Source organism: Pan paniscus, chromosome 21 (assembly GCF_029289425.2).
Source record: "Pan paniscus chromosome 21, NHGRI_mPanPan1-v2.0_pri, whole genome shotgun sequence".
Taxonomy (NCBI): Eukaryota; Metazoa; Chordata; class Mammalia; order Primates; family Hominidae; genus Pan; species Pan paniscus.
Genome location: NC_073270.2, coordinates 37,297,481 through 37,419,376, shown reverse-complemented (window position 1 = coordinate 37,419,376; position 121,896 = coordinate 37,297,481). Strand labels below are relative to the sequence as shown.

General features: G+C 48.8%; 3 protein-coding genes across 18 annotated transcripts in view; 1 reads left to right on the top strand and 2 right to left on the bottom strand.

Moving 5' to 3' along the window:
* Window positions 1–313: 313 nt before the first annotated feature.
* Window positions 314–60,593, top strand: BCL2L1 (BCL2 like 1). Of its 14 annotated transcripts, none has more exons than XM_055105037.1 (4): window positions 318–452; window positions 1,986–2,661; window positions 34,863–34,942; window positions 58,989–60,593. In XM_055105037.1, the coding sequence occupies exons 2-4, from the start codon at window positions 2,098–2,100 to the stop codon at window positions 59,068–59,070; spliced, it is 726 nt and encodes a 241-aa protein (XP_054961012.1). In that variant the 5' UTR covers window positions 318–452; window positions 1,986–2,097; the 3' UTR covers window positions 59,071–60,593. The 14 variants fall into 14 exon arrangements, with proteins under 14 accessions (XP_008965772.1, XP_054961012.1, XP_008965775.1 ...); XM_055105036.2 differs by having other exon boundaries at window positions 344–581; window positions 1,968–2,661; XM_055105033.1 differs by having other exon boundaries at window positions 345–581.
* A 20,484-nt stretch (window positions 60,594–81,077) lies between these two features.
* On the bottom strand, window positions 81,078–94,484 carry LOC100980404 (cytochrome c oxidase subunit 4 isoform 2, mitochondrial). Of its 3 annotated transcripts, XM_024926904.4 has the most exons (6): window positions 88,129–94,484; window positions 86,990–87,071; window positions 85,989–86,153; window positions 82,565–82,696; window positions 81,752–81,804; window positions 81,204–81,332 (listed from the first exon to the last, which is right to left on the bottom strand). In XM_024926904.4, the coding sequence occupies exons 1-5, from the start codon at window positions 88,360–88,362 to the stop codon at window positions 81,767–81,769; spliced, it is 651 nt and encodes a 216-aa protein (XP_024782672.2). In that variant the 5' UTR covers window positions 88,363–94,484; the 3' UTR covers window positions 81,204–81,332; window positions 81,752–81,766. The 3 variants fall into 3 exon arrangements, with proteins under 3 accessions (XP_034803247.1, XP_003814812.2, XP_024782672.2); XM_003814764.4 differs by lacking the exon at window positions 81,752–81,804 and having other exon boundaries at window positions 81,080–81,332; window positions 88,129–88,520; XM_034947356.3 differs by lacking the exons at window positions 81,752–81,804; window positions 82,565–82,696 and having other exon boundaries at window positions 81,078–81,332; window positions 88,129–94,483.
* A 25,500-nt stretch (window positions 94,485–119,984) lies between these two features.
* ID1 (inhibitor of DNA binding 1) overlaps window positions 119,985–121,896 on the bottom strand; it is a 2,948-nt gene continuing 1,036 nt past the window's right edge. Inside the window, exons 1-2 of the mRNA XM_003833403.6 lie at window positions 120,681–121,896; window positions 119,985–120,441 (exon numbers count right to left, since the gene is read on the bottom strand). The exon at window positions 120,681–121,896 is cut by the window's right edge and continues 1,036 nt beyond it. Coding sequence (XP_003833451.2) covers window positions 120,400–120,441; window positions 120,681–121,106 — 468 coding nt within the window. The 5' untranslated portion in view covers window positions 121,107–121,896 and the 3' untranslated portion in view covers window positions 119,985–120,399. The remainder of the gene's footprint in view (window positions 120,442–120,680) is intronic.

The window sequence follows — 121,896 nt, the reverse complement described above, 5'->3', positions numbered from 1 at the left end:
TAGCTCAACGAGAGAGGTTGGTACTATTACCCATTTTACAATTGAGGACATTGAAGCACAAAGCAGTTGAGAAACGTGCCTAACTAGCAGAGTTAGAATCCAGACAAAGTGCTTAACCACAAGGCGATGCTTCTTCTATATATAAACTGACGGACGGATGAAATAGGCTGATTGACTGATGAGTGACTGACTGACTGACTGAATGAATGAATAAATGGAAATGTGATTATAAATGTTGATTTTTTGCGCCTCCCGATTCCCCAGATCTACCGCGAGGGGGCGATCTCTCCCCGGTCCTGATGCCAGTCACTCAAGGCGCGCACTCCCTTTGCGTCTCGGGCTCGCGCGCGTTGCCGCGGCACCGGAAGTGACTGAGCTTGCAAGTTCCCCTGTCTCTTCAGGGGAAACTGAGGCCGGCTTGTTCGGGAGAGACGGCGCGAGCAGTCAGCCAGGTAGGCCGGCAGCCAGGTAGGCCGGCCCGGGTCCGCGGCGCGGAACTCGGCCGCGAAGAGCTCTTGCGTCTGGAAGCTACCGGGCCGATGAAGGGGGATGTGGCCCCCCACGGCTCGCGGGGCTCGCAGGTGAGAGCGCCGCCTCCCCTGTGCGTGACAGCCGTTGCGCCCAATAGGAGCCTTCGCCGTCCCGCTTCCGTGCCGGCTGGGCTCGCTGATTGGCTGCGCTGGGGCGGACCGCCGGGGGCGAGGCCCCTCCTCTCAGAAAGGTCTAGGGGGCGCCCCCGGGGGAGGGCGGTTGCCTAGCAACGGGGCGGTGGCTCGGCGGGTACCCGGCCTAGTGAGCGCGAGAAGCCGCTAGGCCGCAGCCGGCCCACCCTGGGCTCCGGAGAGGTGCAGCCCCCGGCCCCGGAGCCCTCCCGGGGGCGCCAGAAAGCCACTTTGGGCCTGTCCCCAGGAAAACGTGGTCTCAGCTGTGGGGCCGTCGAGCAGGCCTCGACCCCTCTTCCTGACCTGAGGAGAGGCCCAGCGCCTCACCCTCACCCAGTCTTTGTGCAGGGCGCCGGCGGCCATTGTGTCCGGGCGGGGAATGGAGGACCCGGCAATCCCCAACTGCCACGTTCTGGGCCTTTGGGGAATTCAGAGCAAACCAGCGGCATTTGTTGGGGGTCTCCGGCCTTCAACCTCCCAGACAGGCCTGGGGGTGGCCTTCCCAAAGTCAGATTGCAGATCTGAGGCAGTTTCCCCCTCCCTGCGTCCCTCACTGAAACCTTGAACCCCATTGAGAAGTCCCTTTAGAGTTTCGGACGCCTCCACCTCACCCTGGGCTGGTGCTTAAATAGAAAAAAGAAAAACAAAAACCAACTAAATCCATACCAGCCACCTCCGGGAGAGTACTCCTGGCTCCCAGTAGGAGGCGGAGAGCCAAGGGGCGTGCAAGAGAGAGGGGGCTGGGCTCCCGGGTGGCAGGAGGCCGCGGCTGCGGAGCGGCCGCCCTCGATCCGGGCGATGGAGGAGGAAGCAAGCGAGGGGGCTGGTTCCTGAGCTTCGCAATTCCTGTGTCGCCTTCTGGGCTCCCAGCCTGCCGGGTCGCATGATCCCTCCGGCCGGAGCTGGTTTTTTTGCCAGCCGCCGCGAGGCCGGCTGAGTTACCGGCATCCCCGCAGCCACCTCCTCTCTCGACCTGTGATACAAAAGATCTTCCGGGGGCTGCACCTGCCTGCCTTTGCCTAAGGCGGATTTGAATGTAGGTGGTGCGGGGGAGCGGGAGTGGGGCGGGGGGGACTGCCCAGGGAGTGACTTTCCGAGGAAGGCATTTCGGAGAAGACGGGGGTAGAAAAGGCTGGTGGGAGATTCAGAGTCCACTGGTGCTTTCGATTTGACTTAATTGAAGTATCTTGGAACCTAGACCCAGACCTTCGTAAGACCCACAAAGAAACCAGTTCTGGTACCTGGAGGGGGAATGGAATTTTTAGGGTAAATGGCATGCATATTAATTATTTTTTTTTCCTGAAGCTCTTTCTCTCCCCTCAGAATCTTATCTTGGCTTTGGATCTTAGAAGAGAATCACTAACCAGAGACGAGACTCAGTGAGTGAGCAGGTGTTTTGGACAATGGACTGGTTGAGCCCATCCCTATTATAAAAATGTCTCAGAGCAACCGGGAGCTGGTGGTTGACTTTCTCTCCTACAAGCTTTCCCAGAAAGGATACAGCTGGAGTCAGTTTAGTGATGTGGAAGAGAACAGGACTGAGGCCCCAGAAGGGACTGAATCGGAGATGGAGACCCCCAGTGCCATCAATGGCAACCCATCCTGGCACCTGGCGGACAGCCCCGCGGTGAATGGAGCCACTGGCCACAGCAGCAGTTTGGATGCCCGGGAGGTGATCCCCATGGCAGCAGTAAAGCAAGCGCTGAGGGAGGCAGGCGACGAGTTTGAACTGCGGTACCGGCGGGCATTCAGTGACCTGACATCCCAGCTCCACATCACCCCAGGGACAGCATATCAGAGCTTTGAACAGGTAGTGAATGAACTCTTCCGGGATGGGGTAAACTGGGGTCGCATTGTGGCCTTTTTCTCCTTCGGCGGGGCACTGTGCGTGGAAAGCGTAGACAAGGAGATGCAGGTATTGGTGAGTCGGATCGCAGCTTGGATGGCCACTTACCTGAATGACCACCTAGAGCCTTGGATCCAGGAGAACGGCGGCTGGGTAAGAACCAAGCCCCTTGTGTGTCCCTTTTCTTTGGCCTCTGGTCAGAGATCCCCAACAGCCCTTCTTCTGTATCTCTTTCTGTTGTGTTGGGTGATTGTTGGAGACGTTGATAGTTGAGGAAACCTGACTGGCCTCATTTCACCACAAGAGGTTAACTCCTTGGAAATACAAATGACCCTGTGCTTCAGAGATCAGGCATCTTTCACCCTGGTCACCCCCATGACTCCACTATTCCATACTTGTGTTCCAGTTTCTCAGCAAAGAAAACTGTAGCCTATGTGTTCATTAAGTCCCAAACCTGTGAGGGTAGGAAGTTAGTTCGGTGTTTCCCTTACCTTATACAATGGTTCACACACAAAGGGATGATGAGTATAATGCCTGGAGAAGATGATGAGCATCAATGACCCACAGACCTCTCCATCTGTTCCCCGCAAGGGGTCTCAGTCCTATCCTGGGCTTCTCTCCCCCAAATCAAGTTCCCTTTATTTCAAAGTTTGCGTGTATGGCACTCTCCTCTCAGACTAGGGCATGGCCATAGGCAGGAGTTCCCACTGGGTTGAATGGCTGAGAATTGTCAGATTTTGGGGCAGTGTAGGCTGTGCAGATTGTGTTTGCACTGCGCCCCCTAAGTTCATTTCCCCCAAAGTGTGCGACTTTCTGCATGGTTGCCTTGTTTGTGGAGCACTTGCTGTGTCACACATTAAGCCAGGGGACTTTGCACCTCATTGCCTGGGGTCGGTTGGGGAGCTCCAGCTGCTCTGCCTGTTACTTTCCGGCCAGAGCCCAGGGGCCTCTTCAAGCACTGTTTGCTGGCAAAGCAAGAACCTAGTCTTTGGGGCTCTGTGGGACATTGAGATTTAGTAACAGACTTCGCATGCAGGTATAAGTTCCAGTTCTGTCATGTAACTAGCTGTGTGACCTTGGACAGGCTGGGTTACTTTCTTGAGGCTTAGTTTCTTTCACTAAAAAATGTGGCAAGCTCTCCTTGCCTTACAGAGTATTGTAAATCTTGGCGATAATGTGAGCACAGTGACTGACACCAGCAAATTCCCTTTCCAGGGAGGGAGAGTTCTCCTGCCCATCACTGAGCCAGGATGAGATGGTGGTGAAAGCTTCTTTACCAGTGGTCACTGTAGGCAAGTTTTGCTCTTCAGTGAATTCAGTCCTGTTTTCTTGCTTATCTCCCTACCTAGCGGAGGTGCAGGGTTTATGAGAGATGTTCTATCCCCTCAGAGTATGCAGAAAAGCAACAAGCTGTGGAAAATAAGTCATCCATTGAAGGAGCTGAGGTGGAAGGGGACATGCACCATGGACTCAGGAATGTCAAGAATGCAACTGTCTATAGGCTGGGCCTAGGGTGTGGCAGGCACTTCACTTTACCACTGAGCAAGAGACCTCCTGAGTTTGCCCTGGAACCCCACCCCCTCTCTCATTTTGCATTTCTTTGCAATTTCAACTCGTCTGTGCCAGCTCTTGTAAAAGGCAAGGGGGTCAAGTCAATAGAGGTCAGATAACTGGGGTGGGGTCAGGGGAGGTAAAGGTGGTGGGTTCTCTTGAGCTAGCTGACTAGACTTGAAAGCCATTCTGTAAATGAACTCTCTAGGGGGATAAATGATTAAATAGTTCCTGTTGGTTTGTGCAGTGACCTCTCCTGTTCCCTCCTGCTTTGATTCTCTTTTGGGGCAAATATTTGTTCAGCTGATTACAGGAGGGACAGGATTCCAGTACTGCAGACACACCCTCTGAGGCATCTCCAAGTAGGGATTGAGGCTGCTTGCCCACTTTGCCTGACTATTGTCTTTGGCCAGTGGTCCTAATACCAGGTGGGTTGTTGCCAGCTATAAACAAAAGGCAGTCTGGGAGAGGTGCCTGGTCTGCTAGCCAGCCTCTGCAGAAGGCTACCCCTACCAGAGAATTGCCAGCTGCCCAGTGGTGCATATGAAAGAGGTCTTAGACACAGCAACTCTGGGTAAGTTTATTAGATCTCCATGGGGTTGAAATTCCATCTTCCATCTCTTTGCTTAAGAATCATCAGAGCCCGTTGGACAACATACCACATGTCACTTCCTCTTGGTGAACAGAGGGGATGTGTGTGGAAGAGCCAGTTATATCAGAACCATTTCTGAGCACACATTCTCTCCCTAAGGCCAGGGAGTAAAGAACATTTGACTCAGGATCCTTTGAGCCTGGGTAGAAGGTACCCGCCCCCTTCCTCTCAGGTATTATCCTGTTCCAAGCTGCACCGACTGGCTACTGTGGTGGCATCGGGTAATTATCCTGGAGACTGCGGCTGGGAGATCCTTAAGGGTAGGACTTATGGGCTATTCTACTCAGGGCTATGTTCTAAATTTAGCATCCCTACAGGAAAGGGGAAGGAAATTAGTCTTTATTGAGTACCTGTTAAGTACTAGGCACTGTGTTAGGTCCTCTACTTATGCAACCAATGTTTCTTGAGCATCTACTGTGAAGCTAGCAGTGTACTAGGTGCTGGCCATAAGCCACACATGGTACCTTCCTTCATGGAAACGGCATACTGTTTCATATATTCTACAGTAACCTTCCAAGGAAGGTGAGTTTATTCCCAGTTTACACATGAAGGTCTTTGTGCCTAAGTGACTGACCCCAGGTATCCCTCAGCCAGTTAAGTGTCTGAATGAGAATTTACACCAAGGTTGGCATAATTCTAAAGCCAACACTTTTCATCCTATCAGGTTGTCCAGGGAGTAATAAAGTGACCTAGACATGCTGGCCCAGAAAGCCAGAGATGCTGTTGGGCCAAGCAAACCATGCCTGTGAAGGTGCTCACTCTGGACTGATAACTGGCTTTGTTCAGGTAGCTATGGGAAGGATAGTTGGCAGTAGCAGGTTCCCAGAGGCGTGTTGGTAGCCTCAGATTCTGGCACTGGTAAAACTCAGACATGGCAGGTTTCAAGTGGGCATCAGGGTTTTGCCCAGAGTGAGCTGCTTATTAATTTATTCTTTTTTTTTTTTTTTTTTTTTTGAGACGGAGTCTCGCTCTTGTTGCCTAGGCTGGAGTGCAGTGGCGCGATCTCAGCTCACTGCAGCCTCTGCCTCCTGGGTTCAAGTGATTCTCCTGCCTCAGCCTCCCGAGTAGCTGGGATTACAGGCATGCGCCACCACACCTGGCTAATTTTGTATTTTTAGTAGAGACGGGGTTTCTCCATGTTGGTCAAGCTGGTTTCAAACTCCCAACCTCAGGTGATCCGCCTGCCTCAGCCTCCCAAAATGTTGGGATTACAGGCATGAACCACCGTGCCTGGCCCCGGCCAATTTTTTCATTGTTAAAACCCTCTCAGGCCCTGCCAATAGATGACAGCGGTGTGCGTGTGGGGAGAAGGTGGCCTGCCCCAGGTATCTCTACTTAGTGGTGGAGTGATGCTTCAAGGACTGAAAGTGTAGACCCTTAGCCAGATTACTGCCTGCCTGGAGTCACCTGATGAAATGCTGAACCTGTTCGGCTGTCTTGTCCATCTGTCTCTCCCGCCTGTAAAATGGAATAATGATAGCCAGCTGCCATAGCTTGACTCGAGTAAAGGATCTAGCACAAAAGCCCTTCTCCTGCCATAATTGTAGGGTGGAAACCCTTTAATGAATGGGCAGCTTCCCTCAGAGAACTGACTCTTCCCCCTAGAGTTTCTCCTTAAGAAACAAAGTCCCCGTGATACTTACCTGGAATGTTGTATACATGACCTTCCCCGAAGGGACACAAGTGTTTCTGGTGCTTTCCAATGGGAATGTGGGAAGGGACCCAGGTGGGCCTTGCCACTTTGGGATTGCTGTCCCTGAAGAAATCCTTTAGCCTGATAGAAACATAATTGTTGGGAGCAATGAACTGTGTTGGGGGAGAAAACATAACTTGACGTTTCTTAAGCTGTATGGCTCAGTGGTCTGAGTTTCTGTAGATCTCTTATTGCCTAATCTGGCTTCTTCAGATGGATGTATGCTTAGTTGAAGCACCTGAGCTCTCTTTGCAGATAGTGGCAGTTCTGTGGTTTTCTTGGGGAAACCCCATTAGAAACCCCAAATGTGGAAATTTTTAGTAATCTCATTTGGGTCCCAAAATTAAGTAGAAGTGTCTCAGGGGCTCCCCCTTGAAACACCTACTTCTTCTGAGTGTACATTTGAGGTTGCTCTTCAAATTCTGTTACCATCACAGGGTTTTCCAGACTTCCTAGGAATAATTTCCCCAGTAGCCCCACGGAGCCCTTTAGCTTCTGTCGAAAATTACCCGGGTATTTTTTCAGGGGGCTCCAATGGAACCTGGAGGGTTTTCTTGACTTTTGTATGGGTGTCCCCAGATTTGTTTGGGCTGCATGAAGCAGCAGTTGTTATCTCTGTCCCTTCCCCCAGCAGATATCTGTCCTGAGGCCAGTGGGCTTGAGCGTCCTCCTCTGTGTCCAGTCTCCCTGGTTTTGCCAGTGCCCTCAGCCTTCCATCATGGGGCTTTCTTTAAGCAACTGTGGTTTTGCCTGAGTTTAATGTGGATAGACATAGGGGTAATTCCCAGTGTACTGCTTTTCTATGGAAGTATAATCTCCTACTGCCTTAATTAAGCAGAGGCCCTGTCCCCACCCAACCTCCAACCTAATTCCACAGAGTCCTCCCTAAGGACTCCCTCTTTTTTCTTTGAAGGAGTCACTCTACTCCTGGATCCTCTTCTCTTCTGCCCCTCTATCCGACAGTCTGTCTTCCTTGTTCCCAGTTGGCAGACCTGAGTCAGGCAATCCCACTGGGTCTTTTTGTTTAGCCTGGGGAAGAGAAGACCCAGGAGAATATCACCAGCTTCAGATATCTGAAGGAAGAGGGACTGAGTCTTTTTTTATTGGTATAGTACCTGGCAAAACTTGGATAAATGAAAAGAAGTTAACAGTTGGTAGAGCTTAAATTATGTGCAGAGAAGACATTTCTAACAGATTTACTCTGTCCTAGATTTAGGAGCTCCTCAGGGTGGAGGCCACATCTTGTCCATGCTTGTTTCCTCAGCACTGAGCAGAGGCCTTGGGCATAGCAGATACCTAATGAAAGAGAAACCCACTAAATTTCTGAAGAAACAGACCCTTGTCAAGCCAGAATAACAATAATGGGAGTGGCTATTTACCTAATAATTCATTCATTGAGTCAAACAATGTTTATTGAGCTCCTACTGTGTACCAGGCAGTCTTAGATACTGGGAGTATGGCAGTAAACAAAAGTAAGCAAAACTAAGTTTCTGTCCTCATGGAGCTCACATTCCAATGAGGAGTGACAGGCAATAAATATATAATTACATGTTTATATCAGATGATTGTACATGCTATGAAGAAAATAAAGCAGGTTGGGGCATAGGGCATGTCTAGCAAGGGAGGGTGGGGCTGCAGTTTTAAAAGAGTGATCAAAGAAGGTGTAAGAGAGAAAAAAATGGCTTTCCTCTACCCTTCTAGGTCCTTTGGCTGGGCTGAGAATTAAATTGACATAGACAGATTAACTGGAGGAAAAATAATTAATTACATAGTTGTACACAGGAATCCTACAAAATATGAGGCTCAAAGAAGGGTCAGATAATTGAAGCTTATATAGCATCCTGAGCTACAGAAAAGAATATGGGACTTGGGACTTCTGTTAGGGGCTTGAGTGGCAGCAACCCAAGTTATGGCAGAGTGAGGGAAAGAATTGGTGGTGGCGTGTGTCTGTGGTCCCAGCTACTGTTGAGGGGGTGTACTGAGGTGGGAGGATCACTTGAGCCTGGGAGGTGGAGGTTGCAGTGAGCCGAGATCACGCCACTGCACTCCAACCTGGGTGACAGAGCAAGACCCTGTCTCAAAAAATAAAAATAAAAAGTCTCTCTGGTAATAAAATTTGTCTGGAGCAGCCCTCTTCCTAATACAGATACCTTTACTAGTGTAGATTTCCTTTTTAGACGTGAATTTCTTTTACAAAAGGACAGCTTTTCAGAGCTACTCTTATGTCTGCAGTTTCTCAGAATAACCAGTTCAAAATATGCCAAAGAAGTATATTTTTGGGGTGGCATATTCTGTTTTCCTACAGTCATATTTTGGGATGGCATGTCCTGAGTCCCAACAAAAGTATTACCTAAATTTATTTGAGCCAAGCGCTAAATGAGGTAAGGCGGTGGATGATGTAGGTACCCTACAGCAAAGGGTGTTTAAAGCAGAGGGAATGGACTCAGGAGGGAGCATGCTTGACATTTTCAAGGATGAGCACGAAGGTCAATGTGGCTGGAGAAGAAACAGCAAAGGGGAAAAGGGTAGAAGGTGGGGAGGGAATGGTTGAGGAGGAGGATGGAGAAGTAGGTGGGGGCCAGATCGCATACAGCATTACAGACCATGATGAGGATTTGGCTTTGGTGGAATGGTCTGTATTCCTTTTTTTTTTTTTTTTTTTTGAGACAGAGTCTTTCTCTGTCTCCCAGACTGGAGTGCAGTGGCACGATCTCTGCTCACTGCAAGCTGCGCCTCCTGGGTTCACGCCATTCTCCTGCCTCAGCCTCCCAAGTAGCTGGGACTGCAGGCGCCCGCCACCACACCCGGCTAATTTTTGGTATTTTTAGTAGACGGGGTTTCACCATGTTAGTCAGGATGGTCTCGATCTCCTGACCTCGTGATCCGCCCGCCTCAGCCTCCTAAAGTGCTGGAATTACAGGCGTGAGCCACCGTGCCAGGCCTGGTCTGTATTCTTAAGGGTGGCAACAGGGAGCCCAGTGAAGAGGCTGGTGCAATTGCCAGGTGAAAAAGAATAGTGGCTTGGACCTAGAGGTGGAGGTGTAGTGAGAGGGGGACTGGAGAATAAGACCAGGCTTGCACATGGTATATTGATGGGTCCAGCCATCCTGGAAACCATATTTTTCAACTATTTGGAGGTCCTAGAATCAAAGTTAAGTAAGATAGATGTTCTTTGGGAATAGTTCTCTCCAAATGTGATATCCTGATGAATGGTCCTCTTCCACTCCAACAGTATTTCTGTCTGAGTAAATGAAATTTGTCTGAGTTCAGTTCCCAACTCATCCGTGTCTACCTATGCAAGCTCCTTTTACCTCTCTGAATCTTGGGACAAATAATAATACCTGCCTCACAGGGGGCGATGGTAAAGACACAGTGAGGTATACCTGAGATGCATAAAGCCTGGAGCCATGTTGGTATCATTATTCTTATTATCTTTCCACAGAACGCATGTCAGAGACCCATTCATGGAATCTTGAGCATCCACTCTCCTTTTTCTAAATACCATAGTGACCCATCAGCACATCTCAGAGCAGGCCCTTGCAGCATTTCTGTTGTAGTAGGAGTTCCACAGTGTTTGTGTGCAATGGTGGTGTAAGCACTGGTCTTGGAGTTGGAATCCCAGTTCTACTCTCAGTCTTACCTTGGCCAAGTCACTTCACCCCCAGTCCCCAGTTTCCCTTTATGCAAGATGGAGGGTTTGAAGTAGGCAATAAAGGAATGCTGGTTCTCTCTATCCTTAGGCCTTGTGGCGGATTCCACCATTACGGCATATTTCACATTAGTTATATTTTAAAATGGCTCTCTCCTGTTGACAGATATGTCAGCACCTTAACTAAACCCAGTGTCAAGGCAGGCTAGTTTATCACTGAGCCCACAATAGTGGTACCCTATATTTATGTAACACCTTACAGCTTCCAAAGCACTTTCAGATCCACCTTGCCTTTTTGATCCTTATAACCACCCAGAGAGGTGAGCAGGAAGGATGACATCTCCGTTTCAAAGGAGAGAAATCAGGTGAGAAAGATGAATTGACTTGCCCAAGGTTACATCAGGAGGAAGTGGCAGTTTTTGGACTTTCAAATTGGAACTTGACTACTAGCTTGCTGTGTGACCTTGGGCAAGTCTTTTAACTTGTAAATGGCTATAATAATGCCACCTTTTTCTGAAGATTGGGTGAATTAATTCATTCTTTTAAGGCTTTCATATCATCCTAGGGCTCTTCACTCACATCATCTGGCTTCTCTTTTTTTACATATTGATTTTTGAAATTGTGGTTTTGTATAAAGAAACTGCCTTTGGGACCGTCTGCTATTTGGTTTCATCCCTGATGAGACTCTCGGGCCAAGCTTGAGCCTTACAGCGAACTCTGAGCCACACAGCTTTTTGGGCAGCCTTCGGTGCTCCCCTCGGAACTGGAGGTTTTTCTCCAGCTCTTCAGGAAATGCCATTGCGATGACTTCCATGGACTGCTTCCTGTCCCAGCCCTGCCGGCAAGAGTGTGGAAACTGGAAAGCAATGTCCCTAGAGGCCCGCCCCTCAAAAACTACTTTTTTTGGACGTGTCCCTGCCTTTCCTCTTGTCCATTACTTTCTTTGCTCCCTACCCTTTCCTCCTTCACCTGGCTTCTCCCTCCAGCTGTGATCATCCCTTCAAGATTTAGAAAATGCCTTTCTACTTGGTTCTGCCAGGCCATTACCCCCTACCCTAGGCTAGGCTGTGAGGGAGGTCAGTTAGAATTCCTAGGTTCTCTCCTTGGCTCCATCACGCATTAGCAGTTTCAGTCCTGGACTTCCCCTGGAGATGCATTAAACCTGTTGCTTGCGGTGCCCTGTGTCATCCATTAACCCTGAGTTCCCCTAGGAGTTTCCACCCCACCCCTGCATAGGATGGGATTCTTAAGAGATAACTTGAGGTTTGGCACATATAAATCCTGCCTCTTGGAAATTGATGATAAAGGGTGGAGTGAAACAGAGCCTGCCTTCCCCTCCCCCAGTCACCTTTGAGGAGGAAGCTAGAAGGTTGAAAACCTTGTTGGACAATCATCTGAGGAATGGGAGCTGGCCTGGGAGGGGATTGGAACGCACTCAACTATGCCTCAGATCCTTTGTTCCTCTCTTGAAAGGGAAACATTCCCCTCCCTCCTCCCTGGCCCCACACACATACACACGTGCCTTTGTTCCCCCGAGTCAGGCAGGGATAGGAACATAGTGTCCCTTCCAAGGAGCCTGACTCGCTTCCCTAGAGGCTGGCCTCCTGGTCAGTGGGACTGGGATATTTGCTCAGGAGCCCCCAGCCTCGTGTCCTTTCCATAGAGTCTTCGAGGCTAAAAACTTGCCTACAAACAGCTGCTGAGACTTCTCTGTAATTATTTCATGGGACACCCATGTCCCAGGATAAACAGTCCCTCCCTCTTACTCCAGTTGGTGATTAATATTATTGTTAACATTATTATTAATAGTATCTAACACTTATTGAGTGCTTACTCTATGCCAGCCATTGTTCAAAGTGCTTTACATGTATTAATAGATTTCATTCTCACAGCAGCACTCTGAAGTAGGTTCTTTTATCCCTGTTTCACACATGAGGAAACTGAGGTACAGAGAGGTTAAGCAATTTATGCAAAGTAGCACAGTTAGTAAGAGGCAAAGCCTGGGAGGGTAGCTTCCAACCTCCCCCTTTTAAACACTCCACTGTGTTCCCTCGTCCAGTGCGCTATTGTCTAGGTGACTGCTGGCATTAATCCAGTGCTCACTATGTGACAGCCTTTAGTGACACTGTCTCTGTTACTATCCCAACAACCTTATCATTATAGGCACTGAGATTTGGGAGGGCTTATAGTTAGCCAGAGGCAGAGTCAGCATTTGAAACCAGGTCTCTCTTACTCTGAAGCCTGTCCTTTTTATCTCCAGTCCTTAAAAATCTTGCAAAGTAGGTGTTGTTACCTTCATTTTATGGTTGAGAAAATTGAGGCTCAGAGAAAAGTGATACACCCAGAGCTTCACAGGCTAGTACCAAGAAGAGCTGGGATTCACACTCTACTGTCTTAGTAGGCTGTATTGTCATGATTATTCTTTTTATGTGCATGATAATACTTTCAATTTACCAAGCTCCTTTTATAAGTTATTTCCCAGTGAAGTAGGAGAGGTGGGTATGTTCAGCCCTGTTTCCAGAGGGGAAACTAAGATAAGGGGTCTTGTCCCACAGTAAATGGCAGCATCAGACTTAGAATTCATGTTCTGGCTTTTAACACAGTATTATCAATACTGTCTGCCTCTCCTAAAGCTGGATGTGTGGCTTGGAGCTGTCCTTGGAGTTTCATTTCTTTTGTTAAATCAGCAAATATTGACAAATGCTTTGTAATGTGCTAAATGCTAGTGATACTGTGGATATTGTGGTAACTGAGACTGAGTCCCATCCCTCAATGGTCTGTTTCCATACTCCACACCTTGGGTCTTGCTGGTGTCCCTCTGCCATCTGAATCAGTCTACATGTGCCATCCATCCTTCTCCTCAGCTGCCAGGCACACCAGGCAAGATTCATTATAGTTGATATGTATTAATCACCTTCAACACATACACAGACAAAACTCTGGCCTCACATTTGAGACAGCTTGACTCCTTGCTGGTGGCATAACACAAAGCAAATCAGCTTCAAATTCTCATCCATAAGCCTGAGAGAATAATGCCAAGCCACCAGAGTAAGTGAGGCATGAATGAGAAAGTGAAATGTAAGTGTGTTTTTTGGCAATAATAACAGATACTATGGGTTGAGTAGTTACTTGCTCTGTGCCAGGTGCTGTGTTTATCCCCTCAATATAATCATCTTACTTGGTTCTCACAAATGCTCTCCTGTGAAGATGGAGAATCTAGGGTTCAGAGAGGCTCCCTAATGTGTCCACAGTAACAGATCTTCTAAGAGGCAGAGCTGGGTCTTATACTCAGATGTGTCTGATGCAAAAGACTATAAGCATCATTGCTTCTTACAAGCCCAGACTGGCTTATTTTACCCTGACTACCTGGCTCAGGGCCCGCGGTTGGGTGAGGACTCAGCCAGGGCCTGCTCAATGAACGTGAAGGGTTGTTATTATTAGATACAGGTTAGGCTACAAAAAAAGTTTCTGCCCCTAAGGAAGCAAACTCATTTGAAGCAGTAGGAATAGACCCCAAACACTTGGTGAATGGCTTGAGGCAAACTGTGCCAAACCTGTAAACACCAAAAGTGGAAGAAGTTGAGCCCACCTGACTGCATTGCTGGGCCCTGGGCCTCTGCCAAATGGGCCAGCTTCCACCATCAGCTACCCAGTTGATTACTGGGCCCAGAGGCCTCCACCCTCAGCCTGTATCATCAACCTGCACCCTTTCCCTAGCCAACTGCATTGCCAATCCAGACTGTCTTCTGCATCAACAGTGGAAAGGGTTAGGAAGGAGAGAGGTCACTGACAGCTTAAATAATCATAGCTTTCTCAGCACCGTAGCTTTGTACAATTTCCACTGAGGCCTCAGTTTCCCGGTCTGTAAATGGAGATAATACTAATCTCTTAATGAAGATGATAGTAATCTCTTCCTTATAGGCTTGCTGTTTTTCCTCTGCCTGTATCACTCATCCTATGGATCTGATCAGGGCTCTCTCTCTTCTTATCATTCAGGTATCAACTCAGATATCACCTCCCTAGAGGTCACCATGTTTACATGTTTACCATCTGTCTCCTGTAGTAAAACATAAACTCTCAGGGTACACGGGCTTTATCCTGTCTTTCATCCCCAGCATCTAGCAGAGTGCTTGGTACATAGGAGGCACTTAGCAAATATTTGTTGAATAAGTGACTGTGTAGACCACCTCACACAGTGTCTGATATACTCAGTCAATGTTAGGCATTGTTATGTCTTAGGAAGATGTGGACCATGATGGGTTTAAATAGGTGAAAAGAATGTAACAAGAGCAGGCTGTGGCTGGGCGTGGTGGCTCGCACCTGTAACCTCAGCACTTTGGGAGACTGAGGCAGGTGGATCACTTGAGATCAGGAGTTCGAGGCTGGCCTGGCCAATATGACAAAACCTTGTCTCTTCTTTTTTTTTTTTTTTTTTTTTTTTTGAGATGGAGTCTTGCTCTTGCTCAGTTGCCCAGGCTGGAGTGCAGTGGCACGATCTCGGCTCACTGCAAGCTCCGCCTCCCAGGTTCACGCCATTCTCCTGCCTCAGCCTCCCGGGTAGCTGGGACTACAGGTGCCCGCCACCACGCCCAGCTAATTTTTTTTGTATTTTTAGTAGAGACGTGGTTTCACCGTGTTAGGCAGGATGGTCTCGATCTCCTGACCTCGTGATCCACCCGCCTCAGCCTCCCAAAGCGCTGGGATTACAGGCATGAGCCACCGCACCCGGCTCGTCTCTTCTAAAAATACAAAAATTAGCAGGGCGTGGTGGCAGGCACCTGTAATCCCAGCTACTTGGGAGGCTGAGTCAGGAGAATCACTTGAGGCCGGGAAATGGAGGTTGCAGTGAGCTGAAATCATGCCATTGCACTCCAGCTTGGGCGACAGAGGGAGACTCTGCCACACACACACACACACACCAAAAAGATCAGGCTAGTTACACACGCGTGCACGCACGCACACACACACACGAGCAGGCCAGACGGGTAAGAACCACCCAGACAGAACTGGAGGGTGGAGTATGTATGAAGCATTTGAGAGATGATGAGGAGGCAGAGTGGCTAGAGCCGAAGATGGTCTGTGTCAGCAATAAAGTTGGTCAGGGAAGAAACCAGGTGGCTGATGACAGAGGCCTCTGGACAGAGGGATGGTTGATGGTAGAGGTGGGCCTAATGGGGAGAGGCCCAGAGCACCTGTGGGATGCAGTTAGGTCTCAGTAACCCCTAAGAAAAAGAATCTCTTGCCAGCCAGGGCTCAGCAGGCAGAGCTGCAGGGAGAGAAAAGCCAGAGGCACCTGCAACCTGCAGATCAGGTAAGCTGCCCTGGTTGTTATTTTGGGACTCAGGGCCAGGTGCAGATTCAAAGGATTGATTGAAGCCTTTTGGCAACTCTGGCCTCAGCAGGGTAAACATCACCTGTCTCCTGCCACCTGCAGTGACAATGCCAGGAAGGGTACCCTAGGAAGGCCCAAAGGGGCCTAACTTTCTTGCTGCCCTGGTGGAGCAAGAAATATCTTCTAGGAGAGGCCAATCCTTCCCTGCCCCACAGCTCCTTCTCTGCAAAGCTCAGGTGGCAATCAGGTACCTCCTGCCCAAGAGGCCCCCATGGTTCTGGCCTAAGGAAGGCAGGGCAGGGCATTGGGAGCCGTTGACAGCTGGGCTCAGCTGGGGGGAGGGGTCAGTTTGGGAGCAGGTGCAGATTTCAGGGAGGGTGGGGCCTAAAGGGAAGTAGGGATCTTGGTAGGCTGCAAAATTTTCCTCCCCATCCCCCAGCCACAGCTGGCTTCTCCAGGAACCTGATGACCTAGTTACAATGCTTAGAAATTGTCAGCTTAGCTTGCAGTTCAGGGCTTTGCCAGTCTCTCCTCTCTGAGGCTTCTTGGGTCCAAAAGGTACCTTGGCATTTCCCCAAGGGGGTTCCATGTGAATGACATACACTGTATCACATGTACAGGCTTCTTGCCCAGGGGAGGAAAGAGCCAGTAAGGCTGCTGCTTCTTCCCTTGTGTGTGCCCCCCAACCCCAGGGAGAAAATACTCCCATGCCCTTGCCCCCTTCTGTTTCTCTCTAGAGAGTTGGTGAGTGACAAATGGGAAGTCACAAACTTCTTCCCTTGAGGGTCAACAAAGAGGGCCAGACCCTTGTTGCCCTAAGGATAGATTGAGCACACCTAACCATTCTTTCCTTACCTCCCTATCTCAGTGTGATGTTAAAACCTGATGGAAAGAGGTTAGGAAGACTCTTCTGGGGGCTCTGGAGGCCCCCCACTCTCTCAGGCAGCAGCTGCTCCTGGTATTCCTGGTGTCTGCCTTGCCTCCTTGGGAGAAATTCCATCGTTGTTAAGAGTCAGGTACGAAATTTGACAAACCGTTGTTGAATTGGTGAGTCTCACTTGCTTAATAGTTATCCTTGGCAAATACTTAATCTTTCCCAGCCTTAGTTTCCTCATGTATGGAAAAGAGGTAACAATATACAGTGCTTTTCTTTTTTCCTTTTTTTTTTTTTTGAGACAGAGTTTCGCTCTTGTTGCCCAGGCTGGAGTGCAATGGTGCCACCTCGGCTCACCACAACCTTTGCCTCCCAGGTTCAAGTGATTCTTCTGCCTCAGCCTCCCGAGTAGCTGGGATTACAGGCATGCGCCACCACGCCCAGCTAATTTTGTTTTTTTAGTAGAGACGGGGTTTCTCCATGTTGATCAGGCTGGTCTCGAACTCCTGACCTCAGGTGATCTGTCCGCCTCAGCCTCCCAAACTGCTAGGATTACAGGTGTGAACCACCATGCCCGGCCTACAGCGCTTTTCTTGAAACACTCTTGAGAGCATGAAAATAGTTGAAAAGATACATGGAGCACTTACCAAGGAGCCCAACATATAGTAATTACTTAGTATAACAAGCTACTATTATTACTGTTATTGTCACATTGCAATCACTGGTAAACAAATTGTTGTCATTGCTATTGGATCTACTCTCCAGGAGTGAACTTTCAGGCTGACAGAATATGTGGATATCTTTGGACCAAGAGTTTAGAGATTTTAAGGTACCTGAAGCTTGGGGCCTTGGCTCACAACCTTGTCCCCTACCTCCTCTACAAGGCCCAAGTCATACCTTGTACACAGTAGAGGTTTGGCCAGTGTTGTTGACTAGACGTTTGGCAATGGGGCATATTTTGTTTTATCTTCCCAGGGTCCTCCTTGTTTGTTGACTGAGTGGAAGACATAATGAGTTAAGTATTTAAAGTGGGTAGGAGCATGCCTGGCACACAGTAGGTGCTTGACACGGGTTTGAATGATTAAACATGGCATTGTGGGAACTCTGGAGTTTTTCCAGGATGGCTCCACTCACTCCTTGTTTGCTCTATGGCCTCAAGCCTCTTGCCCAAGCTCTGCCTGTTGCCTCATATGTTGAAGAAAGATAACACCCGCCTTGCCTCCCTCATGGGCTAGCAGGGAGGCCCAAAGAGATGATAGATGAAAAAGCACTTTGAGAACTATAAATATTTGGTCTTGTTGCTACTCCTTGACTAAAGTCACAGCCATAGCTGTGTCATTCATTCATTCATTGAGTCAGTCAACAAGCATTTTTTGAGTAGAAGCAATATCTTATCACTTAACTGGCTTCATGAATTTGGACAAGTTACTTCCCTCTGTAAACCTGAAGATCTGTAAAGTGGAAGTAATACTCATTTCAGAGGGTTGTTGGGAGAAAGACTAAACGAGGTGCTCTGAGCTTACTGAGGATAAAAACTATGTCTTATTCACTCTTAACAGCTACTGCTGGGCCTAGTACTTGGTGGCTGAGTGTTTAGTGACTGGATTAACAAACATTCCTAATAATTAATGGTACATGTAAAGTGCACTTACACATTGCCTAGTGCAGAGTAAAAGCTCAGCAAATGCTGAGTCTTTCCCTTTTCTCTATGAGGCTTGAGGTGCCTTGATTTAGCCATGGGTTGCCTTCTGCAGTCAAAGTAACAGGCAAGGCCAGACTCTGAATATGACTCAGATGGGAAGTAGAAGTGAGTATTAATGCCTGGATCCAGGTTGTCCTTACCTGCCTAGGCTGGACTTCAGTGCGGGAGTTCTGAACTATCGAGAATCAGTGCTGCTTAAACATAAAATCCAGTGTACTATGGTTCTCACCCCATGCTTATCTCTGATCCAGAACAACTGCCTCTTGTTCTACCCACTCTCCATCTGCTACTCAGAAGAATTTCCCCTTGCTCACAGCACCCACGTTCAGTTGGAGCCCTAGGGGTTACCATGTCAGGGAAGTCCCAGGGAGTCACTCAGAAATAGCCTTTGGGGCAAGGTCCAGAGAAGGAGCCCAATTCTAAGGCTCAGTGTCTCCTGGGACTGGGTCAAGCAGCAGGTGCATACATGAGACCCAGGGCTGGTGGCTGAGTGATGAAACTGAGAGATGTGTAGGGCCAGACAAGAAGTCAACCTAGAGGAAACTGCCTGCTTGTTCATGCAGGTGTTTGGACACCTGGGGGAACTTTCTGGGTCTGATTTAGTGGTGCTAGTGTAGGTTCCATATTAGTATCCCAAGCCCCAGTGAGGAAACCTTTGGGACTCCCAAGCAAAGCCCGTAGTTGGCACCCAGCACCTTTAAACCCTTCCCAGATCCCTTTAGGGTGAAAGAGAGGCCCCCTCCTCTGGGTTCTACAGCATCTACAGCTGGAAACTCCAGGGACAATGACATAATAACCATAGCTCCCTTTATAAAGTCTCTGCTGTGTGTTAGGCACTGTGCTGGGGCTCTTTATGAAAAGGAGATCATTTTGTTAATTGGAAGTATGGGCTCTGGAATCAGACAGAGTTGAGTTTGAATCTGGTCTCTATTACATATCAGCTGTTAGATTTTTGGTGCATTCCTTTCCATTTCTGAGCCTCAGTCCCCCTATCTGAAAAATGGGGATAATAATAATACTTCATAGGGTTTTTGTAAGGATTTAAGAGCCTTTTGTAAGAATGTATGTAAGATCATATGGTGCAGGTATTAAGGTAATTTTAGTAATATTTAACAATGAGCACTTGCACTTAAGTGTTTTATATGAGATAGTTCATTGAATTCTCAAAATAGTACCACTCAGGTAGGTTCTCTTATTATTCCTATAGAGAAGTTAAGAAAGTTGTTCAAAGATGCACAGCGAGTAAGTGGTAAAACCATGATTTGAACCCAGGTAGTCTGGCTCCAAAGCCAACTTGTCCTACCTGGATAAGGAAGGCCCTAGTAAATGTTGCTGTTATAACTATTGTATCCAGCATTGTAGTTGTCTGTAGTTTTTGGTCTATCCACTGAATTCTGAGCTCAGTGAAGACTAGAAACCCATTTAATCACCTTGCACCCCCAGAGACCAACATAATACTCATAGAACTCATTAATATTTGCTTAATGGCTGAGAATATGCTCTTTCTTTAGTAATCAATCAGTAACTCTTTATCGACCATTTCCTGTAGGCTAGCTTTGAACTAAATCCTAGGAGGAATGCAAAGTACAGCTATGCCTGTGTAAACGGAAGATTGGGTGTGTGCGTTGGGGGGGTGCATTCCAGAGAGCACTGTGTCATTGGCAGAAACTTCCACACAGGAGGCAGAAACAATACAGGTGGTTTGAGGATGTTTTCCAAAATGGGATTCCCACCCCTCCCTGAGGGAGTCACTTCCTCCATCTCCTGCAGAACAAGGTGACACAGATTCCCTACTCCGGCCAAGGGCAAGGAACCACTCTAAGCTCTTCAGTCACTCTAATCCAGAAACTGTGTCTTTATGGCTCAGGCAACCAGTTCATGGCAGCCTAGAATGACAGGGAAAAAGCTGGGAAGGGACCTTAGAAAATCACTCTTGCCCAATACTCCAGCCAAAGTGGTCTTTTAACAACCAAGTTCAGGCCGGGCGCGGTGGCTCATGCCTGTAATCTCAGCACTTTGGGAGGCCGAGGTGGGTGGATCATCAGGTTGGGAGTTCAAGACCAGCCTGGCCAAGGTGGTGGAAACCCCGTCTCTGCTAAAAATACAAAAATTAGCCGGGTGTGGTGCACGCCTGTAATCCCAGCTACTCAGGAGGCTGAGGCAGAAGAATCGCTTGAACCTGGGAGGCATAGGTTGCAGTGAGCTGAGATCGCGCCACTGCACTCCAGCCTAGGTGACAGAGCGAGACTCCGTCTCAAAAAAAAAAAAAAAGGTTTAGGGCCGGGTGCAGTGGCTCATGCCTGTAATCCCAGCACTTTGGGAGGCCAAGCCGAGTGGATCAACTGAGGTCAGGAGTTTGATACCAGCCTGACCAATATGGCGAAACCCCGTCTCTACTAAAATTACAAAAATTAGCCAGGTGTGGTGGCATGGGCCTATAGTCCCGGCTACTTGGGAGGCTGAGGCAGGAGAATCGCTTGAACCTGGGAGGCAGAGGTTGCAATGAGCCAAGATCGCACCACTGCACTCCAGCCTGGGTGACAGAGCAATACTCGTCTCAAAAAAAAAAAAAAAAAAACAAGTTCAGGGCTGGGCTCAGTGGCTCATGCCTATAATCCCAGCACTTTGGGAGGCCAAGACAGGCAAATCACCTGAGATCAGGAGTTCCAGACCAGCCTGGCCAACACGGTGAAACCCCATCTCTACTGAAAATTTAAAAATTAGCTGGGTGTGGTGGTGCATGACTGTATTCTCAGCTACTCGGGAGGCTGAGGCAGGAGAATCACTTGAACCCAGGAGGCGGAGGTTGCAGTGAACCGAGATTGCACCACTGCACGCCAGCCTGGGCAACAGAGTGAGACTCTTGTCTCAAAAAAAAAAAAAAAAAACAACCACCAAGTTCAGGCCAGGCATGGTGGCTCACACCTGTAATCCAGCATTTTGGGAGGCCAAGGCAGGTGGATCACCTGAGGTCAGGAGTTCGAGACCAGCCTGGCCAACATGATGCAACCCCGTCTCTACTAAAAATACAAAAAATTAGCCAGGAGCAGTGGCTCACATCTGTAATCCCAGCACATTGGGACGCCAAGGTGGGTGATCACCTGAGGTAATGAGTTCGAGACCAGCCTGACCAACGTGGTAAAACCCCATCTCTACTAAAAATACAAAATTAGCCGGGCATGGTGGCTCATGCCTGTGATGCCAGCTACCTGGGAGGCTGAGGCAGGAGAATCACTTGAACCCAGGAGGTGGAGGTTGCAGTGAGCCAAGATTGCACCATTGCACTCCAGCCTGGGCAACAAGAGCGAAACTCTGTCTCAAAAAATTTAATAAAATAAAAACCAAGTTCAGATCTTATTGCATTTTTGTTTACAACCCTCCAAGTGGTCTTCCACTGTAGTTAGAATAAAACCCAGACTTTTTTTTTTTTTTTTGAGATGGAGTCTTGCCCTGTCGCCCAGGCTGGAGTGCAGTGTCATTTCGGCTCACTGCAACCTCCGCCTCCCGGGTTCAAGCGGTTCTCCTGCCTCAACCTCCTGAGTAGCTGGGATTAAAGGTGCCCACTGGCCGGGCACGATGGCTCACCCCTGTAATCCCAGCACTTTGGGAGGCTGAGGCGGGTGGATCACCTGAGGTTGGGGGTTCGAGACCAGCCTGACCAACATGGAGAAACCCATCTCTACTAAAAATACAAAATTAGCCAGGCTTGGTGGCACATGCCTGTAATCTCAGCTACTCAGGAGGCTGAGGCAGGAGAATCACTTGAACCTGGGAGGCGGAGGTTGTGTTGAGCCAAGATCGCACCATTGCACTCCACCCTGGGCAACAAGAGCAAAACTCCATCTCAAAAAATAAAAATAAAAAAATAAAGGCACCTGCCATCACGCCCAGCTAATTTTTGTATTTTTAGTAGAGATGGGGTTTCACCATGATGTCCAGGCTGGTCTCAAACTCCTGACCTCGTGATCTGCCCACCTCAGCCTCCCAAAGTGCTGGGATTACAGGTGTGATCCACTGCACCCAGCAAAACCCAGACTTCTTACCAACTTCTGAGGCCTGTGTGATCTGGTCCTGGCTGCCCCTCCATCATTCTGTCTCTCCCTTACTCCACTCAAGCCGCATGGGTTCCTTGCTGCTCCTGGATCCTGGCATAACTTCTTCCTGCCCAAGGGCCTTTGTAGTTGCTCTTTTCTCTGCCTGAAATGTTCTGCCCCTAGTATTTCCTTTCTGAGGCCTACATTTGGTTCAGCTTGCTGGTCACCTCCTCTGAGAGACTTTCCTTGACCTTCAGTTTAAAGTAGCCATGCTATTTCTAAATCCCTCTCCAGTCTTCTTGTAGTTTTGTCATAGCAACAACCTCTACCTGGAATTTTCTTTTTGTTTGTGTACTTGTTTTTGTCTGTCTCTTCTATTAGAATATAAGCCCCATGATTATAGGGCGTTTGGTTTGTTCATCATTGTATCTCCAGTGTCTGCAGCTGTTCTTTGCAGGTAGTAAACATTCAGTGAATACTTTTTGAATAAATTATTAAACAAATGAACAAAACCTAAGACATGAAAAAACTGAGGCCCAGAGAAGAGAAGCTAATGAGAATTAATAGTGTTCTTTCATCCTACTTTTGAATGCTCATTAAGTGCCAAGCACTGTATTCAGTGATTTACATGCATTATTTTTGCCACTTATTCTTAATTGTTATAATGAGTTGTTTGGAACATCATTTTTTATATATACCACTGTACCACTTAAAAGAAAACTGGACCAATCTTATTTTTTATTGGAACCTTGCTCTGTTTTACAAAGAGTTGGAAGCAACTTAGGAAAATTCATACAACCAAAAGGTTAATGTAGCTAAGGGAGTCGGGTGAAAGGAAAATATGGGTAAGAAGACGAGCCAAAAGTAAAATTAGTTCACACAAATGTATGTTACAAAAGTCCTTTGAACTGAGCAGTTTTTCTGCCATTCTTTATAATTAAATATTGCCCAGATTCATTTAAAATGATGGTTTTTTAAAAATCTAATTACAGGCCGGGCGTGGTGGCTCACGCCTGTAATCCCAGCACTTTGGGAGGGCAAGGTGGGCAGATCATGAGGTCAGGAGATCAAGACCGTCTTGGCCAACATGGTGAAACCCTGTCTCTACTAAAATACAAAAAATTAGCCAGGTGTGGTGGCGCGTGCCTGTAATCCCAGCTACTCAGGAGGCTGAGGCAGGAGAATCGCTTGAACCCAGGAGGCGGAGGTTGCAGTGAGCTGAGATCACACCACTGCACTCTGGCCTGGCGACAGAGCAAGACTCCGTCTCCAAAAAAAAAAAATCTAATTACATAGATGACCTTGGGATTGTCCCAGACTGCACCTAATAGTCTAGGATTTGCTGGCTCCCTTCCTGCCTCATCAGCTGGGCTCCTGGATTGAGGCAACACGATCTCCTCTTTTTGCCAAAGGGGCTGGTCCAGCAGGGAGGAGCCTAGACCCCTCTCCAGTCCTCTCTGGACCTAGCTAACTTTGTTTCAAGGAGTCTTTTCTGTAGAAGGTTTATTAATTGAGATATTGCCATTGGAAACCCAGTTCTGCTCTCAAGATACTTCCAGTTGAATTAGAGAGAAAAGACATAATATACATGAAAGGAGATCTTGTAAAAGCCAACAATAAATGCTAAATGCCAAATGAGGGAAGGACTTCACAGAAGAGGTGAGGTTTACACCGAGCCTTACCACAAAGCAGGGAAAAGAGGGGCTGTAGCTCCCAGTAGGAGAGTCAACGTGGGTTAAGATTTGCAGGCTGAGACCAACTCTCAAGAAGAGACCCGTGGGCAGTGGCAGTCAAATTTTAGGCATATGTGGAGGGGTCTCTTTCATTAGGTAATAAAGCCAAAAAGGTCAGCTAGAACCAGGTTTGTAGGATCTTCAAGTGCCAGGGGGAGGATTCCAAGGCCCTCCTTGGCAGCCCTGGTATCCCAATAGATAGGTCGTGCCCAGGGACTAATGCCCATGCTGGCCACTGGTTGGGCTGCTGATTCCCAGATGGCAATGGCAGCTTCTGAAATGGGAGCCAGAGCCTTCAACTAATAGTGAGGGGAGGAGTTAAGTGTGGGGCCATTGTCAGTTTAGCTTTTGGCCATCCCAGGTGCTATTCATTTGGCGATTCGGCAAATGTTTATTGAGCACCAACTATGTGCCAGGCCCTGTGCTACGTGCTGAAGATGCTAAGATAAACAAGATAAGGTCAAGGACATTGCTCTTGTAGAACTCTTACTTTAATGGGAGAGACAGCTAGCCTGAGAAACAAACAAGATTATTTCAGGGATTGGGTTAAATGCTGTACAGAAAATGAAACTGAGTAATGGAATATCTAGGGAAGCAACTATATGCATGGGCCAACTCAGTTACTCAGCTTTGACACTGTTGGGTCTAGTTGGTACCTTTGTTTCCTTTTGTGTTATAGATGGAGGTGATCTTTCAAATCTCCTCTGCAGAGATCCAATGGGATAATGGTGACTACCATTTATTGAGCACCTAGCCCATGTCAGGTACTCTACATGCATTTTCTCATTTAATTCCCTCACCTAGACTGTGTGGTAAATGGTCCATTAGCCCTACTTTCTTTTCCAGTAAAGAAACTAAGGTTTGGATAAGTGAAGTTGCATGCCAGGGTCCTGCAGCTTTACATGGTGAATCCTGGATTTGGACCTAGATTGGGCTGGCTCTAAAGCCAGGCTTCTTTCCCCTGCTCCACTCTTGGAATAAATGAAGGATTGTTGGTTCAGGATGTGCAGAAAGCTGCTTAGCAAAAGGAGAGTTGGAGAAGCATCTTGGTTTGAGGGTCTTGAAGGACACCTACTGTACTCCCAGCTGAGAGGACTCTTTCTCCTCATCTTCAGGAGGATGCCTCCAGAGCCTGGGGTTACTGTAGGCCTTTGCCAGAGGCATGTTCGGACTTAGCCAGCTGAGTATCCCCTGTTTCCTGCTTTTACCATCTCAGCTGCTGGTCAGGAGGTTTGGGAAGGTGACATCATCTAGCTGAATCAGCTGCTGCTTCTAGATACATTACTGGAACTGAAAGTCATTACCCCTTCCTTCCTGCTCTGCAAGTCTCTTCAGAATGAGGCTGGAGTATGGGTGTTCCACCTGTCTGCAGGGTCATGACTGGAATGGTACTTGCTGCTTTTAAAGAGCTAAAAGGTTTTTAAAAGCTTGTTCATGGAAAAAGCTTTCCTCAAGGCTTCTCAAGCTAAGGGAACAGAGCGTCCTTGAGAGGCAGGAGGATTCACAGGAAGGCCCTCCCCGACTCCCTCTTGTCCACCTACATTTAGCCATATGACCCTTCTGATCTCCTTTGCCTAAGTCCGAGGCTTAGGCCTAGCACTGCAGGATGGGTAAACAAAACGTTATTTGTGGACTTTTTGACCTTAAGACTTTTAGAGTCTGGTCAAGGGGACAAAAAAAAACTGCTTACATTTCAGAGCAGACCAGCCACCACACTATTGGAGATATATTGGAGATCTCCCCTTGACTCACTAATTGAAAAGCAAAAAAGGGCAGGTGTGGTGGCTCATGCCTGTAATCTGAGCACTTTAGGAGGCTGAGGCAGGCAGATTGCTTGAGCTTAGGAGTTTGAGACCAGCCTGGGCAACATGGCGAAACTCTGTCTCTACAAAAAAATACAAAAATTAGCCGGGTGTGGTGTTTTGCACCTGTATTCCCAGCTACTCGGGAGGCTGAGATGGGAGAAACACTTGAGTCCAGGAGGTCAAGGTTGCAGTGAGCCATGTTCACACCACTATACCCCAGCCTAGGTGACAAAGCGAGACCGTCTCCAAAAAAAAAAAGAAGGAAAATCGACTGGGTCCAGTAGCTCATGCCTGTAATCCCAAAACTTTGGGAGTCTGAGGTGGGAGGATCACTTGAGCCCAGGAATTCAACATCAGCCTGAGCAGTACAGTGAGACCTCCATCTCTACAAAAAATTTGTCAGGCATGGTGGCACACGCCAATAATCTTGGCTACTCAGGAGGCTAAGGTGGGAGGATCACTTGAGCCTGGGAGTTCATGGCTGCAGTGAGCTATGAACACATCTCACAGAACTCCAACCTGGGCGACAGAGCAAAATCCTGTCTCAGAAAAAAGAGTCATTGGAGGGTTTTGAACCAAGAAATGACAGTCCGACATACATTTTTAAAGGATCACCAGGCTGGGCACGATGGTTCACGCCTGTAATCCCAGCACTTTGGGAGGCCGAGGCAGGCAGATCACTTGAAGTCAGAAGTTTAAGACTAGCCTGGCCAACATGGTGAAACCCCATCTCTACTAAAAATACAAAAATTAGCCAGGCATGATGGCGTGTGCCTATCATCCCAGTTACTCAGGAGGCTGAGGCAGGAAAACTGCTTGAGCCTGGGAGGTGGAGATTGCAGTGAGCTGAGATTGTGCCACTGCACTCCAGCCTGGGCAACAAAGCGAGACTCCGTCTCAAAAAAAAAAAACAAAAAACAAAAAACAGCAACAGCACATGCTGAGGATTCTGTTCAGTGGTTTCCACTTATCAGTATAGCACCTCATTAATCCTCCCAACAGTTTTATGAGGTATGCTCTAGTGGTATCCACATTCTACAGAGAAGAAAACTGAGACTTTGAGAGGTAAAGTCACCTGTTAGGCCGGGCACAGTGGCTCACGCCTGTAATCCCAGCACTTTGGGAGGATGAGGTGGGCAGATCATGAGGTCAGGAGTTTGAGACCATCCTGGCTAACACGGTGAAACCCCGTCTCTACTAAAAATACAAAAAATTAGCCGGGCGTGGTGGCGGGCACCTGCAGTCCCAGCTACTTGGGAGGCTGAGGCAGGAGAATGGCATGAACCCGGGAGGTGGAGGTTGCAGTGAGTCAAGATCGTGCCACTGCACTCCAGCCTGGGTGACAGAGCAAGACTCCGTCTAAAAAAAAAAAAAAAAAAAAAAAAAAGTCATTACACAGCAAACTGCCAGCATCCAAAGCCTGTCCTCTTCCCTCTTCCATTTGAATAGGCTCCTTCCAGCCAACATTCATGTATATTCTATCCAGGCTCCAAAGTCCAGTACCAAGCCAGTCTTTTCCAGGAAGCCTTCCCCAAGCTTATCTAATGGCCTGTCCCTCTATTGAGAGCTGATCTACAGAGCTACCATCCATTGAGCATTCCATGGGTGCTAAGTATACTGCTGAATGATTTAAATATGTTATCTCATGTAATATTCCAAGGAGCCATATGCCCTGTGACATCCATTTTACATGTGAAAATAGTGAAGCTAAAATATAGGCACATGCCATCATGCCTAGCTAATTTTTTTTTTTTTTTTGAGATTGAGTCTTGCTCTGTTGCCCAGGCTGGAGTGGCTTGATCTCGGCTCACTGCAGCCTCCGCCTCCTGGGTTCAAGTGATTCTCCTGCCTCAGCCTCCCGAGTAGCTGGGATTACAGTCACCCACCACCTTGCCCAGCTAATTTTTGTATTTTTGGTAGAGACAGAGTTTGACCACGTTGGCCAGGCTCGTCTCGAACTCCTGACCTCAGATGAGCCACCCGCCTCAGCTTCCCAAAGTGCTAGGATTACAGATGTGAGCCACCACACCCGGCCGACTAGCTTATTTTTAAATTTTTAGTAGAGACAAGGTCTCACTGTGTTGTCCAGACTGGTCTCGAACTCCTGGGCTCAAGCAGTCCTCCCACCTTGACGTCCCAAAGTGCTGCGATTACAGGCGTTAGCCAGCAGTGTCTGGCCTCTAATGACGCTTTATTCATGAGAATAAATGCCAAAATGTATACAGTGCATGGGCATATGACTGGGAGACCTTGGTAGGCCAGCAGTGGCAAGGACAGTCACCTAGAAGTAAGTGCCCTAGAGTACACCGAACCTGGGTTTCAACTGCCCAGGCTTACTCCTTCTCAAAACCAGCCCTTTTCCAGCTTTGTGTCCCTGTGTGTTTGCATGGGTACAGGCACAAGTAGATGACACAGTGGTGATGCTATGCACCCAGGACATTTCGTAATAGGGAAGGACGTTGACCACTGCCATGGGGTACCAAAAGTCATCAGGGCTGTGAAAGCCAAGGACACTCAGGCAGCCTTACTCCCCTTTGAGTCTGAGTCATTTCCTGAGGGATATTGGTCATTCATTCATTTGTTCATTAACAAGTATTTATTGCATTCCTGTCGTATATCAGGGACTGAGCTAAAGGTTGGACATACAGTCTGAACAAACCAAAGTCCCTATTCTCACCCAGTGCACATTCCAAGGTGGGTGGCAGATTTTAAGTAAATTAACATGTCAGGGCTAGGCATGGTGGCTCTCGCCTTTAATTCTAGCACTTTGGGAAGCTGAAGTGGGAGTATTGCTTGAGCCCAGGAGTTTGAGACCAACCTGGGCAACATAGTGACAACCCACCTCTAAAAATTAAATAACATGTGAGGTAGTATTTAGTGCTATAGGGAAAAATAAAGCAGAGAAAAGGGATTAGGGATGGGAAAAGGAAGGGTAGGGTAGTTAGGAAGGCCTCTCTGATAAAGTGACATTGGATCTGAATGCAGTGAGGGCATGAGCTGTGCGGATATATGGGGGAATAGTGTTGTAGGCATAGAGAACAGCAAGCCGTAAAACAAAAAAAAGCCAGATGCAGTGGCTCACGCCTATAATCCCAACACTTTGGGAGGCCAAGGCAGGAGGATCACTTGATGCTGAGAGTTTGAGATCAGCCAGAGCGACAAAGCCAGAGTTTAGTTGGGCATAGTGGTGCATGTCTGTAGTCCTAGCTAGCTACTCGGGACACTGAGGCAGGAAGATGGCTTAAATCCAGGAGTTTGAGGCTGCAGTGAGCTATGATCCTGTACCTCCACTCTAGTCTGGCTGACAGAGCAAGACCTTGTTTCAAAAAAATGAATAAAGCAAGTACAAAAAAAGACTCTCCAACATATTTAAAGTACAGCAAGGTGGCCAGTATGGCCAGAGTAGAGTAAGCCAGTGGTAGGAATCAGGTCTGAGACGTCACCAGGGGCCAGGTCTTGTAGGGCCACATGGGACCTTGCTTTAAGGGCAGTGGAAAGGCATGGAGGATTTTTAAGCAAAGAAGTGACAGGTTTTAGAAGGATCTCTCTGATGTGGAGAACAAACTCTATGGGTAAGAGCGGGAGCAGGAGACCAGTGAGAAGCCAGGTGGGTGATAACAGCAGTTTATACCAGGGTGGATGGGTGGTGGAAGTGGCGAGCAGTGGTCAGAGCTTCAGTATAATTTGAAGGTTGGACCAACTGGATTTGCTGATGTTTGCTGGATAAGAGGTGAGAGAGAGAGGAGTCCAGGTTTTTGGCTTAAGAAACTGGAAAGTCCTTACTGCCATTTAATAAGGGGAAGATGCCTTGGCTGATAGTGATTTCCTGCTAGGGCTGTGGAGTTGAACTGCCTGCATTCAAGTCCTAGTTTGCTTACTGTTTTGTTTTTGTTGTTGTTTTGAGATGAGGTCTCACTATGTTGCCTGTGCTTGTCTCGAACTCCTGGGCTCAAGTGATCCTTCCGCCTCTATCTTCCTGGGATTATAGGTACACCACCAGGCCCTGCTTACTGTTTGAGCAAGTGTTTGACTTTGCCAAGCCTTAGTTTCCTTCAATGTAAGCCTACTGTCTAGATGATAGGCAGTTGGGTGCTGTGAAAACTAAATGGGGGTAATTTGTATGAAGGGCTTAGGACAATGCCTGGCATATGGTAAACCTTCAGTAAGAGTTAGCTCTAATCCTTATTACTATTGTTGGAAGACAAGAAGTCCCAGGGCCTCAAGGTCCTCTGGAAAGCAGGCAGCAGGTCGCACTCCACCTCCACCACCCCCTCAAGGAGCCCGCCCTCCAAGAGGCAGCTCAGACACCATCTGTCCAGCAGAGAAAAGCCACAGGGAGACAGCTTTCGGGGAGCATTAGATAGATGAGCCCTTCCCAAGAAACCTAATCTCATTCTCAGCAGGTGCTAATCCCACCACCCTCCCTTGGTATCTGAGCCCAGCCCACCCACTTCCTTCCCCACCCCCATCCTGTGTCCTAGACCCTCTTCCCCTTCTCACCAGCTCCAAGCTGCCACCAGCAAACTTCCTTACCAGATGGAGGGGCTCTGACAGAAGCCCACCACCCATCTGACTGGGCCCAGCCTCTCACATGTATCAGGTCACCAAGGGCTACAGGTGCCACCTGTCCAGAAGCCCCCCCTACAGGTGCCAGTTCCTGGGCGTGGTGCTTGATCCAGGCTGGAGCCAGCTGGAGCCAGGAACTCCCACTGTGCCCCAGCTGCTGCCTGCCCTCCCACCCACAGGCAGAGAAACAGGCTTAACCCTTCGGACACTGCATATGTTGAGTTAGTTGTTACAGTTCTGGCTCAGAGTATTGCACTGTTTCAGTACACTTTTTTTTTTTTTAAGAAATTTATCATAAATACAACAGAGAATATCTAATGCATATGTACAATTTTAAAAATAGGAAAATCATCACCTGTAAACTCATCACCCAGATTAATTAATAATCAAACATATGTTTGCCTTGCATGATGGCTTATGCCTGTAATCCCAGCACTTGGGAGGCTGAGGTAGGAGGAATGCTTGAGGCCAGAAGTTTGAGACTAGCCTGGGCAACATAGTGAGACCACCATCTCTACAAAAACTAAAATTAAAAAATAGCTGGGCGTGGTGGTGCACGCCTATAACTCCAGCTACTCAGAAGGTTGAGTCGGGGATCACCTGAGCCCAGGAGTTTAAGGCTGCAGTAAGCTATGATCGTGCCAGTGTTCTCCAGTGTGGGCAACAGAGGGAGACCTTGTCTCTAAAAACAAACAAAAATAAACGTGAGTACCTTAGAGCCCCCTGTGTACCCCCTCCCCAATCACAGCTACCCCACCATCCATACTCCTGAGTTCTGTGTTTTCTTTTGTGATATCTTACCATGTCAACCAGGCTAGAGTGCAGTGGCATGATCATACCTCACTTCAGCCTCAAACCTCTGGGCTCAAGTGATCCTCCTGCCTCAGCCTGCCAAGTAGCTAATTTTTTTATTATTATTATTATTTTTTTTTAGAGATGGGATCTCACTATGTTGCCTGGGCTGGTCTAGAACTCCTGGCTTCAAGCGATCCTCCTACCTCAGCTTCTCAAAGCACTGGGATTACAGGTGTGAGCCCCCACACCTGGCTACCTTTTTTTTTTTTTTTTTAAGTTTTACTATATATATGTAGGTATATATTCCTAAACAATATAGGATATTCTTCTACATGCTTTTTTTTGTTTTTGTTTTTGTTTTTTTTTGAGACGGTCCCACTTTCTCGCCCAGGCTGGAGTGCTATGGTGCGACCTCAGCTCACTGCAACCTCCGCCTCCTGGGTTCAAGCGGTTCTTCTGCCTCAGTCTCCCGAGTAGCTGGACTACAGGCGCACGCCACCACACCTGACTAATTTTTTTTTTTTTAAGACCGAGTCTCACTCTGTCGCCCAGGCTGTAGTGCAGTGTGGTGCGATCTTGGCTTACTGCAACCTCTGCCACGTGGGTTAAAGTGATTCTCTTGCCTCAGACTCCCGAGTAGATGGGATTACAGGCACCTGCCACTGCGCCTGGCTAATTTTTGTAGTTTTAGTAGAGATGGGGTTTCACCATCTTGGCCAGGCTGGTCTTGAACTCCTGACCTCGTGATCCACCAGCCTCGGCCTCCCAAAGTGCTGGGATTACAGCTGTGAGCCACCGCGCCCAGCCCTAAGTTTTGTATTATTAGTAGAGATGGGGTTTCACCACATTGGCCAGGCTGGTCTCAAACTCCTGACCTCGTGATCTGCCTGCCTTAGCCTCCCAAAGTGCTGGGATTACAGGCGTGAGCCACTGCGCCCAGCCTGTGCATTCTTTTAAACTTCATTTAGGTATTATGCTGTGTTTATCATCTGCAGTTTCCTTTTTTCATTCAAGGTTGAGATCCATCCATGTTACTTGCATAGCATAATTTGTTCATTTTCGTATCCATTTATATGATCATGTCTCAAGCTGTGTATCCATTCTGCTGTCAGTGGTTATTTGGGTTGTTCCCTTGTTTTTGCTGTTTCAGACAATGCTGTTATGAAAACTGTTTGTGTCTCCTGCACATGCACATGTTCAAGAGTTTCTCCCAGGCAGTGGTTCCCAAACTTTAGCTGCCCATCAGAATCACCTGGAAGGTTTGTTAAACCTCAGATTGCTGGGCTCCACCCCCAAAGTGTTTGATTGTGTATGTCAGGGTTGGGGCCCTCAGAATTTGCACTTCTAACAACTTCTCAGCTGATGCTGCCACTCTTGGTCCTGGGACCTCACTGAGAATCATTGTTGTAGGGTTTACACAGAAGTGGAATTGCTTGATCAGAAGGTAATGGCAGATTGTTTTCCTGTGTTTGTGTGAATTTACACAGCCACCAACAGCATATGGGTTTTCCATTACTTTACCTCTTTGTTAATACTTGATATGGTCAGACTTAAATTTTTATGGAGCTAGTGGGTGTGAGATGGTATCTTGTGGTTTTAATTTGCATTTCTCAGATTACAAGTGGGGCTGTGAATCTTTTCTTACATCTGTTGGCCATTCATGTTTCCTCTTTGTAAAATGTTCAAGTCCTTGCTCCGTTTCCTTTTGATTTGACTTTTTCTTATGTGTTTGTAGGCTTTTAAAATATATTTTGAATACTAATACTTTGTCTATGCATGTTACAAATATAGTCTTTCAGTTCTTCTGCCTCAGCCTCTTGAGTAGCTGGGATTAATTTGTTCGCCGGGCGCCACCGCACCCAGCCTGTTTATTTTATTTTATTTTATTTTTTATTTTGAGATAGAGTCTCGCTCTGTCGCCCAGGCTGGAGTACAGTGGCACGGTCTTGGCTCATTGCAACCTCCGCCTCCCAGGTTCAAATGATTCTCCTGCCTCAGCCTTTCAAGAAGCTGGAATTACAGGCATGCACTACCACACCCAGCTAATTTTTGTATTTTTAGTAGAGACGGAGTTTCAACATGTTGGCCAGGCTGGTCTCCAACTCCTGACCTCAAGTGAGCCTCCATGCCTGGCCTCCATAGGGTGTTAAAGGCTGTAAATTTGAATTATTTATGACTTAAGTTGTACCTGGAGCTTATTGTATATACTGTATTAATATTTCTTTTTTTTTTTTTTTGAGACAGAGTCTCGCCCTGTTGCCCAGGCTGGAGTGCAATGGCATGATCTCGGCTCACTGCAACCTCTGCCTCCCGGATTCAAGCGATTCTCCTGCCTCAGCCTCCCAAGTTAGCTGGGATTACAGGCGTATGCCACCATGCCTGGCTAATTTTTTTTATATTTTTAGTAGAGACGAGGTTTCACCATGTTGGCCAGGCTGGTCTCAAATACCTGACCTCAGGTGAGCCACCCACCTCGGCCTCCCAAAGTGCTGGGATTACAGGCCTGAGCCACCGTGCCTGGCCTACTGTATTAATATTTCATAATGAACAAAGGTACCCTCTTTGGGAAAAAGTTGGGGCTTTTCTTCCTTTTTTCTTTTTTAACTTTTCAATTGATTCTCAAAGCCAGCATGTGGGAGAGAGTTTATCAAAACAGCCAGGCATCATGGCGCACGCCTGTAATCCCAGCTCCTTGGGAAGCTGAGACATGAGAATCGCTTGAACCCAGGAGACGGAGGTTGCAGTGAGCTGAGATCATGCCATTGCATTCCAGCCTGGGCAACAGAGTGAGACTCTGTCTGCAAAAAAAAAAAGAAATACATACTGACCTGTGTGTGGGATTTGCTTCAAAATACTACTGGAGTGAGAGATAGTGGTTGGGGAACAGATGAAATCAGATTGGCACCAAGTTGGTACTTGTTGAAGTTGAATGATGGGTTCGTTTTATTCTGTCTACTTTTGTACATGATTAAATATTATCATAAGAATAAGTTTAAAATTGGCCAGGTGCAGTGATTCACACCTGTAATCCCAGCAGTTTGGGAGGCCGAGGTGGAAGGATGGCTTGAGCCCAGGAGTTGGAGACCAGCCTGGACAACATAGTGAGACCCTGTGTCTCTCAAAAAAAAAAATTAGTCATTTGCAGTGGTACACACCTGTAGTCCTAGCTTCCTAGCTACTTGGGAAGCTAAAATAGGAGAATCTCTTCAGTCCGGGAGGTTGAAGCTGCACTGAGTCATGATTATGCCACTGCACTCCAGCCTGGATGAGAGTGAGACCCTGTCACAGGGGGAAAAAAAAGTTAAAAATATCCAAGGACTATTTCCAGGGCTACTTGTGAGGTAGCACATCTTTTCTTTTTTTCTTTTTTGAGACAGAGTTTCGCTCTTGTTGCCCAGGCTGGAGTGCAATAGCGCGATCTCCAGCTCACCGCAACCTCTGCCTCCTGGGTTCAAGCAATTCTCCTGCCTCAGCCTCCCGAGCAGCTGGGATTACAGGCATGTGCCACCACACCCAGCTAATTTTTTGTATTTTTAGCAGAGACAGGATTTCTCCATGTTGGTCAGGGTGGTCTCAAACTCCCAACCTCAAGTGATCCGCCCGCCTCAGCCTCCCAAAGTGCTGGGATTACAGGCGTGCGCCACCGCGCCTGGCAGAACATCTTTTCTTAACGTTTTGTTAGCCATTTGTATTCTTCAGAGCCAATTTAGTCTCCATCTACTTTCAGGAGTTCCTGATAAAGTGGTCTTAGCAGGCATGGAAGAGACTGATTTTAAAGAAAACAGGAGAGGGAGTGGTAAGGAAAGAACTGGGGAGGGGATTTTCAGGCCGTTGCCAGCCCTTCTCCTAGAGCCTGACTACTACTGCCTCTAGGATTAAGTTTCCTACCTTCCCTTGTTTCTTCCAGGACCACCATGGGATAATTTTTATTTTCTTTCTTTCTTTCTTTTTTTTTCTTTTTTTTGTAGAGACGGGATCTCACTATGTCTCCCAGGCTGGTTTCGAACTCCTGGTCTCAAGCAATCCACCTGCCTCAGCCTCCTGAAGTGTTAGTAGGATTACAGGCATAAGCCACTGCACCCAGCTGTCTTTCTTCCTTCCCTCCCTCTTCCCTCCCCTCCCTCTCACCTCCCCTCCCCTCCCCTCCCCTCCCCTCCCTCTCCCCTCCCCTCCCTCTCCCCTCTCCTCCCCCTCCCCTCTCCTCCCCCTCCCCTCTCCTCCCCCTCCCCTCTCCTCCCCTCCCTCTCCCCTCCCCTCCGTCTCCCCTCCCCTCCCTCTTCCCTCCCCTCCCTCTTCCCTCCCCTCCCTCTTCCCTCCCCTCCCTCTCCCCTCCCCTCCCCTCCCTCTCCCCTCCCCTCCCCTCCCTCTCCCCTCCCCTCCCCTCCCTCTCCCCTCCCTCTCCCCTCCCTTCCCTCTCCCCTCCCCTCCCTCTCCCCGCCCCTCCCTCTCCACTCCCCTCCCCGTTCCCTTCCCCTCCCCTCCCCTTCCCCTCCCCTCCCCTTCCCTTCCCCTCCCCTCCCCTTCTCCTCCCCTACCCTTCCCCTCCCCTCCCCTTCCCTTCCCCTCCCCTTCCCCTCCTCTCCTCCTCCCCTCCTCTCCTCCTCCCCTCCCCTACCCTTCCCCTCCCCTCCTCCCCTCCCCTCCCCTACCCTTCCCCTCCCCTCCCCTCCCCTTCCCTCCCTTTCCCTTCCCCTTTCTTCCTTTCCTTTTCTTCTTTAATTATAGAGACAGGGTCTTGCCACGTTGCCCAGGCTAGTCCTGAACTCCTGGCCTCAAGCAGTCCTCCTGCCTCGGCTTCCCAAAGTGCTGAGATTACAGGCATGAGCCACTGTGTCCAGCCAATTTTTATTTTAATGGTATTCTTCTTTCCCTATTATTTTACCTGGACAGACTTAACCCAGAGGATAGAGGAACCTCATCATGGATCCTGGTCCGCTTTTAGCTTAACAGCATCCAAAGACAAAGAGTCAGAGATGGTAGCAACCCTAGTGTGGTTGATTACACAGTAGTGGTATTATTTTGTTGTCATAGGATGCAAATATCAAAGTTGTATCTCTTAAGATCTTTCTGTGTCAGTACATAAAAGCTTTCTCAGTCTTTTTAATGCTGCATAGTATTCTACACAGGGCACTATTCTATACTTTAACCAGTTCCCATTGGTAGACACATTTTTTTCCAGTCTTTTGCAGTTATAATAGTGACACTCAATGAATAGCCCTGTATATTTGCCATTTGGCCCATATATGAATACAGTATATCTGGGGGGGATGAATCCCTAAAAGTGGAATTACTGGGGCCAAGGGTATGTGTACTTGGGATTTTAATAGGGGTAGTTAGCCTGGGCCCACAGCAGTGGGTACCAGTTTACAGGAGAATCTTTTTTCTTAACACCCTTCCACCCAAGTGGAGAGTTTGGTTCAGCACATTTCTTTTTCTTTTTCTTTCTTTTCTTTTCTTTTCTTTTTCTTTTCTTTCTTCTTTTTTTTTTTTTGGAGACAGAGTCTTGCTCTGTCACCCAGGCTGGAATGCAGTGGCACGATCTTGGCTCACTGCAACCTCCACCTCCTGGGTTTAAGCAATTCTTCTGCCTCAGCCTCCCAAGTAGCTGGGACTACAGGTGCCCACCACCTTGCTGGGCTAATTTTTGTATTTTTAGTAGAGACAGGGTTTTGCTGTGTTCGCCAGGCTGGTCTCAAACTCCAGACCTCAGGTGATCCACCCACCTCAGCCTATCAAATTGCTGGGATTTACAGGTGTGAGCCACCGCGCCGGCCATCAGCACATTTCTTGAGTGCCTTCCTGTACCTGGCCCTGGATATAAGATAAACACTTTCATGTATCAAGTGAAATTGTTACTATTTGCCAGGCACCAGCACATTATCTGATAATCCTCATAACTACTCAAAGAGGAAGGCTTTTAGATGAGATAAGTGAAGCTCAGAAGGGTTAAATAGGGTGCCATGGTCATGGTCCAGCTATTAAGTGGCAGAGCTAGGATTAAGCCCAGGTTTCAATCCTCTGACGCCTGTGCTCTTACAGTACACCCTTACCTGCTTCTCAGGAGGAAGAACATATGGTCTTATTGTCTAATACAGATAAGGAATCAGGCTCAGAGAGGGTAACTGGCCACAAAACAGCCAGCCTGGAAGCTATGAGGAACCCACATATGTCTGATCAGAGGCCTCTGGTCTACACTGAGCTGCCTGCCTCCCTCCCAGGGAAAGAGTTTGAGAATTTTCTTTTTTTTTTTTTTTTTTTTTTTTTGAGACAGAGTCTCTTTCTGTCGCCAAGCTGGAGGAGTGGAGTGGCAATCTTGGCTCACTGCAACCTCCGACTCCCGGGTTCAAGCGATTCTCCTGCCTCAGCCTCCTGAGTAGCTGGGATTACAGGCGCGTGCCACCACACCTGGCTAAATTTTTTTGTATTTTTAGTAGAGAAGGGGTTTCACCGTGTTTGCCAGAATGGTCTCGATCTCCTGACCTCGTTATCCTCCTGCGTTATACTCCTTCCTTTGGGAGGCTGACGCCTCCCAAAGTGCTGGGATTACAGGCGTGAGCCACCGCGCCCGACCGAGAATTTTCTCCGTTCAGAGCTTCACTTGCTATAGAGAGCCTCAAGTCACTGGTTCTCAGTGTGCATCTATTGGCCATCAGAGGGTCCTTTAGGGATGACCCATCTGTGCTTAATTTACTAATGACAGTATAGTTGCTGCTATTTATTGAGTGCCTGCCATGTGCAAGATGCTGTAAGGTACAGTGTAGTTTGTTTTGTTTTGTTTTGTTTTTGTAGAGATGGAGGTCTTGTTGTCTTGACCAGGTTGGTCTCAAACTCCTGACTTCATATGATCCTCCCTCCTGGACCTCCCAAAGTTCTGGGATTACAGGTGTGAGCCACCACACTCGGCCAGTGTAGTATTTTTAATCTTCACAATAATCCTTCTTGGGAAACATGTTATTGTCCTCATTGTCCAGATTAGAAAACTGAGTGTAAAGTAAGTTAAATTATAGTCCTAAGGTTGAATGCTAATAAAGACAGAATACAAGTCCAATATATTGGACTCAAAAGCCCTCACTTAACTATGGTCTCCATGGGCTTCCCTTGGCTCTCTCTGCCTTTTTTTATTTTTTCTTATTGCTTGAGGCCCTTTCTGGAAGGTAAGTCTGGATTATCTACTTCACACTGTTTTAGAGAAGACTTGTGGTTTCCATTTACCCCTTACTCCCTCCGCTCCATGGCCTTTCAGGGAGAACACTGTGGGTATCATGCTGGGTGGCCTGGAGGGTCCAAGTAACAGGAATCTAGAAGGATGGACCAGATGTGAACAAAAGAAAGCCTGAGTAGGACACAAAACAGAGAAGTGGGGCTGTAACATCTCTAAGATATTACAGCTTGCTACTTCCACTCTCTCTGCAAATGTGGTGAAACCCAGGCTGGAGTCATAAAATAATAGCATAGGATCATTAACTAAAGTTTGTCTAGTGCTTCCTTGTATTCACACATTATCTCATTGAACCTCTGACGATGCTAGGAGGAGGTAAATAGGGTTTTCCTCTTACCTTGGGTGAACTGAGGTCTTCTGACTAAGTCTCAGGTCCTTTCTACCATTTGTGCTGCATCCACATCTCTACTGGGAAGAACACAGGCTCTGCAGTCAGACACACCTGGGTTTGAACCACCTCCATTTTGTGTGTGTTCGATCTTGAGCAAGTGAATTCACCTTTGTGACCGTCCATGTCTTCATAAAATAAGAATTTTAAACACACATGAGGGCCTGGCATATACAAAACATTGAATAAATAGCAGTGATCTTTTTATTGACATCAGAAGGGGGTTGGGGACCCAGAGGCTCTTTGGGCTCCTATGGCATAGCTCTTGGAACCTGTTAATTTTCAAGGACAGGGGTTTGCAAGTCAGAGCAATGTCAAGTAAAGAACAGGTTCTTTGGGAGGCCAGGATATGCTAATGGGTGAACAATGTAAGGGAGGCATAATAATAATGCCAAAGGCCTCCTAGAGTACCTGTTCACTGCACTTTTGGGTCTTTGGTTTATATATGAAGAAAATGAGGTGCCCCCAGAGGGGAAGTGGGTTGCCATTGTTACACAGTAAGTTAATAAATGGCATTGCTGAGATTAGAACTCAGTCTTTTGTCTGCCAAGAAAGCTTACTTTTCCCTTACACTCCACTGCTCCCTTGAGGGGAAAAAAAGGGCCTGGAGATAGGATCTTAGTGCTTTGGAACTGGAGAGAAAGCCTTAGAGATCATCTGATCCATCCTCCACACTTGTCAGATGAGAAAAGTGAGGCCTGTGGTGCTTAATTGACAGGACCATAGCCAAATAGAGCCACCACAAAGCAGGAGTAAGCTCACGTTTCTTGAACCTGACCATGTGGAACTTTCAAATTGCCTTTTTTCTGTGCGGAACTAGAGCCTCACTGAAAATACCAGTGGTTTACAATAAGAACAGCTGTTTAGTTTGGGGAACATTTTTCCAAATAGAATCTTCTTTTTCTCTCTTTCTCAATTCTTTTTTTTTTTTTTTTTTTTTTTTTGAGATGGAGTCTTGCTCTGTCACCCAGGCTGGAGTGCAGTGGCACGATCTCAGCTCACTGCAAGCTCCGCCTCCTGGGTTCACGCCATTCTCCTGCCTAAGCCTCCCGAGTAGCTGGGACTACAGACACCCGCCACCACGCCTGGCTAATTTTTTGTATTTTTAGTAGACGGGGTTTCACCGTGTTAGCCAGGATGGTCTTGATCTCCTGACTTCGTGATCCACCCACCTCGGCCTCCCAAAGTGCTGGGATTACAGGCGTGAGCCATCACGCCTGGCTGTCTTTCTCAATTCTTAATAAAAATATACTAGAAGAAGAAAAACAAAGCTTTAATGGAGGACCTTGGTAGAAAGCAGGTAAAAATTATATAGAGTCTCTAAAATCTAGGGAGGTCCCCAGAGCCAGTAAATTTAAAGGCCAGCCTTCTCGCCTATCCCAGCAAGCTTATCACTTGTCTTGCCCTATTCACAACAGGCCTTCAGAAGGCCCAGCCTTCCCTTGGCAGCTGCATGTGGTGAACACCAACGGAAATCCCTGGTATTTTTCTTTGTATGCAACCAACCGTGGAGATGTAGGTCAGGCATTGCTGGCTTGGCAGTTACAACATCTCTAGCTTCACCCCTGCACCTGTAGCCGTGTTCACTAAGCCCCTCAAAGATGGGAAATGGATGGTCCCTTCTTAATAGGGTTTGGATCCCCAAGGGCTCATATGGGTGGAGTGGGTTTGGGAGGAGACAGACCATCCGGAATGTGGAGATGAGAAGGGTGGATCTGGCTCTTCCCTGCTTAATGTCTGATGTCTGGTGTTACTATAGCTGGATTGGTGGTGCTTCTGCTCAGCTCACCTTAGAGTAATCATCACTGACGGAGGAGACTGGGGAGGTCCCATCCTTCCCCTGGGCTCAGCTGGGTCTCCAGACCTACACCTGAACCCCATGCCTGTCTGGTGTTTACGGGATTGAAGCTGCCACCCTTTGGGACCTATCCTGTTTTCATTTCTGCTCTCAGCTCTCTGGTCTCTGTGGACCTCACTTACAGGTTTGTACGTGCCTGTCACCCACGGTGCAGCCCCATGAGGCTCTCCCAGCCTGGCACACTCATGCCTCTTTGGCCTTTGTTCTCTTCAGGAAAACTGCTAGCTCTATGCCTTGCTAGGGAGGGCTTTTCTGGCCCCTCAGATAGGTTCTTTTGGTCCAACCTAGCTATACCTTTCCTGAGATTCAGTCTGTTTGTCCACACCCTGGGGGACAGGGCCGTGGTTCCAAGGCATGTTGGGGGGTACCTGTGGGCCATTCTGGACTGGCTTCTGGTCAGCTGGCTGACTCTGCCCTGGGTCTCAAATATCTCCTCTGTAAAGGTGTTAGACCAGGATCTTCAAGGTAACTTAGAGGTGATATGCAGATGGACATTTTCTGTTTTAATAGTCAGTGTATTTTATGTTGATTTCCATCTGGGGCAAATGATACTCTTTATAGGAAGAATAATAAGTTGCCTTTTCATTGCATTTATTTATTTAGCAAATATTTGCTAAGTGTCTACTATCTGTCAACCACTATTCTAGCTACTGGGGATACCTGCCTTCATGAAGTTCACATTCTTTTTTTTTTTTTTTTTTTTTTTTTGAGATGGAGTTTCACTCTTGTTGCCCAGGCTGGAGTGCAATGGCGCAGCCTCGGCTCACTGCAACCTCTGACTCCCGGGTTCAAGCAATTCTTTTGCCTCAGCCTCTTGAGTAGCTGGGATTACAGGTGCCCGCCACCACACCCAGCTAATTTTTGTATTTTTAGTAGAGACGGGGTTTCACTGTGTTGGCCAGGCTGGTCTTGAACTCCTGATCTCAGGTGATCCACCTGCCTCGTTCTCCCAGAGTGCTGGGATTACAGGCGTGAGCCACTGCGCCGGGCCGTCATGAAGTTTACATTCTAAGAGGACAGAGAGTGATTAGGTGGCCGGTGGTAGGCGGCTTTTGGTATGTGTTTGCCTTTTTAATAAAGGATAATTAAGGAAGGCCTCTGAGGAGCAGGCATATGAGCAGAGATCTGCATGATCTGTCTGAGGGAGGAAACCATGTAACAGTCTATGGAAAAAACATTCCAGACATAAGGAACAAGTGCAGAGGCCGAAGGGTGGGAATGGTGTGCCTGGCATGTTTGAGGAAGAGCACGGGAGATCAGTGTGGCTAGAACAGAGTAAGCAGAGGAGAAGTGATTGGAAAGGAAAGTTTGTGTGAGCAGTGGTGAGACATTTTGGTTCTTCCTCTGGGTGAGATGGGAAGGCAGTGGAGGGTTTTGAGCAGACAGGAAACTGACTTTGCTGACCCCTCTGGCTGCCATGTGGTGAAGGAACCATGGAGTCGATAAGAAGCTGGGAGACCAGTAAGGAGGCTGTTAGGACAATACAGGCAAGAAATGATACTGGCTTGGACCAAATAATAGCAGTGGAGGTGGTGGGAAATGGTGGGACTCTAGATAAATTTGGAATACAGATTCATCAGGATATATTGACAGATGAGTGTTAGAGGGGATTTAAGGATGAGAAAGATGCAGAAAGAACAGGTTTAGGGAAGAAATTGAGAATTTTCAGTACATGTATTTAAATTTATAAAAAGTAAGTAAATTGATAGAATAATGTTAAGTAGGCCAGGCACAGTGGCTCACAGCTATAATCCCAGCACTTTGGGGGGCCAAGGCGAGAGAATAGCTTGAGCTCAGTAGTTCAGGACCAGACTGGGCAACATAGTGAGACCTTATCTCTACAAAAAAAGAAAAAGAAAAAAAAAATTAGCCAGGCATGGTGATGCACACCTGTAGTCCCACCTAGTCGGGAGGCTGAGGCGGGAAGATTGCTTGAGCCTGGGAGGTTGAGGCCTCAGTGAGCCTTGATCACACGATTGCACTCTAGCCTGGGCAACAGAGTGAGACCCTGTCTTGAAAAGAAAAATGTTAAGTAAATAATAACAGAATCACATATAAGGTCAAAGCAGTGATGGCTGAAATTGTGGATAGAGTGGACCAAATGTGTCTGTGCTGCCTTCCAGCTCTAAAATCCTGCTTCAGTGATTCAGACCACATAGTCTCCCATTCACAGAGAACAAGAACTTGAAGCTCAGCCTAGAATAAGCAGATAAAGTGACAGGAGAGCAATCCTTTGGACCAGGCCTACCTCCTGTTAATTTGGAAGGACTTGGGAAGTTCTTGCACATATACTGGCCTTCTGGCATTACCTTATTTATTTATTCATTCATTCACTCAGTCAGTCAGTCAGTCAGTCACTGAGCACCTTCTGCCTAGTAGGCCCTGGACAACGGCAGCTCTGATGCTTCTTCTCTCCTAATATAAAGCAAGCTACCCTGACCCCCGCTCCCACTGGAGCCTGTCTACTCTGTGCCCTGGCATATGCCTGGCGGTAATGTGTGTGCTGAAAGTGGAATAGCCACAGCCTAGGCAGAGCCCTGCCCTCCCTTTGCTGCACTGTCTCTGTCCATCTCTGCCTTCCTCGTCTTATTGCCATCCACACTTTGAGGCCTGGTGAGCAAATGATTTTGCTTCCATGAGAGCAGCAGAAATAGTTGCTTTATCTCTTTCTTCATATAGGTCCTCATAGTTATCAAACTGGAAAGAAATCCCCAAGGGCCTCTTCTCTCGCCTTTTATAGATGGGAAACAGAGGGCCAAGAGGGCAGGCAACTCCCACAGTCCACATCTAATTCATCAGCAAATCCTTTCAGCTCTACTTTTATTGATTGATTGATTGATTAAGAACAGTATCTTGCTGTGTCTTCCAGGCTGAAGTGCAGTGGCGCAGTCATGGCTCACTGCAGCCTCAGCCTCCTGGGCTCCAGCAGTCCTCCCACCTCAGCCTCCGGAATAGCTGGAACATGCCATTACGCCCGGCTACTTTGTGTCATTTTTTTGTAAAAATAGGATTTTCCCATGTTGCCCAGACTGGTCTGAAACTTTTGGACTCAAGCAGTCCTCTCACCTCGGCCTCCCAAGTGCTGGGATTGTAGACATGAGCCGCTGCACCTGGCCCAGCCTTACTTTAAAAAATAAATTCTGAAACTGACTGCTTCTCACCAACTTCCCTGGCACCATTGTGGCTAAGCCACTGTCATATTTTCCTGATTATCTCACCAGACCCCTGGAGATCTCCACCCAGCAGCCAGACGGACGCTATTTAACACCAAGGTCAGGTCATGTCCTTCCCCTGCTCAAAACCCTACAGTGCTTTCCCAGGACAAGCCCAAGTCTTTAAATGGCCTACCAGGCCCTACACAATCGGGCCCTTGGCTACCTCCAGATCTCATCACAACCAGTCTCCTCACATTCACTGGACTTCAGCCACACTGGCATTTTTCCTGTTCCTGGAGCACCTCAAGCATGTTCCTGCCTCTGGGCCTTTGCACTTGTTCCCACAGCCTTTTCTCAGATCTTTGCAGTGCCTGTTTCCTCATTTCATTCAGGTCTCTGATCAAATTCACCTCCTTAAGAAGTTGTCCCTGACCATGGATTCTAATCTTACCTTCTTCCATGTTTCTCTGTACCCCCTTTCTCACATTTATTCTTTCTTAATGCATCACCGTCTGACATGTTTATTGCCTGTCTCTTCCCATTTGATTATAAACTCATACAGGTACGAATTTTCATTCTATTTAGTCACTGCTTTATCCCCAGCGCTTAGTAGAGTGCCTGACTCTTAGTGGGCACTTAATGAAGATTTGTTGAATGACTGAGTGTCCAAAGCTAGGCAAGGCAGCTTGTCTGGGCCTTCCTACAACTCCATAGGTCAGCCTGGCTTACAAATAGGTCATGTCCCATCTTAGAAAGCTCATCTAATAGCTTCACCAAAGCTACGTGGCATCACTTTTGTTTCCAAGATAAAGATCAGACAGAGGGAGGAACTCTCTCTGCAAGTACTGTCCTTGCAGATCTGGCTTAGGGGAAAGTGGGTTCATCACTGAGTAGCCTCAGCACACTCTTCCCTTTCTCACCCCTCGAGGCACCCAGGGAACCAGGGGGGAATGCTACTTCCATGTACTTAAAGTCATCTCTGACTTCGAAGGCCTAAGAATAGCAGATTCTCAGTAAATATTGGGTAGGTGAAAGGGTGAAGGAAAGAAGGTCTTAGTAAAATCTCTTCATGTATCCTGTTGCACTGGTAAATTTAACATGCTGTGAAGTTGAATGCCCTCACTAGTAACCAGGGGCCTCAGGCAAAGTCTCATCACCTCGCTGAATTTTAGTTTCCTCATTGGTAAAATGGGAACAGCACCTACTTGCAAGATTTTGAGAATTCAAACAGTAAATATTAGTTCAGCAAATACTAGCTGTTACTTTTTGTTTGTTTATAGCTACAAATAAGAGAGACACTATGAGAAGCACAAATGGAGCCACTGATTTTTTAGCTGTAAAAAAACAGGCTGGGTGCAGTGGCTCATGCCTATAATCCCAGCACTTTGGGAGGCTGAGGCAGGCGGATCACTTGAGGCCAGGAGTACGAGACCAGCCTGGCCAACATAGCGAAACCCCATTTCCACTAAAAATACAAAAATTAGCCTGCAAAAATACAAAAATTAGTGTGGTGGCACATGCCTATAATCCCAGCTACTCAGGAGGCTGAGGCACAAGAATCGCTTGAACCCAGGAGGCAGAGGTTGCAGTGAGCAGAGATCACACCACTGCACTCCAGCCTGGGCGACAGAGACAGAGTGAGACTTCGTCTCAATTAATAACGATAATAATAACAGCAGCAGCAGCAGCAGCTAACATTTACAGAACACTTACCATGGACCATTTAACTCTGCTGCTAGGCCTGTGAAGTAAGTACAGCTGTTTTCATTTTGCAGCCGGAACACCAGGCTTGGAGGGGGAAAGTGTCTTGCTCCAGGTCCTGCAACCAGGTAGTCACAGAACTAGGGTTGGAAGCCACACTGTCTCACTCCAGGGTAAGGAGGCCTGAGACCAGGCTCTGCTCTGTCCCTGTATGAAGCCTTGGAGGTGTCCCTTCACTTCCTCTGGGCCTCAGTTTCTTACCTGCTCAGGATCGAACCACACATCTCTGTGACGCTCTGAAATTTCTGGTGGTCCACAGGCCACATCAAGTGGGACAGTGAGTTGCTTCCAGGCCTCCTGGTGGTGGTGCTCTGGGTATTGACTGTGAACAGCACACCTCTGGGTGCCCCCTCCCTCGACATCAAGCAAAGTACCCTAGCCCTCTTCTCACCATCTCAGGCATCTTACTGTTCTGCACCTTAAAGGGGTAATGGACTGGGGCAGAAATGAATAGGGTAGAAAACAAGAAGGAACCCACTCCCTTGTCTGGTGCAGATCAATGTTGGATGCTGCAGAGAAGAGTACGAGGCTGACAGTCAGTGGATGTGGGTTTTGTTTCCCAGTTCCATCACATCACAGAATAGAAGGAAATGCAACACCGTGGGTGCCTTCAGCCCTGAGTTTTTGGTTACATGGGGTGTGAGCATTCATCTGTACAGTGGGGAGGGAAGGGTGTTGCAGGGATTTGCTCCCTTCCCCAAATCCTCCAGAGCTGTTGCCTTCTGCTGTGGAATTCCAAACATTTCCGATCAGATAAAGGTGGCTGAAAATACTTGGGACTTGTCTGGACTAGTTGGAGGCGGTGCTGGGGTGAAGAGGTCGAGGCCACAGGAGCTAGAGCGTGGAAAGATCTAGCCTTGCCCAGGAGTCTGCCTGGTCATAGATGTGCCTATTGCTCTCTTCCCCTGGAATCCTGCAGGTTCAGAGCAATGCCCAGCGGGCTTTGAGGTGGAGAAGGATCAGACTCCTTTGTGGCAACAAGTTCTCCTACTTCAGAATGTTGCTTCTCAATTTACACACTAATTACTGGATCTTTTGGATACCCCTGAGAGAGAGAACCCCGGTAGTCACTCATCTGTCTGCATGAGTTACTTTCATTCTCCTTATGCTGTAGCCCTAGACGGAGCCCTTTGAGATGATTCCCACTTCATTTGACAGTTGGGGAAAGGCCCATACTTTCCCAGAGTCTCAGGCAGGGGAAAGGACTCACCTGCAAATCAGCAATGGAACTGGGAAACAAAATCCACATCCACTGACTGTCAGCCCAGTACTCTCTTCCCCACAGCATCCAGCACTGATCTGCACCAGACAAGGGAGTCGCCATAGCTTTGGGCGGAGAGGAGGAAGGAGAAGCTGCTTTGGACTATGGAGCACTTGGGGTCAAAGACCTCAGAAAGAAGTCCTAGTTTTTGGAGATTGCTACCCCATTCCTGCCTGTTGCCTCAGCACAGTGCAAAAGATGCCTTTTCTAGAACTTTCCCATAAGCTTCCTGTCCCCTTTCCTTATCCTGAGAGAAAGTGTCTGGAGAATACTGGACACCTTGCATAATCACCTGCTATATTGGGGCCTCTTTCTAGTTTTGCCAGGCAGTGAGGAAAGGGATGAAGAGAGTGGGAACTGGCCTTTCTTCTCTTCCCTCCTCTCTGTCCAACACTCAGCCAGACTCTTCAGCACCTTCTCTGGACCCAGCACTGGGCAAGGCCTAGGGGACAGAGCCCATGGTCAGATGGGGGAAGAAGTGAGCAGCTAGGCTCCTTGAGAAAGTGACCTGTGGATTAAGACCTCAGAGATAAGTGGGACAGAGCTTGGTAGAAGCACCAGTGTGGGCAAAGGTCCTGAGTCTGAACAGAACATGGCATGTGAGGAATGAAGCAGCCTGGCCCTAGGTGAAGCTGAGAAAACCCTGCAGGCCCTTGTAGGCCATAGAGAAGGCTCCGAGACACAAGCTGAGCCATGGTCTACTAGTAAGAACAATAAACCAGACATTTACTCAAAGTTAACTATGTGCCATGCACAGTTCTAAGACCTTTACATGTATTAATTTGAATCCTCATGGTATTCTTTTGAAATAAGGACATTTTGGGCCAGGTGCAGTGGCTCACGCCTGTAATCTCAGCACTTTGGGGGGCCGAGGTGGGTGGATCATTTGAGGTCAGGAGTTTGAGACCAGCCTGACCAACATGGTGAAATCCAGTCTCTACTAAAAATACAAAAAAATTAGCCAGGCATGGTGGTGCATGCCTGTAGTCCCAATTACTTGGGAGGCTGAGGCAGAAGAATCACTTGAACGTGGGAGGCAGAGGTTGCAGTGAGCCAAGATTGTGCCACTGCACTCCAGCCTGGGTGACAGAGTGAGACTCTGTCTCAAAAAAAAAAAAAAAAAAAAATTAAATAAGGATTTTTTAAATCCGCATTGTACAGATGAGGTCAAAAGCAAAATATCTTAATCTAGTTTGCAAGACTTATTGGTTCTCTGCCTGCTCTGTGCTCTGGCAGCCCAACTTGGTAGAGAAGTAGAAATTAATTGCCTTTATCCAGATAGCACTTCCATTTCACAAATGAGGCAACTGATACTTGGAGGAGAGCAGGAGAGCAGCAGCGGAGAGAGAGCAGAACTAAGACCAGCCAGTCAAGGGAGACAGAGGGAGACGAGCATCAGCTCCCTGACAGGGAAGAGTTTTCCAACGGGGCTGTCCGAAGATGAAATGCCCTACCCAGGAAGGAGGGAGCTCTCCATAAGTGCATAAGGAGAGAATGCCCTCGAGATGACTACCAACTCCCATGGGTGTGGACCATCAGAATGAAACAGACCCACTGTGGGACTTCAGCACTCCACCCTTCTGAACCCTGTCTGTGAAATGGGGGTGTTCGTGGTGAGCTTGAGTATTACATGGAAGGTTGGATGGGCATGCTGTAAGGTCCCTGGAGTCTCTGACTCTGTTCCAAGGGTGAGTATTGGTCTTTCTCACCCTGGACACTGGGAGAAGAATGGAGGGCTGTGGCTATCTACTTACGAAAGAATAGGGAGTCACCAGGGTTGAAATGAGAGAGTTGAGATGACGGGAGGCATCGGAATCCCAGGGGATGAGCCTATATGAGCACATAGCAGCCACCCAGGAACAGTTAAATGTTTGGACTCTGGAGACAGACTGCCTGTATTCAAATCCCAACTCTACCACTTGTGGCCTCTGTGACCTTGGGAGGGTGATTTGTCCTCTCTGCCTCTGTTTCCTCATCTGTAAGCTGGAGAGTAATAACAGCATGTACTCGGTGGGATTATTGTGAGGATTAAGCAAATTCTTACACATGAAGCACTTAGCACCATGCCTGGTACTTAGTAAACATCAGCTGTTTTATCTCCATCAGTTCCAGGGAAGGAGGTTATGAGCCCCCAGATGGGCATCTCTGCCCCCAGTAAATGCTTTTCTGAATTCTCTCTCTTTGCCCCCAAGCCCATCACCCTGGTTCTGAGCCAGAGAGATGGAGAGCTCACACTCGCACTGCTAGGCCTGATAGCTTTCTCGATTCCCCAGCGGAGGTGTTATCTCCTCCCGGCACAACCGCTTCCTTTTCTGAGAAATGCAAGTGCATCTGTCAGGCACAGCTTCTTAGAACTAATGGTGGGGGAGGAGGTGGAGGAGGAGAGGCTGGCAGCTGAATTGAACAGGTCAGAGTTGGAGAAAGATAAACATGAAGTTTGTTGTGAGGATACCACCAAATATTCCCTATAGCCCAGATGGCTTGAGCCCTCTATGACACCCCCTGATCTCACCACTACTGCTAGGGAGGTCAAGGCAGGAGAAACTGAGGCTCAGAAGCCAAAAGGCTTGCTGTGGCACCCACCCATACCTGGGCCAGCTGGACTGAGGTGTTGACCCCAACACAGTCTTGCCACCCCTCTCTTTTCCCTGCCTCCACTGAGCTGCTTCTCCAAGTTGCCCACCTCCAGGCCTATGTTTCCGTGGGGGAGAGGAGAAAGGCCATGTTCTTCTCACATCTCAGGAGCCAACAGCTCCCCTGGGAAAACCAGAGGAAGTGGATTCCAACCACAAACCTCACTTCTTCCGAGTCTCCGCCTGCAACTCCCTGCCAAAAGAGTGATAAGGCCTCTCCGTTTGCCCTACCCCCTTCCTACCATCTCCCAGCGATCTTCTAGCAAGACCATGTTTGTCTATTCAGCACACATTTATCAGCCTCTCCCTCAGGGAAACTGAGGCCAGGAGCATAAGGTGACTCTGCAGGTGACTCACAGCCTGCCAATGCAGGGATGTGAGAAGGACAGAACAAGGTACAGTTCTGGTGTCCCTGGCACTTTTCCTGGCTGCTAGTAGCCTCTTCCTCTTCTCCACCTACCTCTTTCCTGAAATAACCAAGCAGGAAGGAAGCAATGGGCCTGGGCCCTCCAGAGTCACCCAAGAGGAAGGAAGGGTTCGTCTGGCACAGGCATGCTTGTTCCTCACTGAAGCCAGGACGGAAGGGTTTCACTTTCCCTCCTGGTCTTCGTCACATCCTTTTCCTGTGGCACCAGTTCCCCTCAGCTGGCAGGAGCCAGTGCTTATTCATTCAGCTGATGGCCTCAGGCTACTTTACCCTCCTTGACAGACCCAGGGCCATGGCCCTAGCTCAGAATATGGGGTTTGCTGCCAAACATACTGGGGCTTAAAAATGGCTTCCCTTTTTTTTTTTTTTTTGAGACGGGGTCTCATTCTGTCGCCCTGGCTGGAGTGCAGTGGTGCTGTCACAGCTCACTGCAGTTTCAACCTCCCAGCCTCAAGCAATTCTCCCACTTCAGTCTCCTGAGTAGCTGGGACTATAGGTGCATGCCAACACACTCAGCTAAATTTCTAAGATTTTTCTTATAGAGATGGGGGTCTCACCATATTGCCCAGGCTGGTCTCGAACTCCTGAGCTCAAACAGTCTGCCCACCTTGAACTCTCAAAGATGCTGGGATTACAGGTGTGAGCCATCATAGCTAGCTGCCACTTATCCACTTTAGCTAGGTCTCAGTATCTCTGAGCCTCAGGTTACCTGGACTTAGAATGAAGGCCTTCCTCAGTCACAGAAGTACATGGACCTGGCCCATGATTGTCCTTTAGAAACTGAGCAGAGTGCTGCATCAACGTTAGGAGTAAAGGCACTGAACCAGATTGCTGGTGTAGGCATCCCAGTTAGGTCACCAGCTCACTACATTGGCCTTGAGCAATTCACAAATCATCTGTGGGCCACATATCCATCAGCTATATGGGTTAATGGTAGTACCCACTGACAGAGTGTAGAGACAACTAATGAACTAATCTACAAAAAAACCAAGAAGAGTACCTTACAGGGTATGTGCTCAGGAAGTGTGCGCTGCTGCTGAAGTCACTAAGGAAGTCAGGTTTTCTGTGGGTAGAGATAGCAGGGTCTAAGATGGCAAGATTGGACATCAGAACGAGTGTGAATGAAGTACTATCTTGGATAGATTAAAAGAAAAAGAATGGTGTGAGGCCAGAACTCAGACAGATCCTACTCTTGCCACTTCCTAGATAGGGATCTTGGGTAAATTCTGGAGCCTCCATTTTCACATATGTAAAATGGGGCTATTGATAAATGTTATGAGGATCAAATGAAAGCATTCATTTGTTCTTCTAAAATAGATTTATTTAGAATGGCATCTGCTGTGTTCCAAGTATAGCAGGTTCTAGAGATACAGGTGACAGAGCCACACACAGTCAAGTGGGGGAGACAGGACAAAAAATAATCTCTCAAGTGAATATGATGATTGTACATGTAATTGGGAAATATGGCCTAGTGTGCATAGAGTGCTTTAGCTCAGTGCCCAGCACAGGTGAAACACTGAAATGTTTGGTAATGGTCAGCTGTCATAATAATAGTTTTTTGTTTCTTTGTTTTTATCTTTTGTTTTTTTGAGACAGGGTCTCACTCTGTTGCCCAGGCTGGAGTACAGTGGCCCCAAACATGATTCAATGCAGCCCTGACCTCCCAGGCTCAAAGATCCTCCTCAGCCTCCTGAGTTGCTGAGACCATAGATGCATACCACCACACCCAGCTATTTTTTTTTTTTTTTTTAATTTTTTTGTAGAGACAGGGTCCTCCTGTGTTGCCCAGGCTGGTCTCAGACTCCTGGGCTCAAGCAATCCTCCTGCCTCAGCTCCTAAAGTATTTTATTACTGTTAACAAGTAAGGGCTGGGTGCGGTGGCTCATGTCTTTAATCCTAGCACTTTGGGAGGCCAAGGAAGGTGGATCACCTGAGGTCAGGAGTTCCAGACCAGCCTGGCCAACATAGTGGAACCCCACCTCTACTAAAAATACAAAAAATTAGCCAGGTGTAGTGGCGGGTGCCTGTAATCCCAGGCAACTTGGGAGACTAAGGCAGAAGAATTGCTTGAACCTGGGAGGCTGAGGTTGCAGTGAGCCAAGATCATGCCACTGCACTCCAGCCTGGGCAACAGAGTGAGAGGCTATCTCAAAAAAAAAAAAAGAAAGAGAGAAAAGCAAGGACACCATGGACCAGAGAGGTGAAGTAACCTGCTCAAAGTCACACTACTTGGAAGAAGTGGGAAGGGTGGGCACAGTTGCTCATGCCTATAATCCCAGTACTTTGGAAGACCAAGGTAGAGGATGAGGCCAGGAGTTTGAAACCACCCTGGGCAATGTAGTGAGATTCCATCTCTCCAAAAATTTACAAGAAAAAAAAAAAAAAAAGGAAATGTGGGCAGTGAAGCCAGGATGGGAACTAAAAGATCAGATTCAAGTAGGGACTATACTTCAGCCTCTGGCTGGTCCCCTGGCACTTGGGCCCCTTTCCTCAGGGCATCATGCCAACCTTTTCACCTGACTTCTACAGGGTCACAGGCACCTACAAGGTGACCTGCATCATTCAGTTGGCTGCCTCTGGGCAGAGATCTAGCTGAAGTCAGTCTGTGCCTGTCTGAGTAGGTCCTGGGCCAGACTTGGTCCCTGCCTGCACTGAGCCCCCAGACTGTTGGGGGAAACCAGGCACACAGAGGCCATCAACCCAGGAACACCCCTCCTCTCCCTCCCACCTCAGGGCCTTTGCACTTATTACCTCTGCTAAAACAGGCTTTTTTTTTTTTTTTTGAGACAGGGTTTTGCTCTTGTTGCCCAGACTGGAGTACAATAATGTGATCTTGGCTCACTGCAACCTCCATCTCCTGGGTTCAAGCAGTCCTCCTGCCTCAGCCTCCCAGGTAGCTGGGATTACAGATGCCTGCCACCACACCCAGCTAATTTTGTATTTTTGGTAGAGACAGGATTTCACCATGTTGGTCAGGCTGGTCTTGAACTCCTGACCTCAGGTGATCTGCCTGCCTCGGCCTCCCAAAGTGCTGGGATTACAGGTATGAGTCATTGTGCCCAGCTCCCCCAGATATTCTCTGTCACCTCCCCAGGACTTAAAACCCTATCATCTCTAAAATTATCTTTTTTTTTTTCTTGTTATCCTCTCTGCTTCCCAGTAAGACAGGGTTTCTCAACCTTTTCTTTTTATCATCCACCCCTGCAAGGAGTCTTTTTCAGATTTTTTTTGTCCTAATTGCCCTCCCATGAAATTTGAATACCTCAGCTATACTATACTATATATAGTATATATAGATATAGATATATATAATATATAATATATATAGTATATGTAAAGTATATATATAGTATATACAGTACTATATATACTACATATTGTGTGTATATATATGGTATATATAGTATAGTATAGCTGAGGTATTCAAATTTCATGGGAGGGCAATACCTATATACTATATATACACATATACTATATATAGCATATGTGTATATATAGTACTGTATATATACTATAGTATATATACACTATAGTATATATACAGTATATATAGTATATATACTATATATAGTATATATACTGTATATATTGTATGTATAGTATGTATATAGTATATACTAGTATATATAGTATAGCATAGCTGAGGTATTTACTATATATACTATATACTCTATATCTCCTTATGTGCTGTGGCCCTGTGGAGAGCCACAAATCACTGTAATGTCTAAGAATGCTTCACTTCACGCCATTGGAGGTGATCTTACCACCATTGAGAATGGACTAGAACATAAGCTCCATGGAAGCCTTGCTCACGGCTGAGTCTCCAATGCCAGCCTCAGTGCATACCCCTGGTATAAACAGAAGTCCAAGGAGTCTGGGAGCAGAAAGGAGACATTCATCCCAGAGGTTGGGGAGGGATGAGCAGGGAAGAGGGGACTCCAAAATGGAGTCCTATAGGCTTAGTAGGGGTTGGTTAACTGAGGAAGATATGGAGTGACCAGTTAAAGGACAGTGTTGGCAAAGGCACCAGGGCCTGAAGCACTCAGGAGTATGTAGTGTGGGGCCATTCCAAGTGGATGGCCAGGACTGTTGAAGCCTCTTGAAGTATTGGAAGAAGGACCTTGAAAGTGATACTAGCCTGGGCATCTCCTAGGGGCCAAGTCAGGAGACCCAGTTTTCTAGTGTAGGCTCTACTACAAACCAGCAGTGGAAACGTAGAATGGGCAGGTGGGTTGGCCTTGCTGACTTCATGGGCCTACCTGGCTAGGAATCCATGACTCTCCTGTGGAGGTCATTAGCCATTGCCTGTCGCCAGTGGCCCTACAAACCCCCACATGGAAGTCAGCTACCCCACTTTCCTCTTAACTCAAGCAGAGGATGCAGACAGGCCCTTGGGCCTGGGTCTCCTAGAAACCTTTGTGACATCAGAGACCTCCCTGCAACCCACTCTTAAACCTCATCCCTTGCCTACCATGCCAGCCTGGTTAAAACCAGTGGGAGCCACCCAAGGTGCAGTAGGGGCTTATCTCTGCTTTTCCAGACCAGGGCTGCTCTGCAATCCTGTTTATTTATCCAGAGCAGCCGCCTGCTGAGAAAATGGCTCTGTTTATTTCCAAGTGTGTCGTGTGAACCATGGGCTAAATATACCCACGCCACTGCCTCTCCAGCACCCGCCCTGGAACAGCACGCCCCATTTTGCTCATGCTGTCTCTGCAAAAGCAATCCTTAGAATCCACACCCCTTGGAAATACTACTCCCCTTCCCCAGGAAAAGAAGCTGAAATGGAAATGAAGGTTGTCATGACCAGGAACACATGAGTGGAAGCTGGGGCAGGTGAAATGAGAATGTTTCTATGGCACTGAAATGAGAATGTTCCCTCCACCCAGGAATGACTGTTCCTGGACAGTGAATGCTTTGTGCCCTTGTGGGGACAGCGCCTGTTTACTCCAACCCAGCCCCAGAGCTGAAAATTTCCTGTGGCTGCCAGCCGTCTACTTCAGGAAAGTTCCCATCAAGGGAGCCAGGCCTCTCCCATTTTGGCTGCAACCCCAGTGTCCCTGGTTTCTTGAGAGACATTTGGCCTCTTGGGATAACCAGGGCCTTCTCCTATGCTCTTCATAGTGTGGAACTCTCCCCCATCACAGATAAGCCTATTTTGTGACTCCACCTGGGTGTACTTGGGAGCAACAAAATCAAACCTCCTGTAAGAATATTTTTGTCTGCCAAGACCCGCAGAGGCTAGCTAGGATGGAGCGGGAGACAGGGAAGCATAGCCACGGCCCTAGTGCCCTCCTTTCCCCAGATCCTCCACCTCAACCCTGCTCCCACATTCCTTCTCCTGGAAATCCATCCTTTCAGCACTACTGACAGGACAGGTCCCTCCAGCCTCCAACTTCAGGGAAGTGTCCTGACATAGCAGCCCTCCCTTTGAAGCTAGGCAGTCTTGCAGTTTGATCCCGACTCTGCTATCTGTTTGCTGAGTGTTCCCTGCTTTAAACCTCAGGAATCTTATTTGTGAAATGTGGCTCAAATCTACAGCTCAGGATTCTGATGAAGATGAAATGGGATACCAATGCCTGACATGTAGTAGACATGCAATACATTTGTTAACTCATGTATTCTCATGTATTTACAGAGCAAGACACTGTTCTGAGCACTGGGTGTATAGGAACGAGACAGGACCTCTGCCCTCATCAAGACACATCTAGTATAGGCCGAGGGCAGTGGCTCACGCCTATAATCCCAGCACTTTGGGGCTGAAGAGGGCAGATCACTTGAGGTCAGGAGTTTGAGACCAGCCTGGTTAACATGGTGAAACCCCATCTCTACTAAAAATACAAAAATTAGCTAGGCGTGGTGGCAGGCGCTACTCGGGGGGGCTGAGGCAGGAGAATGGCTTGAACCCGGGAGGCGGAGGTTGCATTGAGCCAAGATTGCACCACTGCACTCCAGCCTAGGTGACAGAGCAAGTCTTCGTCTAAAAAAAAAAAAAAAAAGACACATCTAGTATGGAAGACACATCACAGCAAAAACAAAGTACAGAATCTAGTTATGAGAAGTACAGCTTAATGGAGGGAAAATGTGGTGAGGTGGTGAGGCCGGGCATGGTGGCTCACGCCTGTAATCTCAGCACTTGGGAGGCTAAGGCAGAAGGATCCCTTGAGCCCAGGAGTTTGAGACCAGCCTAGGCAACAAAGTGAGACCCTGTCTCTACAAAAAATTTAGAAATATTAGCCAGGCATGGTGGTGTGTGCCTGTAGTGTGGCAGCTACTCAGGAGGCTGGGGCAGGAGGATCATCTGAGCCCAGGAGGTCAAGGCTGCAGTGAGCCATGATTGCGCCACTACAGTCTAACCTGAGTAACAGAGCGAGACACTGTCACAAAAATTTAAAAATTAAAAAATAAAGCACTGAGAAGAAAAGCTGGCATGGTGGTCATTCTGTGTAGTGTAGTTCCTGTAATCAGGAGGCTGAGGCAGGAAGATTGCTTGAGTCCAGGAGTTCAAAGTCAGTCTGGGCACATCTTTTAAAAACAAGAAAAAAAAAATGGTGGCTGGGCATGGTGGCTCATGCCTGTAATCCCAGCACTTTGGGAGGCCGAGGTGAGCAGATCACCTGAGGTCAGGAGTTTGAAACCAGCCTGACCAACGTGGAGAAACCCCATCTCTACTAAAAATACAAAATTAGCTAGGTGTGGTGGCACGTGCCTGTAATCCCAGCTACTTGGGAGGCTGAGGCAGGAGAATCGCTTGAACCTGGGAGGCGGAGGTTGCAGTGAGCTGAGATCGCGCCATTGCACTCCAGCCTGGGCAACAAGGGTAAAACTCTGTCTCCAAAAAAAAAAAAAAAAAAAGGCCAGATATGGTGGCTCGTGCCTGTAATCCCAGCACTTTGGGAGGCCACGGGCGGATCACTTGAGGTCAGGAGTTCGAGACCAGCCTAGCCAATATGGCAAAACCCTATCTCTACTAAAAATATAAAAATTAGCTGGGCATGGTGGCACATGTCTGTAATCCCAGCTACTCAGGAGAATCGCTTGTACCCAGGAAGCAAAGGTTGCTGTGAGCCCAGTTTGTGCCACTGCACTCCAGCCTGGGGGACAGAATAAAACTGTGTCTCAAAAAAAAAAAAAAAAACTGAGAAGAAAAATCAAGGAAGGTAAGGGGACAGGCAGAGAGAGACGGGGGTGGTGTACTGTTTTAGACAAGGCAGTCAGGGAAGGCTTCCCCTAGGAGGTGACATTTGAGGGGAGTCATGGTTGTGAAATGAGGGAGTGAGGCAGGCGATGACCTGGGGTCAGGTGCTCCAGGCAAGCAGGAACAGCAGACTCCTGCGGCAGGAGACATTGGAGGAACAGCAAGGAGGCCAGTGGGACTGGAGTGAAGTTCAGGGGACAGGGGTGGGGAGGAGGCCAGAAAGTGCTGGAGCCAGATCCCACTAGACCTTGCTGGCCAGAGTAAGGAGTGGGGACTTTATTTCAGGTGTGATGGAAGCCCTGGGAAGGTTGAGAACTTGGAGTGACTGAACGGAGTGTGCTTCTGCAAGGGCTGAGATTCATGGGTCACTGCTTTCTACTGCCTTAATGTTGAGGATTCCTTCAGTCAAGTTAGCAGCTCAGTGCACATGGCATTTTGCTAGGTACCAGGGATACAAAAATAAATGATGCTGCCCTTCTAAGTGCAGGAGAATGCTGCTGGAGGGCTTCCAGTGTTCTTAGAAATCTCTGTGTGGAGCATGGACTGAGGGGGTTGTCAAGACTGGAAGTGGGCCAAGGCAGGGGTCATAAGTGAGCAAATTGATAGGTGAGACCTGAGGCCAACTGGAGATGGCATGCCTGTCTTGAGGGAGCAGCCACTCGGCCATTTGGGACTGGTTGGAAATGTAGGCCCAGTGTGGCAGAGGTCTTGGTAGAGAGGCAAGAACCAGCCAGTAACTCATTCATTTTACACACACACACACACACACACACACACACACACACACACACACACACACGGTACTATGGTACTTCCTTTTTTTTTTTTGAACGGAGTCTCTGTCACCCAGACTGGAGTGCCATGGTGCGATTTCTGCTCACTGCAACCTCCGTCTCCCGGGTTCAAACAATTCTCGTGCCTCAGCCTCCTGAGTAACTGGGATTACAGGTGCGTGCCACCACACCCGGCTAATTTTTGTATTTTTAGTAGAGACAGGGTTTCACCATGTTGGCCAGGCTGGTCTCGAACTCCTGACCTCAGGCAATCCACCCACCTCAGCCTCCCAAAGTGCTGGGATTATAGGCATGAGCCACCGCACCCAGCCTGGAACTTACTTCTTTCTTACATATTTCTAGGTGCCAGATGCCAGTTTTAGATTCTGGCTCCACCACTGACACAGCTGGGTGACCTTGATCTAGTCCCTGGACCCTCAGAGGCACAGCTTCTTGGCCTGTAAATGGGGAGAGACAGCCTGCATTGCAGAATTGTTGGGAGGATTAAAGGACAAATTGGGTACTACGCTTACTCATAAAAGTTACGTTCTAAGCATCCCTCTCCCTGCCCCACAGGCTGCTGCGCCCTGGGCTGGGTAATTTAGCCCACAGCTCCTCCTTCCCCCTATCATGTGCTTCCCTTCTGACTTAGATTCAGGGCAGAGGGCTGTTGATCACAACCTCCTGGGCCCAGAGTCACACTCCCTGCAGTGGAGGATGTCCGGGACAAGGCCTCACAGACCCCATGATGGAGGCCTGTCAGTCCTGCATCATTGTTACCCTCTCTCTTCTGCCCTGCTCTTCTTGTCACCAACCTGCCCACCAGAGGCTCCCTCCAGAGGGAGGAGCCTCTGGCTGAAGTCCCAGGACCCATTCTATCCCTGAATTGGCTTCAAATGACCCTGGGGATTTAGCCCCGGGCTTCCTTATCCCTCCCTCTGGTGCAGCAGTAGAAAATCTGAGGCCTAGTGGCTCCACACTCCACACTACCCTCAGACTCAACTCTAGGCTCCTTGCGGCTTCCAGGCCACATATGGTCTGGCTCTTGCTCACCCCTGCACCATCATCTCCCCCATGCCCTCCTCTCCTGCACTCTGCTCCAGCCACCTGGCTTCCATCAGTTCCCTGACCCTGCCCATCTCGTTCCCACTTTGGATTCTGGAGTAAGTGCTACTTCTTGACTTACCTCAGACAGGGCCCTTTCCTCCTCTCTACCTGTTTCTCAGCAGTAACACGGTTTGATTATCACCAATGGAGGGTCAAGAAAGAGGACCACCCTTAGCCCTTTACCTGGCCCAGAGTGGGCACAGATGGCTACAGTTTTTCACATCACCAAGGCCATAGCATGCAGATGGCCCCTTTCCCCACCCACCTACATCACTCTCTGAGGACTAAAACTGCGCCTTCCTTCTCTCTCCCTGCAGGATACTTTTGTGGAACTCTATGGGAACAATGCAGCAGCCGAGAGCCGAAAGGGCCAGGAACGCTTCAACCGCTGGTTCCTGACGGGCATGACTGTGGCCGGCGTGGTTCTGCTGGGCTCACTCTTCAGTCGGAAATGACCAGACACTGACCATCCACTCTACCCTCCCACCCCCTTCTCTGCTCCACCACATCCTCCGTCCAGCCGCCATTGCCACCAGGAGAACCACTACATGCAGCCCATGCCCACCTGCCCACCTGCCCATCACAGGGTTGGGCCCAGACCTGGTCCCCTGCAGTTAGTTTTCTAGAATTTATCACACTTCTGTGAGACCCCCACACCTCAGTTCCCTTGGCCTCAGAATTCACAAAATTTCCACAAAATCTGTCCAAAGGAGGCTGGCAGGTATGGAAGGGTTTGTGGCTGGGGGCAGGAGGGCCCTACCTGATTGGTGCAACCCTTACCCCTTAGCCTCCCTGAAAATGTTTTTCTGCCAGGGAGCTTGAAAGTTTTCAGAACCTCTTCCCCAGAAAGGAGACTAGATTGCCTTTGTTTTGATGTTTGTGGCCTCAGAATTGATCATTTTCCCCCCACTCTCCCCACACTAACCTGGGTTCCCTTTCCTTCCATCCCTACCCCCTAAGAGCCATTTAGGGGCCACTTTTGACTAGGGATTCAGGCTGCTTGGGATAAAGATGCAAGGACCAGGACTCCCTCCTCACCTCTGGACTGGCTAGAGTCCTCACTCCCAGTCCAAATGTCCTCCAGAAACCTCTGGCTAGAGGCCAGCCCCACCCAGGAGGGAGGGGGCTATAGCTGCAGGAAGCACCCCATGCCAAAGCTAGGGTGGCCCTTGCAGTTCAGCACCACCCTAGTCCCTTCCCCTCTCTGGCTCCCATGACCATACTGAGGGACCAACTGGGCCCAAGACAGATGCCCCAGAGCTGTTTATGGCCTCAGCTGCCTCACTTCCTACAAGAGCAGCCTGTAGCATCTTTGCCTTGGGCTGCTCCTCATGGCGGGTTCAGGGGACTCAGCCCTGAGGTGAAAGGGAGCTATCAGGAACAGCTATGGGAGCCCCAGGGTCTTCCCTACCTCAGGCAGGAAGGGCAGGAAGGAGAGCCTGCTGCATGGGGTGGGGTAGGGCTGACTAGAAGGGCCAGTCCTGCCTGGGCAGCCAGGCTGCCAAGGCCAGAGTGGCCTGGCCAGGAGCTCTTCAGGCCTCCCTCTCTCTTCTGCTCCACCCTTGGCCTGTCTCATCCCCAGGGGTCCCAGCCACCCCGGGCTCTCTGCTGTACATATTTGAGACTAGTTTTTATTCCTTGTGAAGATGATATACTATTTTTGTTAAGCGTGTCTGTATTTATGTGTGAGGAGCTGCTGGCTTGCAGTGCGCGTGCACGTGGAGAGCTGGTGCCCGGAGATTGGACGGCCTGATGCTCCCTCCCCTGCCCTGGTCCAGGGAAGCTGGCCGAGGGTCCTGGCTCCTGAGGGGCACCTGCCCCTCCCCCAACCCCCACCCCACACTTGTTCCAGCTCTTTGAAATAGTCTGTGTGAAGGTGAAAGTGCAGTTCAGTAATAAACTGTGTTTACTCAGTGAACAAAGAGCCTGGGCTCTTGTGTGCTCCGGGACGGGGAAAGGAGGGGCCGCTGGAGAGCTGGGTACTGGTCCTGGCTCTGCTGCCCTCAGGGGAGGGCCTTGGACAAGTCCTTCCTTCCTTCTGGGCCTGAATTTATCTACCTGTACGGTGACAGGGTTTTACTGAGTACATGCTGTGTGCTGGGCACTGGGGCTGCATGTGAACAGGACAGACACAGTCTCTGCCCTCAGGAGCTGACATTCTAGTGGGAGACACAGCCACTTGGCAAGTGTTTACTGAGCTCTGCTCTACACAGATATAGTCCTGGGCACTGGGGCTGCATGTGAACAGGACAGACACAGTCTCTGCCCTCAGGAGCTGACATTCTAGTGGGAGACACAGCCACTTGGCAAGTGTTTACTGAGCTCTGCTCTACACAGACATAGTCCTGGGCACTGGGGACTTCTTCAAACAAAACCTTTGCCTTTACACAGCATTCATTCTAGTGGAAGAGACAGACATAAGCACGGCTCTAGCTGCTGTAGGGTGTGGGGGAAAGGTGTGATGCCTTTCCTCACCTATCAGAAGGTTCTGTGACTGACATTCCTATAACAAAAGAAAAACAAAGTGGCAGTTCACACCCTGTAATCTCAATACTTTGCGGATGGGGGATGGGTTGCTTAAGGTCAGGAGTTCAAGATCAGCCTGGGCAACAAAGTGAGACCCTGTCTCTACAAAAAAAATTTTAAATTAGCCAACCCAGCAAGGCCAGTCCAGATTCTTCTTGGCCTCTGTGTAGCATTCCTTCATCCCCTGTACAGGAGACAAGACATAGGTCAGAGTATTTATTTGTTTTTTAAGAGGGTCTTGCCCTGTCACCCTGGCTGGAATGCAGTAGTGTGATAGATAACTGCAGCTTCAAATTCCTGGGCTCAAGTGATCCTCCTGCCTCAGTCTCTTGAGCAGCTGAAATTACATGTGAGTGCCACCAAGCCTGGCTAATTTTCAAATTTTTTTTTTGTAGAAATGGGGATCTTGTTATTTTGCCCAGGCTGGTCTTGAACACCTGGCCTCCAGTGATCCCCATGCCCAGCCGAGAATTTGTGGCCAGCTTCTACACAGTAGAGCAGAGGAAGGTTACAGTAATATTTCTGTGTTTTAGCGGATCACGAGGTCGGGAGATCAAGACCATCCTGGCAAACACAGTGAAACCCCGTCTCTACTAAAAATACAAAAAAAAAATTAGCTGGGTGTGGTGGTGGGCGCCTGTAGTCCCAGCTACTCGGGAGGCTGAGGCAGGAGAATGGCGTGAACCTGGGAGGCGGAGCTTGCAGTGAGCCGAAATCGCGCCACTGCACTCCAGCCTGGGCGACAGAGCAAGACTCCGTCTCAAAAAAAAAAAAAAAAATATATATATATATATATATATATTTCTGTGTTTTATGAGTTGCTTTGGGGAGAGGAGTTCTAGTTTCTATGACCCACCTTGGGGAAGAGGAATGAATGCTAGTTTCTGTTACTTGCTTCAGGGGAGAAAGAGAAATGGGAGACAGCAAGGCAGGAGAAAGTCAGAGATCTTGTTTCTGAGGCCTTTCAGCCTCCTTTAGTTTAAAGTATTCGGTATGCCAAAGTGCCATACTTTGGGGTATTGTTTTCTAAGCCCCAGTAAGGGCAAAGGAGGAAAAAGCAACAACCATGAGGAAGCGGTTTGGTCTTCTACCAAGACATGAAAGACTTAGTAGAGAAGGAGGTAAGAAGGGGTCAGACTTCAGATTTTTAAGGCACATCCCACAGGATTTCAGATGGAGTAGAGATAGCTTCAGAGAGACTCAAGGATGACAGATTTTTAGAATAGTGATGAAATTATAGATACAAAAATGAAGTGCATGTTTGAAGCCAGTGCAACCCAAGAGACTCATAGTAAGTGCGATCTGAGCTTGTCTGGGAATCAGGAGTCAGGGAGGGCTCCCTGGAGGAATTGACATGAGAGCCAGGGCCTGAAGAGTGCATCACGGTTAACTTAAAATTAAGTGGGGAGGCAGGAGAGTGGGCCTGGGGAAGAAGCAGTAAATGCACCAGATGAGCAAGCATTGTCTTCAGGCTGAAAAGCTGGTGTGTCCAGAGCTGAGAGAGGGCGCTGCTGGGTTTAAGATGATGACAGAGGGTGGGGTGAGAGGACTGAACTTGATCCTGAGGGCAGTGACAGCCAGAGAAAGGTGGTAAGTTAGGGAGTGATACAGCCCGAGAGCCCCCAAAACTCTGGCTGATGGGTGGAGAAGGTTCCGGAGGGGGAAGCAGAGTGGAAACACGGAGATCAGTGAGGAAGCCATGGTTTCATGAATGCTCCGGTTTTGAGGATGGACAGCCAGATTTGTGTCCCGGGTCGTCATTTCTCGAGCCGTGGCTTCCAGTGAGTGAGTTACCTACTCTCTCTGTGCCCCAGCTTTCCCCTCTACAAAATGGGTGTGATGGGCAATTGAATGAGATAACCTAGAAGCAGTGGAGGAGGACTGGATGTTGAGGGTGACCGCGGGGATGGACTCGGCATTCCCCCGGGCTCTCCAGGAGAAGAGAGGAGGTGCTGCACTCTCGGAGTCCCGCGTGGCCGCGTCCAGCGGTCCAGGAGGGGTCTGGGAAAAGCGGTCAGGAGCTCCAGCTGGAGGGCAGGCCTGGAGGTGGGACATGCCCCGGGCGCCCCGCCCCGCCCCGCCCCGCCCGCTTTTCGGAGTGGGCTTGACTGCCCCCTGGTGGCCACAGGATGCGACCTGAGAGCCAGCCCCAGCTCAAGCTGCTCCCGCTCAGTGCACACGACCTCTCTTCGCCGGGGGGCCACTTTCCCCAATGTCCTCCATCCTCTACCCTACTCACCAGAAAAACAGCTACACTTCCAACCCTTAGGTACTGGATTCAGAGCTTGTATGGGCTCTCTGTTAGAATCGCCATCTTGTTTGGTTCAAGACCAAAGCCTCCAGCCTCCCACTCACGCCTTCCCCCATGATGTGTCCTCAGCTCCTGCCCCTGGCCATAGCCGTTCAAGTCCCTTCCTCACATTCTCCATGGGCTTCCAGAAATGTCTTCACTCGCTCTTTTTATTTATTTATTTATTTATTTTTATTTTTTATTTTTTGAGAGAGGGTCTCACTTTGTTGCCCAGGCTGGAGTGCAGTGGCCTGATCATAGCTCACTGCAGCCTCGACCTCCTGGGCTCAGGTGATCCTCCCACCTCAGCCTCCCACTGTGACTACAGGAGCACGCCACCATACCCGGCTAATTTTTTTGTATTTTTGCAGAGACAGGGTTTTGCCATATTGCCCAGGCTGGTCTCAAACTCCTGGTCTCAAGCCATCACTTGGCCCCGGCCTCCCAAAGTGCTGGGATTACAGGCGTGAGCCACTGTGCCCAGCCCAGAAACATCTTTTCACATATTGGCACAGATATAAATATATTTTGATCCTCCACTGATTTTTTACACAAATAGTAACATACTAAACACACTTTCCCTTGCTTTTTCCACCTGCATACTGTATCTTGTAGAGGTTTTTTTTTTTTCTTTGAGACAGAGTCTCCTTCTGTCGCCCAAGCCGAAAGTGCAGTGGCATGATCTCGGCTCACTGCAACCTCCACCTTCCCGGTTCGAAAATTGCAATCTCCACCTTCTGGGTACAAGCAATTCTCCTATCTCAGCCTCCCAAGTAGCTGTGACTACAGGCGCACAACACCACGCCCAGCTAATTTTTGTGTTTACTAGTAGAGACGGGGTTTCACCATACTGGTCAGGCTAGTCTCCAACTCCTGACCTCAGGTGATCCATCCACCTTGGCCTCCCAAAGTGCTGGGATTACAGGCTTGAGCCACCTAGCCCAGCCTTGTAGAAGTTTCCATATTCACACATGAATCCCCATGTACTCACCAGGCAGTTTCAACAATTACCAACTGATGTCAACTTTATTCTTTTTTTCTAGCTGTGTGGTATTCCACAAGTTTTTAACCAGACCGCTCAGTGATTCCCAACTTTATATATTGCCATGGAACATGCTTGGAATTGCACAAAGGGAAAGCTGGAGGGGGTTTGGGACTCTCTATGTGGTTCTTGGTGAAAAACTCATTCAATTTCCATATATTACATATTTATGATGAAAGAAATGAAATATATTTCATAGAGAAAATATGAAGTTTTAACTTTGATTAAAACATCTAAATACATAAAATATTTTAAAATTTGTTCTTTAAAAACTTGACTTTGGTCCTGTAAATGCAACTTTTTATTTGAGGTTTTATTATTGAAATGGCTCGGCCGGGCACAGTAGCTAACGCCTGTAATCCCAGCACTTTGGGAGGCTGAGGTTGGCGGATCATGAGGTCAGGAGTTCGAGACCAGAGCCTGGTCAGCATGGTGAAACCCCATCTCTACTAAAAAAAAAAAAAAACAGAAAAAATTAGCCAGGAATGGTGGCGTGGTGGCGTGTGCCTGTAATCCCAGCTACTCTGGAGGCTGAGGCAGGAGAATTGCTTGAACCCAGGAGGCGGAGGTTGCAGTGAGCCGAGGTTGTGTCACTGCACTCCAGCCTGGGTGACAGAGCGCAACTCCGTCTCAAAAAAAAAAAAAAAAAGAGAGAGAAAGAAAGAAAGAAATGGCTCACACAGGGCTCAGCATGGTGGCTTATGCCTGTAATCCCAGCACTTTGGGATGCCGAGGTGGGAGGATCGCTTGGGCCCAGGAGTTGGAGACCAACCTGGCAACATGGTGAGATCACTTGAACCCGGGTGAAACCCCATCTCTACTAAAAATACAAAAATTAGCCAGGCGTGGTGGCCCACATCTGTAGTCCCAGCTACTCGAGAGGCTGAGGCAGGAGAAATGCTTGAAACAGGGAAGCAGAGGTTGCAGTGAGCTGAGATTGTGCCACTGCACTCCAGCCTGGGCCACAGAGCAAGACTCTATCTCAAAAAAAAAAAAAAAAAAAAAAAAACAGAAAAAAGGAGACATTATAATCTCAAGCAGGAAATAAGAGAAAAATGTAAACCATTCCAAAGCTTACTATTGAAATTATATTTAAACATTCTAATAGCTCTTCCTTTCTATAACTGACAAATTAATGTTAATATTTCTTGTATTCAGTTGGATTTGAAATCAATCCAAATGCACGTTTTCATTTTGAATATTTTAAAATAATGAGTTCAGAAAACAGGAAAAGATATAAATCTTTTAAACTCTTCTTTCTTTCTTTACCATTATAACTGTTATTAAAACTGGGCAAGGCTGCCGGGCGCGGTGGCTCATGCCTGTAATCCCAGCACTTTGGGAGGCCAAAACGGGTGGATCACGAGGTCAGGGGATCGAGACCATCCTGGCTAACACGGTGAAACCCCGTCTCTACTAAAAATACAAAAAAATTAGCTGGGCGTGGTGGCGGGCGCCTGTAGTCCCAGCTACTCGGGAGGCTGAGGCAGGAGAATGGCATGAACCTGGGAGGCAGAGCTTGCAGTGAGCCGAGATCGCGCCACTGCACTCCAGCCTGGGTGACAGAGGGAGACTCCATCTCAAAAAACAAAACAAAACAAAACAAAAAAAACTGGGCAAGGCTGTACAGCACCAAGGAAGAGAGAGGAAGGAAGGAAAGAAGGGAGAGAGTGAGGGAAACACAGAAGGAAAGAAGGAAGAAAGGAGGGAAAAGAAAGGGAATTATTGGTCACTATTACTTATGAACATGTATGCCAAAGTTATAATATTAACAAACCAAACCTAATATTAACAAACAACATAATATTAAAAGAATAATATATCACAACCTAGTAGGGTTTATTCCAGGTAAACAAGATTGACTACATATAGGAATTTTTTCTTTTTGCTTTCTTTTTTTTTTTTGAGACGGAGTCTCACTCTGTAGCCCAGGCTGGAGTGCAGTGGCGCCATCTTGGCTCACTGCAACCTCTGCCTCCAAAGTTCAAGTGATTCTCCTGCCTCAGCCTCCCAAGTAGCTGGAATTACAGGCATGCACCACCATGCCAGGCTAATTTTTGTATTTTTAATAGAGACAGGGTTTCACCATGTTTGCCAGGCTGGTCTTGGACTCTTGACCTCAAGTGATCCGCCTGCCTTGGCCTCCCAAAGTGCTGGAATTACAGACGTGAGCCACCGCACCCAGCCAAGAAATTTATCTATGTAATTTATTATATTGAAAAATTAACAAAGAAAATGCTTATGATTATTTCAGGAGATATGAAAATAATATTTTGTAAAATTCAACACCTGTTCATTTTTTTCTTTTTTTTTGAGATGGAGTCTTGCTCTGTTGCCCAGGCTGGAGTGCAGTGGTGCCATCTTGACTCGCCACAGTCTCCACCTCCCAAGTTCAAGTGATTCTTCTGACTCAGCCTCCTGAGTAGCTGGGATTACAGATGCCCGCCACCACGTCCAGCTAATTTTTGTATTTTTAGTAGCAACGGGGTTTCGCTATTTTAGCGAGGCTGGTCTCGAACTCCTGACCTCCGGTGATCTGCCTGCCTCGGCCTCCCAAAGTGCTGGGGTTACAGGCATGAGCCACAGTGCCCAGCCAACACCTGTTCATGATTTATTAAATTAAAAAAAAAAAAAGCTTTTAGCCAGTTTTCACTTCTTTATAGTCTTCTGGGTCTATAGAAGTTTAAGATAATAATTTTGTGTATTGCTTGTGCAATGTTTTTTTTTTTTTAAATAGAGACAGGGTTTCCTTATGTTGCCCAGGCTGGTCTGGAACTCCTGGGCTCAAATGATCCTCCTGCCTCAACCCCCCAAAGTTTAGGGATTACAGATGTGAACATCTGTGCCTGGTTCACTTGTGCAATTTTTAAAAATTAACAAATCATGCAGAAAAACCAGCAACTTATGTCATGATCAAATTTATTACATAGGCCAGGTGTGGTGGCTCACACCTGTAATTCCAGCAGTTTGGGAGGCTGAGGTGGGCAGATTGTTTGAACCCAGGAGTTCCAGACCAGCCTGGGCAACATGGCAAAACCCCGTCTTTACAAAAAAATACAAAAATTAGCTGGGCATGGTGGCACGTGCCTATATTCCCAGCTAATAGGGAGCCTGAGGTGAGATAATCGCTTGAGACCAGAAGGTTGAGGCTGCAGTGAGCTGTGATCACATCACTGAACTCCAGCCTGGACAACAGAGCAAGACCCTGACTCAGAAAATAAAATAAAATGGACTGGCCGCGGTGGCTCTCGCCTGTAATTCCAGACTTTGAGAGGCTGAGGCGGGCAGATCACTTGAGGTCAGGAGTTTGAGACCAGCCTGGCCAACATGGTGAAATCCCATTTCTACTAAAAATACAAAAAAAAATTAGCTAGGTGTGGTGGCGCGCACCTGTAATCCCAGCTACTCTGGAGGCTGAGGCAGGAGAATCGCTTGAACCCAGGAGGTGGAAGTTGCAGTGACCTGAGATCACGCCATTGCACCCCAGCCTGCGTGACAGAGCTAGAGGCTGTCTCAAAAAAAAACAAAAAACAAAAACAAAAAAAACACACACACACAAAGTACAATAAAATAATGTATTACATAATGCCCAGCTTTCTATTTTTCTATCTCTACCATCATAGCCTTTGTCATGAGGCAAAAATAACAAGAACTATTTCTTACTATATAGAAAATAACAGAAATGGGCCATGCGTGGTGGCTCGCGCCTGTAATCCCAGCACTTTGGGAAGCTAAGGCGGGCAGATCACCCGAGGTCAGGAGTTCAAGACCAGCCTGGCCAACATGGCAACATGGTGAAACCCCATCTCTACTAAAAATACAAAAAAATTAGCTGGGCATGGTGGTGGGTATCTGTAATCCCAGCTACTCGGGAGGCTGAGGCAGGAGAATCACTTGAACCCAGGAGGCAGAGGTTGCAGTGAGCCGAGATTGAGCCATTGCACTCCAGCCTGAGCAACAATAGCAAAACTCCGTCTCAAAAAAAAAAAGGAAAGAAAGGAAAAGAAAATAATAGAAATGGCTGGGCATAGCCAAGTGCGGTGGCTCACGCCTGTAATCCCAGTACTTTGGGAGGCAGAGGTGGGCAAATCACCTGAGGTCAGGAGTTCGAGACCAGCCTGACCAACATGGAGAAACCCCGTCTCTACTAAAAACACAAAATTAGCCAGGCGTGGTGGTGCATGCCTGTAATCCCAGCTACTCGGGAGGCTGAGGCAGGAGAATCGCTTGAACCCAGGAGGCGAAAGTTGCAGTGAGCAAAGATCACACCATTGCACTCCAGCCTGGGCAACGAGAGCAAAACTCCATCTCGAAAAAAATAAAATAAATAAATAAAAATCAAAGAAGACCTACATTTATATAGATCATATATGTTCATTTCTTTCTTTCTTTTTTTTTTGAGACAGAGTCTCACTCTGCCGCCCAGGCTAGAGTGCAGTGGTGCCATCCTGGCTCACTGCAACCTCTGTCCCCTGGGTTCAAGTGATTCTCCTGCCTCAGCCTCCCGAGTAGCTGGGACTACAGGTGCCTGCCACCATGCCCAGCTAAATTTGTATTTTTACTAGAGACAGGGTTTCACCATGTTGGCCAGGCTGGTCTCGAACTCCTGACCTCAAGCGATTCGCCAGCCTTGGCCTACCAAAGTGCTAGTATTACAGGCGTGAGTCACTGCGCCTGGCCTGATTTTTAATTAATATGCATAAACTCACATGAGAATTCTGACCATGTTGAGTATTCTCTCCTGAATTATTTAAGCCATCTCATTTCAATAAATTCACATATAAATAATTAGTTTTAATAATTTCATTATAGAGAGTCTTGTGAATTCTTGAAGTTCTTAAATGAAATTTAAATGGCCATATTACGAACTGTTAACAAGTCAATGTTAAAATTTGAGGAACTCATTTTTAAAATACTAAGATACCAAGAATGTGAACATAAAGCAAGAAAAAGTTTTTCTGAATATGAAATAGAAAATAATATAAACATAACATAGTGGCCTGGCCAATGAGATGGTTTGTAAATTTGTTGCTGAATAGGAAATGACCAGTACCCACGTCAGCAAGTGCCCACGTCAGGCTCTAATTGCACTGATGTAAAAAACAAGCCAGGCACGGTGGCTCATGCCTGTAATCCCAGCACTTTGGGAGGCCAAGGTGGGCGGATCACCTGAGGTGAGGAGTTCCAGACCAGCCTGGCCAACATGGTGAAACCCCGTCTCTGGTAAAAATACAAAAATTAGCTGGGCGTGGTGGCAGGTGCCTGTAGTCCCAGCTACTCAGGAGGCTGAGGCAGGAGAATCACTTGAACCCAGGAGGTGGAGGTTGCAGTGAGCCAAGATCACACCATTGCACTCCAGCCTGGGCAACAAGAGCGAAAACTCCATCTCGAAACAAACAAACAAACAAAAAGCTGGACGTGGTGGCTTATGCCTATAATCCCACTTTGGGAGACTGACGCAGGAGGATTGCTTCAGCCCAGGAGTTTGAGACCAGCCTGGGCAACATACCAAGACTCCATCCCTACAAAAAAAAAAACTTAAAAAACAAACAAACCTCCCCCAGAAATAACTGTTATGATTGCACTGTAAAAATAATAATAATAAATTAAAATAATGATAGGGCTGTAGTTTACAAACCATTTATGAAGTGGAACATCCCTCCGCAGCTGTTTGGCTGTCCCCAAAAGGGTATATCAATCTTATCTGAACTTTGTGCCAAGCTCTCTGGGCACCTGGAAAACAAACTGTAGAGGGTAGGTGGATGGCCATTCTCCACAGCTGACCACTACAGTAGAGGTCCAGAAACGAAGAGGCCAACCTTGGCCAAGCTCAGCTCATGCTGGTGGAGCAGCAGGGGACCAGAGAAAGGATAGTGTAGTGGTTTGGAGCAGGACCCTGAAACGAGACTGCCCAGGGGAGGCAGGTGCCCTTGGACAAGTGACGTAACCTCTCTGTTCCTGAGTTTTTTGCCTAAAAAATAGGGGTGCTAATCATACCTACTTCATGAGGTAGTTACACAGGTTTAATGCTCGTAAAGTGCTTAAGGATGGTATCTGGCACTGTAAGTACTATATATATATATTTTTTTTTGAGACGGAGTCTCTCTGTCGTTCAGGCTGGAGTGCAGTGGTGCCATCTCGGCTCACTGCAAGCTCCGCCTCCCGGGTTCATGCCATTCTCCTGCCTCAGCCTCCCACATAGCTGGGACTACAGGTGCCCGCCACCTTGCCCGGCTAATTTTTTTGTATTTTTTAGTAGAGACGGGGTTTAACCGTGTTAGCCAGGATGGTCTCGATCTCCTGACCTTGTGATCCGCCCACCTTGGCCTCCCAAAGTGCTGGGATTACAGGTGTGAGCCACCGTGCCCGGCTGTAAGTACTATTTTTTATAGTAACTACTATAAATTGTATCAGACTGTGCTGCCAAACCACCACCAAGCTCTGCCTTAGTGTAGATTTCCCCCAAAAGCAAAGCCTAGAATAAAGATTCAGGGGCAAATGATTTAAGTGGGGAAGTGACACAAGGAAGGACAGGCAGCCAATATAGGCTGTAATAATGAGTAAGCTGCCACTCCAGGCAATGGGGCTCCTCCACCAGGGCATCCTTTGAAAAACCCGTGGAACACTGCTCAAAATTCTATCACTGAGGGAAAAGAACACCAAGGTGTTTATCCACCAACTCATCCCTCATTGGCTGAGGAGGGCTGCTTCAGGACTTTCTCCTTGACATTTGGCATTTCCTGCCTGCCCCATGCTTGGTCAAAAACACACAGGTGGCTGTTCCCTTTAATGAGAACTGTCCACCAAAGCTTCAGAGAGCATCCTGCAGGCACATTGCCCACAGCGTCTGCCACAAGTTGTGATAATTTGTAGCACTCCAGGTGGAACAATTTGGTAGTTCTCAACTTCTGTTTTTACTGTTTTTGTTTTTGGAGACAGGGTCTGTTCTATTGCCCAGGCTGGAGCGCAGTGACATGATCGTGACTTACTGCAGCCTTGATTTCCCAAATTTGAGGATCCTCCCACCTCAGCCTCCCAAGTAGCTGGGACCACAGGCATGCACCACCATGCCCGGCTAATATTTTTTTATTTGTAGTAGAGACAAGGTCTCACTATGTTGCCCAGGCTTTAACTCCTGCTAATCCAAACAATACTGCAATCCATCATTTTGCATATATGCACATGTATCCACAGGGTACATCCCTAAAAGTAGAATTGCTGGGCCAAAGGGTGTATACATTAGTCATTTTGATGGATACAGTCCAATCAGGCAGCCTATGAAATCGCCTGTCCTCTGCATTCTTGCCAACATTCGTGTTAACACTCTGATCCTTGTCAATCTGGTAGATGAAAAAATAGTACTCATACTTTAAAATTTCATTTTTAAAAATCTAATTGAGGTTGGCATCTTTTCATGTATTTGAAAGCCATCTGTACTCCTAATAAGTTAATGAATCTACACAATGACCAATGAAAGCTGCTAATGGTACACAAAGACAACCAGGCGTCATGTGCTGCCTGCCAAGAGAACACAGCACACCCATAAAATATTCTTGCCAAAAAAATCAAGCGTGAGTCTAAGCTTCTAAATGTAATCACCATTTACAGAAAACACCGGGGACAGAGGGGCATAATAAGTGACACATGGGATTGCAATTACCAAAATACAGACTGGGGGAAATCCTCAGGACAAATGACTCAATTTTTTTCAACAAATGAAATGGAAGGGGAAGGAGGGGTAGGGAGAGAGAGAGAGATTATATATCAAAAGATATTTTAATATATATTAGGAAGAACCACTGGACTTCCACATCCAGGAAGATGGAGCAGATGTACTTTTCCCTATTTCTCCTCCTAAGTAAAACTAAGAACCTTTGACACTGTATATAAAATAATAATAAGAAAACTTAGGCTGGGCGCGGTGGCTTATGCCTGTCATCCCAGCACTTTGGGAGGCTGAGGCAGATGGATCACTTGAGGCCAGGAGTTTGAGACCATTCTGCCCAACATGACAAAACCCTGTATCTACCAAAAATACAAAAAATAGCCAGGCATGGTGGCTCATGCCTGTGATCCCAGCTGCTCAGGAGGCTGAGGCATGAGAATTGCTTGAACCCAGGAGGTAGAGGTGGCAGTGAGCTGAGATCACGCCATTGCACTCCAGCCTGGGCCACAGAGTGAGACTCCATCTCAAAAAAAAAAGAAAGACAGAAAAAGAAAAGGAAACTCTGAAAAGTGGAAAGAAGGCTGACCAGCTAGGGACCTTAAGACCTGAGACACAGCCAGGCGTGGTGGCTCATGCCTGTAATCCCAGCACTTTGGGAGGCCAAGAGGGCAGATCATGAGGTCAAGAGATGGAGACTATCCTGGCCAACATGATGAAACCCTGTCTCTACTAAAAATACAAAAATTAGCCAGGCATGGTGGCATGCACCTGTAATCCCAGCTACTCAGGAGGCTGAGGCAGAAGAATAGCTTCAACCCAGGAGGCGGAAGTGTCAGTGAGCTGAGATTGCGCCACTGCACTCCAGCCTGGGCGACAGAGCAAGACTCCATCTCAAACAACAACAACAACAACAAAAACCGTAATGAGATAGGTCTCATTATGTTGCCCAGGCTAATCTCAAAATCCTGGCCTCAGGCAGTCCTCCTGCCTCAACCTCCAAAAGTGTTGGGACTACAGGTGTGAGCCACCACACCCAGCCTTCAACTTCATTTTGTGTTGGTCATTTCTCCACATCTGTAGAATATTTTATTATCTGCTCACAATTCTGCTTTCTCTCCTCATGCCTCCATGCACACCCTGGCTGTAGGATATTTATCTGTCCATCAACACTGGGCTTGACCTCAGGTGGTAGACTGTATTTTCGAAAATGATCTCAAAAATTTTCCCTCTTGGCCAGGTGCAGGGCTCATGCCTGTAATCCCAGCACTTTGGGAGGCTGAGGCGGGAGGATTCCTTGAGCCCAGGAGTTCGAGTCTGCAGTGAGCTATGATCGTTCCACTGCACTCCAGCCTGGGTGACAGAGCGAGGCTTGGTCTCAAAAAGAGAGGAATGAGATCATGTCCTTTGCAGGGACATGGATGAAGCTGGAAGCCATCATCCTCAACAAACTAACACAGGAACAGAAAACCAAACATCGCATGTTCTCACTCATAAGTGGGAGCTGAACAATGAAAACACATGGACACAGGGAGGGGAACAACATACACCAGGGTCTGTGGGGGCGAGGGGAGGGAGAGCATCAGGACAAATAGCTAATGCACGCGGGGCTTAATACCTAGGTGATGAGTTCATAGGTACAACAAACCACCGTGGCACACGTTTACCTATGTAACAAACCTGCATGTTTTGCACATGTATCCTGGAACTTAAAATAAAATTAAAAAAAAAAAAGAAATTTCCCTTCTCCCATGCACACCACATTTTACAATGGGATCTTGATGTCCTCCTACTGGGTGGTGGACTCCATGTCCTCTCCCTCTTGAACCTGGGTGTACCTTTGGTAGTGCCTTGACCATTGGGCTCCAGCAGAAGTGATGCTTTTTGTCTTCTGAAGCTGAATCATAAAAAGACCATGCAGGCCAGGCACGGTGGCTCATACTTGTAATCCCAGCACTTTGGGAGGCCAAGGCGGGCGGATCACCTGAGGTCAGGAGTTCAAGACCAGCCTGGCCAACATGGTGAAACCCCATCTCTACTAAAAATACACACAAAAAAGCCGGGCGTGGTGGTGCACGTCTCTAATCCCAGCTACTTGGGAGGCTGAGGCAGGAGAATCGCTTGAACCCAGGAGGCAGAGGTTGCAGTAAGCCGAGATGGCGCCATTGCACGCCAGCCTGGGCAACAGAGCAAGACTCTGTCTCAAAAAAAAAAAAAGAAAAGAAAAGAAAGAAAGACAAGGCACTTCCCCTTCGCTCTCTTGGGACCCAGCCACTGTTTTTGTTTTTGAGACCGAGTCTCGCTCTGTCTCCAGGCTGGTGTGCAGTGGTACAATCTTGGCTCACTGCAACCTCCGCCTCTCGGGTTCAAGTGATTCTCCTGCCTCAGCCTCCCAAGTAGCTGGGACTACAGGCACATGCCACCACACCCAGCTAATTTTTGTATTTTAGTAGAGACAGGGTTTCACCGTGTTGGCCAGGATGGTCTCGATCTATTGACCTCATGATCTGCCTACCTCAGCCTCCCAAAGTGCTGGGATTATAGGCATAAGCCACCTCACCCGACCTCCAGCTACCATGTTTTAAGGGAGACCAAACTAGTCCACACAGATTGACCATGGAGGGAAGCCACAAAGTGGTGTTCCAGTTGATCTGAGGTCCAGCTGTGGTCCCAGCATCAAGTGCTACATATGTGAGTGAAAACACCTCCAGCCAATCCTAGTCACAGCCCTTGAGTGTTTCCAGCTGAGGCCCCAGATGTTCTAGAGCAGAGGCAAGTGGTTTCCACCATACCTGGCCCAAATCCCTGACTCACAGAATCTCTGAACATAGTAAAATAATTGTTTTATGCCAGTCAGTCTCAGGTTGGTTTGTAATGCAGCAATCATAATTGGAATACCTTGGCCAGTGGAATGTGGTGCAGTTTTGTGTGTGCTTGTTTTGGGCCTGGACTTCAAGAGTGTCCCCACCCATTCCTCTGCCCTGCCAAAGTCTCAGACTTCTGCCATGAGAAGAACATGCCCTAGGTGTCCACTGGTCCCAGAACAAAAAGACAAACAGAATAACCTTCAGTCCAACTTTTTTTTTTCCTGAAACAGAGTCTCGCTCTATTGCCCAGGCTGGAGTGGAGTGGCACAATCTCGGTTTACTGCAACATTCACCTCTGGGTTCAATCAATTCTTGTGTCTCAGCCTCCCAAGTAGCTGGGATTACAAGCATGCGCCAACACATCCAGCTAATTTTTGTATTTTTAGTAGAGATGGGGTTTCTCCATGTTGGCCGGGCTGGTCTCGAACTCCTGGCCTCAAATGATCTGCCCTGCTCAGCCTCCCAAATCCTGGGATTACAGCCGTGAGCCACCGTGCCTAGCCCTGAGCCCAACTATTGTGGTCTCAATTGTGTCTCCCCCAAATTCATATGTGGATGTTCTAACCCCCAGCACCTCAGAATGGGACTGCATTTGGAGATAAGACCTTTTAAAAGAGGTGATTAAGCCGGACACAGTGGCTCACGCCTGTAATCCCAGCATTTTGGGAGGCCGAGGCGGGTGGATCACGAGGTCAGGAGTTCAAGACCAGCCTGGCCAACATAGTGAAACCCCATCTCTACTAAACATACAAAAAATTAGCCAGGTGTGGTGGTGAGCACCTGTAATCCCAGCTACTCGGGAGGCTGAGGCAGGAGAACTGCTTGAACGCAGGAGAACTGCTTGAACCCAGGAGGCGGAGCTTGCAGTGAGCCGAGATCGCACCACTGCACTCCAGCCTGGGCGACAAGAGAGAAACTCTGTCTCATAAATAAATAAATAAATAAATAAATAAATAAATAAAAGAGCTGATTAAGTTAAAATGCACAATAAATATTTGTTGGTTGAATGACTGTTGTCACAACTGCTTTGCTAAATTCTTCCTTTGGCACCTAGGGCATCTATGGACACGTGCTACTCAGACCCTTCAAGAGAACCTGCTATGAAGAGGGTAGTTGTGTGACCACCTCCAGCTGCCACACTTTCAGACCTGCTGTAGTGTTCATGCTGAGGCCATGATCTTTCTGGGCCGCTCCCAACCAGGGACTGAGCACAATGGAGTTACTAGGTGTGATGGTTAACACTGAGTGTCAGCTGGGTGCAGTGGCTCATGCCTGTAGTCCCGGCACTTTGGGAGGCCGAGGTGGGAGGATCACGAGGTCAGGAGATCAAGACCATCCTGCTAACACAGTGAAACCCCGTCTCTACTAAAAATACAAAAAATTAGCCAGGCTTGGTGGTGGGCGCCTGTAGTCCCAGCTACTCAGGAGGCTGAGGCAGGAGAATGGCGTGAACCCAGGAGGCAGAGGTTGCAGTGAGCCGAGATCACGCCATTGCATTCCAGCCTGAGTGACAGAGCGAGATTCCATCTCAAAAAAAAAAAAAAAAAACACACAAAAAATTGAATGTCAACTTGATTGGATTAAAGGATGCAAAGTATTGTTCCTGGGTGTGTCTTCGAGGGTGTTGCCAAAGGAGATTAATGTTTGAGTCAGTGGACTGGGAGAGGCAGACTCACCCTCAATCTGGGTAGGTACCATCTAATCAGCTGCCAGCACAGCTGGGTTAAAAGTAGACAGAGGGGCTGGGTGTGGTGGTTCATGCTTGTAATCCCAGCACTTTAGGAGGCCAACGTGGGCGGATCACCTGAGGTCAGGAGTTCAAGACCAGCCTGGCCAACATGGTGAAACCCCGTCTCTATTAAAAATACAAAACTTAGCCAGGCTGGTGGCCCATGCCTGTAATCCTAGCTACTCAGAAGGCTGAGAGAGGAGAATTGCTTGAACCTAGGGGGCAGAGGTTGCAGGGAGCTGAGATCACGGCACTGCACTCCAGCCTGGGAGACAGAGAGAGACTCCGACTCAAATAAATAAATAAATAATCACACATAAGAATGTGGAAGTACTAGACTGGCTGAGTCTTCTGGCCTCATCTTTCTCCCATGCTGGGTGCTTCCTGCCCTCGAACATCAGACTCCAAGTTTTTCATCAGACTTCAGCTTTTGGACTCTTAGACTTACACCAGTGATTTGCCAGGGGCTCTCAGGCCTTCAGCCAGACTAAAGGCTGCACTATCGTCCTCCTTACTTTTGAGGTTTTGGGACTCAGACTGGCTTCTCCTCAGCTTGCCGATGGCCTATTGTGGGACTTCCCGTTGTGGTCGTGTGAATAAATTCTCCTTAATGAACTCCCTTTCATATATACATCTATCCTATTAGTCCTATCCCTCTAGAGAACCCTGACTAATACACTAGGGATGCATTAATTTTGCCCAATACAGGACTCCTCTAGCGGGCATTACTTGCTCTGGGACTTCCCACTGGCCTAGCCAAGACTTTCTGAAAGATGCTGGGCCAGTTATCAATGTATTACCGCTCAGCTCCAAATACACTCTGCTCTGCACACTGGAGATGAACTGAACTCCTTGACAGTGAGATGCTGAGATTTGCAAGTAGTCAGTGCTAGAAGAGACTTTCAGGAGGAGAGGAGGTTTGTGTGTGTGTGTGTGCACGCGCTGTTCTTGCTCCTGTTTTTTGGTTGCTTAGCAGTGTGGTGAGGACATTTAGTGGTGATCTGCCCCAGCCATGACCCCAGTGTGCATAGCCTATAGCAACATTGCAGGCTTCAGGCCCGGGGACCATCTTCCAGCAATCCTCCTGATGCAGATGCCTCAAGCTTTAGGCCTCACATCTGCAAATGTGCCCCAATTCCACCTGCCCACCAGTCTCAGCTCCCTTAGCCGTCTGAGGGTTATTCCTGCTTACCCAGGGGACTATGGACCAGCTTTGGCCGTAGGCAAGCCACCCAACTTCTCGCCATCCAGTGGGCTGCAACCAACCACAACTTCTCCAGTGAGGTCTGAGCCTCACTTGGGGAGGGCACCCCCTTCCAAGTGTATCAAGTTTATCTTTCCTTGGGGACTCTCCTTGGGTACCTTTTAAAGGTCTCTGTGCCTTCTTTTTTTTTTTTTGAGACAGAGTTTCCCTCTTGTTGCCCAGACTGGAGTGCAATGTCGTGATCTTGGCTCACTGCAAACTTCACCTCCCGGGTTCAAGTGATTCTCCTGCCTCAGCCTCCCGAGTAGCTGGGATTAAAGGCATGCACCACCACGCCTGGCTAATTTTGTATTTTTAGTAAAGACGGGGTTTCTCCATGTTGGTCTGGCTGGTCTCAAACTCGCAACTTAGGTAATCCACCCGCTGCGGCCTCCCAAAGTGCTGGGATTACAGGCGTGAGCCACTGTGCTTGGCCTTTGCCTATTTATTTATTTATTTTTGAGACAAGGTCTTGCTCTGTTGCTCAGGCTAGAGTGCAGTGGCGCAATCTTGGCTTATTGCAGCCTCCGTCCCCCAGGTTCAAGCAATTCTCCTGCCTCAGCCTCCTGAGTAGCTGGGATTACAGGTGTGTGCCACTATGCCCGGCTAATTTTTGTATTTTTAGTAGAGACAGGGTTTCCATGTTGGCCAGGCTGGTCTTCAACTCCTGATCTCAGGTGATCTGCCCACCTCAGCCTCCCAAAGTGCTGAGATTCCAGGCATGAGCCACCACACCCGGCCTTCGCATCTTTATGGTTACTTTCCTGTGTAAGATTAATAATTTTTTTATATTAAAGAACCCGTTTAAATTGCTTTGTGGTTTCTGTCTCCTGATGGGACTCAGAATGATCCAGAGGCCCTGAAGTCTGAGGCTGTTCCTATGCAATTCTCCTTTCTTCCCTTCTTTTCTTCCACAGGTGTCAGATCTGCATCACAGTCTGAAGATTCTCCCAACCTACTCCTGCTTCCTCTCTCCTTTATCTCTCACAGGCATCACCCCCAATAAATCTCTTCACATGGTTAATTCCTTCTTGGCATTTGCTTCTCAAAGAACCCAAATGGACACAGCTTCCCATCACACTTAGAATAAAATCCCCCGGCGCTTTGAGAGGCTGAGGCAGGAGGATCACTTGAAGCCAGGAGTTCGAGACCAGCCTGGGCAACATAGTGGAGCCCTGTCTCTACCAATAAAAAAGGCCGGGCATGGTGGCTCATGCCTGTAATCCCAGCACTCTGGGAGGTCAAGGCGGGCAGATCATGAGGTCAGGAGTTCAAGACGAGCCTGGCCAGCATGGTGAAACCCTGTCTCTACTAAAAATAGAAAAAACTAGGCTGGGCACTGTGGCTTATGCCTGTAATCCCAGCACTTTGGGAGGCCGAGGCGGGCAGATCACGAGGTCAGGAGATCAAGACCATCCTGGCTAACACGGTGAAACCCCGTCTCTACTAAAAATACAAAAAAGTAGCCGGGCGTGGTGGCAGGCGCCTGTAGTCCCAGCTACGTGGGAGGCTGAGGCAGGAGAATGGTGTGAACCCGGGAGGCGGAGCTTGCAGTGAGCCAAGATTGCGCCACTGTACTCCAACCTGGGCGACAGAGCGAGACTCCGTCTCAAAAAAAAAAAAAAAATAGGCCAGGCGAGGTGGCTCACGCCTGTAATCCCAGCACTTTGGGAGGCCGAGGGAGGTGGATCACCTGAGGTTGGGAGTTCGAGACCAGCCTGACCAACACGGAGAAACCCCGTCTCTACTAAAAATACAAAATTAGCTGGGCGTGGTGGCACATGCTTGTAATCCCAGCTACTCTAGAGGCTGAGGCAGGCAGGAGAATCAGTTGAACCCGGGAGGCGGAGGTTGCGGTGAGCCGAGATTGCACTCCAGCCTGGGCAACAAGAGTGAAACTCCATCTCAAAAAAAAAAAAAAAAAAAAAATTAGCTGGGCATGGTGGTGCATACCTGTACCACTACTTGGGAGGTTGAGGTGGGAGGATCACCTGAGCTCGAGAATTCGAGGATGAACTGAGCCATGATCATGCCACTGCACTCCAGCCCGGGTGACAGAGTGAGACCCTACCGAAAAAAAAAGAAATACTACCTCTTCCTAGAGGCCTTTACCTACCACCCCACAATCCCCTTTATCCTGTCCCCTCATGCTGCCTTGTTTTGTTTCTTCATGGCACTTATTACCATGTAACCTACAAATTATTGCACTTATATATTCATTTTTCTATCTCTCCGCATAGAGGAATGTCTCCTCCATGAGGCCAGGGTCTTTGCCTGTTTGTTCACTGCTGCATCCCCAGGGCCTGGATTAGAACCTGGCACACAGTAGGTGCTCAATAAGTTTTTTTTTTTTGGAGATGGAATCTCGCTCTGTTGCCCAGGCTGCAGTGCAATGGTATGATCTCGGCTCACTGCAACCTCTGCCTCCTGAGTTCAAGTGATTCTCCTGCTTCAGGCTCCTGAGCAGCTGGGGCTACAGGCATGCACCACTACACCCAGCTAATTTTTGTTTTTTTTTTTTTTTTTTGAGACGGAGTCTCGCTCTGTCGCCCAGGCTGGAGTGCAGTGGCACGATCTCGGCTCACTGCAAGCTCCACCTCCCGGGATCACGCCATTCTCCTGCCTCAGCCTCCTGAGTAGCTGGGACTACAGGCGCCCGCCACAACGCCCAGCTAATTTTTTGTATTTTTAGTAGAGATGGGGCTTTCACCATGTTGGCCAGGCTGGTCTTGAACTCCTGACCTCAAGTGATCCGCCCTCCTTGGCCTCCCAAAGTGCTGGGGTTACAGGAGTGAGCCACCGCACCCGGCCAAGTATTTGTTAATTAGCTGAATAAAAGAGTGTCCTCACCTTTGATTAAGCCACTTGCTCCACCCTGAATGCCTTCCCTTCTTCTTGCCTTTCCTAATCCCACCTAAGCCTTGGCTGTAGCCCCCACTCCTCCAGGAAGCCCTCATTGACTAGATGAGTTCTGAGCCCTTCTTGCCCCTCACCTGTTAAAATGCCTAATTTTAGGTGCCAAGTAAAGTCTGAAGTGGTGGTGAGAGGCAGAAGAGAATAAATTTTTTTTTGGAGCTTTACTGGGGTTAAGGGCAGGGGAGGGGAGGGGCCGCCAGAGGCTCCCAGCCAGGGCGGAGCCGCAGGGAGACAGCTGGGGATGCAAGTCACTTCTTCCACTGCTTCTTCTCATAGTCCCAGCGGGAGGCCAGGCCCTGCACAGGATTCACCTTCATGTCCAGCATGCGCTGCAGCTGCTGGGCTTTCCACTCGTCCGTCAAGGTGATCGGCTTTGGAGGAAATACTGCAGGGAGTACATGGGGTGGATCAGGATCCTGCCAGTCTTCCTACACCAGCCTGGGTCTCCAGCCACCCTGTAGCCTCCCAGCCACTCACAAGGCTGACGGTACAAGATACTCCAGGGTTGAAGTATCTTGCACTGAGGAGCTCACTCCACCCTGTCTAGCCCCGCACCCCAGACTTTCTCCTAGAGCATCGTCCCAGGCACCTCTGGGTTCTGATCCCAGCTTTGCCTTAGACCCCAAGGACTGTGGGAGCTGGGCCAAGGTCCTTCACAGCTCAGTCGCCTCACCTACCTCTGTGGTCTGTGGTAATAAGATCACTGATTTGAAGACTGCCTGAATCCAAATCCTGGCTCTATCACTCCCTTGCCCTGTGACCTTCAACAAGTCACTTCATCTCTCTGAGCCTCAGTTTCCTTACCTGTCAAAAGAGGTCCTATCCACTAGGATTGTGGGGCCTGAGTATTTCCAAAGCTGTTGGCACAATGTTAGACAAATATTAAGCACCTGATACATGTTACTTACTATAATTATATAATTACTGAGTTTGTTCCCACTTGCTGGGCAGGGTCCAGGATGAAATAATTCCTTTTACTTTCTAAGAGGGTTGAAAGTAGGAAGTAGGTAAGAGTGTTCACTTTAAAAATATGGGGACAGGCCACTGGGCACGGTGGCTCATGCCTGTAATCCCAGCACTTTGGGAGGACGAGGCAGGCGGATCACTTGAGGTCAGGAGTTTGAGACCAGCCTGGCCAACATGGCGAAACCCTGTCTCTACTAAAAATACAAAAATTAGCCGGGCATGGTGGCACACTCTTGTAGTCCCAGCTACTCGGGAGGCTGAGGCAGGGGAATCATTTGAACTGGGGAGGCAGAAGTTCAGTATATATATACACTGAAAAACACACAGTTCATACACAACAATCAGTTACAACACCATTCATGACTATGAGCCAAACATTGGCCTACAGCCCTCTCTCATTAAAATCCTCTTAAGTACCCTGAGATGGAACATTACTATTCCCATTTTAGAGATGACGAAACTGAGGCCCAGAGAGGTAAAGTTCCTGCATTCAAACCTAGACAGCCATGCTCTGTCCTTCACCCTACACCTCTTCAGAAATTTTCAGCTCTTCAGATGAGTGCCAGCATGGTTCCTTTAAGAAACTGTCTGGTGGCCGTGACCACAAGGGCATGGCCCAGGACTGCAGCCAGATGAGGTGTTGCCACTCACCGTAGACCCGCTGCCACCAAATCACCAGAGCTGCGAATCCAATGAAGAAGAAGACACAACCCATCACTGTCTTCCACTCATTGGAGCGACGGTTCATCTCCGCAAAGGTCTCATTGAACTGGAGCCGGTACACTGGAGGCAGTTGGGTGTGGGGAAGGGGCCTCAGGTGCGTCCACTCTAAGTGATCCCGGCTTCCCCCTCCCTGCAGCAGATGCTGTTCATTCAGCAAATTCTTACTGAGCACGTACTATATGCACAGCATGACCAGGAACAGGTGACAGCAGTGAATGAGCCAGATGAAAATCCCTGCCCTTGTGGAGTTTAGAGGGGGAGACAATGGCAAATGCTTCAGGCAAACAGTTGGCTGGCCAGGGAAGGTGTCTCAGAGGAGGTGACATTGGAGCTGAGATTTGAAAAATCAATGGGAGAAAGTTGGTGAAAACTGGAAGGAAGTGCAAAAACCCTGAAGCAGGAAGTGGGTAGGGAAAGTGTGAAGTGAGGACCACTGTAGCTGGAGTGAAATGAGCAAAAGAGAGAGAATTTAGCAAATGAGAGGCTGGCTCTCTCAAATGAGAGGCAGAGCTGGTTCACACAGGACCTTGTTAGAATCCATGGAGAAGAGTTTGGATTTCATTCTAACAGAATTAGGGAGGGGGCCAGGCTTGGTGGCTCACGCCTGTAATCCTAGAATTTTGGGAGACCAAAACGGGTGGATTGCTTGAGTCCAAGAGTTCAAGACCATCCTAGGCAATACAGCGAGACCCTGTCTCTACAAAAAATTTAAAAATTAGCCAGGTAAGTCCGGGCGCAGTGGCTCACGCCTGTAATCCCAGCACTTTGGGCGGCCGAGGTGGTGGATCACGAGGTCAGGAGATCGAGACCATCCTGGCTAACACAGTGAAACCCCGTCTCTACTAAAAATACAAAAATTAGCCAGGAGTGGTGGCGGGCACCTGTAGTCCCAGCTACTCGAGAGGTTGAGGCAGGAGAATGGCGTGAACCCAGGAGGCGGAGGTTGCAGTGAGCCGAGATCATGCCACTGCACTCCAGCCTAGGCGACAGAGCGAGACTCTGTCTCAAAAAAAAAAAAAAAAAAATTACCCTATGTGTGTAATCCTTTCTCAGTACATTAAATAAATATGAAAATAAATATCTAAAGGAAAATCAAAGCTGGCAGCAGAATTCCTTGGGAAAAGGGAACTGTCTTAGGTTTTGGGAAGATACTTGGGTGGGCAGTTCAGGCTGAGACAATGAAATCAACCAGTGGAGGCCACTCAGTGTGGCTGTGGTAGAGCCATGCGTAGACACAGGCCATGCACTCCAGTGCTGCCACGCCTGCCTGCCCTGGAAGAGGTCTGACAAGACTCAAGGCATTTGGCCTGGCATGATGGCTCATGCCTGTAATCCCAGTGCTTTGGGAGGCCGAGGCAGGAGAATTGCTTGAGCCCAGGAGTTCAAGACCAGCCTGAGCAACCATAGTGAGACTGCTCTGTCTCTACAGAAATATAAATAAATAAATAAATAGCCGGGCATGGTAGCTCACCCCTGTAATCCCAGCACTTTGGGAGGCTGAGGTGGGTGGATCATGAGATCAGGAGTTCGAGACCAGTCTGGCCAACATGGTGAAACCCTGTCTCTACAAAAAAAATACAAAAAAAAATAGCCAGGTGTGGTGGCGCCCGCCTGTAGTCCCAGCTACTCAGGAGGCCAAAGTGGGAGGATCGCTTGAGCCCAGGAGGCAGAGATTTCAGTGAGCCGAGATGGGGCCACTGCACTCCAGCCTGGGTGACAGAGACCCTGTCTCAAAGAAAAGGAAAAAAAAAAAAGTTGTTTGAGCTGTGAGGTTACACTGCAACTCCCCAAGCATCCCACCAAACCTTCATTGTAGCTAATGTGGTGTAGCAGCTAAGGGTGAAACCCCTGGTGCCTGTCTATGTGGTTTCAAATCTTGCCTCCACCACTCTCTAGCTGTGCGACCACTGCAAGTGACTGCACGCCACTGAGCTTCAGTCTCTCAAATGTGAGCTAACGAGAGCACCTAACGCCACAGCGGTGCCTGCTACATGTAAGCGTGCAGGACATATTAGGGATGGTGCTCATTATCATCTTGCTTGGGGAATGTCCATCATTTCTTTCTCTCTCTCTCTTTTTTTTTTTTTTTTTCAGACAGTGTCTCACTTTGTTACCCAGGCTGGAGTGCAATGCCGTAGCACAATCACAGCTCACTCTAGCCTCAGCTCCCCTGGGCTCAAGTGATCCTCCTGCCTCAGCCTCCCGAATAGCTGGGACGACAGGCATGTGCCACCATGCTCAGATAAAGTGTGTCAATTTCTCTTTTTTTTTAAAATTTTATTATTATTATACTTTAAGTTTTATGGTACATGTGGTTTGTTACATATGTATGCCATGTTGGTGTGCTACACCCATTAACTCATCATTTAGAATTAGGTATATCTCCTAATGCTATTCCTCCCCTCTCCCCCCAAGAGTGTCAATTTCTGAAATGGATGAAGAAAAAACCAAGATTGTGTGTGTGTGTGTGTGTGTGTGTGTGTGTGTGTGTGTGTAGAAAGAGAGAGAGAGAGAAAGGGTAAAGGTGCTGAGAGAGGGCTGGAAATGCAAGCTCACAGGCAGGAACGGAGCCTGGCTGGCTCACAGCTGCATTCCCAGTGCATGGTATTGTAGTAGGTGCCAAATAAGATGTTGACTGAATGAATGAATGTGAGAAGCATGAACGTTTCCCCACTAGGAATCCCTTGAAATCTTGGAGGTCAGGCTGAGTGTTCCCATTCATGGAATGAAAATAAGGTGCTCCAAATTTCAAAGGGTCAGCTCAGGGATGCTCTGGTGGACATGACAAGGGACCACACATCCCTCCAGCCTCCCAGGGTCAGAGGGCTCCTCCCCAACCGCCTCACCTCCCTCTCTCTGTCCCATCTCCCCCACATCACTCAATTCCAGGGCCCTCCACAGTCTCCTGCTCTGACACCCTTCCCCATGCAGTTCCCACTCCCTGGCAGTGCCCTCCTCTTCACCCTTAAAGGCCAGCTGGAATGTGCCCTCCCCTGGGAGGTCCACCAAGATTTCATCTCACAGTCCTTGAACACACCTCACCCTAGCCACATGTTCTGTATTACAATTATTGGAGTCTGTATTGGTTTTCCCCACGGGACCGGGGGCACCATGGGGGCAGGAACTATCCAGGTGATTCACCTCATGTCCCCAGCATTGCCTAGCATCAGGCTATGCACAAACAGGTGAGTGAATAAAGAAACGAACAAAGGCATGAACTTCACCCCTCAGGTGTTTGGAGGTTTCTGGCTGTCTTGGGGGCCTCTCTCTGCCCTCTGATCCCTGACAGGCCATTCTTTCCAAAGTCAGCCCCCAACCCACTCTCTCCAGCCAGCCCCACCCTGACACTTACAGGCCACCTTTTCGGCGTGGGTCAGCTGGGTCCAGCTTCCCTTCTCCTTCTCCTTCAGGGCCTGCTGCTCAGCGTTGAGTTCTGTGCAGAAGGGCTCTTCTGGCATGGGGTAGTAGCGCTGGGCATAGCAGTTGGTGTAGGGGGACATCTTCCCCCCACCACGGGCTGCAGACACAATGGAGGGAGCTGAGTCCAGGCTGCCCTTGGGACACCCTATCTCTAACTATATTAATAAAGAAGGTGGCCGGGCTTGGTGGCTCACGCCTGTAATCCTAGCATTTTGGGAGGCTGAGGCGGGTGGATCACGAGGTCAGGAGTTCGAGACCAGCCTGGCCGAGATGGTAAAACCTCGCCTCTACTAAAAATACAAAAATTAGCCGGGCGCAGTGGTGGGCACCTATAATCCCAGCTACTCGGGAGGCTGAGTCAGGAGAATTGTTTGAACCCAGGAGGCGGAGGTTGCAGTGAGCCGACATTGCGTCACTGAACACTCTAGCCTGAGCGACAGAGCAAGACTCTATCTCAAAAAAAAAAAAAAAAAAGGAGGTTTATAATAGCTTGGGGTACTAGTAAGGGCTCAATAAATGTTATCTTTGTTATTCTCCATGGGTCAGCAAGGCCCTTCTGCTATCTGGCTGAAGTCTCTCCTACTTTAGGTCTCTTTCTTCTTACTAGCATTGAAACTAGGGTCTGGAAAGGAGGAATCAGGGTCCAAGGTTCTGTCAGCACCCTCCACCTCAGAACAAAAGGTCTAGGGGCCTGAGGCTTGGGGGCTGGCTCCTAAGGAAGCTTGGAATGGAGATGGCCACTGTCTGCTCACCCCGCACACTCCATTTCCTGGAGAAACTTGACCTTGGACCAAGGAGTGGGATCATGGGAACATGGGAAGTGTGGTAGGAACAGGCCCAGGGTGGCATGGAAGGGCAAAGGGGGCAGCCTGCAGAGGGGACCCCTGCCCCTATCTCTGGAGTTAGGCAGGGAGAAAGGAGTCCAGGTCTCACTGGTGCCTTCTGAGCTGTGCATCCCTCGTCTTCCACCTCCACCTTTCCTCAGCACCAAGCTCCAGGCAGCTCTGGGGAGCATCTGGGGGCGTGAAGGTATAGATGAGTTCTGCCCCCACATCACCCTCTGCCCCCAAACCGCAGGGCCAGATGGAAAAATCCTTTTCCACTGGTATGGTAGTGGTAGGGGTGTCCCAGGGTTTCAAGGTCACCCTCATGCCCTTGACCCTTCTAATTTTGTCTGATATCCCCAGCGGGGGGCCAATGGGGGTCCTAGACCTTTGGAGCCCCTTCTTGGGACCTCAATTCACCATCTGAGAAGTGGGAGGAGGCCTAAGTCTTGGGCCAGGGTCTGAAGAGTTTGAGGCTGAGGGCTTGGGTTCTGGTGCCAGCCCCAGCTCAGTCTGGCCAGATTGGAGAACCCCGCTCACTTGTTTGCTCCCCAGAGGAAGCTGGGTGGGGTCCAGGTGGAGAGGGAGCAGGTCTTGAGTCTCTCTTCCCTGCAGGGGCCAGAGGCCCCTGCGCCGGCAGAACAGACAGACGGTCTGGCCCCCACCCCTTCCCCCCTAATTGGCTGCCTACGTGCACACAGGCCTGCTCTGCTGGATCTGGTTGGGGGTGGGGGACTGGGCTTAGCCAGTCTGGCTGAGCCCAGTCTCCCACCCCCAGGGAAGACTCAGGGTTTGGCATCCATGGGGGTGGGGAGGGGCTTTAGAGGATGGGGACTTAACTGGGTCAGAGGGAGGGAGACACATATCTGGGGAAAAGAAGGGGAGTCCCACATCTAGGGGGAGAGAGGGGCACCCAACAAATAGAGTGAGGGAGGGGGCACACTACAGGTGATAAGTGGGAGGGGGCGGCCCACACTTCTGGAAAAGAGGGGCTCCGGCCAGTGATTATGATTAGTGGGTGGGAGAGCTCCACATATCAAGAGAGGGAGGATGTAATCTATATTTGGGGAAAGAGGTGGCACACATATGCAGACTCCCCAGGAGTCTTCAACTCTAACCTACAAGAAGCCCCCCAACCCTCTAAGACAGGGACCACTGGGGCGTGACCCAGCGGCGAAGGCAGGAGACAGAGCCGCGCCCCTGACCCGCGCGGGCTTGGGTAGCGGGGTCCTCCCCCAACTCACTCACCTCGCGGGCTCGGCAGTGGGAGCGCGACCTGGGTCTGCCCAGCGACCAACTGAGAACCCGCTGCGGAGGGACCTGAGTGCGGGCGCCCGCCCCCGGCCCGCCCCACAGCCTTTCTCGGGCCGCCCCAGCGTGGGAACGTCCTGCTTCGGCAGGGCGTGGGAGCGCACAGCCTGCGTCCCTGGGGGCACCCCGGCCCACAGATTGGGGGGAGGCACTGCAGAGCGACTCCTGCATCAGTGTCCCTACCGGGGTCCTGCCTCTGGAGACCCTCTGCAGACAGTAGTCCCAAGTACACGGTCTCCCTGCCTCCTCCACACCTCCCCTCCTTGCTGTTTCTCCCACCTGGGATGTTCTCTTCAGGCCTTTGCAGACGCAAACCTTCCAGCCAGGCCCAATGCCTCCTACTCCAGAAGCATCTTTTAGGCCAGCAGTGGCTCACGCCTGTAATCCCAGCACTTTGGGAGGCCGAGGCGGGAGGATTACCTGAGGTCAGGAGTTTGAGACCAGCCTGCCCAGCATGGCAAAACACCTTCTCTATTAAAAATAGAAAAATTGGGCGGGCGCGGTGGCTCATGCCTGTAATCTCAGCGCTTTGGGAGGCCAAGGCAGGCAAATCACGAGGTCAGGAGTTTGAGACAGCTTAGCCAACATGGTGAAACCCCATCTCTACTAAGAATACAAAAATTAGCTGGGCGTGGTGGCACGCACCTGTAATCCCAGCTACTCAGGAGGCTGAGGCAGGCGAATCGCTTGAACCCGGGAGGCAGAGGTTGCGGTGAGTCGAGATCCGGCTATTGCACTCTAGCCTGGGCAGCAGAGCTAGACTCCATCTCAAAAAAAAAAAAAAAAAAAAGTTAGCAGGGCGTGGTGGCGCGCACCTATAGTCCCAGCTTCACAGAGGGCTGAGGCAAGAGAATCACTTGAACCTGGGAAGCGGCTGTTGCAGTGAGCCGAGATCGGGCCACTGCACTCCAGCCTGGGCAACAGAACAAGACTCTGTCTCAGAAAAAAAGAAAAAGAAAAAGAAAAAAAAAGTTCCCAGCACTTTGGGAGGCCAAGGCGGGCAGATCATGAGGTCAGGAGATTGAGACCATCCTGGCTAACACGGCGAAACCCCGTCTCTACTAAAAATGCAAACAAAATTAGCCAGGCACGGTGGCAGGCGCCTGTGGTCCCAGCTACTCAGGAGGCTGAGGCAGGAGAATGGCTTGAACCCGCGAGGCAGAGGTTGCAGTGAGCCAAGATCATGCCACTGCACTCAAGCCTAGTGACAGAGCGAGACTCCATCTCAAAAAAAAAAAAAAAAAAAATAGACAAGCCTCAGGCACATTTATTCAAGAATTACTTATAAAGCTGGGCGTGGTGGCTCATGCCTGTAATCCCAGCACTCTGGGAGGCAGAGGCGAGCAGATCACCTAACGTCAAGAGTTTGAGACCACCCTGGCCAACGTGGTGAAATCCCGTCTCTACTAAAAATACAAAAATTAGCCGAGTGTGGCAGGGGACACCTATAATTCCAGCTACTCGGGAGGCTGAGGCTGGATAATCGCTTGAACCTGGGAGGCAGACGTTGCAGTGAGCCAAGATCGCACCACTGCACTCCAGCCTGGGTGGTAGAGTGAGACTCCTCAAAAAAAAAAAAAAAAAAAAAAAAAAAAAAAAAAAAAAAAAACTTAAAAAAAACTTATAAAGACCTGTTTCAGCTGGCATTTATTGCATACTTGTTTACCAGGATAAATGTTGGGGGCTATAGAGCCAAACAAAACCAGACATAGTTCCTGCCCCCACAGGGCTTACAATTCTGTTCTAGGCAGAGGAAAAGGCCTGTGCAAAGACCCAGAGGCAGGAAAACACAGCATGTTCAAAAAACAGAAGAGACAGGCCAGGTGCAGTGGCTCACGCCTGTAATCCCAGCACTTTGGGAGGCCAAGGCAGGTGGATCACAAGATCAGGAGATCGAGACCAGCCTGGCTAACACGGTGAAACCCCTCTCTACCAAAAATACAAAAAATTAGCCAGGCGTGGTGGCATGCACCTGTAGTCCCAGCTACTTGGGAGGCTGAGGCAGGAGAATCGCTTGAACCCGGGAGGTGGAGGTTGCAGTGAGCCAAGATTGCACCACTGCACTCCAGCCTGGGCGACAGAACGAGACTCCGTCTCAAAAAAAAAAAAAAAAAAAAAACAACTGAACAGAAGAGACAGCCAGGTGCGGTGGCTCATGCCTATAATCCCAGCACTTTGGGAGGCTGAGGCGAATGGATCACCTGAGGTCAGGAGTTTGAGACCAGCCTGGCCAACATGGTGAAACCCCGTCTCTACTAAAAATAAAAAAATTGGCCAGGTGTGGTGGTGCACGTCTGTAATCCCAGCTACTCGGGAGGCTGAGGCAGGAGAATCGCTTGAACCCGGGAGGCGGAGGTTGCAGTGAGCCGAGATCCCACCATTGCACTCCAGCCTGGGCAACAAGAGCGAAACTCCATCTCAAAGCAACAACAAAAACAATAACAAAAGAAGAGAGGTCATCTTGGCCAGAGTGTCATGGTTAAAGGGGAGGCTGGATGGAGGGAGAGGTGGGCTGGACCACCGAGAAGGACCTGTAGGCGGTAGTGAGGAGCTTGGATTTTATTTAAAGAAGGTGATTAAGCTGGCATGGTGGCACACCCCTGCAGTCCCAGGTGCTCAGGAGGCTGAGGCAGGAGGTGGAGGTTGCAGTAAACTGAGATTGCACCACTGCACTCCAACCTGGGCAACAGAATGAGACCCTGTCTCAATAAATAAATAAATAAATAAAATAAAATGAAGGTGGGAGGCAACCAAAGTTAAGAAGAGGAGTGATGTGTTCAAATGAAGCAGAGCACAAGTTCAGTAAATGTGTCCCAGGACTGTTAGTATACGGATGGTGGATGAATGGGAGAGGGCTGGGGGTCCCCTCGGTGGCCTGGAGACCAGAGCTTTCCAGGTCTCCTGGCTCTAGGTCCATGGGGTATGCCCAGCCCCCATGCCTTCCATCAGGGTTCCTATACCCTAGTGAGTCCACAGGGGCCTGCTAAAGACAGTTTCTAAAGGCTGGCCAGGCATGGTGGCTCATGCCTGTAATCTCAGCACTTTGGGGGGCCAAGGCGGGCAGATCACTGGAGGTCAGAAGTTCGAGATTAGCCTGGCCAACATGAAGAAAACCTGTCTCTACTAAAAATACAAAAATTAGCCAAGTGTCGTGGCACATACCTGTAGTACCAGCTACTAGGGAGGCTGAGGCGGAGGTTGCAGTGACCCGAGATCGCACCACTGCACTCCAGCCTGGGCGACACAGCGAGACTCTGTCTCAATAAATAAATAAATAAATAAACAAACAAACAAATAAATAAATAAAGGGAGGGGGCTTAGTCCTGGGGGCAGATGAGCCTAGAAGGTGAGGGGCTCAAGGGAAGGTGTTAGAGGGACCCTAGAGTGCACATCACCTCCATTCTAGACGCTGCCAGAGACAAAACTTTGAGAAGGCAGCTTGGGAGTCTTCCCGAGTTCCAGGAGTCCAGCTCCCAGAACTGAACATGTTGGGCCCAGCGCCTTCTGCTGGTCACTCTGGGAGCTGCTCCTCCCCTTCCCCAACCAAGGTAATTCCAAACGTGAGAGACCCCCAAAAGGATCACCTTGGCCAGGCGCCGTGGTTCATGCCTGTACTCCCAGAACTTTGGGAGACCAAGGCGGGTGGATCATCTGACGTCAGGAGCTCGAGACCAGCCTGGCCAACATGGCGAAACCCCGTCTCTAGTAAAAAGACAAAAATTAGCTGGGTGTGGTGGGGGGGGCACTTGTAATCTCAGCTACTTGGGAGGCTGAGGCAGGAGAATTGCTTGAACCCACGAGGCGGAGGTTGCAGTGAGCCGAAGTCGCACCACTGCACTGCAGCCTGGGCCACAGAGTGAGACTCCCTTTCCAAAAAAAAAAAAAAAAAAAAGGACCACCCCTTACCTCGGTCGCTGAGCAGGATGTTCTACAGAATAGCCCTATGGACAGAGGACAGGGGAAGACACTCCTTCTTTAAGAACCTGGAGGAGAGCATGCCTTGTCTTTTTTTTTTTTTTTTTTTTAAGCTTTGTAGAGACAGGGTCTTGTTATGTTGCCCAGGTTAGTCTTGAACTCCTGAGCTCAAGGGATCCTCCTGCCTTGGTCTCCCAAAGAGCTGGGATTATAGGTGTGAGCCACTGCACCAGGCGGAAGGTCATGAGTCTTGCCAGACCTTTTTCAGGGTGGCTGGGAGGGCGGTGGCTGCACTGGAGTGAGTGGCCTGTGTCTATGCATGGCTCTACTACAGCCACTCTGGCCAAGCGGCACCATTTCTGGGCCTCAGTTTCCCCCATCTCCTCAGTTTCACAGGGTCTTCCAAGGGAAGGCATTTGAGAAAGGCGATCCTCTGTTCTTCCCTGCCCTCTTCCGCCCCCGCCTCTGTGGGAACATCAGGCTCCAGAAGTTGAGTGATGCTGTGATAAGGAACATCTGTGGGGGAAGCCCAGCCCCGGGCTGAGGGCCATGGGGTGGAGGCCGGCCCTGAGTAGCTCACGGTGAATATAGCCTGCAGGACAACTGCGGAGCCTCCTTTCAAGGTCCTGAACCTGGGAAGAGACGGACTGTCCCTTAAGGCAGGCCACTCGGGGTCCCAGAGCCAAGGAATAAGGGTCTTCTCCTGGAACCGCGGTGGGTCCAAGGGTGGAAGGGACTCCGGACACGGCATTCAGGCCACTTGTCGTGACAGGCCCGACATGCTGAGAGCTCTGGGATAGGCTGAGACCTGCCAGCAGGAGGGATGGCAGCTCACACTCACTTGATCGGCTCCAGGGAGCCCCCAGATTCTGCCCAGATGCAAAGACCTGAGCCATGGCCTCAGCATCCCCCCACCAGCCAGGCTCTAGGTATCACACAGGACCCACCTCCGGCCTGCCAGCCCAGAGGGGTTACTGTGGAATCGCTGGGCCTCACGCAGGACCCTAAGGTGAAAATAGGAAGAGGAGCTGGACAAAGCGTCACAGACCCAGACCCCCAGCCCTTCACGAGTTCCGGGAGCCCCTTGAACCCAGGGAGGAGGTCTAGTACAGGAGGAGCGGGGAGAGGCGAGAGTGGGCAGAGCTAACCACAAGGAGCGGGGCCAGGCGACAGCAAGGGAACCGGGCGCCGAGGGGGCAGAGCCAGCGAGCCGATGGGCGTGGTCAGTGAGCCGAGGGCCCTGGCCAGGAGCGGAGAGCAAGGCCCACCCAGCTCACCTGTGGGAATCACCGAACGCTGAGGGTGTCTCGGCAGCAGCTCAGGCTCGGAGGACGTCGCGGGAAGACCCGCAGCTCTGGTGGACCGTCCAGCAAGCGCTTCTAAAACCGTGGACAGACACGCCAGGCCGGAACCAACACTGAGGGCTGGGCACGGTGGCTCGCCCCTGTAATCCCAGCACTTTGGGAAGCTGAGGTGGGAGGATTGCTTGAGATCAGTAGTTCAAGACCAGCCTGGGCAAAATGGTGAGACCTTGTCTCTATAAAAAAAAAAAAAAAAAAAAAATCAAAAAATTAACAGGATGTGGTGGCGCACACCTGCAGTCCCAACTAAGGAGGCTGAGGTGGGAGGAATGCTTGAGCCTGGGAGGTCGAGGCTGCAGTGAGCTGTGATTGCACCACTACATTCCAGCCTGGGTGACAGAGCAAGATCCTGTCTCAAAAAAACAAACTGACGTTGAGCTGGGACTGCCATAGGGGTGGATGGCCACTAATGGCAGGTTTCCTGGCCTGCCGCAGAACCCATAGCATGATCGGGGTAGATGAATGCCCTTGGCTAGATTTCACCGGGACAGGACAGGACAGGTGGCCTAGAGATGGAAACTTCCTGGGGCAGGTCAGATCTCTTCATACCATTGCCGTCTCCTTCTCCCTACCAGGGCAGACACACTAGAGGAGTGGGGCTGAGGGAGGGGTCCAACCTGGCAAAGGGGCTGAGGTGGTGAGATCTGGGAGTGCAGGTGTCACATCAGCCCTAGGGGTAGGCACTAGTGCCTTCACATCCTGGAGGCCAGGGCCTCTGTCTTCTCTGAGACACAATTGGCTCCTGCACATGGGCATGGGTATTTGGCCCCCAGATGTGGGGACAGCCTATGTGGGGACAGCCTCATGGCATCCTTGAGGCTTTCTTGGCACCGCTGGCTTCCCAATAAACTCCTTAGCCTGACGTTCAAGGTCCCCACTACCAAATCTTCCAAACACAGCTTCTTCATCAGCCTCTCCTGCTCTCCCACCATGCCCCAGCCACACTGGGCTTCAGTTCCTAGAACACACCCACCTTGCCCATGACAGGGCCTTTGTAATTGCTCTTCCCTCTGCTGAAATGCTCTTCTCTCAAGGGCAAGTCTTATTCCCACTCACCTGTTCCATCTGAGAGAGCTCTACCGGAGCAATACACCCGGCCTCTCACCCACAGACCAAAGCTATGCTTTACAAACTAGTTTATCAGGAATTGTGGCAAATTGTATTTTCAAAGAAGATAGCCTATCAATATCTCCAATTCGACATGCTCATTGTACAATTATGACCTTGACACTTGAGTGTGGGATCTATGTCCCCCTTCCTTCAGCCTGGATGTACCTTTGTGACAGCATTAAACAGCAGAATATGGTGAAAGTTGCTATGTGACTTCTAGATCATAAAAATACCATGTGGACCCGGGTGGGGTGGCTCACGCCTGTAATCCCAGCACTTTGGGAGGCTGAGGTGGGTGGATTGTGAGGTCAGGAGTTCAAGACCAGCCTGGCCAAAATGGTGAAACCCCATCTCTGCTAAAAATACAAAAAAATAGGCTCAACGCTGTGGCTCATGCCTGTAATCCTAGCACTTTGGGAGGCCGAGGCAGGTGGATAACCTGAGATCAGGAGTTCGAGACCAGGCTGACCAACATGATGAAACCCTGTCTCTGCTAAAAATACAAAAATTAGCCGGGCGTGGTGGTGGGCGCCTGTAACCCCAACTACTCAGGAACCTGAGGCAGGAGAATCGCTTGAACCCGGGAGGCGGAGGTTGCAGTGAGCTGAGATCGCACCACTGCACTGCAGCCTGGGTAACAAGCGAGACTCTGTCTCAAAAAAAAAAAAAAAAAAATTACCCAGGCATGGTGACAGGCGCCTGTAATCCCGCTACTCGGGAGGCTGAGGCAGAGAATTGCTTGAACCCGGGAGGCAGAGGTTGCAGTGAGCTGAGATTGTGCCACTGCACTCCAGCCTGGGCAACAGAACACAACTCCATCTCAAAAAAAGAAGAAGAAAAAAGCCACGTGGTCTGTTGGGACATTCTCCCTGGGAACCCAGCCATCATGCTATGAGGGAGCCAAGCCAGCCCAGGTGGAGAGACCATATGGAGAAGTCATGTGTAGATGTGCTTGCTCAAGGCCCTGCTGAGGTGCCAGCCTACAGCCAGCATCCATTTCCAGACATGTACAACTCCAGATGATTCCAGCCCCAGCCATCAAGGACCTCATAGCCATTGAGTCTTTCCAGCTGAGGCCCCAGACTTCATGGGGCAGAGACAAGTCATCCCTGCTGTGCCCTCTCTGACCTCCTGGCCCACAGAAACCATGAGCATCAGTTATTTTGCACACTAAACACCAGGTGGTTTGTAGGTGGTTTGTCATGCAGGAACAGTGAATGGAACAGTAAGGAAGTGTTATTTTGATTTCAATATACCTGATTCCTCATCTGCTCTCTGTTGTGTCAGAACTTGGGCAAAGAAGAAGTTGTTATGTATTGACGTCCAAACCCCAACCACTGTCCTTCAAATTGCAGCTCAAATGTCATCTCAGAGAGACCTTCCGTAAGACCCCTATGCAGTTTAGATTTCTTTTCTTTTTTTTTTTTTAAACAGGGTCTCATATGGTCACCCAGACTGGAGTGCTATGGTGGGATCTTGACTCACTGCAGCCTCAGCCTCCTGGGTTCAAGCAATCTTCCTGCCTCAGGCCCTCCAAGTAGCTGGGACTACAGGCGTGTGCCACCATCCCTGGCAAAAATTTTTGTATTTCTTGTAGAGATGAAGTTTTGCCATGTTGCCCAGGCTGGTCTTGAACTCCTGAGCTCAAGCTACCTGCCTGCCTCGGCCTCCCAAAGTGCTAGGCCTCCAGGCGTGAGTCACTGCACCTGGCTAGATTTATTTTCCTCTTAGTATTTTTCATTATCCAAAATTATGCACAGGCTTGCCTGGCCTGAATCTTCTGCACACCAAGCCTGTTCACTCAGTCCCTCCACCTCTACACGGGGATGAAGTAGGATCTGGTTGTTACACTGATACTCACTACTTAATTTTTATTGGTGCAATTGCTTTGTTTTTGTTTTGTTTTGTTTTTTTGAGACAGAGTTTCACTCTTTTGCCCAGGCTGGAGTAAAGTGGTGTGATCTCGGTTCACCGCAACCTCTGCCTCCTGGGTTCAAGTGATTCTCCTGCCTCAGCCTCCCAAGTATTTGGGATTACAGGCACATGCCACCACATCTGCCTAATTTTTTTTTTTTTTTTTGTATTTTTAGTAGAGACAGTGTTTCTCCATGTTGGCCAGGCTGGTCTTGAACTTCTGACCTCAGGTGATCCACCCGCCTCAGCCTCCAAAAGTGCTAGGATTACAGGCATGAGCCACCGCACTCGGCCTATTGGTGCAATTGTAAATCATACTTTTGAAAAATTTCAAGCCAAGCGTGGTAGTGCGTGCCTGTAACTACTCAGGAGGCTGAGGTGGGAGGATTGCTTGAACCCAGGAGTTTGAGCCCAGCCTGGATAATATAGCAATACCCTGTCTCTAAAAAATAAAAAAAAAAAATCAATTTCCAATTGTTCATTGATATTATATAGAAATGCAGCTGGACACAGTGGATCACTCCTATAATTCCAGCACTTTGGGAGGCCGAGGTAGGCAGTTCACTTGAGGTCAGGAGTTCGAGACCAGCCTGGCCAACATGGCAAAACCCCATCTTTACTAAAGATACAAAAATTAACTGGGCATGGTGGTGCATGACTATAGTCCCAGCTACTTGGGAGGCTGAGACTTGAGAATCACTTGAACCTGGGAGGCAGAGGTTGCAGTGAGCCAAGATGGCGCCACTGCACTTTAGCCTGGATGACAAAGAAGACTCCATCTCAAAAAGAAAAAAAGAAATGCAATTGATTTTTGTATATTGACCTTATATTTTACAGCCCTGCTAAATTCATTTATTAGTTGTATTAGTTTGCTAGGACTGCTGTAAGAAAGTACTAGAGACTGGCTGACAGAAATGTATTATCTCACAATTCTGGAGGCTGGAAGTACAAAATCAAGGAGTTGGTAGGATTGGTTCCTTTTATATATATATTTTTTTTATTATTATACTTGTAGTTTTAGGGTACATGTGCACAACGTGCAGGTTTGTTACGTATGCATACATGTGCCATGTTGGTGTGCTGCACCCAATTAACTCGTCATTTACATTAGGTACATCTCCTAATGCTATCCCTCCCCCCTCCCCCGACCCCACAACAGGCCCTGGTGTGTAATGTTCCCCTTCTTGTGTCCAAGTGTTCTCATTGTTCAGTTCCCACCTATGAGTGAGAACATGCGGTGCTTGGTTTTTTGTCCTTGTGATAGTTTGCTCAGAATGATGGTTTCCAGCTTCATCCATGTCCCTACAAAGGACATGAACTCATCATTTTTTATGGCTGCATAGTATTCCATGGTGTATATGTACCACATTTTCTTAATCCAGTCTATCATTGTTGGACATTTGGGTTGGTTCCAAGTCTTTGCTATCGTGAGTAGTGCCACAATAAACATACGTGTGCATGTGTCTTTATAGCAGCATGATTTATAGTCCTTTGGGTATATACCCAGTAATGGGATGGCTGGGTCAAATGGTATTTCTAGTTCTAGATCCCTGGATTGGTTCCTTTTAAGGGCTGTGAGGGAGGATGTGTTCCTGGCCTCTCTCCTTGGACTACGGATGGCTGTCCTCTCTTGTCTCTTTACGCCATCTTCCCTCTATGTCTACTTCTGTGTCCAGATTTCCCCTTTTTTGAAGGAGACCACTAATATGCATATTGATCTTTTCAAAGAACAAGCTTTTGTTTCATTTATTTTCTCTCTATTGTTTTTCTATATCCAATAGCATTGACTTCTGGTGTTTATTATGTTTTCTGTCTACTTGCTTTGGGTTTAATTGGCTGTTATTTTTCTAGTTTCTGAAAGTGGAAGTTTGTACTATCGATTTAAGACTCTTCTATTCTCATATACCCATTTAATACCAGAAAATTTGAGGCTGGGCACGGTGGCTCACGCCTGTAATCCCAACACTTTGCGGGGCCGAGAAAGGCAGATCACAAGGTCAGGAGTTCGAGGCCAGCCTGGCCAACATAGTGAAACCCCATCTCTACTAAAAATACGAAAAATTAGCCAGGTACAGGCCGGGCGTGGTGGCTCACGCCTGTAATCCCAGCACTTTGGGAGGCCGAGGCGGGTGGATGATGAGGTCAGGAGATCGAGACCATCCTGGCTAACACGGTGAAACCCCGTCTCTACTAAAAAATATGAAAAAAATTTAGCCAGGCACAGTGGCGGGCGCCTGTAGTCCCAGCTACTCGGGAGGCTGAGGCAGGAGAATGGCGAGAACCCGGGAGGCGGAGCTTGCAGTGAGCCGAAATCGCGCCACTGCACTCCAGCCTGAGAGACAGAGCGACACTCCATCTCAAAAAAAAAAAAAAAAAGGAATTAGCTGGGTGTGGTGGCAGTTGCCTGTAATCCCAGCTACTCAGGAGGCTGAGGCAGGAAAATAGTGTGAACCTGGGAGGTGGAGGTTGCAGTGAGCGGAGATTGTGCCATTGCACTTCAGCCCGGGCGATAGTGTGAGACACGGTCTCAAAAAAAAAAAGTAGAAAGTTCTCTCTGCTCTATTTTATGTAGTTTAATATGTTGTAATTTTATTTTATTAAGTCAGTTTAAAATATTTTCTGGCCAGGCACAGTGGCTCACGCCTGTAATCCTGGCACTTTGGGAGGCCAAGACAGGCGAATCACCTGAGGTCAGGAGTTCGAGATCAGCCTGGCCAACATGGTAAAACCCCGTCTCTACTAAAAATACAAAAATTAGCTGGATGCAGTGGCAAGCGCCTGTAATCCCTGCTACTCGGGAGGCTGAGGCAGGAGAATCTCTTGAAACCAGGGGCGGAGGTTGCAGTGAGCCAAGATCACACCACTTCATTCCACCCTGGGTGAAAGAGCGAGACTATGTCACACATGCACACAGACAAAACTACACATGTATATATTTTCTAATTTCTCTTGAGACTTCTTCTCTGGCCCATGATTTATTTAGAAGCGTGTTGCTTCATTTCCAAATATTTAGGGGTTTTCCAGATATTTTTCAGTTCTTTTTTTTTTTTTAATTTGAGATAGGGTCTCCCTCTATCACCCAGGCTGGAGTGAAGTGGTGCTATCATGGCTCACTGCAACCTCCACCTCCCTGGTTCAAGTGATTCTTGAGCCTCAGCCTCCCCAGTGGCTGGGGTTACAGGCACCCTGCACCACGCCCAGCTAACTTTTGCATTTTAGTAGAGACAAAACATTATTTTCAAGTACACTTGGAACATTCACCAAGATAGACCATATTCTGGGCCTTTATATTTAAAAAATGTTTAAAAATGTAGGTGATACATTCTCTGATCATAATGGAATTACACTAGAAATCAAGAAATCAGCCACGTGTGGTGGCTGACGCCTGTAATCCCAGCACTTTGGGAGGCCGAGGCAGGTGGATCACCTGAGATCAGGAGTTCGAGACCAGCCTGGCCAACATGGTGAAACCCTGTCTCTAATAAAAATACAAACATTATCTGGGCACGGTGGCTGGTGCCTGTAATCCCAGCTACTCGGGAGGCTGAGGCAGGAGCATCACTTGAATCCGGGAGGCAGAGATTGCAGTGAGCTGAGATCTCGCCACTGCTCTCCAGCCTGGGTAACAGAACGAGACTCCATCTCAAAAACAAAAACAAACAAACAAACAAAAGTTTAAAAATACAAAAATTAGCCAGGCGTGGTGGCACAGGCAGGAGAATCGCTTGAACCTGGGAGGTGGAGGTCGCAGTGAACCAAGATCGCGCCACTGCACTCCAGCCTGGGCAACAGAGGGAGACTTGGTCTCAAAAGCAAACAAACAAATAAAAAACAATTTGATTAAATTGGTTGATAGTGTTGTTCAGCTCTTTTATGTCCTTGCTGATTTTTCTTTCTTTTTTTCTTTTTTCTTTTTTTTTTTGAGATGGAGTTTTGCTCTTTTTGCCCAGGCTGGAGTGCAATGGCACAATCTCGGCTCACCGCAACCTCCACCTCCCGGGTTCAAGCCATTCTCCTGCCTCAGACTCCCGAGTAGCTGGGATCTGGGATTACAGGCATGCACCACCATTCCCGGCTAATTTTTTGTATTTTTAGTAGAGACAGCATCTCACCAGATTGGCCAGCCTGGTCTCAAACTACTGACTTCAGGTGATCTGCCCACTGCAGCCTTCCAAAGTGCTGGGATTACAGACATGAGCCACCGTGCCCAGTCCTTGCTGATTTTCTGTTTTATCATTTACTGAAAGAAGAGAGTTGATATCCGCAAGTATAATGGTGACTTTATTTCCCTTTTTAGATCATTTTTGCATTATATATTTAGGAACTTTATAAGTGCGTACACATTCAGAATTGTCATGTCTTCTTGATGAATTAACCCTTTAATCATCATATAATGTCCTTTTTTCTCTGATAATTTTTTTCTTGTTCTAAATCTACTTGTTATCAATATAATCATTTCAACTTTTAAAAAATTTTTATTTTATTAAAAAAAATATTTTGGCCTGGCATGGCGGCTCACCCCTGTAATCCCAGCACTTTAGGAGGCCGAGGCGTGCAGATCACAAGGTCAGGAGATCGAGACCATCCTGGCTAACATGGTGAAACCCTGTCTCTACTAAAATACAAAAAAAATTAGCTAGGTGTGGTGGTGGGCGCCTGTAGTCCCAGCTACTCGGGAGGCTGAGGCAGGAGAATGGCGTGAACCCGGGAGTGGAGCTTGCAGTTAGCCAAGATTGCCCCACTGCACTCCAGTCTAGGCGACAGAGCAAGACTCTGTCTCAAAAAAAAAAAAATTTTGCAGAGACAGGGTCTCCTGTATTACCCAGGTTGGTCTTGAACTCCTGGGTTCAAAGGATCCTCCCACCTCAGCCTCACAGAGTGCAGGGATTACAGGCATAAACCACCATGCCTGGCCTTGTATGTCAATTCTAATGGCTGGGTGTGTGTGTGTGTGTGTGTGTGTGTGTGTGTGTGTGTGTGCTGGTATCTATTGATTGTTTTTTTCTTTGAGATTTGGTGAGATTTTCCTTGTTGAGTAATCCTGGGCATTTAAAATATTGTCTGGTGGCCGGGCGCGGTGGCTCACGTCTGTAATCCCAGCACTTCGGAAGGCCGAGGGCAGATCACCTGGGGTTGGGAGTTTGAGACCAGCCTGACCAACATGGAGAAACCCCGTCTCTACTAAAAATACAAAATTAGCCGGGCGTGGTGGTGCATGCCTGTAATTCCAGCTACTCAGGAGGCTGAGGCAGGAGAATCGCTTGAACCTGGGAGGCGGAGGTTGCGGTGAGCCAAGATTGCGCCATTGCACTCCAGAAAGGGCAACAACAGCAAAACTCCGTCTCAAAAAAATAATAATAAAAATAAATAAATAAATAAATAAGTAAAATAAAATATTGTCTTGTGGCCAGATGTGGTGGTTCATGCCTGTAATCACAGCAATTTGGGAGGCCAAGGCGGGTGGATCACCTGAGGTCAGGAGTCGAGACCAGCCTGGCCAGCATGGTGAAACCCCATCTCTACTAAAAACACAAAAAATGAGCCGGGTGTGATGGTGGCAGCCTGTAATCTCAGCTACTCCAGAGGCTGAGGCAGGAGAATGGCTTCAACCTGTGAGGCGGAGGTTGCAATGAGTCGAGATCGTGCCATTGCACTCCAACCTGAGCAAAAAGAGTGAAACTCTGTCTCAAAAAAAGTAATAAATAATAAATAAATAAATAAAATAAAATATTGTCTTGTGAGACTCTGGGTCCTGTTAAAAGCCTGTGAAGGACCCGGCACAGTGGCTTGCACCCATCATCTCAGCACCTTGGGAGGCTGAAGTGGGAGGATCGCTTGAGCCTAGGAGTTTGAGATCAGCCTGGGCAGCATGATGAAACCTTGTCTCTATGAAAAATACAAAAAAAAAAAAAAAAAAGGCCAAGCGTGGTGGCTCATGCCTGTAATTCCAGCACTTTGGGAGGCCGAGGTGGGTGGATCACGAGGTCAGGAGATCGAGACCATCCTGGCTAACACGGTGAAACCCCATCTCTACTAAAAATACAAAAAAATTAACCGGGCGTGGTGGCGGGCACCTGTAGTCCCAGCTACTCGGGAGGCCGAGGCAGGAGAATGGCGTGAACCTGGGAGGCGAAGCTTGCAGCGAGCCGAGATCACTCCACTGCACTCCAGCCTGGGTGACAGAGCGATACTGCATCTCAAAAAAAGAAAAATACAAAAAAAATTAGCCAGGCATGGTGGCATGCACCTGTAGTCCCAGCTACTTGGGAGGCTGAGGTGGGAGGATTGCTTGAACCAGGGAGGTGGAGGCTGCAGTGAGCTGTTACTGCACCACTGCACTCCAGCTTAGGTGACAGAGTCAGACCCTGTCTCAATAATAATAATATTCATAATAATTTAAACAACAACAACAACAACAAAATACTCAAAATTCTCCTCACACTGTCTGGCTAACAGGGGCGGGTTTTCCTGGTTCTCTGGCCAGAATATTAAACTTTTCTTTTGAAGGTTTTTGCTGCTGGTGTCAAACACAGTTTCCTGATTCAGAGTCCTTTGGGTCAAGGCCAGAAAATACAGAAAGAAAATTCACCAGGAAACTTTCCACTGCCATGCTGGCTGTTCTTCAAATGTTGACTTCCTATGCCAATCTATTTTCTATTGTTTACTTTTCAGAGGTCCTCCTTAAGTAGGTGCTTTCTGTATTTGTCCAGAGTTTGTTTTTTGTTTTTTGTTTTCTTTTTTCTTTTTTAGATGGAGGCTCGCTCTGCAGCCTAGGCTGGAGTGCAGTGGCACGAACTTGGCTCACTGCACCCTCTGCCTCCTGGGTTCAAGTGATTCTTCTGCTTCAGCCTCCCAAGTAGCTGGGATTACAGGTGCCCGCCACCATGCCCAGCTAATTTTTGTATTTTTAGTAGAGACAGTGTTTCGCCATGTTGACCAGGCTGGTCTCGAACTCCTGACCTCTAGTGATCCACCTTCCTTGGCCTCCCAAAGTGTTGGGATTACAGGCGTGAGCCACCGTGCCCAGGCTATCCAGAGTTTTTTGTTGTAATCAGTGGGAGAGAGGGCTATGGTAGTCTTACTCCACTTTAGCCTTCATTCTCTCTCTCTCTCTTTTTTTTGGGGGGGCGGGGAACAGGGTCTCAGCTGGAGTGCAGTGGTGTGTGATCATGGTTCACTGTAGCCTCAACCTCCTGGGCTCAAACGATCCTTCCACTTTAGCCTCCCAATACCTGGGAGTACAGGCTTGTGTCACCATGCTCGGCTAATTTTTTTACTTTTTTTGAGACAAGACCTCACTATGTTGCCCAGGCTGGTCTTGAACTCCTGGGATCAAGCAATCCTCATGCTTTGGCCTCGAAAAGTGCTGGGATTACAGGCGTGAGCCACCACACCCAGCCTTTCTCTTTTATTTTAATGTCTTTTTTCCTTTTGAGATAATTTTAGTCTTACAGAAGATGTAAAAATAGTACAGGGAGTTCCTGCATACCCTTCACCTGGCTTCCCCTTCTGTCAACATCTCAAACAGTGACAGAACATTTATCAAAACTAAGAAATTAACCTTGGTACATTACTATGAACTAAAGTACAGAAGTTTTTCGATTTCATCTGTTTTCCTACTTATGTCCTTTTTCTGTTCTGGGATCCAAACCAGGATCTTTTTTTTTCTTTCTTTTGTTTTTTTTAGACGGAGTCTTGCACTGTTGCCCAGGATGGAGTGCAGTGGTGCAATCTTGGCTCACTGCAAGCTCCACCTCCCAGGTTCAAGCCATTCTCCTGCCTCAGCCTCCCAAGTAGCTGGGACTACAGGCGCCCACCACCACGCCCGGCTAATTTTTTTTTTTTTTTTTTTAGTAGAGACAGGGTTTCACCATGTTAGCCAGGATGGTCTGGATCTCCTGATCTCACGATCTGCCCGCCTTGGCCTCCCAAAGGGCTGGGATCACAGGCGTGAGCCACCCCGCCCGGCCTAAACCAGATTTTTCTTTTCTTGTTTTTTCTTTTCAGACAGAGTCTCATTCTATGCCCCAGGCAGGAGTGTAGTGGCATGATCTCAGCTCATTGCAACCTCCGCCCCCCAGGCTCCAGCGATCCTCCCACCTCAGCCTTCTGAGTAGCCCGGACTACAGGAGCGAGCCCACCACACCCAGCTAATTTCTTGTATTTTTTTGTAGAGACAGGGTTTCACCATGTTGCCCAGACTGGTCTCAAACTCCTGAGCTCAAGCAATCCTCCTGCTCAGGCTCTCAAAGTGCTGGGATTACAGGTGTGAGCCACCACACCCGGCACCAGCAGTCTTTTTCAATCTGTGACAGTTCCTCGGTCTTTCCTTCTTTTTTGTGACCTTGACACTTTTGAAGAGTCCTATTCAGCTGCTTGGTAGAATGTCTTTCAAGTTGGATTTGTCTGAGATTTTCTTGTGATCAAATTGAAGTCATGAATTATGGGGAAAATGTCACAGAAGTGGTGTCATGCCTTTCTCAGTGCATCCTTGCAGAGGCCCTGATGTTGACATGTATGACCACCAATGTTAACCTTGATCAGTTATCTAGGGCAGTATGTACTGGACTTCTTCACTGTAAAATTATTATTTTAGGCTGGGTGCGATGGCTCAGGCCTGTAATCCCAGTACTTTGGGAGGCCGAGGCGGGTGGATCACGAGGTCAGGAGTTCAAGACCAGCCTGGCCAACATGGTGAAACCCCGTCTCTACTAAAAATACAAAACTTAGCTGGGCGTGGTGGTGTGCACCTTTAATCCCAGCTACTGGGGAGGCTGAAGCAGGAGAATTGCTTGAACCCAGGAGGTGGAAGTTGTGGTGAGCTGAGATTGCGCCACTGCACTCCATCCTGGGTGATAAAGTGAGACTCCATCTCAAAAAAAAAATTATTTTACTCTGTGTAGTTATTAAATATACTTAGGGAGATACTTTGAAACCATGAAAATATCCTTTGTCTGCTTGAAGTTTAACCCCTTGAATTGGGCATCCTTTGGTAGATCGTTATCTTCACTGTCAGTGCTTAGTAAGTTATAGTCATGATGATGATGACGATGATGATGATGAACTGGATCCTAGAAGAGCACTTGCCAGCCAGGTACCTGGAACTAGTTTTTCCTCTTGGAGCCTCACCTTTCTCATTCATAAAATGGGACAATCATGGATCTGACCTCACTGAGTTGTGGAGGTGTGTTGAACCGAGATACTGACAGCAAAACACCCAGCACAGGATTTGACACATAGCAGGGATTTTGGTTTGGGAATGTCATTGCTAGGGGACTGAATTGTGCAGGGTGGGAGGTGGCCATGTGGGGCACCACGGGGCTCTGGGTGGGAATGATCCTAAAGCAATCCCTGCAATTGTCTGTAGTCAACAAGAGGGAGGAGGGTTGTCTCTGGAGGTCAGGAAGGGAGCCTGAGAGAGTTTCCAAACTAGACCAGCTTTCTGGAGGAGGTGAATTCAGAAAAATGAGGCTTGGAAGACATCACTGGAAGTCATTTGTGCAAAGTCTGGAGGTTGGAACAGAAAAGGGAGGTCATGGCAGGTAGGCACTAACTGAGCCCTCATGCAACAATAGGTTTTGGTGACCAAAGCCACTCTCAGTACCCCCTTCCAGGGCTGAGGACGAGGCTGCCAGGGGATGGCAGGTGCCTGAGTGCCCCTCTTCCCAGAAACTCTACCCAGCTGGATGAACGGAGTTGAACCCGAGTGTGGTGGGCATACATCTATTCATCCACTCTCTCATTTATTCAGCAAATATTTATTAAGCACCAACTATGTGCCAGGCTCTGGGCTGGACAGTGAGCACATGGCAGAGAACAGAGCAGTTCATGGAGCACCCATTCCAGAGACAGAAAACATGGTAAGCAATCAAATAAACATGATGGTTCTGGCTACAACAAATTACCATAACAAATGCTCCATAACAAATTACCCCAAAATTTAGTGGCTTAAAACGACAACCGTTTTACTATATCTCACAGATTCTGTGGGTCAGGGATTAAGGTGGAGCATAGCCGAATAATTCTTCTGTTCCCTGTTTTTGTTTTTATTTTTTTGAGTCAGAGTCTCACTCTGTAGCCCAAGATGGAGTGCAGTGGCATGATCTCAGTTCACTGCAACCTCCACCTTCCCAGGTTCAAGCAATTCTCCTACCTCAGCCTCCCAATTAGCTGGGATTACAGGCATGCACCACCATGCCTGGCTAATTTTTTTTTTTTTTTTTGGACACAGAGTTTTGCTCTTGTCACCCAGGCTGGAGTGCAGTGGCACGATCTTGGCTCACCGCAACCTCCCCCTCCCAGGTTCAAGAGATTCTCCTGCCTCAGCCTCCTGAGTAGCTGGGATTACAGATGTTTGCCACCATTCCCGGCTAAGTTTTTTGTATTTTTACAGGTGTGAGCCACGCGCCCAGCCGGCTAAGTTTTTTTGTATTTTTAGTAGAGATGGGGTTTCACCATGTTGGCCAGGCTGGTCTCCAACTCCTGACCTCAGGTGATCCACCCACCTCGGCCTCCCAAAGTGCTGCTATTAAAGGCATGAGCCATCACACCCGGCCCCCATCTCCTTTCAACCTGTTTTTTGTTGTTTCCTTCTTTATCACCATTCACATCTGTAATTGTCCTCCCAGCAAGGAACTGAACCTCTCTGAACACACTGCACTTAGAATAGCTTATTATCCTCATGACAGTTTTTGTTTGTTTGTTTGTTTTATAATTAGAGACAAGGTCTCATTATGTTACCCACTCCTGGGCTCAGGCTCAGGTGGTCCTGTCCCCTCAGCCTCCAAAGTAGCTGGGACTACAGATGCACCCTGGCACCCCGGCTTAGTTTCTTTTCTTTTCTTTCTTTGTTTTTTGTTTTTTTTCTTTTTGAGACAAAGTTTCGCTCCTGTTGCCCAGGCTGGAGTGCAATGGCGCCATCTTGGCTCACCGAAACCTCCGCCTCCCGGGTTCAAGCGATTCTCCTGCCTCAGCCTCCAGAGGAGCTCGGATTACAGGCATGTGCCACCATGTCCGGCTAATTTTTTTGTATTTTTTTTAGTAGAGACGCGGCTTCTCCATGTTGGTCAGGCTGGTCTCAAACTCCCGACCTCAGGTGATCCGCCTGCTTTGGCCTCCCAAAGTGCTGGGATTACAGGCGTGAGCCACTGCACCTGGCCATTTTATTTCTTAATGGCCTCAAATTTTTGACATTCTTCCTGTCAAAAGGGGGGTGTATGTCTCCTCCCTTTTGAACCTGAGAGGGCTTCTGTGACTGCTTGAACCAGTAGATTACAGCGAAATGGTGCTGTAATCCCAGCACTTTGGGAGGCTGAGCCAGGTGGATCAATTGAGCCCAGGAGTTTGAGACCAGCCTGGGCAACATGGTGAAACAAAAAATACAAAAATTAGCTGGGCATGGTGGCGTGCACCTGTAGTCCCAGCTACTTGGGAGGCTGAGGTGGGAGCATCACTTGAGCACTCTGAGAAGCCCTACTTGGAAGGATTGCTTGATCCCAGGAATTTGAGACTAGCCTGGACAACAAAGTGTGACCCCATCTCTACAAAAATGAAAAGAAAAAAAATTAGCCAGGCGTGATGGCACACACCTGTGGTCCCAGCTACATGGGAGGCTGAGGCGAGAGGATCACTTCAGTCCAAGAGTTCAAGGCTGAAGTGAGTCATGATTGCCCCACAGTACTCCAGCCTACAGAGTGAGACCCTGTCTCAAAAAAAAAAAAAAAAAAAAAAGAAGGAGATGGGATGGTCGAGGAAGACCCTCTGAGCCAACCTTTGGGCTGAAAGCTGAAGGACATGAAGATACGCAGGGTGTAGAATTTGAGGCACAGGCAAAGTCTCCCCAGTTACGAAAGAGCAACTGAAAGGAAACCAAAGTGACTGGAGGGGAGTGGCAAGGGGAGAGTTAGGGGAAGTGGGTGGATGTAGGCAGGAACCAGGCCTTACTGTGCCTTGTAGGCTATGGTAACAAATTAGGATTTTATTCCAAAAGTAACGAATGCCACAGGGAGCATTTAAGCGAGCAAGTGACGTGATCCTTGTATTTTTTAGAAGGATCTCTCTGGCTGTCATGTGGAGAATGAGGGGGAAATGGAAGCAGGGTGACTGAGGAGGCTATTGCAGTATCCCAGTGAGATGATGGGCACCAGGGTAATGGCCAAGGGGAAGGGCAGAAATGCGTAAATTTGGGATATATTTAAGAGTTAAGGCCGGGCATGGTGGCTCATGCCTCTAATCCCAACACTTTGTGAGGCTGAGGCAGGTAGATCACCTGAGGTCAAGGAGTTCGAGACCAGCCTGGACAACATGGTGAAACCCCATCTCCACTAAAAATACAAAAATTAGCCGAGCTTGGTGGCACATGCCTGTAATCCCAGCTACTCAGGAGGCTGAAGCAGTAGAATTGCCTGAACCTGGGAGGCAGAGGTTGCAGTGAGCCAAGATCCTGCCACTGCACTACAGCCTGGGCGACAGAGCAAGACTCCATCTCAAAAAAAAAAAAAAAGGCGGTAAGACCAGGCGCACTGGCTGATGTCTGTAATCCCAGCATTTTGGGAGGCCGAGGCAGGTGGGTCAATTGAGCCCAGGAGTTTGAGACCAGCCTGGGTAGCATGATGAAACAAAAAATACAAAAATTAGCCAGGTGTGGTGGTGCACACCTGTAGTCTCAGCTACTTGGGAGGCTGAGGTGGGAGGATCGCTTGAGCCCAGGAGACAGATGTTGCAGTGAATCAAGACTGCACCACTGCACTCCAGCCTGCGCCACAGAGTGAGACTTTGTCTTTGAGGGGGTGGAAAAAAAAGCATTAGAGTTGGCAGGACTTGGAGATGCAGTGAGTGTGAATGTGTATTTGTCTTGGGATGGTTTTCTTTTCTTTTTTTTTTTTTTTTGAGATGGAGTCTCGCTCTGTCACCCAGGCTGGAGTGCAGTGGTGCAATCTCAGTTTACTGCAGCCTCTGCCTCCCAGGTTCTCCTGGGAGCAATTCTCCTGCCTCAGCTTCTCAAGTAGCTGGGACTACAGTTGCGTGCCACCACGCCTGGCTAATTTTTGTATTTTTAGTAGAAATGGGGTTTCACAATGTCAGCCAGGATGATCTCAATCTCCTGACCTCGTGATCCACCCACCTTGGTCTCCTAAAGTGCTGGGATTACAGGCGTGAGCCACCACGCCCGGCGGGATGGTTTTCAAAGAGCATCCTGTGTTTCTAGTTTGCCCAGATTATTATTATTATTATTATTTTTTGAGACGGAGCCTTGCTCTATTACCCAGGCTGGAGTGCAGTGGCCAGATCTCGGCTCACTGCAGCTTCCGCCTCCTGGGTTCAAGCAATTCTCCTGTCTCAGCCTCCTGAGTAGCTGGGATTACAGGCGTGCACCACCATGCCCGGCTAATTTTTGTGTTTTTAGTAGAGACAAGGTGTCACCATGTTGGTCAGGCTGGTCTCAAACTCCTGACCTCGTGATCCGCCCACCTCAGCCTCTCAAAGTGCTGAGATGACAGGTGTGAGCCCACCGTGCCCAGCTGCCCAGATTCTAAAACCAGCCTAGAAGACTATTTTAAGGGTAAAATACAGTCTTGTTCATCTTCAAAATGAGAAGGAAATATATTCTCATGCCTCACTCCCAGAATCACTTCCAAGGCTATGACCTTAGCCCAAGAGGCCAGGTCTGAGGGATTCTGGGCAAGTCACTGAACTTCTCCGGGCTTTCCTTTTCCTATCTCTACAATGAGTGCGCTGGGTTAAGCTGTATGTAAGGGACCTTCCAGTTCTGATTATTCTGTTTAATCAAAATAGACTCCAGTCCAACCTAGTAATGTTTAAATTGTGCATCACCTAGGATGCAGCCATCCTACTCCTTTTAACGCATATTCACTGAGGGCATTCAGAGCAGCACTGCTGATAACAGCAAAACCTATGAAACAATCCAAAGGTCCATCACAGGAGACTGGGGCAATAAATCACATAATAGAATACTACAAAGTGGGCTGGGTGCGGTGGCTCATGCCTGTAATCTCTGCACATTGGGAGGCCAAGGTGGCGGATCACCTGAGGTCGGGAGTTAGAGACCAGCCTGACCAAAATGGAGAAACCCCGTCTCTACTAAAAATACAAAATTAGCTGGGCATGGTGGCGCAAGCCTGTAATCCCAGCTACTCGGGAGGCTGAGGCAGGAGAATCGCTTGAACCCAGGAGGCAGAGGTTGCGGTAAGCTGAGATCGTGCCATTGCACTCCAGGTTGGGCAACATGAGCAAAACTCCATCTCAAAAAAAAAAAAGAATACTACAAAGTGGTGAAAATGAATGAATGAAGGCAAGAAATCAACAAGGATGACTCTCATGTAATTCATGTTGCATGAGAAAATCAGGTTGCAGAAAACTGCATATAGTATGATTTTATTTATATAAAAGGCAAAACCAGGTAATATCAAGTAATGGATTGTTTAAGGATGCATACTTGTACATATGTGAAAAAAATAAAAGAACAAGCAATTGATTAACACAAAGTTCTGGATAAGAGGTAAAAGCTTATGGGGATTTTATCCTGAAGGGCAAACACAGGCTTCAAATGAACTAATATTCTATTTCAAGCAGAGAGGCTGGTACTTAAGTGTGTGTTTTATAGTTTTATATATACATATATGTGTATATATACATGTGTGTATATACATATATGTGTATATACGTGTGTATATACATATGTGTATATATACATGTGTATATACATATGTGTGTATATACATGTGTATATACATATGTGTGTATATACATGTGTGTATATACATATGTGTATATATACATGTGTGTATATACATATGTGTATATACGTGTGTGTATATACATGTGTATATACGTGTGTGTATATACATATGTGTATATACGTGTGTGTATATACATATGTGTATATACGTGTGTGTATATACATATGTGTATATACGTGTGTATATACATATGTGTATATACGTGTGTGTATACATATGTGTATATACGTGTGTGTATACATATGTGTATATATACGTGTGTGTATACATATGTGTATATATACGTGTGTGTATACATATGTGTATATATACGTGTGTATACATATGTGTATATATACGTGTGTGTATACATATGTGTATATATACGTGTGTATACATATGTGTATATATACGTGTGTACATATGTGTATATATACGTGTGTGTATACATATGTGTATATATACGTGTGTGTATACATATGTGTATATATACATATATACACATGTATACATATGTATATACATATATACATACACATACATATATACATATATACATATATACACACACATATATACACACACATATATATACACACACACACACACACACACACATATATATATACACACACTTTTTTTTTTTTTTTTTGAGACAGAGTCTTTGTTGCCCAAGCTGGAGTGCAGTGGCGTGATCTCGGCCTCCCAAAGTGCTGGGATTAAAAGCGTGAGCCACCGCACCTGGCCGGTTTTATTATTATCTTTAAACTGCAGATGTGTGATATCTGCTCTATTGTAGGTGTGATACATTTCACAATTGAAAAAAAGAAATTTCCAAGATTAAGCCAGGCGTGATGGCTCACACCTGTAATCCCAGCACTCTGGGAGGCCGAGGTAGGCAGATCACCTGAGGTCAGGAGTTCAAGACCAGCCTGGTCCACATGGTGAAACCCCATCTCTACTAAAAATACAAAAAATGAGCCAGGCTTGGTGGCGAGCCCAGATTGCGCCACTGCACTCTAGCCTGGGCGAAAGAGTGAAACTCTGCCTCAAAAACAAAAAACAAAAAACAAAAACAAAAACAAAAAACAAAATTAGCTTGAGCGCCGTGGCTCACGCCTGTAATCCCAGCACTTTGAGAGGCTGAGGCAGGCTTATCACCTGAGGTCGGGAGTTCGAGACCAGCCTGACCAACATGGAGAAACCCGTCTCTACCAAAAATACAAAATTAGCCAGGCGTGGTGGCTGGCGCCTGTAATCCTAGCTACTCGGGAGGCTGAGGCAGGAGAATCGCTTGAACCCAGGAGATGGAGTTTGCAATGAGCCAAGATCGCGCCACTGCACTCCAGCCTGGGCTACAAAAAAAAAAAAAAAAAGCCGGGCGCGGTGGCTCACATCTGTAATCCCAGCATTTTGGGAGGCCGAGGCAAGCGGATCACGAGGTCAGGAGATCGAGACCACGGTGAAACCCCGTCTCTACTAAAAATACAAAAAAATTAGCCGGGTGCGGTGACGGGCGCCTGTAGTCCCAGCTATTGGGGAGGCTGAGTCAGGAGAATGGCGTGAACCCGGGAGGCGGAGCTTGCAGTGAGCCGAGATCGAGCCACTGCACTCCAGCCTGGGCGACAGAGCCAGACTCCGTCTCAAAGAAAAAAAAAAGAAAAGAAAGAAGAAAGAAAAGAAAAAGAAAAAGAAAAGAAATTTCCAAGATTAGCCCAAGATCTCCTCCTTTAAAAGGGAGGGAATGCCGGGCGCGCTGGCTCACGCCTGTAATCCCAGCACTTTGGGAGGCTGAGGCGAGCGGATCACGAGGTCAGGAGATCGAGACCATTCTGGCTAACACGGTGAAACCCCCTCTCTACTAAAAATACAAAAAATTAGCTGGGCGTGGTGGCGGGCGCCTGTAGTCCCAGCTACTCCGGAGGCCGAGGCAGGAGAATGGCGTGAACCCTGGAGGCGAAGGTTGCAGTGAGCCGAGATCGTGCCACTGCACTCCAGCCTGGGCGACAGAGCGAGACTCCATCTCAGAAAAAAAAAAAAAAATGGAGGGAATGAGGCTCATAGGGGGTTGTCACAAGCAAGGAAGAGGAAAGAGGATGAGAGAATGGGGGAAACGGTAGCCAAAGGGGGCCTGAGAGAAGGGGCTGAGGGTTTACATGTGCACAGAACTCTTCACTCTCCTAACACGCTTGCAGCTCTGGCTGCAGTTCCCAAGGCGTCCACTAGAGGCCACCAAGGCATCAGCCTCCGCCTCTCGCAGCAACCAGGCCGCCTTTCTCGCCCACGGTGGCATAGCCCGGGCTCTGCCCGGGAGGGGGCGCTGATGGCCAAAGGAAGACGGGAGCGGGCACAGCGCCTGCGTTTGCAGCTGCATGAGACCAGCTGCTCTGGAAAGCGCTGGCCCGCCTCCCAGCTCTTCTCTGCCGCCCAGAGATTTTAGGGTCTCAAACCCAAAAACCGGGCCGGACAGGGTGGCTCACGCCTGTAATCCCAGTGCTTTGGGAGGCGGAGGCGGGAGGATTGCTTGAGCCCAGGATTTTGAGGCCAGCCTGGGCAACCATGCAAGACCCCGTCTCTATTAAAACCACAACAGGCCGGGCCCGGTGGTTCACGCCTGTAATCTCAGCACTCTGGGAGGCCGAGGCGGATGGATCACCTGAGGTCAGGCGTTGGAGACCATCCTGGCCAACATGATGAAATCCCGTCTCTACTAAAAATACAAAAAATTAGCTGGACGTGGTGGTGCACGCCATAGTCCCAGCTACTCGGGAGGCTGAGGCAGAAGAATCGCTTGAACCCAGAAGGCAGAGGTTGCAATGAGTCGAGATTGCGCCACTGCACTCCAGCCTGGTGACAGAATGAGACTTTGTCTCAAAAATTAAAAAAAAAAAAAAAAATTAGCTGGGTGTGGTGGCAGGCGCCTGTAACCCCAGCTACTTGGGAGGCTGAGGCAGGAGAATCGCTTGAACCCAGGAGGCGGGGGTTGCAGTGACTTGAGATGGTACCATTGCACTCCAGCCTGGGTGACAAGGAGGAAACTGTCTCAAAAAATGTATAAATAAATAAAAATAAATTAATAAAATAACAAAACAAACCCAAGCAACGAACAGCACCCACAGACACGATTCTTTGTCTTCTGCAGCTATGCCTTCAAGCTTGGGCCCTGCTCGGTCTCGTCTATATATAAAGAAGAGGCTCTAGGTTTGTGCAGCTTCTAAGGAAAAGAATACAACATTTTGCAAATCTTGCAAAACATACAGAAATCATGCTAACATATGGCTGATACTCTTTCCATGTGAGGAGGCTTGAAGTTTAAGCTTAAGTAATTTCCAGGTAAATGCACCTCTGATTACACATCTGCATATTTATCTACTGCGTGTCTCCCACTAAGAATGTAAGTTCCAAGACTGCAAGAATTTGTATCTGAATTGTTAACTCCTGGGGCCCGGTTCCTAGTATATTGTAGAAGCTTTATAAAGTATTTGTGGAAAGAACCAGTTGGGGCTAGTTTCACAGGTAGAAGTACAATGGCCTAGCCTGAGGCTTGAGGAGTGCAAAGGTTTGGGATGATATCACTGAAACCTCAAAACGGTGAGTATAACACCCATTTAAAAGCTGGGAATGAGGCTGGGCGTGGTGGCTCACACCTGTAATCCCAGCACTTTGGGAGGCCAAGGCGGGCAGACCACGAGGTCAGAAGGTCGAGACCAACCTGGCCAACACGGTGAAACCCCGTCTCTACTAAAAACACAAAAATTAGCTGGGCGTGGTGGCAAGTGCCTATAACCCCAGCTACTTGGGAGGGTGAGGCAGGAGAATCACTTGAACCTGGGAGACACAGGTTGCAGTGAGCTGAGCTCCTGCCACTGCACTCCAGGCTAGCAAGAGAGGGAGACTCTGTCTCAAAAAAAAAAAAATGCTGGGGATGGCAGGGTGCAGTGGCTCACACCTGTAATCCCAACAATTTGGGAGGCCAAGGCAGGTGGATCACCTGAGGTCAGTAGTTCGAGACCAACCTGGCCAACATGTAGAAACCCTGTCTCTACTAAAAATACAAAAATTGCTGGGCGTCGTGGCACACACCGGTAGACTCAGCTACTGGAGAGGCTGAGGCAGGAGAATTGCTTGAACCCAGGAGGCAGAGGTTGGCAACAGAGTGAGACTCCGTCTCAAAAAAAAAAAATGCTGGGGATCCTAAGAGCCCAGGAGGTGAAGCAGGTGCCCAACCAGAAGTGGCACTGGGCCTAGAACCCGCATTTGCCTTGCCTCTTGCCCTGCCTTTGCTCCCAGCCACTGTCCTCCCTTTAACCCCCCTTGCACAAGGCCTTGATGCAACCTGTACTGGCCTGGGGCACCCTGCTTGAGGACAGCGTTGGGAACGAGGTTTTGCAAGAGTTGCAGCAGGAAGCAGCACCAGCCAGGGCAGGTCCAGGGAGATAAGGGCACCCTCGCCCCTCCCTGTGCTCCTCCTGGCCTTCTGGTTTCCTCTTCCCTTCCCTTTCCTGGAAAGTGGCGCCCGCCTGGACCCTGGCCCCAGCCTCGCCCAGCTCCTGGCCTGGCCCTGTGACTCACCTCCTTTCTTTCCGGCAGCCATGCTGGGATGTGAGACCTGCCTGCCACCAGGAAGCCCTGCTGTGTGTGACACTGGGCAGCAGGGAGCTCTCTCTGGCTGGCAGTTCCTGGTGCTCAATAAGAGTGACTGGCATGGGTCGGGTGTGGTGGCTCACGCCTGTAATCCCAGCACTTTGGGAGGTTGAGGAGGGCTGATCACCTGAGGTCAGGAGTTCGAGACCAGCCTGGGCAACATGGTGAAACCCCGTCTCTACTAAATATATAAAAATTAGCCAGATGTGGTGGTGCGTGTCTGTAATCCCAGCTACTCAGGAGGCTGAGGCATGAGAATTGCTTGAACCCGGGAGGCGGAGGTTGCAATGAGCCAAGATCACGCCACTGCACTCCAGCCTGGGCGACAGAGCGAGACTCTGTCTCAAAAAAAAAAAAAAAAAAAAGAGCCGGGCACGGTGGCCTCATGCACTTTGGGAGGCTGAGGAGGGTAGATCACCTGAGGTCAGGAGTTTGAGAGCAGCCTGGCAAACATGGTGAAACCCTGTCTCTACTAAAAATACAAAAATTAGCTGGGCGTGTTGGCATATGCCTGTAATCCCAGCTTCTTGGGAAGCTGAGGCAGAAGAATTGCTTGAAACTGGGAAGCGGAGGTTGCGGTGAGTCGAGATCGCCCCATTGCACTCCAGCCTGGGTGACGAGGAAAACTGTCTTAAAAAAAAAAATAGACATTCCCCAATATGGGTTGCAAAAATTGTGATATGTGTATATTTCTTGCATTTATCTGAGTTATGCTTTTAAAACAAATACATATAATGACCAGGTATGATTTCAGTTCGAAATAAGATGAAAGGCTTTATAAACTGGACATACTGTGGGAACATGAGGCCCCTCATAAACCTGATTTAGACAAGTCTGATTTCTGGAAAGTCCTCTAAGGTAATGTGCAATGTGGCCTTGGGTGGGTCACCTCACCTCTTTGATGCCTCCGTTTTCTCATCTGAAAAGTGAACACAGGCTGGGCACGGTGGCTTACATCTGTAATCCCAGCTCTTCGGGAAGCTGAGGTGGGCAGATCCCTTCAGGTCAAGAGTTTGAGACTAGCCTGGCCAACATGGTGAAAACCCTTTTCTACAAAAAAAATACAAAAATTAGCTGGGCATGGTGGCACGTGCCTGTAATCCCAGCTACTCGGGAGGCTGAGGCAGGAGGATCACTTGAACCTGGGAGGTGGAGGTTGCAGTGAGCCAACATGGTGCCACTGCACCCCAGCCTGGGCAATAGAGGGAGACTCTGTCTCAAAAAAACCAAAAAAGTGAATATACCAGTAGGCCCACACCTGGTAGGGCTGTTGAGACAATCCACTCAAAACACTTTATTGCAACATGCACTAAGTATCTACCATGAGCCTGTGCTATGCTTTTTAGGTGCATTGGTTCAATTAATCCTTGAAGCCCAGGTTCTGAAGCCTGTTTTCCAAAAAAGAAAAGAGGCTCTGACAGGTGAAGTGATGAGCATCAAGGTTGATTCTGGGCTTGTGTTCTACCTGCCTCCCTACTAAAATGTTAGCCTATTACTCTTGTTGTAGTGGTGGTGGTTGCTCTTATTAAAATGAGCATATGATGATAGCACTGGCCTCGTTAAAGTTCTGACGATTAAATGAATTGATATTGTAAAGAGTTTAGCATGGTGCCCAGCACACAATAAGCTCTCTGTATTTCTTAAATAAAATTAACAGTACAGCCCCGGAAAGGCAGAGTCCAATGCCCAAGAAACTTGGTCCTCGGGTTTCTCGGCATCTTCCACCCCAGCTCCTGGCTTCGTCCTGTCCAGGAGGGGTTAAGGAGTTAATGATTTCCAAAGGAGCAGGGTTTTGTGTGTTACATGCACACACACCGGTGGCCTCTGTCCCCCCTCCCTCTGCGAGGCCCGGAGCCTCTTATGCAAGCCGCCGGCGCCCGCCGGTTCCCAGGCCCGGCTGCAGCTGCGGGCGGAGGGGCAGGGCGGGGGCGGCGCGCTGTTTGTCTAGCGCGGCTGTGCCAAAGACTGCGGGCCCCAGACAGCCAGGCGCCTCCGTACACCTGGGGATGCTCAGGTTAAATAGCTCCGCATTCCTCGGGCCCAGCTGATGGAAACGCTCCCAGGCCGCCGCCGAGCCGGCCTCCAGATGGGCTGGGTCTGGGCCAAAGGGGAAAAGAGGGAAACGTGGAATCCAGAGTGTGCCTGAATGGCGGGGGAGGTGGCCCAGGCCCCCGCCGCAGCCCCTTCCTCCCCCTGGAAAAAGGCCCTGCATGTCGGAGTACGCGAGGGGGAACCCGCTCAGACCCCGTGGGTGGGCTTGCAGGCGGGGGCCCACACGTGGGAGGGAGTGCGTGCACACGTGTGCCTCCGAGGACACTCCAAGGACTCACAGGCGACAATTAATAATGATAATTTATAACTATGAAACATTCTGTGCCAAGCACTGTGCTAAACGTTTTACACACTTACTTTATTCTCTACTACATTCCGTGAGGTTAGTACTGTAATACAGCAGCCGGTGGGGAGGGGGTAGCAAAGAACATAATTCGCCTGCAAGTACTGGGTTCTTCGATAAAATCCATAAACTGTGGAGGGGGTGTACCTGGCTTAATGTTAGTGCTCAAATCATCATCTTTCATTTGATTTTTTGTTCATCCCCTCTCTGAGCTTGTTCCTTCTGCTGTAAAACTGGGATCACAGTCTTGCCTTTAGCCCCACAGGGAATCCATGAAATCGTTTTTGTAAAGGGTTCAGTTGAGCAGAGCCAGGCTTCTGGTGCTAAGGGCTATCGATTTTATTCTATTGTTTATTGACAAAATATATTAATAGCCCTTACCTGTCTGGGACAAGTTCTTTGTCATTCCTGGGACTCAGTTTCTCCATATGTAATACAGGGGGGTTTACCTGGCAGCAATCCTTGAGGGTTGGTGCCCCCAGGACCTAACGATAGCCCAGGGAGTTGCCACGTGAACTTTTGAGGAAGGGTTTGCCCAAACACAGCTGTCCCCACCTTCACTCCAGACCCGCAGAGGCCCAGGAATGCCAACCAATCTATAGAACAGTTATACACACAGAAACCCACAGTGTGGTTCTGTGGCCCCCAGACACACAAACCCATCCATCATGCCAGACCCATGCAGAGATGCCTACAATGCATTTAGGCAGAACACACAAGCCCAAACAGCTGGAGGTTCCACACTTATCTGCAGAACACATGTGCTCTCATTTGCCCTTCTGCACACACCCCCAAGCATACTCCTACTTACACCCCCCTCCCCCAAGCCTATATGTGAACAGTTGGCCCATCCCCACTGTGGGAGTAGTGGGGGAAGATCAGCTTACTCCTGTTACATACACAGGCGTAGACACTCATACATGCTCCCCTGAGTAGAAATCCACATACATGCCCAGGAAGATTCTTAGACCCTTGCCAATGACATATTTTTCCTGCTCAGGAGCTGGGTAATGAGACTCGTCCACTCCTCAGATCCTACGCAGGAGCCCTGGGGTTGGTGGGGGAGATTTGTTTGAGGTGCCGACAGAGCCAGGCCAGAGTAAGGAGGCCGAGTCTGGACCCAGAGCAGGTGTCCCGGCAGCTGTGCCCAGCCTGGCCCTGCCAACTTGCTCACCCACTTGGATGAGCCAGGAGCCCCAGGGCTGCCTACTGGAACCCAGAGGTAGGCTGTTGGGGGAGGCACCTCCAACTGGGGAATGGGGTGATAGAATCACTGCCTCTCACAAGCTATGGCCCTAAGCAAGTCCCTTTCCACTGGGTCTCACTTTATCCACATCTTGGCAAGGAAGTGGGTGGTCCAGCGACCAGGTTCTCCAACTTAAATGGCTTGCTCAATACTCCCAATACAGAGGGGGCCCTGGCAGGTTCATCTGCATTTTAACAACCTCCCCAGGTGATCCAGATGGCCCAATGATCACTTTGAGAAACCCCAGAGGTCTAGAGTATTTAGTTTTATAACACTGGGGGGCAGGGAAATGGGCAGGGATGGTGGGGGAAGAATAGACTTTAAAGACACCGGAAACACTCATTCAGGCCGGTAAGAGCAACAATCCAGATGTAGCCCTCCAATTCTCCTCCCAGAACCAGCTGTGAAGAGGGTCAGGGGTCAACCCCCAGCCCAGGCCCCTCCCCCTCAACCCAAGAAGTCACTACACCTTTACCACCATCTAAATTATTTGTTTAATAACAAAAAAACAGCCCCACAGAACTATTGTAAAACAATATTCTCAGTCGGTGATCATTGTAATATACAATACAAAGCAATTTCCTCAGAAATCTGAGAAGCACCAAACGTGACCATTTTTAAAAATGTCTGCTTTTCAAAAAATAGAAACACACGAGTGGAATCCCACCCCCTAAAGTCTCTGGTGACTAGTAGGTGTGCAGAGAGGAGCGCCCTCTCCTCGCCCGTGCCTCAGCCCCAGACTGGATGCAGTTAAGGGCGCAGGGGCCGCCGATCGGTTTTGTTCTCCCCCAGATCCGGCGAGGCGCGTTGGGGGAGACCCACAGAGCACGTAATTCCTCTTGCCCCCTGGATGGCTGGGGTCCGCCGGTCCCTGGGGGAGGCGCTTCAGCGACACAAGATGCGATCGTCCGCAGGAACGCATGCCGCCTGTGAAAACGAAAAGAAATGAGACCGGCGGGTTGGAAGGGACGCCGCTCCGAGCGCAGCGAACGCCCCCTTCCCCAGGAAGCACGACGGTGGAGCGCTTTTTCCAGGCTCCTTAGGCACCCCCGCATAGCCAGGTACCCGCAAGGATGGGACAGAAGTGGTGCAAGCGCCCACGCCCTCTCTGGCCTCCGTTTCCCCGTCGGTATAAGGATGATCTAGTGGTCGGATCTGGATCTCACCTCGGCCGTCAGGGCGCTGATCTCGCCGTTGAGGGTGCTGAGCGGAGCCCGGACCGGCAGCCCTCGGCCCCCGGGGGTCCCAACTTCGGATTCCGAGTTCAGCTCTAACTGCAGGTCCCTGATGTAGTCGATGACGTGCTGGAGAATCTCCACCTTGCTCACCTTGCGGTTCTGGGGCAGGGTGGGCACCAGCTCCTTGAGGCGTGAGTAACAGCCGTTCATGTCGTAGAGCAGCACGTTTACCTGCTGCTCGTCCAGCAGGGCAGGCAGGCGCGCCCCGGCGCCCCCGGCGCAGCGCGAGATGGCCACGCTCTGCTCAGACAGACAGCGCACCACCTCGCCCGCGCCGCTCGCTGTCTTGCCGGCCTTCAGCGCGCAGCTGGGGCCCGCGGCGGCGGTGGCGGTGCTGCCACTGGCGACTTTCATGATTCTTGGCGACGGGCTGAAACAGAACGGGCAAAGCGAAAGAATGAGGTGGAAACCCGAAGCAGATACGGAAAATAGAGCAGTTAAGAACGTGGAATGAGAGTGCGGAGCCACAGCTGGTCTTTTATAAACACGCCACGGCCCCCGGAGGGGCGGGCTCAGAACGTTCAAAAGCAGCCAATGGGCGGCATGGGGGCGTGACGCGCGCTCCTAGGTCCAGCCTCCTGCTCGTCTAGTGCCTGCTCGCAGTGTGGAAAGACGACCCGAGTTTCAGAACAGCAAGGGTGGGTCGGTGGCAGGGCACCGGGCAGGGCAGCGGGTACAGGCGAGGGCCGCACTGGGCTCCTCTGGAAGGAGGCAAGGAAGCTAAGCAGTCATTGCCTTATAATGAAAAGACCTCAGGAATCAGTTTTGCCCATATTCACTTTCTCACTTCTCCAGCTCCATTTCACAGATGAGAGAAATTGAGGCCCGAACGGAGAAGCGGCTGGCTCTGGATAGCCCAGAGAGCCTGGGTTTCCGGACCCTCTTGGAAGATGCTTCTCGGACCCTGATCTACAAATATCAGGACCGAAATTTAAAGCGGGCGCTCCTTTACATCTGCTCCCCTGGGCTTTCTCAATTCCTAGATAATGTTGCTGTTCCTGTTCCTGAGACCGGGAGGGCCTACCCAGATCCCTCCCGGGTGGGAGCAATTAATTCGGGAAAGTCTAGTAAGTTTGGGGCTGGGTGGCTGGGAAGTGAGCTAGATAGAGCGCAGTGGAGTGAGGCTGCATTCGATTCCACCTTG

Coding starts and splice junctions, on each gene's coding strand:
- LOC100980404 (XM_003814764.4), bottom strand. CDS start 88,362: ATGCAGGAGTCGCTCTGCAGTGCCTCCCCCCAATCTGTGGGCCGGGGT. Junction 86,154..86,989: donor GCACAGCTCAGAAGGCACCA/GTGAGACCTGGA, acceptor TTGTGTCTGCAG/CCCGTGGTGGGGGGAAGATG. Junction 81,333..82,564: donor TTGGTGGCAGCGGGTCTACG/GTGAGTGGCAAC, acceptor TACTCCCTGCAG/TATTTCCTCCAAAGCCGATC.
- BCL2L1 (XM_055105037.1), top strand. CDS start 2,098: ATGTCTCAGAGCAACCGGGAGCTGGTGGTTGACTTTCTCTCCTACAAG. Junction 2,662..34,862: donor TCCAGGAGAACGGCGGCTGG/GTAAGAACCAAG, acceptor TTTTTTTTGTAG/AGACGGGATCTCACTATGTC. Junction 34,943..58,988: donor CTGCCTCAGCCTCCTGAAGT/GTTAGTAGGATT, acceptor CTCTCCCTGCAG/GATACTTTTGTGGAACTCTA.